We start from the raw sequence: 120,757 nt of genomic DNA on the forward strand, positions 1-120,757 counted from the left end.
AGATTGGCAAAGGTCAATTCAGCTATTCCTGGTCTTCCTAGACACCTCCTGTTGCTAAAATATACCTTTCCATTGGGAAATAAAATGTAAGAAAACATAAACAGATGCTACTCAACACCTTTCTTTTTCTCTTTTGGAAATGATAACCATAGCTGTCAACTTTTCCCTTTTCTTGCGAGGAATCCTATTCAGAATAAGGGAATTTCCCTTTAGAAAAGGGAAATGTTGACAGCTATGATGATAACTGATACTCAGTCTGCAGAAGACTGGATGAAATGAAGTTCACTGTGGAGATTGAGAACTTCTTTCTTGGCTTCCCTCCCCCTCCAAGCTTTTATGGTTTTTGATTTCCAAGAAAACAGTTTTAGCAAGTCTGATGGTTCCTTGTGATTTTAGGAGCAACAAACTAGAAATATGTCAGTAGGCTTGATGCATATAAGTGGCATGACTAACAAGGACTAACTAAGAGGGAGGCACACCCATTGAACCTGTGGGCCGAGCATTGCCTTGTCGCACAGGGTGGAGGAGCGAGACCAAAATCTGACACACACATGCCCTCATGGTGCCTTCCCAAAAGCAGCTAAGCAAGGTGCAGGGATTTGGCAAGGAGGTGCAAGGCTCTGGCAGGGTCCTAAACCCCTCCCACCTTCTTCCCAAAAAGAAAAGTGCCTACCAGGCTTTGGGAAGGAAGTTGAAGGACTCTAGGACCTTGTCAGAGCTCTCATGCCTCCTTCCCAAAGCCCAGGACCTCCTTACCTGACTTTGGGAAGGGAGCATGAGGGCTGCCAGGGGCATCAGATGTTGCCAAGGGCTGCCAAAAAAAGCCTAGAGAGCCACATGTTGGACTGCCTTGCTTCAGACCTACTATTTTCAGTGCTTCAAACCAGTGGCATTGCGTGGGTTGTCAGCACCCGGGGCAAGGCAAGTAATTTGCGCCCCCCGCTGCACTGTCCCTCCCCCAGATAGTCCCTCGCTCTCTCCGCACCGCACCACATGCCTGGCACACACACCCCCCTCCACAGTGGGCAGCGACCCGGCAGCTCGGATCGGATTTGCACAGCCAGCACTGCAGTGAGTGAGAGAGAGTGAGCCAGGTAGGGGCAGAGAGCTGCGAGTGCGAGCGCGCCCCCCAGATGTTGCACCCGGTGCAACCCGCCCCCCCCTGCACCCCCACGCTATGCCACTGCTTCAAACCACAGTTTAGAGGATCAAAAACCTATTTTGTGATTCTCTGTTCTCTCCTTCCAAAGAAATAAATTCTCTCCTGTTATTCGGAGTTAGTGATAAACTACAGTTTGCCATTACAGCCAAACAATAGTTTGTACAACTAGACAGAGGAAAGAATGAGAAAGTGGAATACTCATTCATGTACCACCAAATCATGGTTTTGTGTTACAACTATCTGAGCATTTGTTTAAGAAGAATTTAAAAGATTTCTTTTTCTATTTTATGTCCATGCAGCCCATACAGTTCCATATACACACAATGTGTGAACCAAATGAGTCATATATTTAATTAACAACAGTTTCTGTAGGTTCACTTCCCTTAGGTTTTATAATTTCTAATGTGACTTGAAATGTGCCAAGATTTTGGACTGCCAGGTGCAATTTTTTTGATATTTTTTGCTGCGGTTCTGCAGGAATCTGTCTGGCACCTATTCTGCTTTATATTAATATGTTTCTTTCACTCTTCAGCATAGGCCTATCTTGCTGTAACGCAAATGCAGTGCCAGTAGTAATTATCTAATTTATTTATCTGGATTTCTATTCCATCAGCTCATATCTTGAACCTGCAATAGAAATGCACTACAGAACGCACTTCAGAAATATGCAAGCTATGCAAATGCATAGTATAGAGATAAGTTTTCCGTGTCATTCACATGGAAGTTTCAGTTTCATCATTGAATTCTCCCCAAAACAATTGTTGCACCATCTCAGCTGAATTTAACATACATTCAGAATATTCCAATAACCTGCCACTGCCAAAAGATATTAAACATGGAGCAATCTGAGCCTATTCACCAAAAATGGACCCTAAACTCTATCCTTTTTTGCAATTGTAAAAGGCTACAATTTCCAACCTTTATATAACAAAGCAAACCCTAGTTGCGCAGAGCCTAACAACTCAAACTGCAAGCTGTTGTGCACAAAGAAAACTCTTGCACAAAGTAGTCCAAGTACAGATAATTACACAGCAATAGCTGTGTACTCCCTCCTATCCCACTAGATATATCATAGCTGAAGCAGAACACTCAGCAACTAGGTATTAGAGTCTGAGTACTGCAAGGCACAGATAATCGCTCTCTTATTCTCCTATCCACCCCTGGCATAATGCCATCCTATAATTACTCCATCAATAGGTAGTGGGGTTCTTCTCTTTTGAAAACTAGCCAGGAAAACTAGCCAGGAAAAAGTCTCCTCCCCACTGATGGCATGGATTAGATTAGAGACTATGAAGTAGCAGGAAGCACAAGAGGCCAATTCCACTACAATCAGCAAGAACAGCTAGAGGAGGTGAGACCTGGAAAAGTACTAGAGGAAGGGTTACAACCTCAGATACAAGAAGAAAAAATCACAGAACAGAGAGATCCTGAGAAGATATTGACATCATAACTGGGCATATACCTTAGTGAAAAATCAATTGTGACAACAGTACTGTAAAAAGAAAAAAGTTTACATAGCTTTGTTGTCCCTAGGTGACTGCCTCCTCAGTACTGCAAAACAGCTGCATTATTGGTCCCAGTGCTTTTTATTTAAAAAAAATGTTTAAGGGTACTCTCATTTTCCCACTCATATTGAAATACTGCCCCACAATGAGGCCAAACGTAGATTCAAAAAATGTTTAGGGGCATGCGTCCCCCCAGAAAATAAGCACTGATTGGTCCATTTAGCTTAGCATAGAAATGAAAGCAGTTCTCCAAGGTTTGGGACATTTATTTTTCCCAGTCCTACCTGGATACCATCTGAAGCTGGGATCTTCCACATACAAATGTTGGATTTGCCAGTGAGTTACGACCCCTCGCCAATTCTTTGATAATGCTGTCACTCACAGGGGCCTTCACTGAAGTGAATGCAAATATCTACTTGCCACGGAAAATCACAAGCTTGTGAATTGCTCCAGATTCTGCACTGCTTTTAATCACGACTTGGGACTCTCCCTCCCCCCCCCCCCCGCAACCCCTGTCCTTCCTTTAGTTTTCCCCCAATTGTGTTTACTTTGATATCGCACTACAAATTGCTATGATCCATTGCAGAGATTTCTTTTTCCTTTTCTTGTTTTTCTTCATTGGTTGTATTGTTAAGGAAAAACCAAAACCAGCAACAGTAATAATACTTTGTAAGGAGTAAAGTAAAGAAAAAGAAAAAGAAAGTCTTGGAGGAGAAATGCCCATAACATACTTACATGACCACCCTTGTGTACACACAGTGCTCAAGTAGCTCCTAGAAGACAGCAGTTCAATGACAGCCCCAGTCCCTGAGGCATGCTTCCTTCCTCGCATCCTCACCTAAATTTAATTAATCTAGCAGTGTCTTTCTACTGAGCACTGTATCCCAAGCACTTACTGCTGAGAGATATTGTCTATGAGATTCAGTTGGCACTTCAGATCCACCATATATTTTCCGCCCGCTCCAACCTCTCTGCTGGACTACATTTCTTCACAGCTTTCCCAATCCACACTGGCTCCTCAGCAAGAAAACCTTCTTTTAGCACATACTTCCACCTAACTTGCGTAACTACTGCAAAGTACCGGTAACTGGATTCCAGTTCTGCTATGCAACTTCCTCCACTTGGGCCCTCGCTTTGCCAAACAGAAATAACCTCTGTTTAGAACATGCAAATGACATCTCCATGTGCAGTCATTTGCTGCGGCTACTAATTTGGACGTTGCCGCGTACAGCAGCGTCCAAGCGCATTAAACGAAGAATAATAAAATAAAATGACACCTACCCGATTCGCAAGTGCAACCTTCTCTCCTCTGTTAAGCAGCTCTTGTTTCCTCCTTCATGATTCCTGAACGGACACTCCAATGACTGCTACCCACCCACCCCAGCCCTGCAGGGCAAGCCAAACGTTATCCTTGGCAAAGAACAAAGTCACCCATGACATCTGCATGCTTAACGTTAAAAACAACAACACAATTCGTCCTCGCCAAGCATGCATCTCATGATCTAGCCTCTGACATGCCCTTTTCTGGGGTACGTTGTCTCGTGACCCATTCCAGATCTGTACGTTATTCAAGATCATAACAATAAACAAAAACCAAAACACGGCCAATCAATCCCTCCCACACTGATGCACAAGCACATATGCAGCTGCACCTGACAGGCTCCTGAGCCCACACCTCTGCGCGCACCCCTTGGGCTGCGCACCTATCCTTGGAGCCGAGTCACTGCACCACTTAACCTTGCTGCCTGGAGACATCTACCGACTTAGCATCTCCCTGTCGTGCAGCAGGGAACGCGCGTGGCCCCCTTTGCCAGTCTAAGTCCGCGCCCACTTAGGCTGGCAGCCGCTCCAGCTCCCGTCCCCCCCCCCCGTGCCAGCTTCCCCGCAAGCCTTGCAAACATCCCCGCTCCATCGCCCCCATCACTCACCAGTCCCACCCCGGCAGGTAGGATCCTTGTTCCGCCTTTCCCCTTTCACCGCCTTTCCATTTTGGCCTCTTCCTGCGGCAGGTCATCTGATCGAACCGGCTTTGTATGCTCACGTGGCTCAGCCGGAGGCGCAGACGTCACGCCGAACTCTTCCAGCCCAGGGTGGGGATTTCTCCGAAGCTGCCGGTTTCCACTTCCGCCCGGACAAGGAGGGCTGCTGGGGATAACGCGCGTGCGCAGCGGCGAAGCCGGAGCATCGCCGGGTTGGACGGCGAGGCTGCTGCCGGTTAGGCGCGCCTCCTAGAGGGCAGCCAGCGCCAGAAAGGAACTCTCCAAGGGTTGTTCAAACTTGGATTCCCCCCCCCCCGGACGTTGGTGGACTACCACTCCCATCACCCCTGACCACTGGGGCCTGCTAGCTAGGGCTGATGGGAGTTGTAGTCCCACAACAGCTGGGGACCCCAAGCTGGCTAGCCAGTCCCACAGTGGAAAGTAGCGCCTCTCGAGAGCAGGGGCGTTTGAGGTGACCTGCAATTTCAGGAGCCCCACCTGGTCGTCGCCTTCGCCTTCTTTGCATCTGGTCCTGGAGTTGGGACCACGAGGGTCATCTAGCCCAACCCTCACGAAGTTCATTTTTTGCCCAACGTGGGGCTTGAACCCACAACCCTGAGATTCAGAGTCTATTGCTCTACCAACTGAGCTGTGTTTCAAAGAGTTTTGCAACAAATGCTGCAGGCCTCTTTCCCTCAGAGATTTCTGGGTACTTATCGATAACCCCTTACAGAGCGACTTCTTGTTGTTATATATTTATTTACACCCTGCTTTCCCCCCTGATGGGACTCAAGGTGGCTTGCAGATAAAAAGAAGAACCGCCAAAGACGATCATTAAAAACAATTGAACATGGCTAAAAATTAAAACATATTAAATTAAATTAAAAATAATATATATATTCTACCAAAATTATATGTGCTTAAAAGGTGTGGTGTGTGTAAACAGCAGTCTTGACTCTCTCTCACGACTGTTAAAGGGCTTCCACAACAGAGGCAAGAAGCTGAAAATTGCAACTTGCTTTAATGAAAAGAACAGAACCACACCCCGATTGCTCAAAGAAAGCAAGCCAAAGCTTAGGCTGGGTAGAAGGCTGGGCTCTGGCCATTTCCACGCAGTGCTCTCTTCTTACCTTATCTACAAGAACTGGGAGCAGTTCGCCTCAGGCCAGGCTTGCTCAGTACTAGTCTTATGCTAGGCTCTGCCTCATTCTCTAGCTGACCACCACAACAAATTGCACAATGCACATTGCTCCCATTCTACAGTGAGAGAGGGTGATGGGGCGTGGGAGCCTACCTGCGTTTTCCCCTGGACACTTCCTGAGCTTCCAGGTTGGGACTACAGCACCAAACCAGACTGGTGATGGGGTGCAGCTCAGTGGTAGAGGACTTGCTTTGCATGCAGAAGGTGCTGGGTGCAAGCTCCAGCTATTGGGGGGGAAGGGGCTTCTGTCTGACACCCTGGAAAACCAGCTAGTGTTGGATTAGATGGGTGGATGTTTGGCTCTCCAGATCAGCTCTCATAATTCCTGATCATTGGCTATGCAGGTTGGGATGGATGGAAGTTGGGAGTCATACACATCTTGAGGGCTACAAGTTTCCCATCCCAGGTATAGACCAAGGGTCTAACTTGGTAGAAGGCAGCTTCCTGCATTCCACGGTCACAAAAAACTGCTTTCCAGGTAAGTTCCCCAATTCAGAATTGATGATTCCTCAGATGCCACCACCAAGCAGCATTCATCTCAAGGTGTGAGACTCAACTGAGCTTGTGTACGCATTGCATATTCACTTATAATGGGATTTCCATAGCGTTGTATTCACTGCTACATATAAACAAGAATATCCTGTTTGAGGCTAAATGGACTACATAATCTGTGTAACTATCAGCCACTCTATCCAGATGTAGTTATGTAGAGTAATGGTAAAATGGTAAAAACCCAGCGCAAGGCTCAGTAATACTCCAATCCTCAACCTTCAGCATTTCTCTCCTATCTACTTTAGCATAATAATCAGAGGAAATAGTGAAAAAAAGAAGATGCATTATTCCAGCGGGGGTGCATTTTGTACTACGCCTAGGCAACACCAGTTAGGCTAGTCTTAAAATGAGCCTTGCATTTGAAGACTTGAAGATAAATGCAAAACTTACATAAAATGGAGGTGTACGCAACTGCCAAAAAGTGTAAGTTAGAAAGGATCCTATAGGGACGATTGATAAATTTTTGGCTCCATATGCTTGCATTTTTACCATTAGGTGGATTCACATGTTGAAAAGATGTGGCAGTAGCTTGTGGTAAGAAACTATAAATACAACTGCCTGCACAACAAATTGCCAGTTCGACAAGCTCCAAGAACCCAGGACCAGACAACAATGTCTTCTGAATTTGCAGTGGGCTCCTTCTGTATGTGATCATTGTAACCTTTGTTCTTTGTCAACGAAATTCAGTGTTGTAGCATGTGTCACTGTGACCCTCCCAAAGATTTGCATCGCCGCACTTCCACATAAGTACACAATCGTAGACCAATCAGACACTAACACAGCAGCTATGGAATAAAAAGATTTTATTCAATACTCTCTTATGGCATCAACACTTGATTTTTTTTTTCCATCATAAAGTTGGATACCACAAAATAAATCAGCTAGCCGCTGCTATGCATTCAGGGTACAGATAATTTAAGAGATGATTAGAATGCAGAGGAAATCAGTAGGAAATTGTGATCATTTGTGAAATGTAGCAAGCTCAAAAAGGGTTTTTTGAAGAATGAAAGGTGTTTTCCTAAGTAATATATCCCACAGGTACATATGCTACATCTGTCATGTTCCATACATCTATCCACGTGATTATATCCAGCATCTGGACACACCACAGCCATTATTATTTAAGGCTTACAAGGCACTTTAGCAACATGGTCATATAAAAACATGGAGTAATATTAGCAGGCTGCCATATACCCAGGGCACAGGTCTGACACTTTAACATGGGAAGCACAATAACAACTGCATGCTTTGTGTGCAAACCTCTTAGGCAGTGCTGTGGGGAAATACTTTTTTATTGATGCATTTGGGTGCAATTATTTGGAAGAGGCTGTGGGGTTATTTTGTGATGCAAGAGGAAACGAAAGTTGTTTTTAAGCTAGAGGGCAATATATTTTCTTGTGCCACCCCCCATGACTCTGGACGTGTGCACATTAAATATATTTGAAAACCTACGCCGATAAAGCAATGCTGCCTTGCCAAGTCTAGCTCTGACAAAGGGATTTGTCACTAGGACTTAGGCCCTCCAGGCTGATATTTTAAGTGGACTGGAAGAATGATTTGTTAGGACTAGAGACGGCAGTGAGCTGGAAGGACTTCCTTTAGACGCTTCCTTTAGACTCTTGCTCCTCTATAAGTTGCAATGCATTTTCCCCAGAGTCTCAATATTTGTTTGCATAGGAGGGGAACAAGAAGCACATGGTGCATGGTAGAGATGGGTAAGACACAAAAGTATGTTTGGAACATGGAAGGACCAGCTTTCGGGGAGTTCAGATATTCAAGATGGCACTGTGAAATAAAGTGCACGGTCATCATGGCCTATCCAGTATGGCACAAGGTAAGGAGGGTTATTATAATTAACACCCCCACTGAATACTTCAGGCAGAGTTCTATTAATGTCAGTACCAAGAAGGGTAATAAAACAGGGCAAAGTATGTGGTATACCCGGAGTACAGGTACAAATCGTTAAAAACGTGTGAGGCTTAATCACTCTGCAAGCTTAAGGTCTCATTGGGAGGGAAGCAAGGTGGAGGGGGGGGAGGAGGGGACACACCCAAGGGCTCCATCACACATTACGGAGGTTGAGGGAAGAGTTTCCACGAGCACCAACCAAGCAGGCTCACAAAATAACGACTAATTATTAGTCCAGATGTCCAGGCTCATTGTAACAGTCTCTTACCAGTTCTGCACATGCAATATGTATTCAGCAAATCTGTTCACCACCTCAAAGAACACAGAAATTATACACAGTACTCAAACTGTCACCATATGGCACAGCAACTATACATCTTATATTCATGTCATCAGATTACTTGGCCGATTCATGCACTTAGATTACTTGGTTCATAATGGTACCATTTAGAATGTTAGAATTTTTGTTCTCCTTCAATCCAGAGCACATCTCCTTAAGAATAATAGAGATCTGTGATTCCCCCGCCGCCGCCGCCCCAACTCCCATCAGTGTGGGATTAATTGGTTCCTTAGGAAATAGAAGTTAAGAAAGCATCTTTCGTTTTCTAGTTGAACAAGAAGAGAAAATTCCCACAGAGATGGAAATTTGTCACTTTGCCCAACAGTCCCCAAACTGTCCACAGATACCTTGGGAGAGCACTGCAAGCATTTGGTCCTTTTCCAGAAATGTTGGCAAGAGTCTTGCATGAAATACCATACAGATCTTTTATGTTGAGCGTTTTACTTCTGCTTTTATCAGAAGCTGACTTGAACAGATAAATCCTACCAAAAACCCCTCTCTCTAACCAAGCACCAAACTTCTGTTCAGAAGATAAACAGGAACATGAAACAGAATATATGGTTTGGAATCAGGAGGTGCAAAGTGTGTGTGTGTTTTATAAAAGGCTTAGTTCTCCTCATTGTCCCACCCTGTTGCTTGGATCTAGTTCTCATGCACAAAATTCAACTTAGGCGGCACAAGACTAACAGATATGGGCCTTTTGAGGGATTGGAACTGCTTGATCATATAGCGTGCTTGGTGTATGGCAGAGTGAATGAGCCACCTTGACCAGGGAGATGTTGCAGAAGTAAATACAGAGGAGATGGTGGAGCCTGCCTGACTATTTTGATCTGTGATGCAGAAAGCAGGAAGTGTGGTTTCTTCCCTTGGTTACTGCTTCATGAGTCTGATCAAGCTATCCTGTCAGCATACCCCAACAACCTTTCAGTATTCTCACAACCCCATAGTCTGAGACCCTGGGGGTGTAGAGGAATCTTATGGACGGTGATGCATAAAGATTATGCATGTGTCACTTTACCAAGCTGAGAAGCTGCACTTACATCTATCCGCATAGCCATTATGCACTCCCTACCCCTGTGTAGCATATATATCCAGGGTGATGTGGTCCTGATCCAGCCTTCCCCAACTGGCTCCCCTGGGAATTATTGGACCACACCTTCCACCATCCCCGGCTGGCCTAGCCAATGTTTAGAGATGATGAGAGCTCTGGTCCAACGATGCCTTGGGGGAGAAGGGACCAAGGTTAGGGAAAGCTGCCCTCATTATAACCAATGCATAAACACTAGTTAGGCACAGACACCTCAATTTCTGATTTTAAAAAAAATATTTCTGAACATTTCTTCATTGAGTTTGGTGGTTTTTCCAAGTGATTAAAAGCAATCAGCAGAAGTTAAAAAAAAAAATTTTTTTTAAGCAGAGTGAAAGATAGAGGCTGCTGTTCACATCATCATCTTGGCTCCTCCTCAGAAGCCATCATAAAAGCAGTTGCAGCTAAGAAGTCTCAGTATTAGCAATTCAAGGGGGGGGGGAGAGTAAGAAATGTGGCACTCAAGCCGAAAGATGCCTGCGTTGTAGTCACCAATACCACCGGCTCTCAGAGTGCAGGGAAACCGACAACCTGAGACAGCCCAGCTGTTGGTCACCATTGCTCAGCACAACCTGGAACCTGTAGTCCCCATTGGTGAGCATGGGAGGCAAATCCAAGGTGGGGATGTAGAAGGTGGAGGAAGGCAAGTTGTAAGAACCCTGAAAGGAGAAAACACACACAAAGATCTGTCAGCCCATATCAGCCAACACTTTCTGCTCCCTCCATCAGGTATACTAACAGTGCCAAAAGGTAACACACAATAAGCAGATCTTTTGCAGTATGAAATCAAGGAGAAATTACAGGTTGATAGGTATGGCCACTGAAATATTCCAGCCCCTCACTGGGAGCCAGCAGGCTCACCCAGTTTGCACAACTGAAAACATACAAACCAATGCACTCAAGCCTGTCGAAATCTAGAAGATGCTCTTTTCTAGAAGCATGAGTGGGTTAGCTGGAGTCAGCAGCTTCTGACTACTCCATCGCACATAAGGCTCAAGCTGCTGCCTAGAGATGTCCCTATATGAGCAATGCACTAACTCTGAACCTTGCCTTAGGACACAAGGAGCTGCTAAAAGCATCCCTGAAAAATACCTCGTAGGCTGCCCCTTTTCGGTTTACAGGATGCAGATGTGGAGCAGAGTTTGGCAGAAATCGGACTGAATTAAAGGTCTGCAAAACTTGCATGAGGAATGCCGTTTTAAAACTCATCTTTCAGGCTCCAAGTATTGGTTTTCCAGAGGAAACCCAGCTATCTGTTGGAAAGACAGCCAGCTCCATCATTCATTTACTGAACTTCATCATTCTCCCTTAATTTCTTTTAATGCACATGGGGCTTAATTATAGGTGCACTGCACTACGGGGGTTTCAAATCTTTACATGGTGATGTATCTATAAGCTTTCTTATCTGCCCTGCCCCCGTACTTCCTTGATTATTAAACATGCAGCAAATTTGACTGCAAACCTTGGTTAAGCCTATCAGCTGTATGGAACCCCTGTCCTTCTCTGATGGACCTGCACATTCCACAGGGATGTGGAATTTGGTGGCATGCCTTGCAGCTGCCCATCTCATGTGGGATTTGTTTCTTTGGTTCCCAAGAGGGGGAAGCTTAAACTTACCGCTCTGAAGGGGCAATGGCAAGGAATGTCATAAGACTGCAATGGTTCCGGACATGGCTGGCCGGGAGGAATAGCCCGATCCAGTATGGCACACAAATCTTCATAGGTGCAGCTGCCAAGATCTTGCACGCAGGGGACCTTTATCCACATATCGCCAATCTTCTTCTCCAAAACAACCTCTCCCTAGAAGTAAACATTATACACAAACATTAATTTAACCTCCGACTTTCCTCCTCAAAAATCACCCACAGCTCAATGCTTACTTTAGCTTGGACAACTGGCCATCCTACCTATAGGCCAAGGTTGGGGAGCCTGTAGTCCATCATCATTTGAAAAACCACAACTCCCATTATCCCTCATCGTTGGCCTCATCATCATATACGGTACCTCTTATTACCAGAGGCTGGGAACTTGTCAGTCCCCAGAAGCACCTGAGTGGGCTCTAATTTGCAGCTTTGATTGATTGGAGTCAGCTCTTAGGTACCACCACAAGAGGGCAGTAAGGAGCAACAATTCATGATTTCTTTATGCTTTCCCCCCCTGACTTGACCTTCACTGTAACAGATTACTGGGCAGTATGCAACAATAAAGAAACACAGAACAACACCGCAACATTCAACAGGCAGAGGCAATACGTAAAACTGAGAAGAAACAAATGAATGGCCACATTAGAGCAAGTTCTTGTCCCAGATATGCAAGTTCTTGTCCCATATATGAAAAGCTCCTGCTTCAAAGTGTGCTTGTGTACAGAGGAACTGCTTAACCATTTCCTTCCCAGACACTGATCTGCTCAGAATTCCTTCTCCCCTCTGTATCTTCCCTCTCAATGAGAGAAAAACAAATATGGAAGGGTGTGTGTGTGCATGCAGAAACAAAGTGAAGGGGTAAACAGCTTCTGTTAAACCCTCTCAATCTGAAACTACCTGCTGCTTCTACACAGGGTTTTAAAAAAAACAAAAACCAACAATATATTTGAAGATGGCTTTCATATCTCCTCTCAGTCTCCTCTTATCCAGCCTAAACATACCCAACTTCCTCAATTGTTCCTCATAAGACTTTGTTTCCAGACCCTTGGTCATCTTGGTCTCCCCTCCTCGGCACATGTTCCAGCTTGTCAATATCCTTCTTAATCTGTGGACATAGTACTCCAGGTGTGGTCTGACCAAGGCAGAATAGAGCGGGACTATGACTTCCCTTGATCTGAACACTTGACCTCTGTTGATGCAGCCTAGAAGATCATTAGCTTTTTTGCTGCTGCACCACGCTATTGACTCAAGTTAAGGTTGTGGTCCACCAAGACCCCTAGATCTTTTCCACATGTACTTCTGCCACACTTGGGTTTAAACATGCAACCTGGCTGAATAGGCAAGGAACAACCCTAATTAAGCCTCCCAGCTCCAACTGGTTTGAAAACAGGCCCTACCTGCATGATAGCTCACAGGGCCTCTCTTGCTTTCAGAGATGTTTCGGGAGCAGCTGAGCTTAGCTATTTTCCTTCCTCTCACTGAACAGAAGGCTGCTCTGTATAATAATGCCAGGCATTTCCCTCAATGAGCAAAGTTGCGTTTTTCTGCAACACTGGAGAATTCAGGCATTTGCCATGGCGCCTAAGTGGGCCCATGGCCCTCTGCCCCAGCTGCATCTTCACTGTCATCAGAACATAAGAGCCCTGATGGATCAGGCCAAAGACCCATCTAGTCCAGATTCCTCTTCTCACATCCAGATGCCTGAGAGAAGCCCCTAAGCAGAACCTGAGTGCAAGAGCACTCTCCATGCTTGCCCTCCTCAGCAACTAGCTTTCAGAGGAATACTGACTCTGACAGTATACAGAGAACATATTGTGATTATTAGCCATTGCTGGCCTCATCTCCTCCCCATGGATTTGTCTAATCCTCTTTTAAAGCCATCCAGGTTGGTGGTGAGCAATGCCTCCACAGTTTAACCATGAAGAAGAAGAAGAAGAAGAAGAAGAAGAGGAGGAGGAGGAGAAGGAGGAGAAGTTTGGACTTGATATCCTGCCTTTCACTCCCTTTAAGGAGTCTCAAAGCGGCTAACATTCTCCTTTCCCTTCCTCCCCCACAACAAACACTCTGTGAGGTGAGTAGGGCTGAGAGACTTCAGAGAAGTGTGACTAGCCCAAGATCACCCAGCAGCTGCATGTGGAGGAGTGGGGAAGCGAACCCGGTTCACCAGATTACGAGCCCTCTTAACCACTACACCACACTGGCTCTCGTGCTTTCCTTTGCCTGACCTGTTGCTTTGCATGGAGAGTTTGAGAAAACCAGAGGCAGTGTAAGGATACTCCCAGGGTGTACCTGATCCCACTGCTCAAGCACCCGGCATTGCCTCCCCAAGTCTCTTCTCCAGCAAGCTGTTCTCTGACAGTGTCCTCCTTTAGGAATTGCCATTATGGACCAATGTGGTCTTGCTAAATAGGACGGGTACCAGGGAGAGTGCGCCAGCCCCAGCTCAAGGAGGATTCCTGTCCCGTTGTGCCAGAGTCCTAAAAAGCAGCACTGGACAGGAACACACAAGCAAGTCATGCTACCTCTTGTGACGCTTCTTCCCCATGTTTCAAAAAAGGAATCTTGCAAAAAAAATAATAATTAGGGAGCTTGTGGGGAGATGCAGGAAGGCAGTGTAAATGGAGGGGTGGCAAGGCGTCCACTGGGGTCCCAGAAATGGTGGCACCCACAATGAGAATGAAGCAAAAGGCCACAGCTCTCTGAATGGGAAACAGGTGGTGCATGCATGCACGCACGCACACACACACACAGGTTCCTCTTTGGAGGTCACCTCCTCTTTCCATATTGTATCTGAAGCCTCGTAAAAGGAAGTGAAGCTCACTTGCACTTCCTCCGATGCCTCAAGTTTAAACTCTCTAAATCTAGTAAAGGTAAAGGGACCCCTGACCATTAGGTCCAGTCATGACCAACTCTGGGGTTGCGGCACTCATCTCGCTTTATTGGCCAAGCTTCTGGGTCATGTGGCCAGCATGACTAAGCCACTTCTGGCGAAACAGAGAAGCGCACGGAAACGCTGTTTACCTTCCCGCTGGAGTGGTACCTATTTATCTACTTGCACTTTGACTTGCTTTCAAACTGCTAGGTTGGCAGGAGCTCGGACCGAGCAACGGGAGCTCACCCAGTTGTGGGGATTTGAACTGCCGATCTTCTGATCGGCAAGTCCTAGGCTCTGTGGTTTAACCCACAGCACCACCCTCATCTAAATCTACTTGGTTACAAAGACTCATCACAGCCTTCTTTTTCATATCTCAAGCCCATTCGAGAAAGGTGCATGCTTTTGCTGCGGCAAGATGGAATGGCAGACCACGGTTTGGCATTACAAATGTGAGCCCGGACTGAGCACCCAAGCACACACTTCTCCCTCCCTTGCAGCAATTTCCCGCCTCCTTTCCTGGTTTGCGGCAACCTCGGTTTGCCATTTTGGCCTAACGGGCCAAACTATGGTTTGTGCTTGCCCTGCAGAAAATAATAAGGAACCAAGATCGAACCCTCACACCAAGTCCGTGCGCTTGACAAATCATGGTTTGCTGTGGCACCTGGACCAACCCAGGAAGAATTCCATGTCTGCAGCTGTCCAGGGAATCTGTCACAGGAAAGGAAGTGGCAAAAACCAATTGGTAGCCTAAAGGCTCGATATAAGCTCAAGTGTGGAGCTGCTTATAAGAAAGGTCTTTAAGGAGGCTGAAGGGCTTCCCTGCTAGTTAAGTCCTATAGGTTATCCCATGGTCAGTGGAGTGCATTTTCCTCTTCTGCTTCACTTTCCCTGCAGGTCATCAGACAAGCTGGAACGTGTGTAGATGAGGGTCTGGAAACCAAGCCTTAAGAGGAATGGTTGAAGGAGTTGGATACATTCAGCCTGGAAAAGAGGAGACTGAGAGGAGATATGATACGATAGCCTCCTTCAAATATCTGAAGGGCTCTCACATGGAATAGGGAACATGCTTGTTTTATCCTGCTGTAGAGGGTAGGACTCGAACCAACAGATCCAAATTAAAAGAAAGGAGATTCTGACTAAACCTAACTCTCTGAAGGGAAGAGCTGCTCAGCAGCAGAACTGACTACATCAGAAGGTGGTGGACTCTACTTCTTTGGAAGTTTTTAAACAGTGGCTGGATGGCCTCAGGGATTCTGTAGATGTAAATGTGGCATTGTAGGGGAACTAGAGATCCCTTCCAACTCTATGATTCTACACATAGGAGCTCTGTGCTTCTGTTTCCTTCATCTCTAAAGCAGGAATGCCACCACTAAACACGAGCATGAGATTAAAGACAGCTCTGAAAATCACCAGTAGAATTATACAGTGGTACCTCTGGATGCGAACGGGATCCGTTCCGGAGCCCCGTTTGCGTGCTGAAGTGAGCGCAACCCATGTCTGCGCGTGTGTGCGTCGTGATTCACCGCTTCCGCACATGCAAGTGACATCATTTTTGAGCGTCTGTGCATGTGCGAGTGGCTTCCAGGGCGCTGCGGACCGTAACCTGAAAACGCTCAACCTGAAGTACATTTAACCTGAGGTATGACTGTACTAGCAAGAGAGGTAAAGACCCAAGCGACTTGCATCACCGAAGTCACACAATCAAAGTTTCCAGGCCTAGGGCCCGGAAAGAGAAGGTGTTTGTGTGTAGGCATTTGACATACAATGGTACCTCAGGTTAAGTACTTAATTCGTTCCGGAGGTCCGTTCTTAACCTGAAACTGTTCTTAACCTGAAGCACCACTTTAGCTATTAGGGACTCCCGCTGCTGCCGCGCCGCCGGAGCACGATTTCTGTTCTCATCCTGAAGCAAAGTTCTTAACCCGAGGTACTATTTCTGGGTTAGAAGAGTCTGTAACCTGAAGTGTATGTAACCTGAGGTACCACTGTATACATATCTTAGCTACCAATATTTTGATCAGATGTGTTGCTTCAATGCAACCCACAAACACAGACCAGCATGTTTTCGCCTGCCTTAGGAGTATTCTCTATAAATAATCACCATCTTTCCAAAAGGGAGGCCATTTCAATACCGACACTGCCTCTTCCAGGGTTCTCTGCCAAGCCCCCAAGCCCACCCCCTACCCCGTCCCACTTGGCTGAACTAAGAAGGCTGAGACTTAACACATGCAAATGAAACAGATTTCAACATCCTATTCCAGCAATGCAGGGGGTGGAACCCCCGAGGTCCCTCCCAGTCTACAATTCTATGGTCGTGCAGTTGCTTAACAGGGGAGGATGTGGCTGGGCCCAGCCCAGTTCCTGCTGATAGGCAGTCAGGTGCTCAGCAGTGGTTAGCATAGCAGGAATTTCGAGTGCTTCATACCCAGCAGAACTTGATCCCACTGAAAACCGCACAGTAACGTTTCAGCATAGGTGGTCATGGTAAGGCCAGCTCCTACCAGCCACAGGACTAAGGGGTTTGCCCAACTCAGCACAACATACTTCTGTTTCAAAAAGGGGATTCTGGAGAGTGACCAGCACTAGGTTGTCCCAGTTTTGTTTCTTTGGCCGTCGCAGCCTGTTAAGGGGTCTGAATTGTTGTGCAGAAGAAAGCTCCCATTTCTGCTCAGCCTACCTGTGCGACATGTCAAGTAGAAATGTTCATATGTCGTCTACCTAATGATTAGATGTTTTAGGCTCAAATTACCCCACATTAGCACAGTAGAGAAAGGAAACCTCTAATTAGGGAAAACATCCCTCAGGAGCTTTTCACAAGCCCTGCCCCATCTAAAGATTTGTATTATGCTGGCTGATTTATAGGGGGAAAGGCAGTGCACACCCCTCTGCCTTATCCTAAAGGATATTTCCCATTTAAGCACAGGACTGGATAGCTCAGCTGGTTAGAGAGCAGTACTGATAATGCCAAGGTTGCAGGTTCAATCCCTGTATGGGACAGCTGCATAGTCCTGCGTTGCAGGGGGTTGGACTAGGCGACCCTCAGGGTCCCTTCCAACTCTATGATTCTATGACTTCAGTTTTCCATTCAGAGACTTGGACGGAGATCCTATGTCAATGAGAGAGACTCGTCCCATCTAATGAAGTCCTTTTTCCCCCCAGATCATATTTTCTTGGCTCATATTTTCTTGACATGCACTTACATATCAAATTCCTTTACTTGGAAAAGAAAAACAGAAAAGAAAAGAGGGGCCTGTAAATCTTGAATACAGTGGTCCCTCAGGTTAAGTACTTAATTCGTTCCGGAGGTCCGTACTTAACCTGAAACTGTTCTTAACCTGAAGCACCACTTTAGCTAATAAGGCCTCCTGCTGCTGCCGTGCCACCGGCACATGATTTCTGTTCTCATCCTGAAGCAAAGTTCTTAACCTGAGGTAATATTTCTGGGTTAGCGGAGTCTGTAACCTGAAGCGTATGTAACCTGAAGCGTATGCAACCCGAGGTACCACTGCATATCCTCTATTCTAGCTCCTGCTACTGAGATCTCATTCCCACCAGCCCCAGCCAGCACAGCCAATGGTCAGAGGTGATGGGAGCAGCATCTAGAAGGCCACAAGTTCCCCATGCCTGTCCTTTTGGAAAAGATGTCTTCTTTCTGACCACAACTCTGGAGGGGAAGAAAAAGGAAGGAAGCGGGGAAAGCTGTGGTCCACACCTGGATTTGGCATTCCTGATTGCCCAATGCAATCTAGTGCCAGTCCCAGATAGGCCTCGGTCCGCACTTCCACTTGTCCCATGCCTAAAAAGCACAGGTTCAAGCAGTTTTGCCTTTGTCCTGCCTCTTTTCCTGGGTAAACCTGCGGTTTAGTGCAAAATGGGAACCAACGGCAACCTGTGGAAAACCCCCATTGCAGATTGTTCTGACTCCGTGTGAAACCGCGGGTTTCCCTGGGAGAAATTAGTGGGGCAAACGGAAGTGCAGAGGAGCCCATAGTTGCAAACAAGTCATGTTTGTCCTCGTTAGAACATTGAAACTGTTCCCATTGTGAAGGAACCACTTCTGCCTGGCTTGGCCCACCGGCCTTCCACATACATACCTTCAGAGGTGAAGTGAGGGCCACAGTGGTAGCAGCGGCTACACTGACTGTCACATCTCCTGGCATCGAAACTGGATCTGGAGATATGGACATACTCCTGATTACAGCAGGATCAGATGGAGGGCCACAGTTCTGCCATGCGAAGTTTTGGATCTGAAGGGTTTAGAGGAGAAAATACGTTAGAATAAACGTGTGGAGCTTAAAGTGGAGGAAGGTACTCAGTCTGGCCCTTGTCATCACAGTCAGAAAGTAAAGCGAAGGTGAACGTAGCGGAAGATTCCAAAGCAGACTTTTGTGGGAATCTTCCAACCAGCAGGCCTTGGTTAAGGGAAGCAGGAGTCCTTTTTCAAACAATGCTCCGTGGATCTTGCATTCCTGTCTTCTGATAACACAAACAAGCTTCTATCTACCCAGGCGTCACAGTACTGGAAAACTTGGCAATGTTGCACCAAGCAGACTATGCCGTTGCCTTAGGCCAGCCCCCATATACCGCAGGAAGAGGCTTTATTTGGCAAAAGTTCTGCACCACTTAATCAAGAACAAAAAAACTTACAAACAAAAAGGCATGAAACCTTAATTTAAAAATTGCAACAAAACCAGCAGACGTAATAAAATTATCAAAAGTAGATGAAACCAACAGATTTTAAGACAAATGCACATAATAAAATTGCATGGCTGGGCAGGCTTGCCCTTGGTGGTCTTCAATTCATTTCCCACCACTATTGGAGGGCTGTTCCCCTCCCCTTTTGTCGGCAAGCATGCCAATGATCCATGTTCATCTGCAGGTGATGACGGCACTTTTAAGGTCACCTCAGGCGACGTCCATTTCCTAAGCTCTGTAATCAGCATCCAGCACACCTGGCAAGCATGCCTGCTGTTGAGACTCCAGCTCATTCCCAGAAGTGCTTTTTTGGGGCTTAGGAGTTTCCCAATGTTTGATTCAGCCGTTGAACAGACTGGTTAGACAGGGGCAACTCCCCTTGGCCCAACCCGTAAAACCTCTGTCGTCTCAAGGGCACCTGCCTAGATGTTCCCAAGGATCTCTTTTGACAGAGTACAGCACCAAAATCTTATTTCATCACACAGCACTCCAGGCCTCTACATGTTGGAGCCGCAGCACTCCTCAGACACTCCGTGAAGCTCATGGTGTCCTGCCCACTGTCCTCCGTTTGGGGTACAGCCCAACTTCAGTGATTCACCAACCTTGAGAAAGGCACATATCCTTCTAAGGCTCCCCCGTCTCATAGCATAGCATTGTAGAGTTGGAAGGGACCCTGAGGATCATCTAGTCCAACCCCCTGCAATGCAGGAATATGCAGCTGGTCCATACAGGGATCGAACCTGCAACCTTGGCGTTATCAGCACCATGGTCTAACCAACTGAGCTATCCAGTCTCATTTCTCAGCTTAGGGTCCTTTATCAGAGATCAGACTCCCAACGTTTAACATTAAATAAGTGATATGGAAGGGTGTTCTCATGAGGCTCTCTCTAAAAAGCGGTGGTCTAAGAGCAGGGTTGGGAATCCTGTGGCCCTCCAGAGGTGGTTGGATACCCAAATTCCATCTGCCAGGATGGCCCATGCTCAGGGATAATGGGATCTGAGTCAAGGAAAAACCAGTGGGCCACAAGTGAGGCACTGCTGGCCTAAAGCAGGCTTCCTCAAACTTGGCCCTCCAGATGTTTTTGGCCTACAACTCCCATGATCCCTAGCTAGGAGGACCAGTGGTCAGGGACGATGGGAATTGTAGTCTCAAAACATCTGGAGGGCTGAGTTTGAGGAAGCCTAGTCTAAAGTGTCCCTTGACCACCCACGTAGCCCAACAAGGACCAAAATACTGGGCAACCATATGCCACTGTAGCTTTGCAAATGAAAAGCCACGTTGCCAAAACATGTCTAAGGCCGGGCATTATTTCTTGTTTTATCTGACAACATTTACAAACTGTTTCACCGCAAAACAAACTCACAAGCTTCTGAGAAGTTTACAACAGTATAAAACAAAGCATGAAAATATATCGAGTAACGAAAAGGTTTGGGCATGCCAGTAAGGTCTTCAGTGCAACACTGAAAAGAGGTTTCAGTTTTCTGCGGGTGCAAATGGGGACTTCCACAAACAATTTCCATGCGCCTCAAGAGTGGTCAATGCAGAGACTCTGGGTTGCTGTAACTCAATAGATAGAGCATGAGACTCTTCATCGAAGGATTGTGAGTTCGAGCCCCACATTAGGCAAAAAGATTCCGGTATTGCAGGGGGTTGGACTAGATGGCCCTTGAGGTCCCTTCCAACTCTCCAGCTCTACAATTCTATGATAATTAGAACATCCAGAGCAAGGCAGCAGTTTGGTGTTGAGCAATCGGCAAGAGTACACTACTTCAGAAAGTAGTAAAGAATTTGACAGAATATTGGGACATCAGCTGATGTTCTCAAGTTCACTGTGGGTCCTGTTACACAGGCCTAGCTTTTGCCCTAAAGCAAGTAGAACTGTCAGGAGGGAAGGCATTGGCATTCCAGAAGCAAGATAACCTTGGCTTTCTCCCATCCTGCTCAGATACATGCTCAGAATGTACAACCCTCCTCCCACAGCAGCATGTCGACACAGTTTGTTAGCCACAGTTACGCAATATACTTTGAAGTGATTGCTACGATTAGCTCTGTAACTGACTTCTGTGACTGGTGAAATGTGGACTATAGTGCTGGTTATGGAAATTATCCGAAACATTTTGGCAGTGAACAACACTCCACCCACCAAGACGATTATCGTTGGTTTGCCCTTGTAATTAAAGAACGACATTCCTCCTTCAAAGATAATTTTTTTGAAAGGGTAAATTAAAGTACAGTGGTGCCTCGCAAGACGAAATTAATTCGTTCCGCGAGTCTCTTCGTCTAGCAGTTTTTTCGTCTTGCAAAGCAACCCTATTAGCGGATTAGCGGCTATTAGCGGCTATTAAAGGCTTAAGGGATTAGCGGATTAGCTGCTAAAAGGCTATTAGCAGTTTAGCGCCTTAGAAAAAGGGGGTGGGGAGCGAAAAAAAATCTCAAGAATCGCAAGACATTTTCGTCTTGCGAAGCAAGCCCATAGAGAAATTCGTCCTGCGAAGCGCATTGAAAAACGGAAAACCCTTTCGTCTAGCGGGTTTTCCGTCTTGCGAGGCATTCGTCTTGCGGGGCACCATTGTACTGAATAGCCATGGCTTTTATAACTGGTTACATTTGACCAACCAGCTAACCTTTCATTTTGGACTTCATGGAGGTCACAGATGGAAAAGGCTGTTTGACCATGGAATGGACTTCCTCAGAAGGTGGTGGACTCTCCTTCACTGAAGAAGAGGTTGGATGGCCACCTGTCATGGATGCTTTAGTAGAGATGCCTTGGGCATCTCTTCCAAATCTATGATTCTATGCTAGCTTCCCACAGGCATACAAGTTTTGAAAAGGAAGAAAGTTCCATCGTACAATAGCATCCCTGAATTCTGAAGCAGCACAGTTCCAGAAATGCTATGTGGCATTTCTGACAGTGCAGATCAGCTCCAAATGTGACCCAAGAGGGAGGGGAAAACCTTAGGCACTTTTGGGAAAGGATGCAGCGGCTGGGAACAATTCCTTACCTGAAACCCTGGAGAGCCAGACAATGTGGGGAGCAATGGTCTGACTCAGTTTGAGACAGCTTCCTATGTAGCCAGTATAGGAATTGAGCACACATAATTCTGTATTGCTCATTTTGTATCATTTTTTAACCTATCACCATTTATTTTGGGTACTCTTTTTTAAATTATTCTCAGCTGTTTTATGTTTGTAAATTTATGTAGAAGGTGTTTTATAAACTAATAAAATAAGTTAATAAAAACAAACCATTCTAGACAGGAAAGTTTTGTCCCAAGGTTTAAATGTCTTGGGAAGGTTGCTACTAATACAAAGCTGGAATTCAGCGGTAGCAAAAAAAGAAAAAAGTGGAGAGGGGGGGTGTTTACAGTTAGGTTATGGAAGAAACACTTCTGCTTGTCATGACCTCTACAAAATTTCTTTTTTCAGACATGTTCATAACAAAACAAGTTCCCCAGGTAGCACATGGACTCAAGGCGTGGAATGGAGAAGTGCTGTATTTCACATGTTTTGATTGCAAAAGATCACAGTTTCAGTTCTCAGCATCTGCATATAAGCAGGGCCCAACCACCAGCTGAAGTGATCTAGAGGCCCGCAGGTTCCCCATTTTTGATGTAGAAACTCTTATATTATACACAGTACTGAACAGATAGAACAAATGACTTGCTTCAGGATCTTATTGCTATAGAGAATCATAGAATTGTAGAGTCGGACAGGACCACAAAGGGTCATCCAGTCCAACCCCCTGCAATGCACATTTTGTCCAACGTGAGGTTCGAACCCACAACCCTGAGATTACAAGTCTTATGCTCTACCAATTGAGCTATAATATTTGAGGATCAGTCGCAGTACGCTGCTTAGTCACATAGTGCCAAGGGAGACATCTAACGGCACTTGCAACATCGTTTTTATGGCTGAAATGAAATGGAAAGAAAGAGAGATCAGCATATTGAGCAATGGGAGGTTTGGGGAATGTAGGCAAATTTGGATTCAAATTCACATTCAACTGCAAAGCCTTGGGCATTTTCCTATTACCAACAGTTACTACAATCCATGGGCTTGTCCACACTTGTGCATTACTCTGCTGTTAACTCTCTCCCCATCCTACCCCACCAGTTTGAATTAGACTGCAGAAATCCACACCCACACATGTGAATTTGCAAATGAGGAACAACTTTGTTCTTTCCCCAATCATAACAGCAGGCTTTCCCTTTTGTGCTTGTGTTTGCCTTCAAATTTGTTGCTTCTATTACGCCAGTTAAATACTGACAAGGCATGTGCACAGAGCCTTTTTTTTTAAAAAAGATTCCCCACTCAAGAAGTTTGCAAAAGCACACCATCAGGCAACTTGTGAATTTGCTTGTACAGTTTTCTTGCAAATCTAAGGGAACAGAGAGAGAGAGAGGCTAAGTGCCTGACTCTCCATTACTGGCATGCTGGAAAAGAAATTAAAGTGATTGTAAACACTCAACACACACTTTTTGGATTGCTGCCCAATGTATCTGGTGATGGTTTTTTAAATATGATTTGCTTCTGCAGTATTCAGGCCTACTGCAAATCTGAGGGATCAAAAAGATCGGGAGAGCACCGGAAATAGTTATGACCACAGCTGGGGGGGGGGGGGAATGAAAGCACTAAGGAAGAGGCAGGCATGGAAAGGAGAATAGCAGAAAGTGACAATTAATCCACCCACCCCAAAACACTGAAACAAATAGCCTGTGACCCTGGTGGAGCAGTTTAGAGCCCCATTCTCCCCTATCTTGGGCACACCTGAATTTACAGGGGGTAAGTATTGAGATTACAGTGGTACCTCGGGTTAAGAACTTAATTCGTTCCGGAGATCCGTTCTTAACCTGAAACTGTTCTTAACCTGAAGCACCGCTTTAGCTCCTCCTGCTCCTGCTGTGCCGCCGCTGCACGATTTCTGTTCTCATCCTGAAGCAAAGTTCTTAACCTGAGGTAATATTTCTGGGTTAGCAGAGTCTGCAACCTGAAGCGTATGTAACCTGAAGCGTATGTAACCTGAGGGTACCACTATACTGTTCTTTGAGGGCAATGTCCTGTGGTCTGCGAATTGAATGGGAACGCAAACAGCTGCAAACACACAGGAAAACCTGGTGCAAATAAGTCGTACACTATAACTGTAATTACTACCTTACATCTTGACTTGTACAAGTCCACATGACCCAGGTGTAGCTTTGCAAGTAGCTATGTTCGCCTGGGTCAAGATGCTGCCGCTGAATGACACAGCAATAACGCTTGATGAGCTTACCACAGATCATTACAGTCTGAAAACCTTCCAACACAATAACTGGCTCTGATCCATCCCACGTTAGCTGGACCGATTGTAATGCTCCACATTCCACCTGTCATTAGTGGGCACAGTATTATCCTGGCGGAGTCAAGCAGGCCCAATTAGAGCTCCACTTATTATTCCTGGACTATGTTATGCAAACCTATTAATGCCACACCAACACACTGATGAACATCTAACACTTATCCAATTAACACTCATCTAATTCACTTTCCGTAAGTGGCAAGCATTAACTGAAACACTAAACCCAGCATATGCAGAGTCATTGTGGCTGCCTATGGAAACAGAAGTTTAAGGACTGAATCATAGCACAGCTCCCCAAGCTTCATCTAGTCCAACCCTGTGCAATGCAACTAAAGCATCCCTGACAGATGGCCACCCAACGTCAGCTTAAAAACCTCCAAGGAAGAAGAATCCACCACCTTCTGCAGAGAGTCCATTCCACCACTGAACAGCTCCTGATTGCAGCACATTGAAAGATCATGCCATGATAAGACTCTTAGCTTTGTTGCTAGAGCTTCATTAATTATACCGACTTTTGGAAGGGGCTAGTTATCAATGCAGACCTCAACAGAGAGGCTAAAGGAAGCAGGCAGCGTCAACTGTGAGAATAGCCTCCCACCACATGGAATGAGAAGAGTAAGTGTTTTCCACATGCAAATGCTTCTCTGTGCAGAAATGCACTTATAGCCTGAAAGAGAAAGCAATTTTTTGAAGGCTTTTACAAGGCACACACTTCTGTGGAAGCAAATTTAGGCACCGAAAAATATGTTGAAGCAGAGATTGCTGACATAGTGTTCTCCAGATATTGGAGTGCAGCTATAATTGACCCCGGCCATCACAGCCAAAAGTCGGGGATAAGGGGAGTAGCAGTCCATCCAGCAACATCTGGAGGGAATTATGCCATAATGGGCTATCCTAGCAGAGCTGTATGTGACTCACCAGTGCCAAGATGGGTACCACCAGTGTGCAAACATTGGAGACATGCCCCCCACCCGAATATTTCCCATTTAACAACGGCACCCCCCCCATCCTACACTCCCTTTAATATTAAATTTTATTAGTTTTCAATTACAATATATTATTATAACAATATCAATTTATAATACAATTATTAATACCAATTGTTCAAATCCAGAATTATATAATTTAGATAAAGTTGCCCCCCACATGCTAGATTTGATGATTTTCCTTACAGTATTTCTGCATTCCAAAATCTTATTAATTTCAATTATTATTATTATTATTTCATTTCTATACCGCTTTATATTTTTAAGAAATAGAAATCTCAAAGCGGTTTACAGTATATTAAACATCAATAAAACAATGCAGACTCAAACATTTCTGAAGAAAGTCAGATATCAAGTACAGTCAAAGCAACACAGTTAACAGGAAACCAAAATACCACCTCAAAAGATTTCAAAAGAAAACACTACAAAGGAGGTCAACTACAGAATACATATTTAACACAAAGTTAACAAAAAACAAAATCTTAAACATTTCAAAAGAAAACACTGTGAAGTGAAGTCAAATATAAAATGCACATTTAAGACAGCATAATTAACAAGAGAATAAAATATTATAAGTTTGACACGCCTGTTAAGCAGGCACAAAAAGATGGGCCACAATAATAATAATCCCTCCTCCAACAACTGCACTTCTATTCGTGTTGACACGAATAGATGATTTATAAATGATTTATAAAACCGCGAGGGAGGAACTCAGAACTATATCCTTATTCTTCCTGTGTGCGGCAATGATTCTGTCCGTGGTGTTTCTTCCACCCCGTGCTCCCACCCCGCAAGAGATGCAGAACAGCTGGCCCCTTACCTTGGTGAGCCTCAGGGGCCAGTGTTTGTCCAGCACGGCGAACCGCTGTTGGGGAGGGCCGCCGACCACAGCTGGCCACATCTGCAGGGCGCACAGCGCCAGCGAGAGCACCAAAGCGGGCATTTCTGGGTCTGCTCCGGAACGCAGGAAGGCGAGGCTGAAACTGAACGCAGCGCCAAGGAGACCGAGGAAGCGAGGCGAGCAGGCGGATCACAAGCGCGGAAAGGGCGGGTGCAAAACGAGACGCTGGACTTTAGCTGCTCCGGAGTCGGAGACAGCAAGCACCTGACACCGTCCCAGGCAAGCGCAGCAGGAGACGCTTGCTCAGTTCGAGTACCGGCTTGTCCTTTCCCCCGCAGGCACTAGACACACAGGTTTCCCTCCTTCCTCAATCGCATTTAAAGAGGGATTCTCCCCCCCCCCCCCGAGATCAGGCACCGGGAAATGATCACCCAGCATGCCCTTGATGGAGGGAAGCGGCTCTGCCCTCTGCTGGGATGGAAGGCGCATTTCCCCCAGATAACGCAGGAAAGGGAGAGGAGGAGGAGGAGGAGGAGGAGGAGGAGGACTCAGGCGCTTCCATTCACGCGCAGACCGTGTTTCATTGATTAAATAAAAGGTCGGGATCAGGCATTCGAGAGCATCGCATCCTTCTCACCCCACCTGTGGCTTGGCTACTCTAGAGCGATGAGGCCAAGGCCCTTTGCACGCGCACAAAGGCATCTTGTGTAGCCATAAATTCCAGAGCCTAAGAAATAGTTTTGTGGGGAGGGAGGGCGAGAGAGAGAGCCCTGTTCAAATTAAGTGGTACTTATAAACGGGAACTTCAGGTTTGACCCACTTTTGGGGAATGGTTTTTATGTATTTTTTAGTTTGAGGGCCAAGGGTTGTTGGTTATAATTCATTTGTTAATCATAAGGCTACACTTCTATACACATTTACCTGGAAGTAAATCCCATTAAAATTGGTGGGACTTCCTTCTGATGCAACATATATAGGAATGCAGTGTAAACATATATAATTGCAGATAAATGCAGGGGACCCAAATTTCAAACAAGAATTTACTTAAAGTTCATTGAAAAGATGCATACATTGTCATTCTGGGGAATGATATCCAAGGTAGTGTATGCAAGGGTTGTTTTTGTTTTTGAGTAGAGATATTAAAAAAATAAAACAACCCTTCAAGCTAAGAAACAAAAATCATGAAGGAAGCTGAGTAATGTGCCTCATTCGCTTGAATTCGCAATACCTTAATTTCTTAAAGGATAATCTATCTGGCTGATGAAAACTAAAGCATCTACTGTTTGGGTACTGAGCAGATTTCGCTCCACCGCATCATAAATTCCAGTCATTCACTTTTATGGGAGGAAGTAAAGATGCATCTGCTCAGGCCTAAGGGCCAGCATCCCTTTGGGGGCTAAATGCCTGCATCCTCTGGTAAACGCCTCTCTCTGCCTCAGTAACTGGGTCTGGTGGGAGACAGAGGCCAACAACACCTGGGGAGCCACACCTTTCCCCATCCCTGCCACAGGTGGGCTGCTGTTGCTGATGGCAACTGTTGACAGGGAAGGGTGGGAAGCCATTCAGCAACCTCTGGGCCAAGGGTACATGTGTACGTGGTGTGGGGGGGTGTTGTATACTGCCTCTTCAAGAAGCAAGCCCAGAAGGGCTCAATATAAGTAGGTCATGTGAGAGAACTGAGTAGGATTGTTTTATTTTTGAGGCAGAGACCTATGTTAAGTGGTTGGGCCAGAATAAACTTCTCTTCAGCTACCTGAGAGGCCCAAATGGACTACTAATCAGGGCCAGTTTCCCACTTAAGTTGAACTTGCTTTTTAATATTCTATTGAGCCCAGAGTGGCTGGGGAAACCCAGCTAGATGGGCAGGGTATAAATGAATTATTATTATTATTATTATTATTACAGTGGTACCTTGAGTTAAGAACTTAATTCATTCTGGAGGTCCATTCTTAACCTGAAACTGTTCTTAACCTGAAGCACCACTTTTGCTAATGGGGCCTCCTGCTGCTGCCACGCCGCCACCGTACGATTTCTGTTCTCATCCTGAAGCAAAGTTCTTAACCCAAGGTACTATTTCTGGGTTAGCAGAGTCCGTAACCTGAAGCGTCTGTAACCCGAGGTACCACTGTATTATTAATTCTTTGGTCTGAGATCTTTGCCCTGGGCAGGAGTGGCCCATCTGGTTTCAACACCTGCCCTCTCCCTCCAAAGCTTCACTTACCAGGGCCATAAGGCAGTGGCTTCCGGCAAGTTCTCGCAAGGTCACGCGGGAGTTTCATGAGATCTCATGAGAGTTCCGGCCCTGGAAGCTGCTGCCATAGCCATCAAAGCAGGATTCCGCCACCAAAAGCATCTGCCCGCATGGCCGGCCCTGGACTTGGGCAGCTGTAAACAATAAACAGCTGAGTTATTAGAATAAATGTTCTATCTGTTGCTGTTCTCACATATTCAACAGAGGTGAGGGCTCTGTACCGATGCCTGAATTGCAGGTGCGGCTCAGCCCCCTCACCTTTTGCTTCATTCTCCTTTGCTCCTATTTTAGAAGGCTATAGGAGCAGGCATTATTTGGCTAAAACCGCAGGCGGCAGGATGTGTTTGTGCATTTTTCTCCCACAGCGGCTACCTCAGTCTGCCTCATGGGTGGCCCTGCAGGCAAGGATCTCCCAGCCCTACCTGCATGCAATTTCTGCATGCAAAGCTGATGCTGTACCACTGAAGTTAATTCACTTTTCTCCTCCCCCCTTTTATCTTCAGCTGGAGAACTGGAGAGCCTAGGAAACTATAGAGGAGACTCTGTTGACTTCTCCACTTTCTAGTTATGCTGAATATTCCAATGGAAATGCACCATAGATGTGGGGAACCTTTGGTGCTCTAGATGCAGAACCTCAGTTAGTTAAGTATTTTTATTGATTTACAGGTACTTGATTGGGGGGCAGCTGCTCCTCCTGCCCCCCCCCCAGCTATGTCCATACTGAGGGTGTCAGAGCTGGCTCCGGGTCCCAGCTCACCAAGGACCAACGCTAGCCGGTAGTACAGTATCAAAGTCTTTATTGAAGAATAGTCTCCATTTCCAAGTCTCAGCGTCCCAGCTCTACGTCTGGACTTTAGACCGGCGAAGCTCTGTCTGAGTCCCCACCTCCTGTGCACCAGTTTAAGACTCTAATCTTACTCCACCTCTTCCTTCTCTCTCTCTTCTTCTGGGTCTTACTACCCCCCGGGGTCTCTTCTCTCCTGGACTCTTCTGACGCAGACGTTGACCCGTCTGATTCCTCCCCCTCTCTTCGGCGGGCTTTAGGACCTGGCTCCCTACCCGGGCTGCCCACCTTGCCGCCCTCCTGTACATTTGAACTTGGCGCGCGCGCGCGTTTAACTTTCCTGATGACCGTTTCCTCGCTCCCTGACGAGGGTGTGGTCACTCCTGCCTCACGTTCTCCCTCTGCCTGCGCGCTCCCTGATCCCGATGCCTTGGACTCCTCCCCCCTACTGCCCTCTGGGGGGGACGCTGGTCCGGATTTCCAGCTGCTACTCTCTGAGTCCCCTCTGGCCCCTTCTTCCCGAGGTGTCCCCCTGGGCACTCCCCTTGCCCTGACCATGGGGGCCCCTTTCTGTGAATCCTCCGAGTCACTGGAGAGACTCAGAGACCTCGGACTACTGTCGTCGCTGACATTTCCTTCAGACTCCTCCCCCTCGCTCTCCGTTTCCTCCCTCTCCTGTGACTCTTCTCCTGAACCCCTGACAGAGGGTTTCACATGTGCCATAAAGATTAGAGTGTAGAAGCAGAATGGGGGAGAACCAGGTTCAAATCCCAGATCAGTGATGCATCTCATGAGGTGACTTGGACCAAATTGTCATCTCTCACCCTATATAGCTGTTGAGAGGATAGGGGCATCATGTCCTTGACCTTGACCTCCTTGGAGGAAAAGTAGAATATAAATTCCACACATACCCCTAGAAATTTAGCAAAAGCAGAAGACAAAAATAATTGCAGGAAGCCAGCTGAGCTGGAGAGCTGCATGCTAGGATGCCTCCACCAAAAAAATCCTAAAGAAACCCTCAAAATCAAAATGATGGCTAGGCAGGATAGGGGTTGTGGACTGGCCCATTACTTTCTCTACTGGGCTGGATGAAATTGCCTACAAGACTTTCTCCAATGCTGTTGTTATATCCCATACCCACCAGGTCAAAGTCATGGATCGTTACTGCCCTGTATATAAGGAAAGAATGAACAGAAGACTTAAAAAAAATATTATTTAAATGTGTGTCCTGCTTTCTCCCACCCCGAAAAGAAAAACTAAAAGTGGCTTACAGCAAATGAAATATGCAAACCATAAAACCAAATCCACAAAAAAGCATTAAACAACAACCATCAGAAAATATTATCTTTCATAAATGACAGGTGAGCTAGACCAACGCATCTTCTGAGAAAATGGGAAGCCATTATGCAACTGTATGGCGCATGTGAATCAGATGTGGAACTTACACACAGGTTTTTTTTCCCCTCAGGGCACATACATTTAATCAAAGAGTTTGTTGCATTATCTGTCAAAGATGTGTTAAGGTTTTATTATGGGTGGAAGTCTCTGGGAAACAAGTGTGAGCTGCATTTTTGGGTGTGCAGAACACATGACACTGAAGCAATCTCTTGATGATGTACTAACAGGAGGGAGGGGGGGTATATGATATTTACATGGGAAAGGCCCTGTTTAACCCACACTCTAGGTGTAACTTATTGCTGTTACACCCACTCCACTGACTCAGCCAGCCTCTTATCCAACCTTGCCATGCCACCGTCACTCATCTCACATATTCAACCTCTTGATCATGTTGGAGTTCTGCTTTTATTTATTTTCTTTCTGCTTCAGTTTATTTGGTCTAAAGACCATAAACTTCAAATGCAGCATACTGTTTTTGAGACAGCCATAAAAGAGAGAGAGAAAAAATATTATATACATGCACACAAATTGTGCCTTTTAGATTATGTGTATTGCAAAATCCATGAGCAATCAGAAGGGAGATACACCAAGGGGATCCACCTACTGTCTCTCAGGCCCAGCACCACAAATTTAGTCAAAGGTTGTCCAGATTCCTGGTGGAAAATGGTGGAACTCTCATGAATGACAGTGACTCCTCACATTCCTACCCATCCTCACCTTCGGATTGCTCCCTTAAAACTTATAATGCACTACATATGAACTTTGCAGCTAAAATTCTACTGTTAGCTTTGTGTATTAAACTTAAAAGTTTAAGTCTACAATCCTACCCACTTTCCGGAGATTAAGCCCTATTAAGCTTGAGACTTCTGAGAAGTTATATATGTACAGTCATACCTTGGTTCTCGAATGCCTTGGTACTCATACGTTTTGGCTCCCAAACACTGAAAACCCGGAAGTAAGTGTTCCGGTTTTCTTTTTCTTTTCTTTTTTAAATATAATTTTTATTCAGTTTACAAATAAGACAAATTAATACAATTCAAACAATTTATAAAACCATTCTCTCATTTTTTGACTTCCCTCAACTTGGCTGGTACTCCTTCCCTTCTCAATTTTCCAAACATTTCTTAGTTCTAAGAAAAGTGTTCCGGTTTTCGAATGTTTTCTGGAAGCCGAATGTCCGACGCGGCTTCCGCTTGAGTGCAAGAAGCTCCTGCAGCCAATCAGAAGCCGCGCCTTGGTTTTCGAATGTTTCGGAAGTTGAGCGGACTTCCGGAACGGATTACATTCAAGAACCAAGGTACAACTGTATGTCTGTTGCTTTAGGTTTATTTGTCAATAACATCTGAAATGCTCCTGCATTAGATAAATCTGGGGTGGCTAACCTGTGGCCCTTCAGATGCTCCTGAACTGCAGCTCCCATCATCCCCAACCATTGGCCAAGCACTGGCTAGGGCTGATGGGAACTGGAGTCCAACAACAACTGGAGAACCCCACAGGTTTCCCCACTCCGAGATGAAGGGACAGTCTTGTTGACACCTAATCATGCAGTACATGAGTCAAAGAGATGTTAGCTTTCCGTAGCTTGTTGTCTCTACCAGATGAGTACTAAATCCTGCAACTGTGCTCGAAAGGAGAATGGAGGGAGGGAGCATGTCTCTCCAGGACCTTGGAGGTGCAAAAGTCATCTGAAGAGCTGTTGCTCTCCTTCTTTAAACCACATTTTCTGGCTGCACGAGAGGGAGAATCTGGAAGGTCAAGGAGGGCACGAGAACGCTTGGCTATTTTTAGCAGGCCTGGGTTTGCAACAGCCTTATTTAGCAATCGGGCTTAACAAGAGTCGGAGTGTCCATATATCACTGTGTGTGAGAGAAAGTTTGTAGAGGACTGAGACAATGAGATGTATTCATGGAACATATTGCTTTGTTTTGCACCAGCCAGGCAATGACAACTGCTTCTTCCCTTGTCCTCTACAAAGGCTTAAAGGGAGGAAATAAATAGTATATCTCCTACCGGCCCTTCCCTCCCTCCCTTCTGTGGAGGCACGATCTTTTCATTTTCTTGGTATCAGCAGAGGAGAGAATCCCTCTACCATGGGTTGATTTGCACTGCCAAGCTCTGGTCCCTGCTGGGCCTGAGAAATACCAGGGAAGCAGTGGGCCGCCAGGCCTAATCCTCAGAGTTATCATAACAGTGTACATACGCCCAGCATCAGCCAATAGGCAATGTGACAAACGCCCCAGCTGGCTGCCAGATGGAGCCAGTGCTGGCTGCCTAGGTTGAGCTCCTTGGTTACACTGACTCAATAGACAGAAGTTGGGCAGGAAGCCATGCATCTAAAGCTGGGCTAAAACACAGGGTTGTATTAAGCAAATTTGAATTCATGGGCATGGCTAACCTGAGTGTCAGTGGGTCTGCTGCTCCAGCCTTCTGCAACCTAGTGCCCTCCTTATATTTCTGACTAGAACTCCCATCAACCCAACCATCACGAGCTGATGGGAGCTGTGGTCTGAAATATTTGGAAGGCACCAAGTTGAGGACAGCTGAGCTATTCTATGTAGAGGAGGGATGGGACACCTGTGGTTCTACAGATGTGGACTTCCCAATTCCCATCAGCCCGACACTCTGACCACTGCTGGTCCATAGATCTGGCATTGCCACGCATTCCTGTATTTGCAGTGGCATCTGCTTGCAAGCTATTTGGTACAGACTCTCTGGGGGAGAGAATGATGATCTGTTTAACACAGGCATAAGGAGTAGGTGTTATGTACCTCTTTCTATGAGAGTTATACAACTAAGTGGTAAATTTGACTTACAGCCCTATCAATTGTCCTTTGAGTACTTTCTAGAGATATGTGACTTGTTTGCATGCTTATTTATACATTTCAGAGTTATTGAAAGATAACATGTATGGTCATTAAAAGATAACATATACCTGGAATAATAGTTATCTTCACCTGTATCTTGATTTTTATTTATTTTTTAAAAAATGAGATCTAAAGGGCACAAACAAAACTGGTGGAAAGTATGGTTACAGAGAAAATAACCAAGCACAAAGAAGAACAAATTGCTGAAGCAGAGCCATCACGACTTTAGCAATTTTATTTATTTATTTAAATAAATATTTTTCTAAATTTTTTATTAGGAATGTAAACAAAACATATTATCTTAAAACATATCATCCTTAATTCCCCCCCCATTTCCCCCCTCCCCCTCCCTCCCATAAAACCTCCCAGAATCTATTCTCGAGCTGCTATCATGTACATGGCTGTAAAAAGTGTACTCTTTATCAAACATATGTCTTATTCTCCAAATATCTATCAAATTTAAATTTTGAGTCATGTCAAAAAAGGTTTTTGACAGTTTACCTTCTTTAGTCTCTTTTTTCCTGGCTGATCTGTCTTTATCTAAGGATGGAACTCCGTTTAAATCTCCCATTAAAATAATTTTTTGATCTGTGAATTCAAGTAGTTCTGTCTCTAGCTTTTTTATCATTAGGTGCATAGATACCGACCGGTATCACTTTCTCTCCCTGGATTTTGATTTGTATAATTAAAATTCAGCCTTTTTCATCCTTCTGAATCAATTTGGGTTCAAGTTCAGGATTAATATAGAAAACAACTCCTCTCTCTTTTGTTTTATCTGATGAGATGAAGTACATACCTAATTTTTTATGAATTAAAATCCTTTTATGCTTTTTTGCAATATGTCTTTTGTAGACAAATTATGTCTAATTTCTGTTTTGCTATTACATGCTCAATCTGATGACATTTGGCTCCACAGTTTAAACCATTTACATTCCAACTCAATATTTTAAGATTGGCCATTTTCGAAGTCAGTTACAATATTTGTTTTCCCTGATGCTACCTCTTCCAATGCTAGTTGTTCCAGAGCTTTCTTTTGCTCAGCTCAGGGGTCTCCCCTATCTTGTTTAGCGTCTAAGTCTCTCCTGTTTTTGTCCAAAACCTCTCTTGCCTGAAATTCTGATGTCAGTCTGTATCTCCTCTTCATGTATGTAAAGGAAATGTCCTCTGGGAATTCCCATTTGTATCTGATGTCAGCTCTCCTGAGTACTGTGATCAAAAACCTATATTTTGTTCTTCTTAATCTCAATTTCAGTGGAATTTCTCTAAAAAGGTCTACCTTCTGCTCAGCAACCATGAGATCTTTCTCAAAACTATTCTGAAGGATTGCATCCTTCACTTCTTTTGTCACTAATGTTAATAAGATATCTCCTGGCTGTTTCTGTTCTCTGCTTTGTAACAATTTAATTCTACAACAGCTTTCTACTAGGTCATCCAACCAGTCTTTACTTTCCCCCATCCATTCTGAGATTGTCTGTGTGACATTTGTCTCTAAGATTGGCTCAGAGTCAGAGTATGGAAGACCTCTGATTCTGAGCGTCCTGTCTTTATCCCTTAATTGAAAAAGAAGAACCTGATATTCTAAGTCATTCTGTTTCTCTTGAACCCCTTGTATCAGTCCCAACACCCCTTTTTGTTCCTCTTTTACTTCTGCTACCTCCTCTCTTAGTTTTTATAATTTGTCTACTTTTGTTTCCAAATTAGTGACCTTGTCTCCCAATATCCCAAACTGTTCTTTCAGAACTTTGTTTGAGTTCTCAATGTCTCTATGTACTTGTTCCTTCAATGATAAGTTAGATTTTTCCATATCACTGCGAACCAGTTGTGTAAATTCTTGCATTGATTGATTTATCTCTTTCCTGAATTCCGAAAGCTGCAATGCAAAAGGATCTGCCTGCTCTTTCTCTCCCTTATCTCCTATGTCTCCCAATTGTACACTGGCCCATCTGGCAGCAGTCACAGAAATGGCTTTCCTTGTTGCTCTTTCCATGCCAGACATTTCTTATCTGTTGGTTCCCAGCATTATATGAGTTGTTCAAGGTCACACTTGCAAATTCTAAGTCTATTCAGTCTATCCCCCCTCCCAGACTTCTCTTAGTTTCTCTTTTTTTTAAAAATGATATTTATTAAAAGTTTTATAATTACAGAAGAAAAAGAAAAAACAGAAAAAACACAGTATATAAATAGAAAAGAGGAAATAAATAAATAAATAAATAAATAAATTGAGAAATACATCAAAAAAGCAAAAAAGAAGACAATACCTCCACCCAACTAGAGAAAAAACAAAAACATTTAAAAACACATCTATTTTTCACATCTCTATCCTTCAATGACTTATTTCCTCGACCTCCTCCCACCTCCCTTTTTTGTATTCCAGTTAATAATTAAGTCAGCAAATCCTTTCCATCTTTCACTGCTTACTATCATTTAATTATCTTAATCTATTTTAACCTTATCTTCCCATCAAAATCTTAAAATTTATCTATACTTCAATCTAAAAAAACCCTTAAATCTTAAATCCTTAAATCCTAAAATCTTAAATCCTTATCATATTTCTACTAAAGTCATATAAGTTCATTCCACCATCTCCCAACATTCCTTAATTATACTATATTACTCTAAATAATATTTTAAAAATTTCCAATCTTCTTCCACCGTCTCTTCTCCCTGGTCTCGGATTTTGTCAGTCTTTTCTATCAGTTCCGTATAGTTCATCAACCTGGTACTCTTCTATCCGAGGCTCTTAACTCTTCTCCCTGTCCTGTCTGCAAGTTTCTTTTAGTGCCAAAAATTAAGTCCCAAAGGGCTTCCTTCTTAGCAGCTCCTTGATCTCATCTCAGCAAATTTGCCCATACTCCATATTCAAAGTTGTAATCCAAAAGATGTTCCAAGGCATACTCCACAGGCCCTTTGAGACTAAAGAGCTCCACTTTTCCAGTCTCTCCCTCAGTGCCTCCCTCCATCGGAAAATCTGCCCATCTTCCCTTCTTCAGTCCAAGTGGGGCACCGTCTCTCCGATTCTGAGACTCAAACTCCATCACCTCAGAATTCAACTTATGTCCATCAATTTGTTTCTGTGGGGCCAGGGCCTCCACTCGAATTTCTTGAGGTGCAGAAACAGTTTGTTCGATCTTCTTCTCCAGAACTTGCCATTTCAAAATTGGTTCCTGAGTCATATCCCGAGTGGTTCCTGTAAAAATGTTCACTTTTTGTTCCAAATCAGATACACTTTGTCCCAAAGTGTCCAATTTCTTTACCGTCAAGTCTGTCTTCTCATGTAATTGTTCCAACAGAGCATTTATTTTGTCAAATGTGTTCACTAGGGCTTCTTGTTTTTCCAGAGACTTTCCAAGGTCACTTATTTCACAGCCCTTGTTTCTTAGTGGAAAGTTCCACTTCGCAGTTGCAGCAGTTGCAACAGTTTCAGAAGCTCCCTCTATAGGCAACAGTTTCTATTTGTATCTATCCTTGTTATTCCAAATCAAAATTCAGTATCAAAGTTACTGTTCATCTTTTCTCCTTTTTAAGTGCCACAAGAACAATACAAAGAATATATATCTCTTATTCAACCGTCCATCAGGATGTATTCCATTCCCAGTTATTAATTTTCTCAGATCATAAAACTTTTTGACAGCCCGATCCCAGGCTCGAAACAGTGGTAAATTATCTCGTCTCCCTCACTCTCCTGCAGGTTTAAACCGTCCACAAAAGATTCCCCCCTCTTCTCCTGCTTCCAAGGGGGTATTCGATATCTTAAATGGTGAAAATTTAATACTTTACAGAGTACTTTTCCCAGGCTTTAGCTTGCGACGTCTTTGCTTTGATCTGTTTACAAAACGGAAGGCGGACTTCCTGTTTAAACCTTCACATTCAAATGCCAAATTTATATGTTTAAATAGTCCAATTTTCTGTTTACTTACGAATATTTAGAGTCCAAATGTCCACAGGATATTTAGAGTCCAAATGTCCACAGGAAAAGTCGGCGCTTTCTGGCAACAGCAATGCGGCTTCACTCCTTGAAAGAAGCGGTTGATTCGATGTACCGTGCCGCTCACCCCACGTCGCTCCGGAGCCCCGAAACCGGTCTCCCCGTGAGTAGGGGAGGTGCAAAAGGTACCTGCCGAATCCCAAGTCCACGGGCTTCTTCCGCCCGTAGTTTCTAGCGGGTCTCCGCCTCGCCGTGGCGGTCAGACCCTGATTTCCAAGGAGCGGATTCCTCCGAAACGGAGGAAATCCGCCATTACCAGAAGTGCCAACCCGGAAGTCTTTAAGTCTATTCAGCTGTGAGACTATCCCCCCCTCCCAGACTTCTCTTAGTTTCTCTTTCCCTTTTGTCTGCTTTCTCCCCCGCCCCACACTGTAACATGCACTTTTATCACAAAAGCAGAGGGGAAACATAAAAAGTAAAAGTAAAACTTCCAATAAGTAAAAAAAACATAAAATGTACAAATGCAATGTTGAACAGTGAAAGAGAAAAGTAGTTAATTAGTATTCCAAAAGACCGAGAAGGAAGTTAGGCCAGTCCAGTTTCCAATTATTGTCTCTTAAAGAAAAGGAACAAAAAAGGAAAAAAGAAAAAGGGTTGTTCTTTGAGTTATACTTATCCACTTATGAGGTCTCTAATAGTGATGGATTGCAATAGTTCTAGAAATTGTAGCTCCTTTTAAATAAATAAATAAATATTTATATTTAAATTTATTTAATAATTGATTGATTATTTTGTATACATTCTTATACCCATAGATCTCAGGGCAGTTCCCAACATAAAATCATAATATAAAAAACACAAAATACATAAGAAAAACAAACAAACGCAAGCACCTGTTTCATGAACCTGTTACATTTCTTAGAGTGTATCAACAAGCATGGAGATAGTGTTCAGACTGACTTAATGTACTTGGGCTATAGTTCCCAGAGTGTTTCAACAGTCAAGCCCTCTTCCCAGGGAACTCTGGGAAATGTAGCTCTCTGAAGGGAATAAGGGTCTCCTAACAACTCTCAACAACCTTAGAAAACTACGGCTCCCAGGATTCTTTGGCAGAAGGCATGACTGCATAAAGTGGAATGATACTGCTTTAAACGTTGAGCACAGATGGGGGCTGAATTCAAGGTTACTTCAGTCTTCAAAGGCAAGGAGATAAAGGTGAGAACATGTCAGTGGTGGACCTCGGCACCTCAAATTTCAGTGGTGCCCTGTGCGGTGCCAAAACCCAGCACCCTCCCCCACCTCTCACGTGCTGGGTGCGACCAGTTGCACACCCCTAGATCTGACTTCGAACAAGTAGCTGTCTAGGATGCAATTATATATAGCCCCAAAAGAAAACATGAATACTGGACTGTGTCAAGGACAGGGAAAGTCAGCTAGAGGAACAAGTAACTGGAAGCTTTTCATATCAGTGATAAGGTTCTCCTGGCAACTCACAAGTTGCCTAAAGATAATACTGTGAGAACTGTCCTTTAGTGGAGCCTATTGACATTGGACAAGGACAATGTCCTTGCTTTTATCCCTCGCAGTAGTCCAATTCTTCTCAGGTTAAATGGTCGACTAGTACAAGAGTCACTGCAGACATTACAGAAAAGCAAGGTTCTGTTTTTTACATTTTCCAGTGAACACTAGTGCGTGGACAACGGGGCCGTGCCTGGAAATAACAAAAATAATACAGTTGTCGGTTTGAGGGGTCAATCTAGATGATGCCGTTAGTCCCAGTGCTTTTTTTCTGAGGGGTATGCAGGGGTACGCATACCCCTGAACATTTTGCGAGTCTACGTTTGACCTCATTGAGGGGCAGTATTTCAATATGAGTAGGAAAATGAGAGTACCCCTAAACATTTTTTAAATTTTTTTTGGGGGGGGGAAGCACTGCTTAGTCCCTTCCAATTCTTGGTGTCCTGTGTACCCAGTGAGTGTTAGACTCTAATAGAGGACTCATTCCATTGTCAAGTAAAACTACCTCAGCAATGCCAAGTCAATGCAGGTGTCTCCTTTTTTAAAAGAAGATTGCAGCTGCTCTCTCCCTGTTTCTACTGCGTTCAGTCTCCAGCAAGGTTGCTTATTGTTTTCCCTACTGGGGACAAAGTGCTACATTTGTTATTGCAGTCCACGTTCAGTTTTATTTGCTGCTGACTCTAATGAAACATCCCAGCCTTGACGCTTATTGCATAGGAAGCATGCTTAGGACTGCAGTTTTCTTTCTAAATATTTTTATTAACAATTTCAACATACAAACTATCAAAACATCTCATATTATTATTTTCCCCCTTCCCCCTTCAAACCCTCCCCCCCATCCCAGAGACTTCCCATAGCTTCTCTCTCTGATTTCTCAGCACATATTATTCTCTGCACGTTATAAAATTATACATATCCTTACGTTATCTATCTATGATGTTATCAACGAATAAATTTGTATATGTTTATTCAAACCCTGCCAAGGAGTCCAGTTCATTTTGTTGTCTTTTTAGAGAATTTGTAAAAAGCTCCCATTCTTCCTTAAAGTCACAGTTGTCCTTGTCCCGCAGTTTGTATGCCAATTTAGCCAGTTCTGCATAACTCATCCATTTTTATTGCCACTGTTCTTTCGTTGGGATTTCCTCATTCTTCCATCCTGGTGCTATCAAGTATTGCAGTTTTCAACGAGCAGCGATGTCCCCATTTGGTGTGGCTACAAGTGGCTTCCATGTCTCCTGACCGCTGTGCCCATGAGCCTGGCCCTTTCCTTTGAATCATTTCCGGGTGGTAAGCAATAGAGTAACACATCACACCGCCTGTGTCAGCATGGCCCGTTTGTCCCTTCAAATGTGTCAGCGATGCTTCGTTCGTTCACGGGGAGCAGCATGACATTGCAATTGCATCCTAAGTCAGGAAAAAAACCTACTGCAAGTCACCACTTCTGGGGAAAAAACACACCACACAACAGGTACAGGAATGCAGCAGCTTGACAGTGACAGCTGGGCGAAACGAATGATTCCAATTCTAGAGAGAACAGATTGGAAGGAACTTTTCCCAGCCCATATAGAAATGTACTTCCATTTTCTATCCAGCAGGTGGGGCCCCAAACTCCAGAGTACAGTATTCAGGCAGCTGGTTTGGCAGCTTCAGGCTGCTCACGCTGTACACATTGCAGACTACAGTAGTTTGATTGACAGATAAGAATCAGGTCCCATGAAGGTTTGCAGAGTCACTACCTGCTCCACCAATGCCTGGCAGCCACATCTGGGTGACTGCAGCACAACTAAATTGCTTGGGGCTGCCAGAGGACTCGTATTTTGAAGGGCATCTATGCTACTGAATATAAAAGTAAAAAGGTAAAGGACCCCTGGACGGTTAAGTCCAGTCAAAGGCAACTATGGGATTGCGGCGCTCATCTCACTTCAGGCCGAGGGAGCCGAGGGCTGTATGCAGACAGCTTTCTGGGTCATGTGGCCAGCATGACTAAATCACTTCTGGCGCAACAGAACACCATGACGGAAACCAGAATGCACAGAAATACTGTTTACCTTCCTGCCACAGTGGTACCTATTTATCTACTTGCACTGGTGTGCTTTCGAACTGCTAGGTTGGCAGGAGCTGGGACAGAGCAATGGTAGCACACTGTGTCATGGGGATTTGAATCTGCTTAGGGGAGTCCATCTCCACAAGCCAAAGCATAGATTCAACTGAGCATTGAAGTGACAAGTGACACTGGAAACACAAGGTTGCCTTGTTTCCACACCTTGCTCCTAACTGAAGTGCTCTTGAAATGTCTGTCTCCATCTTGCCATACTTGTGAACTTTGTGAGACAAAGTGGAACTCTGGTAGTTATTATACACTTACATTCTTAATTGGGGCTGCCACCCCACTTGCTCTGCTTGACAATCCCCCTACCTTCGAAGCCTCCTTCCTCTGCACCCAGCTAACTCCTTCTCCCTTTATACCCCACCCACCTACTCCCCTTCCCCTCTCAGGTTGTCCCAAACCACTCCCACTCCCTCATAACTTGACCCAACTCCTTTTACAGGAGGTTAAGAGGCACTTCAGAGAGCCCAAGTGCCTCCTGAAGTGCCTCCCCCTCCCTTTAAGCAGCTCTCCTGGGCCAATTTCCTCCCACACTACTTGCTTGCTCACTTCCCTGCTTCCCTGCCAGTCTGCCATCATGGTGGAGTTGCCTGTTGGCAGCCATGCAAAATGCAGCATGACAACAGACTTACAATTTTATTATAGAGCAAGGCATCACATTCCTATAGTTAATAACACACACAAAGCCATTATTTCAGCACTTTATTTAACTAACAGAAATTGTATATCACTTAATTATAATGAAGCCTCTAAAAGGGGTTTACTAGAAATATTAAAGTTATTAAGGAAAACAGTTGTAAAATTAAAACCCCTTAAAGATCATTAAAATGAGCAGTAAAGGTGTCTGGGCAGTCTTGCCTAAACATTACCCATTCATCTAACTAATACAGTGGTACCTCGGGTTATATATGCTTCAGGTTACAGACTCTGCTAACCCAGAAATATTACCTCGGATTAAGAACTTTGCTTCAGGATGAGAACAGAAATCGTGCTCCGGCGGCACAGTGGCAGCAAGAGGCCCCATTAGCTAAAGTGCTGCTTCAGGTTAAGAACAGTTTCAGGTTAAGAACGGACCTCCAGAACGAAGTAAGTACTTAACCCGAGGTACCACTGTACTTTGTATTACTTCAGACACAAGAGCTCCCCATTATTTTTGCAATTCTGATCTGACATCCTTTGTATGTTTAGGTCTGGGGTTCCCAAGGTGGTGCCAATGGGCACCACAACACCTTCAGTTTACAATCTTTATTTTTATTTATTTTTAAAATGAGTATTTGTGCCTTTGGAGATTGTTTGCTTGGGAGCAGGCTCCCTATTTTTTGTGGGGTGGGTCTTGCATTTTAGCTTATGTCATTAATTTTTGGTCTGACCATCACTAGTTTTTCCTCTGCATGTGACATGGCGATTTTGTGCTGCCCATGAGAGTTCCTTAGATTCTCAAATGTGCCCCAAATGGTTGGACACCCCTGCTTTACGCAAGTAGCACTCGAAGGCCCAGAGCTGGTTGTGCAGTTTACATAGCAAGTGTCATGCTAGAAGCTGCAGCGGCTTTTCCAGGATATTTGCTTTGTGTTTGCTTCCTGCTATTCAGGTTTGGCACACCACGGCCAGACTGAAATTGTGGGGCACTGCTAACAAGACATGCCCTGAGTTTAAATATCTGCTTGTTAAGCTGGGGGAGTTCAAGAGGCACGCCAATGCCCCTCAGATGCAGGATCCAAGATGGGGTGGAGAGGAAAGGAGGAGGCAGCAGCAACAACAGGAAGTAGCTGTTTCCTCTGTCAGCCACTTACCTTTAGTCTGAAAGAGGCTTCCTCCTTCCGCCTTCCCACAAATCATATACATATAAATAATGAAGTCAGGTGCTGTATTATGGTCAATGTGGTGGGACTAGTCATTGGCCGTTGTTATGGTTCACATTTAAATACCACCTTTATCTTCCAAGGCTCTCAAGGTGGTGGTCATGGTCCTCCTCCTCCCCGTTTCAACCTCACAACAACCCTGTGAGGTAGTGAGGCTAAGAGATGTTGACTGGTCCAAGGTCGTCCAGTGAGCTTCCTGGCTGAGTGGGGATTAGAACTCTACTCTCCCAGGTCCCAGTCTAACACTCTAACCATTGCACCACACGAAAGGAATCACACCATGCAATAAGAGTGTCAGGGAAGGTGAATGGAATGGGATATCCTCGAAGAGCAGTGGTAACCGGAGTGCTGCAACATTTTGTTGGAAGAGCCTGCTCTCAAGTCAGGCAAAGACATGTGTGAAGAGGCAGAATAAAGTGGAGGTCTGTTGCTCTCCCTGGCCCAGACGGCATTGTGCCAGAAGTCTTGGAGAACCTAAGAACTTAAGAAAAGCCTGCAGGATCAGGCCCATCTAGTCCAGCATCTTCTTCTGACAGTGGCCAGCCAGCTGCCTCTTGTGGGAGGAGAAGGAACAGGCTCACAATATCCCTGAAAAGCAGTGCACTTGCCTCAAGAGCCATATTATGGATGGACACCAAAGGCTCCCAGTTTTCATGTCTTTGGAAACAGCCAGCCAGCTGAATCAACTAGATCTCTGCAGCAAAGACCCTTTGCTGCACACTAGGATATCCCAGGCACCAGGCACCATGCAAATATGGATGCCCCTGTAATTATTTACAGCCAGCTAGTTTAACAGATATTTTTTTCCTTCCAAGGAGGAGGCAACAAACGTGTCCATTTATCTGGATTCCTCCCAGCCAAGCATTTGCCATTCTTCTTACTGAGGGAAGGGTCTTAAGGGATGTAACCGAATCTCGCCCAGGGCCCCCCCCCCCCCCCCGATTTAAATGGCAACATTTTAAAAACAAACATGTGCTGTAACTGAAGTCTGTAACCACAACACTCCCTGCCATGCTGCTGCCCAGAAAGCAGGAAGCCCGCCCTATCAACATATCCGAAAAGGTTATCGTATTACAGCTAATACTGGGCTGCTCTGAGGGAAAGGAGACGGCAGGGCGGAGGAACAGCCAAAACCACAACATGCCACAAAACCCGCTGCAGCGCTGCCCTTAAATCCAGACGGGAAACACCACACAAGTGGGGAAGAGGAATGTATGTACCTGTGCAATGTTGCCGGGTTTGAGCAAGGCCGTCAGCCACTATTTGTGTGTGTTTCGGCTGCAGATGCTTGGGATTCTGTAGCTGTCATCCTAGAGCTCTTTACCTGGGGTTAAAGGTAAAGGTACCCCCCTGACTGTTAGGTCCAGTCGCGGATGACTCTGGGGCTGCGGTGCTCATCTCGCTTTACTGGCCAAGGGAGTTTGTCTGCAGACAGCTTCAGGGTCATGTGGCCAGCATGACTAAGCTGCTTCTGGCAAACCAGAGCAGCGCATGGAAACACCGTTTACCTTCCTGCTGGAGTGGTACCTATTTATCTACTTGCACTTTGACGTGCTTTCAAACTGCTGGGTGGGCAGGAGCAGGGACCGAGCAATGGGAGCTCACCCCATCGCAGGGATTCGAACCACCGACCTTCTGAGCAGTCCTAGGCTCTGTGGTTTAGACCACAGTGCCACCCATGTCCCTTACCTGGGATTAAGCTCCATTAAATTCAACAGGACTTCCTTTAGAGCAGACACATGCATTGTATAGCACTGTAACTGTTCATGCTTCGGAGCTGAGGGCCCAGTTTAAAAAAAGATGCCAGGCATATACAACTCCAAATCCATATATTCTACCAACCCACTCATATCCTGTTTAAAATGGGGCCGAAAGCAGAAAGTGCGACATCACCGTCTTGGGCTTTTAAGGAAAGGCAGGATACAAATCTAAGAAGAAGAAACTCCAGTTAGCTCACTCGGTTAGAATGTGGTGCTGATCAAGCCAAGGTTACAGGTTTGATCCCCATATGGGCTACCTGCATATTCCTGCATTGCAGAGAGTTGGACTCGATGACTCTTGGATTGACCATTCCAACTCTATGAAATCACAGACAGTGTGGTGTAATGGTTCAAATGTCACAGTAGGTGTGGAGAGACCTGCGTCCAAACCCCTACCCAGCCATGAAACACATAGGCCTAGTTTACATGCATACATGTGGCTTACCATATTTTTCACTCTATAACACGCACCTGACCATAACACGCACATCGTTTTTAGAGGAGGAAAACAGGGGGGGGGGGGGAATTCTGAATGAAACAGTGGATGTATCATTTTTGTGCCTCATGCTGTGGCCACAGACATGTGATCTGATGGTGAGTTTGGGGTAGCCCAATGCAAAAATCCTGAGAATCCCTGTGAATCTGTGCTTTGTAACCACGTTTTTGCACCATTGTGGCCCCAGGCAACAGTGGGTGCGTGATTTTTTTGGTGCAGGCTGTAGCCATGGACATGTAATGTGATCTGATGGTGAATTTGGGGTGACCCAATGCAAAGATCCTGAGGATCCATGTGGATTCATGCTTTGTAACCACGTTTTTGCACCATTGCAGCCCCAGGCAACAGTGGGTGCGTGATTTTTTGGTGCAGGCTATAGCCATGGACATGTAATGTGATCTGATGGTGAATTTGGGGTGACCCAATGCAAAGATCCTGAGGATCCATGTGGATCCGTGCTTTGTAACCACGTTTTAAGTGGGGAGGGAAGGAAAAACACAGAAGGGACAAGGAGCAGGAGAGGGGTGTGCAGAGAAGCAGCTGGCTAAGAATGCAGGAGAGGAGTTTATGGATAATTCCCATCATCCCTGCCCACTGGTCCTGTTAACTAGGGATGATGGGAGTTGTAGTCCCAAAACATCTGGAGGGCCGAGTCTGCCTATGCCTGGACTAGAATGATCCTCAGGATCTCTTCTAACGCTACAGTTTTATGATTCGATGATAATAATTCTTCTTTGGCGATGGAAGTGACTGGGAGGAGGGGAGGAGTAACCCCTGCACTTCGGACTCCCTCTTGCAGCCGCGTATAATCAACAACCGCCGGTGCTTCTCTTAACTCTCCGGCAGCTGGAGTTTTATCTAGTTTCCCTTTCTTTCTTTTGCAAGGGAACCATTCGAAGGGGCATCTCTTCGGAGACTTACGGCGCGCGACGGTCTCCGCATGAAGTTCATGCAGGCTGTTGTCAGGTTCACTTTCGGGGTCTTGTCGTCGGAGGAGGCAGCGCGCGGGATGAGGGAGACCTCCCCGTCCCGCGGCGGCGGCGGCGGCTCTTAACCCCTGGGATTCCGCGGAGAGCTTTCCCCGCGCCGCGCTGCGAGAGGGATGGGCTGCAAGGGGAGCAAAATGGGCTGCTGCGAATCGGGAAGAAAGGTAACGGCGGCGGGGGGGGGGGGGGGGCGCGAAGTTTTTTAAGGGGAGTTGAAGTTTTGTTGGACGGGTTTCCTTTGACAGGCACCCGGAGGGGAACGGAAGGGCAGCGGGTCTGGCGCGCTAGGCACCCCGCATCTAATCGGTGAGCGGGTCAGAGCGGGGAGAGAGACTTTTAGCCTGCAAGAAAGAGAGAGAGAGGAAGGAAGGAGCAGTTAGCAACCGAGCCACCGTGCTCGACTGCCCCGGAGACAAGGCTCCTTGCGTGGGAGGAAAAGTTAGAGACGCGAGCCCGCCCCGCACCCCCCGCGCGCAAAAAAGAAGCAAGTCGAGGAGCCAAGCTGGAGCCCAGCGGTCACTAAAGTCCTTCCTTTGGGAAGGGGGGCGGCTGGGGAGGCGCGTTGCCCTCCAGCCGCTTCCAAACAAAGAGATTTCTTCCGAAGTTTAATCTGAAAGGGAGGGGAGCGCGGGGCAACTTTGGGAACGCGCGATTGGCTGGAAGGAGTGAGGGGGATTTTCGTACCTGGGGAGGGGAGGGGGCTGTGAAGTGTCTGTAGACCCGGGTTGCTGCTGTTCGACTGGCGCGTACACGTGGGGCATGCTCAAACTCGCGTCACGTGTGAACGATCTCGTTCTCTGGCCTTTCCCTGGGGGGTGGAAGGGTGGAGGTTGGGTGTGCAAAGCTGCCACAGAGGAGAAAGGATTTCTCCAGGTGGTGGTTTGTTTTGGTTCTCGTTTTTATTATGAATTTTGTTTTTTTTTATCTTGTAGTTCTATGTTGTGAGCCCCCTGAGATCTACAGATGAAGCGCGGCAACCAAATAATAATAATATAATAATCACAAATAAATAAATAGGTGATGACGCAGGGAAAGTAGCCCGCGCGTATTTATGCAGGAATGAATGGTCCTGCAGGTTGGCTGACACTAGACCCTGGGTGGGGTAGGGTGTGGGTAGTAATTCTGGATCAAGTGATCCGGGGTTAAAACGTGGGTCGTGTATCCTAAATCGCTTCTGGTTGCCGAGGTCATATGCTGAGTTTCTGAAAACTCGGCAAAAAGTTATGTGTGGTCTTCCCAAAACATCTGCCTGTAAATCTCCAGGGTCGCTCCTGGCAAGTGCTAGATCCCACGTCTTTAAAAGGGAGTGCATTCCATGAAAGGCAGCGGAAATCTCCACTCATATTCTCCTTTGCTCCTTTGTTTTTAAGAAAATAAAATACTTTCCCAATTATTGTCCTAGAAAGAAGAAAGATGTTTTGGCAATCTTCAGCTTAAGTCAAAGCAAATGTGAGACTTGTTTGGGAGATAGAATGGGAGTGTGCAGATTCAGGGTGCTGTCTCTGGGTTAGAGGTGAGGTTCTATCCAGCATTGTATAAAGACAGGTTTTGGGTACTTTTTTGCGTTCCAGTTGTGTGCTGTTAAACTCAAGTGAGAGATCAGGCAGCTACCCTGAAGCTCTGGTGTACATTTCAAGCTTCTCAAAATCCGAAATCAGGACAATGTCTTCATTCTTGTAAATAGCCTCTTGTTCTCATGCTTGTGTGTGTGTGTGTGTTTGATGGCGAAATGTATGATAAAATGTTGATATTGGCAATTTCCTGTTAAAAAAACCTCCACCACAAAACTACCCACAGCTTTGCTGGAACATTTATGCTGGCTGTTCAGGAGCTGGCATATTCTGATTAATGTTTACATCCTAGTCCTCTGAATTTTAATATATTCTCTGATGTTGGGGACCTTTTTTTTCTTTCAAGAGCTGCCTTGAGGATAAATTTGGAGGCACATGCTGGCAGTAGGTGGCCACCAAGCTCAAAGTAGACAGTGCCACCTGCCTTTCTATCTGCCACTCCTTACCCCGTGGGCATAGCCAGGATTTATGTTGGGGAGGGGGCAGGCTTCATGTTAGTGGGGGCAGAACCTCAGTTAGTTAAGTATTTTTGTTGATTTACTTGGTGGGGAGGGACAGCTGCCCTTCTGCCCTCCCTTGGCTTTGCTCATACCTTACCCCCCCTCCTGCCCCCCCTCCCGGCTATCCACATGAAATTAGGCTGAGGGCCACATACAGACCTTGCAGTACAGGTTCCCAACCCTGAAACAGACCATTAAGGCTGCATAATATACAACAGCATACAGAACACACTTACCTTGGGAGTAAGTCCCATTGAACATACCCCCATGTGTAGGATTGCACAGTTTGCCTATAAAGGTTACAGAGTAGCTTGAATGAAAAAAGCTGTGCTGCCTTTTCTTTCAGTGGTCAGTTATCGACCACAAAATACAGCATTTCATTTTACATGACCAAGCAAGATGAATTCGCTTTTGAATCATGTTCTTTGAATAAGTCTGTCTCTGACTGCCACGGTCAGGTGTGACTGTTTCTGTTTCCTGATTCGGACAGATTGCTATAACAACAGATTTCACAATGTGCCGTTGTTAATTTCTAAGAGAAATGTACGTTCTCAAGCCACTGATCACAAAACTCTGCCTTCTGTTCGCAGAAGGAATGGGCCATTGTTACAGACTGGCAAAGAAAACACGCTTTGCCCATGCTCAGAAGTGCCCTTGCTTTCAATATGGCCCGATGAGAACATTTTTCTAGGGCTGAAGCCTGGTGAGCTTGGCTCAAATGAAGCCTTACCAAAATGATGGGGCAAACCCCACCATATAACTTAATATTTCTGCAAGTAAATATCCATAAGCTTTCACTGTCCATAAGCATTCCTTTCTTGACACACATTTTTGCTCATTTCTCAGGGAAAAAGAGATCTCAGAAGACAAACATGTTATTCTATATGTTTGAATTCTGTGGGAAGGTTTAGTAAAGAACATCTGTGACTGTTGCTCTTTTCTTCCTTTCTTTTTTCTTTTTTGTTGCAGCATGCACCTGTCTCTGCTCAATAAATATGCTTAACTGTATTGCAAAGTAAGTTAATCCCCTTATAAGCAAAGTCAAACAATTTCCTATCAGACCAGTCAGAGCTGTGACAGCAACTTTTCTCCAGTTTGCACTACATTTTAAAATTGCAGTGAGCAGGAGGGACAGTGTTTGGGAGATTACTTTCGGAGACATGGAAAGAACTAGAATGGGAACATGCCATGCACTCGAATTACTACTATCCATACTTAGGAGAACTTACACCAAGCAAATCTGAGTGACAGCTTCTCACAAATTTCACACCATGAATATCATCTTAAAGGATTCTGTCTCTACACTAAGCTAGACGAATCTGTCAGTTTCCCAATTTTTCAATCTTAAAATCAGCTTTCCACATTGGTTTGAGAATGTTCTTTTTAAAAGTCAGCGTGAAAATCAACACACATTTGTATGTGCATTTTCCCTAATCTACACATTTTTGCTAGGAATTTCCCCCAATTTTTGTATATTATTTTCACAAATATATGCACACTCCCCCCCCCCCAATATATGTTGTTTGGTTGGAGAACTGCATGCCAAAATTTGGAGAAGTCTGAATTTTGAAAAACAGCTGCATTTGGGTTTGTGCATTGGTTTGGGAAATATAAATTCACTTAAACGGCTGCATTGAAAAGAAGCAAGCAACATTCGATACCTATCTGAGGTTTCTTCAGAATAATATTTTATTTATTTATATTAAAAATTATAAACTGCACCAAGTCCAATAATAGATTTTACGGTGGCATGGAAATAAATTCAAAACTACAAATGCATTATATTATAATACAAACCAAAAATATGATAAAATTAAGAGAGGTGAAACATGAAACCTGCTAAAACTATCACAATCTAAATTGCCCAGTGCACATAAAAAGGTTTTAACAGTGTAGCACAAAGAATACAGTGTCCACACTAAATGTCTCGGGTTCAACAATCCCCAGCATCTCCAGGTAGGATTTAGAAAGACGCCTGTCTGTATACAATGCTGAGCTCTGTTGACCAATGGTTTGGCTCTGTAGAAGGCAGCTTCCCCGCACATCACAGAGAGGGCTATTCAAAAGCTTTGTCTCTGACCACGCAGTAACCTAAATCCCGTGCTTCTTGCACATGTGCAAGAATTGAGGTTGGAAACTTACACCACCACCCCTTGGCACTTACTCAAAAGAAGAGACAAATACCCTCCGAGTGGAGAAGGTTTTGACCGTGGGATCCTAGCCAGCGTTAATCTGCTCAGGTGGAGCTGTTCAGCTGCTGCTTTGCCATTTCAGGCCTGCGGGCTCTGGTAGGCCTCAGCCTTTCCTGTCATTTATTTTTGTTTCTCCCAAGAGTGAGAAGATAAGGAAGCGATTGTCTTGGTGCAGCACACCAGAATCCTGTGGGGATGTGTTCAGTAAGAATGCTGCTGTGCGCTGCCAGGACATTGCAGAGACACATTATATCGGGGTGTGGAATTCCTCTGCCTGGCACAGGACGACACGCGCTCTGTTCTTGCAGTCTGATCTCCGATGGAGAGGAAGGCTGGGAGATACCTTGCCCTCTTGGAAGATCAGGGCTGAGCCCTAGCTTCCCCACCCCAGACCCAGATTGAACATATTGCACTGTTCGGAGAACGACACTACAACCATTGGGTGGCCACATATTCGACTTGAAAGAGGCCATTTCCTCTGCTTGAATACGTCCTCTCTTTTAAGGGATGTCTGGTCCAAGTCTGGTAGTCAAGATGAAGAGTGACAGAGTGTAGACCCATGAAACTGATGGGCATGACTTAACTTGGGTCATAAGTCGTGTCCATCAGTTTCAGGGGTCTACTCTGTGACTCTTCATCTTGACAACCAGACCAGGTCACCTTAACCTGAGGGGATACAACCCAAAGGCAGGAGAGCAGGTTACTAGAATGTGGCCGGCAACAGTTGGTGTGGGGACAGGAGCCTAAGCAGGCACACAAGCGCCATGCTGAGATATACTGTGCTTCTATTTACATTATAGTAATGGCTCCTCAGGTTGAATCCTCTTGGGTTTTGTGGTGGTGCATTAAGTGGCCACCCTAAGCAACAAGTTATATAAAATGTAAGGAAGCAGAACCTGATCAGCAGGCTAGAACAATGTACAAGGAAGAGGAAACACTGGGCATAATTGTGTGGGAATAAGAGGGCGTTCGGTGGGGGCTTTTCATGCATTCTTGGGTTGCAGTTAACCATCTCTTTGTGCTGTGACCTGTGTGGGTTGGCCATACTTTAAAGTGATAGTAGCCTTGATCATCAACTTTACATAGGAAGTCAGAACATCGGTCATATCTTTCTAGCTCAGCATTGGTGACAGAGCAGTGGCTTTCCAGGGTTTCAGGCAGGAGTCCCCTTTGGCCTGACCTGGAGATCCTGGGGATTGAACCTGTGACCTTTTGCAAGCAAATCAGGTGCTTAACCACTGAGCTACAGCCCATTCCCAACAACTCCCCCCCCCCCCGAATTATCATCTTCCCAGGCATATATTAAGCAGCTGAAGAAGACAGTCCACAAATTGTCAACAGAAGGTTACATGGACAGCACTTCCAACCAGATTTCAGAGTGGGAAGATGGCTATCAACTTCTTATTTCTTCTTTCCATGTTTTGATTGCTGTGCTCTCTCTCCTTCTGTATTAGTATGGTGGTCTGCCTGAGAGAGAAGTGACTATCATATGAGGCAGGAGTGAGGCCTGTGGCGTTTCAGATCTTGCTGGACTACAACTCCCATCATCCCTGATCATTGGCTATGCTGCCCGAGGCTGATGGGAACTGGAGTTCCATCTGGAGGATGACTGGTCAGATGGAAAAGAAGAACCCACAGTCTTTTCCTTAATAGGAAATGCCTTGAATGGGCTGCTTCTGGGGTTGGTTTGGAGAAGAAGTGTTTGAGATGCAGCTCAGTTCAGAAGAGACCACTTGAATAGTGTGTCCTAGTAAACTGTCCAAGTAATACTTGTGTCACACCTGCAGTTAATTTGTACATAAAACCTGTTATATATTACAATATTTTATATGCCAATGGCCATAACAAAACAGTCCAGTGAGCTTTATATATTGGAGAAAGGTCTGAAGGAAAACTACCCTTTAACCCACTTAAATGAGCTGATGCTGATGTAACATTCATCCTCCAAGTATCCATTGAAGAATATGCATTAACAAGGTTGCATCATAGTAGAAGAAGTGGTAGTAATTTATTTATACCCCACCCATCTGGCTGGGTTGCCCCAGCTACTTTGGGCAGCTTCCATATAAAACATATAAAAACATAACAAAACATAAAACATTAATAGCAACGATCTGATCCAATATAAAAAGCCACAATAACAACGAATACAATGCTCACTTTTTTTGGCCAAATTACGTTGCGAAAATTAAGGTGCGCATTGGATTCCATGGCACATTTACATTCGCCAGCAAATTTTTTTTTGGTTTCAAGGTTCTGAAAATTGAGGTGTACATTAGATTTGATGGTGAATACATGGATTTTCCAGGGATCCTCCAGGGATACATATTATTGAGGGAAAGTATATGAAGCCTACTTTGCAAGCAGCCAGAAATTCAGACAAAGGAATACTTCTTCTACTGTTGTCCCTCCCTTTGGGTCATCTTTCCACCTGCAACTGCGGTTAGGAACACACCCTGTGTCAAAACCAGACACCTGTCCTAAAAGAGGAAATAGTCACTAACAATGCACTATTATGCATCTCTGTTCAGAAGTAAGTCCCATTTAGTTCCATAGGACATGCTCCCAGGGAAGTGTTTACTGGACTGCAGCCCCAGAGGCATGAACAGAGGCCAGGAAATGGAGAATGATTGTTAGCACATGTGGCAGAGTCCGGGTGCTCTTCTGCATCTCCATTACCTTCTTGTGTTTTGCAAGAATATTGTAACATTCTCTCAATACAGCTGCATTGCAAAAGCAGTGACTCGTTAAAAAAATGCAGCAAACAGGCATAGAGACTCAAGCTGCAAGAGTTGTACTAGAAGCCTTGACTGGACCATGATGGGAAGTGCATGATTGCACAGCAGGTGATCCCAAGGGAACTCAACAAAATCAATTCCTCTAGAGGTGTGTGTGTAGGTCACATGCATTGCTCAGGAATTATAAGAAACTCCCCAATCAGTACAGTTTTGAAAAGTTAAGTTACACCATCATGTTTCAAAACGGTTAGGGGTGCCACATGTCCAGATTTCCCCAGACATTACTGGGATTTCAAAAGCGGAACTGGTGGAATTTCTGAAAGGTGGTGTTTTGTCAATCAAAAAAATTGTGGGGTTTTTTGGCATTTTGTAAAGAAAAACTTAACAACTCTCAGGGTGTCGTGGTTTTTTACTTTTTGAAATATGGCAACCCTAAAAATGGTGTCCAGTTGTATCCAAACAAAGACAAAAAACTGCTCATTAATCTCAGGCACCATCATGCAAAATTTAGTTGCGATGCCTTACGCAGTGTCCAAACGCATAGAGAACAAACGAAACAACAACTTTTCAAAATATATATGCTATAGACATGCGTGCGCGCACAGAACCCCATAGCGGCAAGCATGCGTTTTACACCAAGTTCTCATTCTCAGAAGCAGCACATGAGGACAACTATAATAATGGGTAGTATGGAGTTAAACATTGTAAATATTTTGAGTTGCTGCTCCACCCTTTAGTTTGTTATGCTGTTACTTTCATTTCCCCATCAAATTGCGTTAACCTGTTGATCCAGAGGTTTTCAACCTTTTTGAGTCCATGGCTCCCTTGACCAACTACTTTCTTTCTGCGGCACCCCTGTGGGGCTCCGGAGCCCAGTTAGGTTCCACTTGCTTGCAGAGCCTGCAGCCCCACACCCTTTTTCAAATACCCTCCCTTGTGAAGTGTTCCCTCAGCCTCCTCTCCCTTCTCCTTGGGAGTCCTCCGGACAGCTACCACCACCGCTCCTGGTCTCTGAGCTCCTGCCCGCCCGCCCCAAAGAGAGGTGCTTCCTCACGCTGCCCCACAGGGGCCTAGGAAGAGGATTCTCCCATTTGCCTGGGGAATTTGTAGCCAGGGCTTCTGTAACAAACAGCCACACAAGCCTTTGGGAGGCAGAGACACAAGAGGGCATCAGAGGAAGGAGGGAAGGAAAGACGGACAGAGGCCAGTGTTGCCTGCGGCACCCCTCACCATCATCCATGGCACCCCAGGGTGCCACAACACACTGGTTGAAAACCAGTGTGTTAATCAATAAACAGTCCTTCTTTCTGGGTCTGCAAAGTGAATAACCCTTTTTTATATGAAATAAGAACTTAACACCATTAAGCCTGTTTCTTAGTGACCCTTCCTGACAGTAGGTGGAGGTTCACATGCCAACGAGATACTTCTACCACATAAATGAAAATGCACACAGCAGTGAGGTCACAAAATCAGAAAAGTCTATTAGCACAGTTATAAACTCACACAAGACACCCACAATAAACAATAAACCATGTTGTGTAAAATAAATAAAATGGGTTGTATGCAACATGGCACCAAGTACACAGTTTCGTCAGCACAAAGATTTCTGCTTGCACAATTCCCCCCACTCCACTTGCAGGTTTCCAGAGCAGATGTGGAGAGGGCACTGGGTGCCCACAGTGGGAGGCGGAGGAAGCAGTAATCCTTGTGCTGCCAGGACGAGTTACTGGGAAACCACCCAATGGAGTCACATACCCTCCATATTATCCAATGAAAATAGGGATGCCCCATTCCATAATGATAATTTTACTATTTATACCCCACACATTTTCCTGGGTTGCCCCAGCCACTCTGGGCAGCTTCCAAGATATATAAAAACTTAAAACATTAAACATTTAAAAAGCTTCCCTGTACAGAATTGCCTTCAGATGGCTCAGGGGTTGGATAATGCCGTACCCTCCAATGAAAATAGGGACATCCTAAGGAAAAGTGGCACATTCCGGGATCAAATCAGAAAATGGGATAGCTTCTCTAAATCAGGGATGTTCCTGGAAAACAGGGACACTTGGAAGGTTACAGCAAATCTGACAGGATCATTTAAATCTGATCCTGCTCTAATAAGAGAGGAGATCTGGGCTTAAATGAGGTGGGTAAGGCATGGTGCAGGACAGGACCCCATTCAGCAGAATGGACAGGAGGGGCCTCAGACGCAGCAACAGGGCTGAGTTACTGCATTTTTTAAGTCAGCAGAGTACAGTGGTACCTCAGGTTACAGACACTTCAGGTTACAGACTCCGCTAACCCAGAAATAGTACCTTGGGTTAAGAACTTTGCTTCAGGATGAGAACAGAAATTGTGTGGTGGCGGCGCGATGGGCCCCATTAGCTGAAGTGGTACCTCAGGTTAAGAACAGTTTCAGGTTAAGAATGGACCTCCGGAACGAATTAAGTTCTTAACCCGAGGTACCACTGTAATTCATATTTTTAATGAAAGGGGAATCTTTTTCCTTCTGGTAAAGCCATTCACTCCAGAGCCTAAAATTACATAATTGTACCACTGGCCAAATTTTGGGGGTGTGCTTTGTGGATGAGCTGAACCCTAGTCCTAGTCAAGCACACTTCTAGTGCTGTAGCTGGGATTGAGGAGAAAAGGGGAAACGAGAAGCATAAAGGAACACACAGGTTCCTGCAGACAGGAAGCACATTTTGCAACTCTGTTTGCTCTAAAAATTGGTGCTATATTTTGTTTGAGACAGAGAACTGGGCCTATGTTTTCACAGGTATACGCTGTATAATATAGAAACTGGGATTAGCCATAACTTCCTGCTCCATATTGGGCTGAACATTTACAACACCTCATCCTTAAAGAAATGTCAGATAACAGAAATCTAGAGCTTGATTGGACCAGGACAAGTTAATACGTTTAGTGCTAAACCATGATGATACTAGGATAAAAGGTGCTGTAACTAAATTTTGCCTACCAGACAAGCTGAAAAGATGAAACTTGGCAGTGGTTTGGGGTTCATGAGGTTGTTAAATGTTCTATCCGCAAAGGTTTGGGGCATATGTTTTTACTTAATTTTAATTAAAAGTCTTTCCATATTGCCAAATAAAATGGGAAAAAATGGTTTTGCTAGTTGCTGCACAGTTCTAAATGTTTCACAAGCTCACACATTTCATAAAGCTGGTCACTAAATTACAGTATAGGGCCTGATTGATCCACAAAGTGCTCAGCATCAGCAAATGTTTACACAGCGAAGTAAGTAGTCCTTAGAAACTGTAGTTAGGATTGCAGCCTAAGTCTAACCCCTACATCATGTCCATTACATGTCCAGTAATTGTTTGGTTATGAGTACATTTACACAAAAAACAACAATGTACTTTCTTCCATCTCTAAATCTAATCAATAGGGCATTCCTGTTGGCTATTGATTAATTTCCAAGTTTTGGAGTCTGCAGTTCTTGGCTAATTGGAACCATTGGCCTAGAAGGCCAGCAAGTTGGAGGGAAAGGGCTTTCCATGTGGTGTCTCCTGCCTTCTGCCAAGTTTGTGATTAAGTAAAACTTCCATACCACTTCCCAAACCACTGCCGTAAAGCAAAGGAAATGACTGGGAGCATTCCAGCTTTAACAGCACATTGACAGGGAGACAGGCAACTCAAAGAATGAGTCTCTCCCCTTCTCTCTTTGACTTGCCATATGTGTTTTATTTTTTTAATTATGGCGATTGCGCCACAGAAGAAAATCCCTTATGTACTATAGAAAATCATGGCTTTATAATGCTCCACAAAAGCTATATTAACTCCTTATATGTCTTAATCTTCAACCCCACGCATAGTGGCTGGAGCTGGCAGAGATACCCATTTAAGCCAAGATAACTTGCTTCAGTTCCAAATAACATTGCAGAGATCACAGATACAGAAGATGATTATTTTTCCAGGGATTGTGAATGAAACGGCCCAAATTTGCACTGTATGTGTGTGTGTGTGTTTAATTGTCATTTTCATTCAACTGCATTTCCCCCCATTATTTACTTATTCCTGAATGTGATTGAAATTCTTGACTAATTAATTAAAAATATTTATAAACAACAACAACAACAACCTGCATCCTTCCAGGATCCCAGAGCACAAACTTGTCTGAAGTGCAGTTTGATGCTTTAAAAACCATCTGTTGACAGGACCCTTTGATTCATAGCAGAGCAGCTGAGGAAGGCATTTTGCTATCAGAAATTAATCTCTCTTTTTTTGTTAGTCACTGTAATACACACAACAGATACATGTGTCCTTCTTTCTTACCCAGCTATCTATCTTTACACACACTGTATTTAAAAAAAAACAACCACCCAGACTCATAGGGTTACTGCAGCACTCCCTAACATGCAACACTCCTATCTCCCAAAACAGTGCCCAACCTCACTCTACTGCTCTCTGAATTTGGATGCTACCTTTGATTATAAGCAGACGCTATGCAGCTATTTTATATCTTGAAACATCTTTCCTCCTCCACCGCATACATAGCATTCTACAAAGAGAAAACCTGGCAGAGATTGGCTCTAGTAGTTAGTGCAGCAAATGTAGGACAGTGTGATCATGTACAGAACAAGCAGTGCCCAAAACTCTCTGCTTTGTCTCACTGGGCACTGATGCCCACATCATTATGTTTTTTAAAAGTCCTTTTGCAGCCCGTAGCTTCCCAAAAAACATTTTGCATGAACTTCTTCCTTTAGAGACGTAGCAGCGGACAGCAAATCCTTCGAAGTCTGTTTTGCGAAATAATTGCAGAAAATCCAAGTGCCAGGATGAGTTTTAAAGGAGCTGTACTAATTCTCCCTCCCCAATTTACCCGTGGCTCTTTCTTGCATTCTGTATAGTGGCTGGAGTTGTGAGCAGGGATGAGCTATAACCCTCCAGATATAGGAACTGCAACTCCCATCATCCCTGTGCTGGCTGGGGCTGATGTGAGCTGGAGTCCAACAACACCAAAGTTGCAGGTTCGATTCCTGTATGGCGCAGTTGCATATTCCTGCACTAGGGTCCCTTCCAAACCTACAATGGATAAAGCAACAGATTCACCATTCCTGCTGTATGAGATCAGAAGAAATGGTGGCCTAGAACGGCAACAGACACCAATGCCTTTGGTAGTCCATGAAGGAAGAAAAAGACCTATTCACTGACTGTTCTTTCCTCCCCACCCTTACTCTTGGGGGTATTTATTTATTACATATCCCACCTTTCTTCCAAGGAGTTGAAGGTGGCTCTCCCTCACAACCTCTGAGGTAGTTTAGGCTAAGAGGCAGTGACTGGCCCGAGGTCTCCAAATGTACCTCATGGCTGAGTGGGGATTTGAACCCAGGTCTCCCAGGTCCTGGTCCAACACTCTAACTACTACACCACACAAGGGGGGCCAAGGGGACAGGCCTTTCCTGCTCCCTTAAATTTCACAAGCACCAGAGACTTGCATTTAATTTGTACCAAAATAGGTTGCATGCCAACCTTGTCAGGATTTTTTTTTTTAAAGAGTAGTATGGGATGCGGGTGGCGCTGTGGGTAAAAGCCTCAGCGCCTAGGGCTTGCCGATCGAAAGGTCGGCGGTTCGAATCCCCGCAGCGGGGTGCGCTCCCGTTGCTCGGTCCCAGCGCCTGCCAACCTAGCAGTTCGAAAGCACCCCCGGGGGCAAGTAGATAAATAGGGACCGCTTACTAGCGGGAAGGTAAACAGCGTTCCGTGTGCGGCTCTGGCTCACCAGAGCAGCGATGTCACGCTGGCCACGTGACCCGGAAGTGTCTCCGGACAGCGCTGGCCCCCGGCCTCTTGAGTGAGATGGGCGCACAACCCTAGAGTCTGTCAAGACTGGCCCATACGGGCAGGGGTACCTTTACCTTTATTGTAACAATATTTGGGACTATTAATACGAACAGGTCTGCCTGTGCTCACCCACTTCACCTCCTCAGTCTGCCAGGAAGCGGGTGGTGCTGTGGTCTAAACCACTGAGTCTCTTGGGCTTGCCGATCGGAAGGTTGATGGCACAATGGGGTGAGCTCCCATTGCTCTGTCCCAGCTTCTGTCAACCTAGCCCTTCAAAAGCACACCAGTGCAAGTCGATAAATAGACACCGCTGTGGCGGGAAGGTAAACGGTGTTTTTGTGAGCTCTGGCTTCCATCATGGTGTTCCGTTGCACCAGATGCTGGCCACATGACCCAAAAAGCTGTCTGTGGACAAACACCGGCTCCCTTGGCCTGAAAGCAAGATGAGCGCCGTAACCCCATAGTCGCCTTTGACTGGACTTAACCATCCAGGGGTCCTTTGCCTTTACCTTACCTTTGCTGTTTGGACTAGCATGAATTGAAATTGAGACCAGCACAATACTTATATGGATAACACCTGGAAAAATCCTGCCTGTTCTAGTCAACTCTGTCTTTGAGTGTGAGATACAGGATTATATAAACAAATAGTAGGATGCTTGCCCACTATGCAGAGGTGAGCTGAGTGTGGAGATCTCTAGGGACACACTGTGACCTCTGAATGATCAAAATAATAATATAAAAACCCCGGAATGTCAACTGGTTTGTCCACAGATTGATGTTTGCTCCAATTCAGTGGTAAAGAGATTGTTTTCCCAGGGAAAGCGGTGGCGCAAACAGAAGACCATTTGGTCCTGAGCCGAAAGCAGACAACAAGCAGAAAACTAGCTAGACCTGTGCTTTCTAAGCATGGGGCAAACAAAGTATGAAGGAGCCCTGTAGGACTCAGCAGGTAGGAAGATGGGGACAAAGCAAGAATTGGCTTCCACCTACTGTTGGTCTCTCAGCCTTCCACCCCACCAGCACTGCTGAGCACCAGCTACCATTGCTGTCAAGCTGCTAAAAGACAGGCCTGGAGTCACAGAAACACAACAGTGATCAAGGAGGGAGCCCCTTGCGGAATGTGTGAAGAGCCCCCTTGCCTGCTGGGGTTAGTGGGGAAGGGAGAAAAACCCATCCTTCTTGGGCCATTTAGAAATAACTAAATATAATTGTTTTCCTTCTTCCATTGTTGTTAATGCAAATAAACTTGACCCGCCTGGGGCTATGAGGAGGACTGCCAAGTCCATATTACCAAGCAAGGTCCTAAATCCCATTTTTATATAAACCCCTATTTAAAACCGAGGCTGGGATGGAAACTCTGACAGGACCAGAGCTCAAGTGGGGATGGTAGCAGCAGTTGACTCTCTAACAAAGCATTCCTTGGGTGATGATGTAACCGCTTGAACGGCAGCCTAAGCGAGGTTTGCTTGTGCCAGATATTTGGAGGAGTTATTAGGACTGGGCTTTATCCTTGTAATTGCCTGTGATTTATTGCCCCTTTTTAAAAAATATGCGCACACAAACCCTTCTCATTCCTGCGCTCACTCTGCGCCCTGGAACAGGCTATTTCTAGGCTCCAGAGCTGGCTATAAAAAGCATCCTCAGAGCTGTGGATCTGCAGGAGCAGCAAACTAAGCTTCCCCCAGTTGCCTGACGTCGAGATTGACCATCCAGTTGCTCTTGCAGAAGGGGACATCTGCGGTGTGAAGTTCGGGTGAAGGGGAGGTGCATGGCAAGGCCGTTGGAAAGTGTGTTCTGCACACCCCGGCGCTGTGCAGTTTGATGCCAGACACACTCCTTGTTTGTCAGTTCTTTAAGCCTCCTTCATGTTTTCCAGCTGTTCCTTCCCCTCGAGGGAGCGAGGGGCCCAATGTGCTCCTTGCTCTGCAAAGGTGGAGGCTTGGAGTCGGGAACGCCAGCTGCAAGGATGCAAAGCAGAAAGCTAGGTAGAAGGAGGAGGAAGGTTCATAAATCTCAAGGGAGTGGGGCGGGTGTTATGATCTATGTGCATTCCGAGACATGAGGGGATCTTTCTTTTAACTCTCTCTGCTTCGTCGCGTGAGTTGGCAGCAGAAAAGAGGAGTGTCCGAGGCCACAGCAAGACCTTCCCTGTTCACACCATCAGACAGCTGGTTCATTGGGGTGAATCGAGGCCCTGCCCCACCAACCCTCTGCCACAGTGGCATGTTCTCATGCTAAGAGAAATTAAGCCTGGCGGTGGATTGTGAAACATCCTTCAGTGCAGTAGCTGTTCCTGGCACACTAGGGCAGTCCTCTGGGAGGTGAGGGGGGTCACATGTCTGCCTGAGGAGCTGAGATTTTAATTGTGCCGCAGCTCCCGGGTCAAAGAATTGCTGAATTATTTTAGTGTCTCAGGAAACCAGGAGGAAATGTCCCAATACCAGCCAGCATAAAGGTTTCTCAGAAATGCACAGTTCTTTCCCTGTTTTGGTTCAGCATTCACGAATGGGGAAAAAAGAGAGTTGTGATCCTGTTTGTGTCTTTTCTACAGAAAAAGATCAAAATTCAGCATGAAAGAGGACAGGCATCCTGTGAACTAAAGGCACTGAAGACAGAAAATGGTAAGATACAAACAGACATAAAGCATCTTGAAGCTTCTCCATTTTAAAATCAGTAATGTCTATTTTGTTTTTTAAAGGTATATAATATACAGGGCTTTTTTTCAGGGGGAACTCACAAGAACTCAGTTGAGGCACCCCTCAGATGAGCACCATTGCCAGTATAAGGGATCAAGGGTGAGTTCATGGTGAGTTCCAGCCAGTGCTATTTTTCTAGAAAAAGAGGTGCCAGAACTCACTATGAACACCTCCCTCGTTCTTTTAGAATGGCAAAAGTGCCCACCTGAGAGGTGCCAGAACTGAGTTCTTGGGAGTTCCCACTGAAAAAAAGCCCTGGTTCCAGTACCTCTTTTTCTAGGAAAATAGCACTGGAAATATGTAAAGAGTCCCAACCATTCCTGGCCATGCATTCACAAGGGCAGGCATTGAACACCTTAAAAGGTAACGATAGGTACATCTAGCTGCAGAAACAAAGGCTTCAGAAATGGTAACTTATGATTTCAGCCTTCAGTGGGTAAGTGCTTCCACCTGCTATGACAAGCAGCAAACTGAGGTGCTTATTCATGAGTAGATCTTTTCCTGGTAGAACTTCCAGCTTGCCTTGATACGTAGTCTGGGGACTGCGACAGATGTGTACAGGCTAGACTTGTTTTGGGTGGATGTGCCAGTTTGTTGCTTTAAACAGCCGGGATCGCCAGTGATTAAATCCTAGGGAAATAGATGGTGTGGACATTTACCAAGCTTTTTACAGTCCTGCAATCTGATTATTTAATATTCTGGCTTGACAAATGGCAATGGAAAATCAGTTAGGCTAGCCAACATTTCTTTTCTTGTAATATTTGAAATATTTTTTTAAAAAAACAGAACAAAATATCACCCTAAATTTCAACATGGAATAGGGATTTTAATCCAGGATTTCTGGATCTGAGGCAAATCCAGCCCATCAAATCCAGCTCTAGTTTCATTTTAAAATGATATTTACAAATGACTAACTGTCCCAGAGTATGAATTGGGGATTCACTTTCAAATGTGCATCTCATTAAAAGCAATGCAGTGTAGACAGGTGGTACCCAGACTCAGGAAATGATGCATGTTTGGGAGGTTTCTTATATATCCAGATCTGCTTAGTTAGACTGGAACAACTGTGCAACACTGGATAACATAGATTCCCCTGTACATATTAAACTGAGGCTTTAGGCAATATAGGTGCAAGGAACTGAGCAGGACAGGCACGTTTCTCCCTAAACAACAGAGCATTAGTAATGCTAGCAGCATCTGCATAAGCTACTCCCAGGTGGAACATAAATAAAATTACTTTCTAAAATTCCTGTGAGAAACTAATTTCATCCATGCAGCGTATAAGTCTACATTCTGTGTGATGCCCAGGATACGAGCCTGTCCTGATATTACTTGTCGTAGGCAGGTAGAATTTATTGAGATGAATTGTGTATTTGATGAGTGAGATGAAAAACTGACCGTGGTCTAAAGTTTTGGCAGCTGCGCTGTCTCACTTAGCCAAGGAATTTCCCCTAAATAAGCAACACCTCCATTTAACGAACAGTGAAGTCCAGTCCGGTCAGGAGAGGGAAGCAGCAATATCTTGAAGGAGAGGGTGGTTCCAGCAGAGGATGTAAAAAGAATCAACATTTATCTGTATAACTGCCTTTATAGCTGTTAAATGTGCAGCTATGCTCCTGATATGTTTTAGGGAGAGCATAGCGCTATTGGAGTGGCAAGGTTTACTCCAATTACTTGAGCAAAAGAGTAATCTGTGCATTTCTCCACTAACTGTGCCAGACTGACATTCTGCTCTCAAAGGCATTGCTTACAAACCAGCACACACTGGCCTGTGTCACAGTGCAGATCTTACAAGTAATACAGTCCCAAAACAAACCATGAATTTGGGTGCACCATTCCTGCCCTGTAGCTGTTGAGCAGTAGGGCAGAATCTCTCTTGGGGTCCCTTTCAACTCATTGATTTTTGACTCAGATGGGTGAATGGTTTTTATTTGTAGAGCTGTATGTGGAAATGGCCTTTCAAAGTTCTCTTATTTGTGTGCAGACAAATTGGACTTAACATGTCACCAAATTTCTCCAGAGGGAGGAGAAGTTTTACAACAGTTTCTCAGAGAAGGGGCTCAGCACTAGCAGTGGCAATACCTTCTTTCCCTTCCTATATATCTATATCATCTATCTATCTATCTATCTATCTATCTATCATCTATCTATCATCTATCTACGGTATTTATCATCTATCTATCATCTATTTGCCACCACCACCACAAGTGGCAGGAAGAAGTATTGGCAGCCTGGCCACCATTTTGTATTTTCCACAATGTCCCAGGTGTTGCTCCAGGGCAGTGCATGTGGAAGGAAAGGGGGAAGAGAAGGAATGGTGGCCTCCACAAAAAATGGCAGAGAATATTTGGCCAGAATTCTGCAAAGCGAGCACCCTTTTGAGGGGACGATGGAAGTAAACCCTCTGGAATTTTCTCAGGAAAATGTCTTTTGAGACACTTTGGCTCAGCTCTAGTTTTCTGTTAAATACCTGGGTTTGTGAGTAATCTTGACAGGTACCTATCTTCCCCCTTTTAAGGAGATTAGCTGATGGCTCTCAATAGCTGGAATTTGGATAGCAAAGTTGGCAAAGGTCAAGAGGGCATGTCTGTCTTCTCATACCTTTCCACCCTTGTTTTGGTTAAGGATGATGCCAGCAAGCTGTGTGAATTGGCACTTTTAAGAAAGAGAAGAGACATGATCTGGGACTTTGGACTGTCCTAGGATGCAGGCTGTTCTGCCAGCAGCCTTGATGTGAGAATGGCAGACTTTGGAGCCTCAATCTATGCTCACCCTGTATATTTGTTAGTACACGCAGATGTTACAAAACACTATAACCCTCCAGGGCTCTTATTCAAAAGGAGACAAGCGAGCTATTTGTCCCTGAAACATCTTGCTGCTCCTAGAATTGGAAAGAGCAAAACTGTTTGATCAGTCATCCATGTTATTATTTGATGCAAGTGCTTAATATACGCAAGTTTTGTTTAAAGTGTTCAAAGCACTACATGCATATTACTTACATGGTATTGTGTTCATCCTTTGTGCTAAATATGAATCCTGTAAGCCAGTTTTAGTTGCCCAATAAGGAAGCTGTACCAAATAGCTTAACAAATATTAGTTGAAAGGACTCCAAAGGCAGCCACGATCCTTCCACAGTTGTGATCATCTCCCACAGGTGGCATTTCCAGGCAATGCCCAAAAGTCGTCTGAGCATTCACTGCCTTTTTAGGGTCTGGTGGTGTGGGTCATGATCTACTTAAAGGGCCAGCGAGCTCTGGAGGCCCATCGCAGATCCACAAACACTGCTTTATTAATCCTTAGGACAAACCTGTAAACAAACCAGTTCACACCTCGTGCTCTTAACCCCAATTCTCTTCTAGAGGGAGTCCAAAAATAGTGCATGCCTGCATCCTGGATAGGCCATATCTAGCACACTCCGGCGCATATATCTCAAGAGGCCTCTCTGGAATGCAAGTACGTCAGTTGCATTTGTAAAACTGCCCCTTCCAAAGTGTGAAGTGAAATTTAGATTAACACACTGAATGGCAAGTCAGCTGGGTATTGGAACTAATGCACTACACAGTCAGCGCGTGGGGTGGTGGTGGAGGTGGAAGTAAACCAATACTACAGAAAGCCACTCATGTCCACGTGCTTTCTCCTTCTTTCCTCCACATTGAAGAAGCCTGTTTACATGAGGAAGCAGAGAAAGGGAAGGCAGAGCTGCTGGAGAAGCAGAGAAATGAGATCACAAGGCTCCAACAACAGCACCAGGAGGAGAAAGTGTGTCTGGAGGAAGCCCACCGCGCTGAGACTGAGAAACTTAGCCAAAACATTAAAATCCAGGTTGGAGCTGTCTTATTCTTGCCCTTTTGAAGCGATGATGCCTAACTCATTGTCAGACCAGACATTTCTCTTTTGCTGAGCAGTATTCTAATGGCTCACAGTTTCAGAGCCTAAAATGTTGTTTGGAGAAAGCACACACTAGCAAGACACTAGCAAGCAGTCATGCAGGTCCAGTGGGTTGAATGTGCAACTAATTCTTCACCAGGTACACACTGTTGTGTATGCTAAACTAGTGCACAACCACAATGGGAATGAGTGGTAAAGAATTGTCCCATGCTGTTATATTACTCATCTCAAGCGTATCTTACAGTCAACTGCCTTTGTGAAATTCATTGCCCACTAAATCATAGCTTTACTAAATGTCAGCATTAACTGAAACCAGATCTTGAAATCTTGTTAGCAGGTACAAAATTTTGATAAATTTCTGCACATATGTGTGGACGAGCAATTATTTAGCAACACAATTAAAAATATTATTTTGTTTAAGGCCACCCCTGTATTTCCATGTTGCAGAAAATCAGATAATTGACTGGTTAATAATTGTAAAGTTCCCTGGGGAAGGAATGGATATTACCATTTTAAAAGAGCTGTCATGTTTCAAAAGGTTTATGTTGAATCTGTTCTGTTGGTATCCCTGAAAATCCAACTTATCTAACTGAAAATGCAGTGTCTTGCCTGTGTGCTGGTTTTGAGTAGATATTTATTTTAAAGCCCTGAATGTAAATTACAAGATTCATGTGCCAGCTCATTCATTGAAATGGTTAGGTCACCCTGCAATAACTCAAGAAGCAAAAATTAGGAAACGGTCGAGTTCCCCATTCGAAATATATTGTGGGGAGACCTGGATATCTTAATATACATGTGTCATTCACAATGTACAGTGCCACAACACATTTTTTGCCATTTAATCTTGAGTGCATTTTGTATTGAATTCAAAATGTAAATTGTGAATTAATGCGTATAGCTCAGTCTGATAAATCTTTGCTCTCACTGTGGTCGGTTAGGCTTATTTTCCCCAAATGTGATTGTAGCTTTAGTAGCTGATTGATTGATCCTTAGGCATCTAAGATTCAACAAGGAGGGATGCAGATGCTTGAGGAATTCCCTTAGTTTATCTTCCTATTGAATTGGCTTGATCCATACCTCCTGGGCTGCTGTACAAATCAGAGCATGCTTATCCCTCAGATTTTTGCAAACTGTGGTGGGGAGCTAACTTACACTATTGCTAGAAGGTCTGCCTTTTAAAAATGTTTCCTGGCTTCCTTTGCAGGCAGCAGCTGAGCTGTTCCAAGCAGCCAAAAAGTCCAGTTACTGCTGTGATGGCATTCAAAATGGAATCACAAATGCCTCTGAGACTGCCAGGATGTGATGATGTGCCAACCATCCTGGGGACTTTGTATGGGGGGGGGGAGATGGCTGCCCCCATGGACCCATGAGGGCAAACATCCTCCCCACTGCCTACAATATCCCTGGAAGGAGCAGCACGGCCATCACATTCTCTTGAATTTCATTTGCAGCCCCATTAAAATATTTGCATGCTAATTGCAGGGGCAGCTGAGTTTTCTTGAAGAATCTGTTACAGTCAACGCTTGTATCCCAAGGCATCCAGAATGTCTCCATTTTGGAATGTTTTGGCTCCCGAACGCCGAAACCCCGGTTTTCGAACATTTTTCAGAAGCCGAACGTCCAACACAGCTTCCGCTTGAGTGCAGCTTTCAACCAATTGAAAGCCACGCTTCCGTTGTCAAATATTTTGGAAGCCTAATGGATTGCGTTCAACAACCGAGGTTTTACTGTACCTGTAAAACAAGAAGAGAAATGGTTTTTTAAAAGGCAGCCCTTGGGCCACCCTGTAATAGTGGAAGTACATATTTTAATAAGAATTTCATTAATGCAGAAAATGGGTGGAACAGACTTAATAATGAACACATGTGAAAGCAACATGAACCAGAATTAGACTGATTTGTCCATTCCTTGCAAGAGGACTTTTATCATATGCACATGTTCTTGGAGTCTGCCACAATGAACACAGTGGGACTTTCTGTTGAATGAATGTTGCTAGGATCAGGTGTTAGGTGTAGTTTTACACCTGTACTAACAAACAACAGGCACTCACATAGCCAAGTGTGTCACAAATAGGTCAGCAAGTCCTCAGAAGGTGCTAGATTCTTCCTGGAGATTTGACTTGATCCTTGTTACTTGCCTGAAGAGTGAACAGCAATGTATACAGCCGGCAGCCAATGTGTATGGAAGATTGGGCTGCACAGATTTTTACCCTGACAGATTTCTGGCAGCAAGTCAGCAGCATGGATGTGGTGATCTCCATACAAGAATTCAGAACCAGTTTAAAGAAACAAGGCGATAGTTTTAGAATCGGCATAATTCAGTGCCTATAGAATGGAAAGTACCACTTAGAAAAGGGGGAGGAAACATGTACTAGACCCTCCTCCCAAATCACCTACAGGCTAGTGGAATTCAAACTGTGCTTCAGAGAACACTGAGGTGATGCATTGGAAGACCATTGCGGCCTTGTCAAGAAGAAAACTGGCAAGGTAGACAAGCTTCCCTGAAACACAGTTTGCCACCATTTCAAATGTTCAACAATGGTATGCAGATGTAGGAGAGCATCTATTCCTTTCACTGAATCCTCATTCTTACTGTCCTTGCCATCATATATGTGCATATTATGACAATTTAAAGGGTCATACAGTGAACATTCCCTCACTCCACACTTAACTTGGGAATAAATCCCATAGAAGTGGTTACTTCTGTGCAGAAATGTGTAGGATTGTACCGCAGGGCTGCCATCCTCTGCACACTTACTTGGGAATAAATATCACTGGAATAAGTAAACATATATAAGATAGGGCTGCATATCTACACTCAACTCTAGCCATATGATCACATCCTTGACATCCAGGTCCTTTCTTTTTCTGCTGTATTCCTATATTCCAGTTCTCCAGTTTGATATGGAGCCTGAGGAAAGGGGAAAAATGGGGGGGGGGATGAAGGTGACACCATCATCACCATCATCCTGCTCAAATTATTATTTTTAACTCCATCTTTTTCTGAGGCATTCAAAATTGCAACCACGAGTGCCCCCACCTCCATCTTGATATTCACACTCTACAACCATCCCATAGACTGAGAGATAGTGATTAGCCCACGGTCACCGGCTGAACAGAGATTTGACTTCTCAATCCAAGATAGATGGTCCACTCACTACACCACTCTGTTTCTTCCCATGAGGTGTAGACATGCCCTGCAATAGTCTCACGTCAAACGGGGTTTTGCCACTATTGTCATGCTTCAGAGACCTGCCCACCCTCTTTGACTAGAAGCAATAAGGGGTTGACTTCACTGTGCGGACACCACAGTCAGTAAATAATGCTTCTTGCTAGCGTTTCTCAATCAGGCCTGTCTCCAGCCTTAAAATGATGTAAACTCCTCTGTGTGGGATGTGAAATATCATGCAGAATGCAGGCAGTAAAGTATTATTTGTTAACAATATTGCAATATTGCCTGTGCCTGCCCCCCACCCACAGATAGAAAAGGAGAAGGATCTACAATGCAAGCAACAACTCTCTGAGCAGCATGACTTGCTGAAAAAAGAACAGGAAGAGAGACTCCGAGGTGAGAGCCAAAAAACCTGCTTGCAAAACATGTAAGCTTTGTTCCGTTTGCATCAAAGCACTTGGGAAACCTGTGGTACTGTCCAACGACCAGATGTCGTTGGACAGTCAGGAACAATGGGAGTTCCTACAGTACCTAACATCATATGGAGAACTGCGGTTTCCCCAGCCCTGCGCTATGGTATGCAAATCTCACCACAGTGTTGAGTAGGCCACTCCTGACCCTCAACCCTGGTGATGGAAGCCTAATCTACGTGCTGTCTGCAAACTCATTTCTACAGCAAATATTGGTGAAGTTACTTCTGCTCCCTCCCTTGGTGAGCTTTATGTTGGCATTGTAGCACTACTGGGCCAGGTATGAAAGAACTTGTTCACGGGCATTCCCAGAACTGTTGTTGCCTCCTCATGGCTTCCTTGCTGTGCCCCACTCGCCACAATCTGCTTCCCCTTTTCAAAAGTGGCAAAAGTGTAGCATGGGGGGGCATTTTTGAGGGAGTGCAACTAGGCGCCCCCATGACTGGCATGGAGCTCTGGCAGCTGAGGTGTGGCAGCAGGCAGGTTGGTCTGGTGGGCAGGCGGATGGAGGCAGCGGGCGAGGAGCCTGTTGGATGCGGGGTCCGTTCACCCTCTCATTTGCCCTGCCTGTCCTGGGCACCAGCAACCCACGCTACGCCACTGTAGTAGCAGCGACATGGATGGGGAAAGAAAGTGCCCTCCCTACAGTATGATGGGAAGCATCTTCAAATCGGGAAGTAGATTGTCAAAAGGAATAAAGACAGCACGTGTCTAGAGAAAAGCAAATGACAAGAGGAGGGATTACAGAAATAATGGCATGCCAAGTGCTTGGCTCCCAGCTACTAAATGTTAGTGTTATTAATGAATTTGTGGCCTCTGGAAATACTTTGGTCATAGATGTATTGCAAGAAAAGGCAACACCACCGTTAAAATACTGTGTGTCCATGAGACTCTACTTTTTCCACCCTGCCATTCAGCAATGCCATGTTGTAACATGTTCCTAAATCAATTTTCCATTGTTCAGCTTCAGTTCTCTGCTGGGTACTCCATATTCATTTTAGGCTCTCCATGTGGCCTATTTAATTTTTCACTTCCTCTCTGTCTAAATGCTGAGCATCTCTGTCAGAAGGAAGGAGAGGGAGAGAGAGAATGTGAGAATCTGTCCTAGTCCTTCTGCTGCTGTGCTGCTCTAAGGCATGACCTGGCTTAGTGTCCCATCATCTGGTTTAGCTCTCTCCAGGCAGACCACATGTTGAAATTGTGGTTTTGCCACTTGTAGTTTGTCTGGGAGAGATCGTGCAGGATTTGCTCATTTGGTTTGGCTTAGAATTACCGGTACGTGCAAATGAGGGAAGAGAGACATGACCACAAAGATTTCAAGACTGAGTTCCATTCACGTTCTGTCCTCCTTGTTCTCTGAATATACTCTTGAGACAAACAGTGTGATGTGTTAGTGCTCAGCTGTGTATTGAAGAGAACCCCTGGCTGGATTGGAGCAGGGCTTGTGTCTCTCACTTGTTTCTTCTGACCACAGTCTGTTGTTTCTCTTGCAGAACTCCAGAAAGCACATGACGAAGAGAAAGTGCTCCTGACTGAATCCTACCAAAAGTCCCAGTCATCCTTGCAGGTGCTGCCACTCTGTATATGCTCCAAGTCAGAGGCAGTCAACATGGTCACCTCCAGATTTTGTGGACTTATAATTTTGGGTCTTCCTGGCTGGGCTCTGCTGGATTTAATAGCTACCTGGCCATTAGGAGTTATATCTGCTACTAGCTATAAACCCACTAAAATGTGTTGGAACATAATTAATGTTATTAATGCATACAGAATAATGCACACATGCTCAGGGTGGTGGGGTCAGTATGCTTGCTGGAGCACCAATTTATTCTGCATCATATTTCTTCTCCAGGAGACTGTAGACAGATTGAGTTCCCAGATGAAGTCCTTCCAAGAGAAAATGAAACGGGTGGAAGAGTCAATCCTGAGCAGAGATTATAAGAAACACATCCAGGTGCCAAAAAACAAAACCAGCCATGATCAGTTAGATGGCATTTCTCCACCTGTTTAATAACCAAGAGACAGATGTTACCTCCTTCTCTCACTGCTGGGAAAACAAAGGCAATGATGGGTGGCATAGTTCACATGCAATGCTAAGCCAAACCATGGTTTAACATAAACATGTGAGTGTGTGAGCTCCTAGAGAGGAGATCGTGGCTGCTTTGCTCCTCCTTGGTCATTCTTGAGCTCAGCCATAGCTTGGCTTAGTGTGTCCTCTGAACCGGGACTTATTTAGCTCTCTCTAGACTAACCCTAAGTTGGAACCAAAGCCTGTACTATGGTTATTGGCTTGTGGTTTGTCAAGGAAGCTAAACCATGACCCTGGTTTCAGGAAACCTGCTAAGCCAAGCCATAGCTTAGCTCAGCATAGTAGCAAAACAAACCAGGGAGGAGCAGAGCAACCTTGATAATCCCTGCTTGTGCATCCCAGCTAAGTTTTGGTTCAACTTAGGGCTTGTCCACACTTATGCTTGTCCCATGCTTGGAAAGCAGAGGTCCAAGTGGTTCTCTGCTTTTCCCATGCTTTCTAGGAACTGGTCCAAGCGATTTTGCCTTTGTTCAACCATCCCATGGAAAATGCACTCTTTAGCTCTAAATCTGATAGATGCTTGCTCTGATTTGGCAGTAAACAGTGGATTTTCCAATTGGAAGCAGCAGGGCAAATGGAAGTGTGGATGAGTCCTTAGTGTGATGTGCAAACCAGGCCAATGTATGGGTCTAAAGAACAATGCTTATTGAACAGAAAAATGGGAAAGAGGAGAGTGCTTACCCCTACTTCTGTTCTAAGCAGCCATTTGGCATTGTCTTACCATAAGCACAAATAAAGTCCACTTGACACCTCTACAAGTGAAAGCAATACTTGATCTCTCACCCAATGAATGTAACATGCATTGATGACTTGAATGTGTGAAAGCAATTGTAATGGAACAAACACCATAAGGAGAACATTGTTCAATGCAGTGCTTCCCAGTGGAGGGGGCGCACTCGCTAATCTCTGAGTCATTGAATAATGTACTTGCATGACCAAATTAGCCCTTGTAGTGCAATTCTAATCATGTGTAGAGAGACATCCCAGTGAGTTCCATGGAGTTTACTCCCAACCATAGGATCTAGAATTGTAGGCCTAGTCTCTCACATGACTGGGGAGACAGTGAGTCCCTGGATGTAGTCTTGGTAGTGGCGCCCATCCTGTGGAACGCCCTCCCACCAGATGTCAAAGAAATAAATAACTATCTGACTTTTAGAAGACATTTGAAGGCAGCCCTGTTTAGGGAAGCTTTTAATATTTGAAGAATTATTATAGTTTGCTGGAAGCCGCCCAGAGTGGCTGGGACAACCCAGCCAGAATGGGCAGGGTATAAATTGTTGTTGTTGTTGTTAATGTGGTTCTCCGTGAAGATCTGCTTTGCCAGCTTTCTAGTTAAGGGTGCATTTTGACATTTCTCCTGTTGTTTTCTAGGATTATGGGAGTCCCAGCCAGTTCTGGGAACAGGAACTAGAGAGCCTACATTTTGTCATTGAGATGAAGAATGAACGCATTCACAACTTGGACAAAAAGCTGCTCAACCTGGAAACGGTGGTGGGTTCAATGTACTCATTTTCATAGCTATTCCTAAGACTTGGTGGGGTCTTGCAGAGAGGACCTTGTGCTCTGCCATTCAAAACTAGCTAATTTCTGAGTACCACAAACACATTCTGTTGAGCAGGGATGGCGAACCTGTGACCCTCCAGTTGTTTGGGGATGACATCTCTCATCATCCCTGACCATTGGCTATGCCAGCTGGGGCTGATGCTAGTTGGAGTCCCAATAATAATAATAATAATAATAATAATAATAATAATAATAATAATTTATTATTTGTACCCCGCCCATCTGGCTGGGCTTCCCCAGCCACTCTGGGCGGCTTCCATACAAACAAAAAATACAGTAAAATATCACAGATTAAAAACTTCCCTGAATAACATCTGGAGGGCCACAAACTCTTCAGAACCTCCATCACCAGACTTCTGTGGCTTCCTGCAGAAGACAACACATTCCAAGTCCTGCATCCTGGCCTTTAAACTGCCCCCCCAGCAAGACCAGCATCCAAGACCAGGGCCAAATTACAAACAGTGCTAAGTGTCTTGATTGAAATTCACGACTGTGAGTTCAAATGTGGATAGCAGCTGTGGAGAATGTTCTTTTAATTGGGATTAGGAGCATAATGCATGAGAAGACTTGGGGTTCATTTCATATGCTTCCCCATCCTGTTACTATCCCAACAATATTGGCCACGTTCTTGGAAGCTGTTATCCTGGGAGGGAAACTCCCATCAACACCAGTGTGGAAACATCCCTTCCAGTGCAACTAGCCACTTCAGGTGGGGAATTTTTGTTGGCACCACAGCAGAAGGGGAAGGATTAAACTGTCCTGATAGCATCACGAGCGCAAATTATCATGGATGAAGGATATCTGGAGTGGACCAGAGTATTCTAAAGACAAAACTTGATTATAGGTGTATTAATCCTTTAAGGTCTGTGGAAAGAAACATCTAGGTGAATGGAGCATGGTTGTGTTTGACGGAAGCAATTTCATGTTCAGAAAATGCTTACTGGGCCAAAATGGCCACCACTGCAGCTCAGTTGCTTGGGAAGTGAGCTGGGCAACTGCAACTCTCTTGAAAAACAAATCAGGGTTCTGATGTATTACTGAAGTTCTTCTTGGTAGATGGATCATATGGGTAGATAGCTCTGAACTAAAAGAGATACATGAGCTGAATTGGCTGAGACTACATACAAGCCTACATTCCCACAGCAATCAGAGACAGGGCAGACACTAGGTTTGGTGCCTCTTGCAGACTTTCCCGAGTGACATAACCTCCAACATATTTAATAAGAAGGGGGTTCCATGCGGACATGTTCCCACAAAGTTTTCAAATACCTAATTGGGAGATTTCTTGATGTTATTGCATACGTGGAATACGTGAACTGTATTACAATTGCATTTGGTGTTTGATCACACCCTTGGCCTGCTTACAGATGGAGAGAAATTTGTTGCTCGAGGAGAAAGTTAAAACCCTTCAACAGGAGAATGAAGATCTCCAAGTTCGGATGCAGAACCACATGGCAGTGACAAGGTGAGACCTTCAGCTGCAGTAAGCATCAGTAAGCATTGGTGAAGGGCCTTTGGGACAGTTCACCTAAAGCGGGCCCAGGGAAAGCCAATGGGTCAGGACATAGATTCAGTGCGCTTGTCCTGCATAACCAGATGCAGCCCACCAGAGACTGTACATTGTTCTAAGTGACGCTAATAATTGTGTTTTTATATTGTTGTAACCCACCATTGGGCCTTCTAGAGAAGGGTGGTTAAGAAACCCTATAAATCAAAATAATAATTACAACAATGGCGATAGGATCAGCACAGACAGCATAGCTGTGGCAGTGCCAAACCAGCTACCATAGTAGCAAATCTGTGTGCTAGAGAGGACCTCTTCTCTGATGCGCTTCCTGCTCAACTTCCTGTGTCAGTGTGCTATTGTGATTGGAAAAGTTGCTATAGAAAGAAAGGAAGGGAGGGAGGGCTCTATTAAGGGAGTCTTTGGTGGTTTATAAAAGCATTTTTTAAAAAAACATTTGTAGTGTGTGCATTTCATGTTCCCCATACCCCTGATTTCAGTACCATTACATTTCCCCACAGTATTACATCTTCCCACTTCATTTGACAGAGGTGAGAAAGTGCTCATGATGAAAACTGAGGGTCACTCACTTAAGATGTGTAGCTGCCTGCTATGTGTTCATTTTTACTCACAGGGGCAAGGGAGCCTGATTCCCATTGTGAAGACAGCCTGTGGGAAGTGGGGGCTCTATGGAAGTGGAGGCTTATCTCTTCACCTCCCCCCGGGGCCTAAATGGAGATTGGTCCCTCCACAAAGCTTGGCACCAATATGGAATTTCCCTTCCCCATAGGCCCCACTTGGGGGTGTTGTGATTGTCATTTTGATCTCAGTAGAGGGAGTCTTCCCTCCTGTCTTCATAGCGGCAAACAGTTGGGGACGAAGACGAGGGGAAACGCAGTTGCCTGCTACATGTCCAAGTTGGCCCCACCAGCCTCTGTCTCTCCACTGGTTCTAGGACTCCAAAGTCATTTGACTCTGTGCTTCTGCCCTGCAGGCAACTGTCCGACGAGCTCCTCACTCTCCGCGAGTCCCTGGAGAAGGAGTCGCAGCTGCGAGCGCAAGCTCACCGGGAGAAGGAAGAGCTGCTGTACCGAGTGCTGAATGGCGACTCTCCCCTCCCGTTCCCTATCTCCACGGAGGCAACACTCATCGCTACGTAGCATTCGGATAGGCCAGAAAGACTGGGGTGGGGCAGGGAGGGGAGAGGTGGCTCCTTCCTTTTGTTCTAGGCCTCTCTATTGTCGACTAGACCTAGAACTCTCATGCTGAGTGGCACTCGGGTGCAAGGAAGGTTCCGGAGGTTCTGTGTGCTTTGATTTTCTCCCATAGGTGGCCTCGTTGTTTCGTGACACTTGAAGAGGTTGAATTGGCCTGCCTTAGGAATAAGGGGGGGGGGTACTCCACATCCCCTCACACACAAAAGGAGGTCAGCTTTAATGCTAGCCAAGATGTTTCTGTGTATGCCATAAGCACTGACTAAGGGTCTTGCCCCACATCACCCCCTCAGGGAGGTAGCAAGACTTGCTACCTCATATATATTGGGCCATGGTAGAAATGGTGGAGAAACGGTGGGAATCCGAGTAGCCCATAATTTAAGATTTCAGTAGATAAAGCTGTAGGTGAGAAGAAGCCATAGGATAGAAGAGAGGCAATGGAAGTTTGAAGGCGCAGGCCCAGATCTGAACGTCCTTTCATCTGCCAGGTTTTGGAGGAACCAGAGTTTGCATGCCCACAAATGTTTTGGTCTGAGCTGGAAGAGGCAGACCAGACCACAAACTTGCATTTTAATTCCTAAATGCAAAACTTTGGAGAACTCGGGCAAAAATATGGATACAAACTTCTGTGGTTGAGGTGCGTTCTAGATGTTCACCCAGTCACAAAGGAGCTACTTATCAGCTCCTGCATTGCTGGTAGAACTTTCTCTCTCTCTCCAGAAAATGACTCTGCTGTGTCATTTTCTCTGCTCGATGACCATAATCTTTTTTACATACCCTCCTCCATAATGTGTTCAATCCCTGCCCACATGGCTGCCATCATTTCCGTGTTGAAACTGCTGCATCAGATAAGCAGCTGCGAATTGAACAGGCACCTCCTTGGGCTCAGTTCCTTTAATATATATATATATATATTTCAATAGAAGGTATTTTTGCCTGCTTTTATGAGTTCTTTGTTAGTTTAGAAAACAACAGATTGGAAATGGCCTTAAAATTGCAAGCCTTTGGAAACCAAGGGATTTTTTTTTCTTTTTTAAAAAAGCAATTTAGCTTCTTGAGAAGCTGAGAAGGAAGATGGTGCCCTCCACTGGTTGTGATGAAGCAGTGCTAGTAGTTGCAGAGAAACGGAAGTTGCTCCAGGCTGGAGAAACTAGAGGCTAAATAGATAGCAGGTGCACGTAATGGTTGTTTTATGGGTTTTTGTTTTAAAAAAGAAAAGATGATTTGAATTGAGACAAAGGGCGTGTAAAATGTCTTGATTCTAATCAAGAAGCATTTTATACTTCCCTGCGTGGAAACGGTGGTTTGTACTGTGTATGTGAATGTAGCATGTAGTACAAAAACAGTGGCTCATCGCAGTAGCGTCGCTCAGGAAAAGCCAGTGAACCGCTGGTTGTTGCCTTGAGAGAACGTCACACAGATCTCTGCAACGTGTGGGCCACCCAGCCGAATGCAGCCCCACCGCCTGTGTCTGGTGGTCAGCCAGGTGTTTACAGACATATGCACACACCCATTTTTGAAGTAGACGACAAAACTAGGAGACTGTTCACAGCTGGTGGGCTGTGTCACAGCCAGTGGGTTGCGAGCTGTGGAGGCCTAGCTCAAAGGTGTGGGTTCCGCTTCTGCAGCAGGGCTTGGTGACAGTGACATTTGTTTGCTAACGTGTTCAGTTCCTGAAATCATCATTCGGCCAACCAACAATTGGATCCCACCCAACCCTCAGTCTTGGCAAACATTTATTTGTCATTCCTCACGTATAATGCAGCTCTGTCTGCAGCAGTGAAATGGTTTTATCTTGGAGAAACACAGCTAGCTTGTAATAACGCTATATCTAATTGAGGCTTTCCACAAAATTTTGGTATGGTATCAGTTGGAAAATCTGTCACTACTGTATGACAGAGTGATGATAAGTGGGAGTGAGAAACTGCTAACTAGTGATCACAGTAAATATCTCATATTTGTGTGTTGGTGAAAACCTCTCACCCGCTTTATTATTTTTTTAAAGTGATTTTCTCTCTCTTTTGCATTTATTATGTAAGTTATGAAGCAAATTCTGTGTGGATTTTAGGGAACTGGCAGAGGGGGTGGAAATAATCAAAGTGACTGAGTTTCTGGTACTGTAGTTAATGCCAGCACTTTTCTGATCTGGCCTTAGTGCTGCTAAAGGGATTCTGAGGCATGGGGGTGGGGCTACTGTGTCAGTGGAAAAGCACATGGATGCAGAAGGTCCCAGATTCAATCCCAGTTTCCAGGTAAAGGTAGTCAGAATGGAAAAGATCCTTACCTGACAGCTGCTGCCAGTCAGAATAGGCAATATGGACTAAATGGACCAGTAATCCGACTTGGCATAAAGAACTTGGGAAGCTGTGTTATAATAAGTCAGATCATTGGTCCATCTAGCTCAATATTGTCTACACTGACCAGCAGCAGCCCTCGAAGTAGAACTATTCCCAGACCTACCTGGAGATGTTAAGGAGTGAACCTGGGACCTAGTGCGTGTAAAGTAGATGCTTTCAACCACTGAGCTATGCCCTTCCTCAGACGAAACTTCATATAGCCCTGCGAATCCAAGGAGGTTGCTCACCCTCTCCCTGAACAACTCACTTCTTCAGAGAGTAAGCACTGCTGAACATGTTATGTGTCGCTTGTAGCGGCAGCAGGGGTTGTGAAAAGGTAAATATTCTTCTTGTTTCGCTATTGTAGGCTATTGGGACCACAGAGCCTCACCAATGTACCCTTTCCCAAAGATGTCCAAGATTTGAGATCTATCCACACCATACATTTAAAGCACTCTTAGACAACAGCCATGGTTTTCACCAAAGGATCCTGGGAACTGTAGTTTGTTAAGGGTGCTGGCCACACAGATCTATGGTAACCAGCAGCACCCTTAACCAACTACAGTTCCCAGGATTCTTCACAAAAACTTGTGTAAGAATGGTTTGAACATAGGATGTAGATGTGACTGTCGGAGCCGTCTTTCCCATAGGGCTTAGTGGTGCGTCGCGCCAGGGCGCCGGCCTCTCAAGGGCGCCCAAGCAAGTGGGGGAGATGCACGGCTTTGCCCTTTCCCTGCATGCCCGCCAGCTGCACCCCACCAACCATAAGGCTGCCAGGCGCACAGCTTCCCTCCCAAGCCTCTGCGGGGATTGCTCTCCCACAGCGGCATGGGGGAGAGTTGCGCTGGCCCCCCATGGCTGGCAGTGTGCAGCTACGGCCACCCCAACACCATCCGTGGTAATTCGGGAGTGCTGGGTGGATATATGCACCCCGGCGCCACATCTGCTAAAGACGGCCCTGGTGACTGTAGTGCTGGGTCTTCAATGTATGTCTCAGAGGACTTGTGATGGGGAAAAGGGCAATAACAACACTTTTTGGGGGGGTTGCCTCTAGCCAGCTGAAAGAATGTAGGGCCAATGACCCATCTAGTCCTGCATTCTGTTCTCATGTAGTCAGCCAGATGCCTGTGAGAAGTCTCAAGCTGGACATGAACCTAACCCCACTTTGCCCACCTGTGATTTCCAACAACTGGTATTCAGAGGCATAATGCCCAGAGCACTTGAAGGCCTGAGACAGCCTGCAGAGGCACCTCTGCCAACTCTTCCTGGAAGTGAAGCAGCACAGAAGAGCAAGGCTTCTGAACCAACAGTTCTAAGGACAGAAACTCCCCAAAGGCTCTGCAGTCCCAGTGAAGGGAACCAGAGTTGACACCAGATCCAAACGCTGTCAAGCACCTTTAAGAGGTGATACAAATAGCATTAACCAGGTGGCCCTTTCAATCTATTGAGCTGGTTTTCTTGACTCACCCGTTGTAGTGGCCACCATCAGGCAAGGTGTTTCTTACCATAAGCCTTCAACCACCCAGTCCAGAATCAGAGCTGGAAGCAGGCCAAGAAAGGATGACAGGAATAAAACCTCTCACTTGTTTTTCAGAAGAATACAGGGCCCACTCCATTACTTATGTCAGCTTTCAATACTTCACAAGGCGGCCAGTGGATAAGCCTAAAAGTGTATACTCAGAAGTAAGCCCCCTTGAGTTCACTGATTCTTACACCCAGGTAAGTGTGTAGAGGATTGCAGCCTCCGTCATAGAAGCGCACCTTGAAATCACGGGCTAATGAAATACGTGAAGTACGCCTTAGCGAAGGAGACAAAGGGCAGAAGCTCTGTTTACAGTCATTAACAAAGGAGGTTGCTTATTTTGATGAGAGTTTGGGGATCTGATCCAGTCATTGGCTCTCTCATTTCTATGTTAGCAAACGGGGAAGGGTGTTTTGTGTTTTTGTTCACTTAATGATAACAGGTTTTATTATATTATTCAGCCTGCTGCAATAGCATGAGAAAGTTGTAAAATGGCGGCTGGTGGAAATTTTCCAGTGTTGCAAAATGAATGTACTTTCTTGCAGCGTACAAATGAATGAAATATACTTGTTCTTTATAAGGCGGGGAATGTTTGGCCTCCTTCTCTGCCATCCTCATAACCTCTTGATTTATTTCTTGGTCCCCTGGTACATATCCTTCTTTCCTAATCATGGGACTGTAGGGTGATGCTGATTGTTGGCAACAATGTTGTGTGTGCGTGTGTGTGCTCTTGCAGAAAGTGGGGTGGGGAGGTCATGAGAAATGGGAGGGGGAGACTGAAAGCTGTTCTCTCAGTCGCCTCCCAACATGTAACTGCAAGCTTCCTATGGCTATGGTCCTACACATATGCAATAGAAGGTGGGGCCTTCTGAATTAAGCAGGACATCTGAGTACATGCTTGGGACCTGCACAACTGTGTACATACAGCCCTGACTACTCCATCTGGCTATTTAGTCTGGGGAGATGGTTTATAGGAGCCCACTGCTACACACATGGAACACTTGGACCCAAGCCAAAGAATTTAAATACCCTTCCCTGATGGGTGATGCTTCTGAAGACTCTGCAGCCTCTAGTAAAAAACTTTAGAGTGAAGAGCATTTCAGTTCAGTGGAAAATCACTGGGCCTGCACCTAAAATTGGCTACTTAGACCTAGAGAGGAAAAACAGGCACCCTGGAACTTGTTACTTAGAACCAGTTAAGAAGTACAGATGAAAATGGACATCATAAACAATTGGGTAAAGTCATAAAAATAAAATAAAACAAACTGATGTTGCCAAAATGCCTTCAGTGCCTTCCTGGAAAATCTCTGGTTGTTCTACCTCTAATTTTCTCTCTTAAGTTTTCTTTGTGAAGGCCTTTTTTCCTTTCCTTTTTTTTAAGAAGCATTCAGTGATGCAAATTGCTACCTGATAAAAGTTTTACCATCTCCACAAGGGCCAAAGCAGATGAGATGGCAAGAACTCCCAGCTCTACACTTTGTCCAATAGGACCTATGGGGTAGATATGGATGTGGGTAATACAGATTTGGACTGTAGTGCTGGGGCACTTAAAAAAAACAACCCCTACTTACTGAAATTCTGCTTATGCGTACCTGCCTTCGAAATTGCTGTTGCATGTACACGCATATATGCCATAACAGGGCATATAGCTGCTGGCAGGGATCTTAATTGGGAAAATTGCAAGGTTAACCCTCCGTAACCAGACAAATGGTCTCAATCCCATCTGGAGTCTCTACAGGCTGATATATATAACATTTAAAGAGAGGTGAGATCTGATCATAGATCTCAATACAGTGGTACCTCAGGTTAAGTACTTAATTCGTTGCGGAGGTCCGTTCTTAACCTGAAACTGTTCTTAACCTGAAGCACCACTTTAGCCTATGGGGCCTCCTGCTGCTGCTGTGCCGCCGGAGCACGATTTCTGTTCTTATCCTGAAGCAAAGTTCTTAACCTGAAGCACTATTTCTGGGTTAGCGGAGTCTGTAACCTGAAGCGTATGTAACCCGGGGTACCACTGTAATCTTGTTTGACCCTGTGAATAAAGATGTTCACGCAGAGCCAGAATTCCCAAGACAGCATTTTTCTGGCAATAGTCATGAATATCTTTGAGCGTTTTCCTGTCTTTCACAATATCCCTGCGAGCAAAAAGGTACTCTGCCTCTGCTTCAAAAAGATTTGTGCTACTTTAATGAGTCAAACATGAAAGGGTAAAGGACAAAATAAAAGAAGGCAACTGTTTATCCCTTGGTTTTTGATGGCAGCCTCTAGTCTTTGGATTTCCAGTAGGACCTGGACTTTCATCAATGCAGGACCAGAGGCGGTTACCCAGACTTTGCCTTCTTTGGGGCTGGTGAGGCTGGAACCAAGCGAATGCGGGTGGACACTGCAGTGCCTCCTTGCAGATTCTCAGCAGTGCAGGTGTACAAACCATCATCCACAGCACGTGCTTCATCAACGTAAAGGATGCTCTCGGATTCTTGCTGCACCTGCCCACCGCGTCGCACCAAATCTGTCCGTTCGCGAACGTAGGGTGGTCTGCCAATCTGAAAGTGAGGAAGGACATTATTTGAAAAACATGGCAGAGCACATGGTAGTCAGTGCACAAGAGAGTTTAGCAGTGGCTTTTCCCAGTGTGTGGAATTCTAGCGGCACCCACTCTTGTAACTTGGAAATTATTCAGGTGCAAGCAAAGCGCATGACAAGGTTGCCTGGTGTTTATCTGCAGAGGAACAATTTATGTTTTCATTCTGCCTCTGGCCTACTCATTTGAGGAGGTCAGGCCAATCATTATTCAGCTTGTCTTTCTTTGTACGCTCTCATTGGCTAGGTTTGTGGGTTTGGCTAGCCTTTGTTCAATTTCTAAGGGGGAAATTCCACAGATCAGCAGGAAAGGAGACGGGCTTAAAAGACCCGTACTGTTACAGTACAAGCCACTTTTCTTATCCCACACCCACTCACCCCATCAGCAACCTGTTACCTACTTGCTGTCCTGGATATTCCCACGTGAAATCGACAGCAATTTCTGGTTCCCCAAAGACAGTGCATGTGACATTGAAATTGTCTCCAACACGGAAGGAGGCCACTGAAGCTCTGATAGCTGGCTTGGGAACTGAAGAAGGATCTGCAGAGTTGGAAATAAAACACACACCAAAAGAAATCAGCATATAGGCATCAGTTTCTGCCACTGCTCCTTGTGGAGTTGTTAGATAGGCATGGCATAGCAAAATTCTACAGTTCTCCCACTTGGAGCACAGGCTGAATGGAAATGGGGCAGTGGATCCTGAGACTGAGGCCTCTCCCACACTCTCTCTGGCCTTAGTGATGCTCTGCGACAAGGCCTTGCCTGTGAAGTCTTCTAAATCCGACTGGTAGCCTTTGTGCAAGTCCAGCAATGGGCAAAGATTTGCATCAAGTTGTCACTGATAGAATAATGACTCCAAACTTTGACAGGTGCTGCCAACTCCCTGCCGAATCAGAATTACTTCTTGCCTGGAGAAAAAGGCCTCATTCAGTGGACATCATGGAAAGTGGCAATACTTCCCACTCCCTTCTCAGAGGCTCTCCCAGATTCTGCCTGGGTCCTGATTGCTTGGGAGTTGTATATAAATCATTTTAAATTAGGTTAGAATCAGTTTTGGGCATTCCTTTGCAACCTGTGGTCCGCAAACCAAGACTCCTTTTCCTTGATCGGCATGACTGAATCTCCCTGATCATAAGCACATCCCTTGGATAGAATGAACACACCTGCATTCTCATAGTCACTTTCCCTTTTGCAAAAGAATGGAACTGTTTGATTCAGCCTTTCTCAACCTGTGGGTCCCCAGATGTTGTTGAACTACAACTCCCATCAACCCTAGCTAGCAAGGCCAGAGCTCAGGGATGATGGGAATTGTAGTCCAACAACATCGGGGGACCCACAGGTTGATAACCGCTGGACTAGATGAACTTCTTTTATCTCTAAAGCAGCAACATACCCTTTTGGGACAGTTTGGGCTGAATTAATCTGAAATTGACAAGCTGAGTTTTAAAAAACATTAAAATGAAAAAGGCAAGCAGATTGGTGGACTTTTCTTTCTCCCTCTCTCTCTTATACACATACACACACTTGGGAGATAGAGAGATAGATGATTAATTGTTAAGGCAACTTACAGTTCACATAAATCAGCATGTATTTTGTGGAGATCTGCCTCACTCCATCCACATTGGCCATGCAGAAGAGGGAGCCAGCATGGGAAGGTTGTGGGTGGTGGATGATGAAGCCCCTCTTCACATCATGCGAGATGTCTAGTCCATCCACAAGCACTTTCTCGGGGGGGAACTCCCGGTGCAGCGTCACTTTGGCTGCTGGATTTGTCACCTGGCATGGCAGCAGGGTGGGGTGGTTTGTACGCAGCTGAATCACTTCATAGTAATCTTCTGTGGGCACAAATAGCTCCTGAGGGTCTGAGAGGGAAACAGAAAGGAGCGTTTGGATGTGTAGAGATAGTGTCTTCTGCTGGGCAGCGCCATACATTATTGTCATCTATAGCCTATCTAGAAAATCCATGTGCAATCATTTGTTGAAAAAGATGCTGCCTCTCAACTAAAAGGGTTCCCAGCTTTTGAAATGGCGTCTTTGGACTAATCTCCAGGCCATACCCACCCCCTTCCACAGCCATTTCATTTACCAGCCCTCCTCTCACCCTCCTGAAGGAATATGCACGGACCGAGGATGGCTGGTGGTGCTGTAAGTGTGTTTAAAAGTAGCCAACTGCACAGACGCAATATTCACATTTGCAGCTCCACCCAGTTTTCTTCTGGCCCTGCCCAGTAATGTCAAGTGACCCTCATAAGTGTGTGTGGGGGGGGTGTCTTAGGAAATAATGACTAGGAAAGGGGAGACCAGAAGAGGTCCACCCCCCACCACTTTAAACCAAGAAAAAAGCCTGGCCTGTGAAGAAGATGAATGTTTTCCCCATCTTATCCTCTCCATCACGACACTCGCTGTCCCGGCACTGGAAGGACCAGCAGCTGTACTCGCCCGTGTCTGCCGCGGTGGAATTGGCGATGGTCAGCTGACTGTGCCTCTCAAAGTGTTTGATTCTGAAAGAGAGAAGGGCGAAGATGAGGCAAGGAAGAGCTTTCCCCTCCAGACCTGGGACGTTCCATCCATAAGCACATTCACCACTGATCGCAAGACCACCTCACCTCTACCCAACACAAACAGTTGCCGTCAATATGCTCACCGCAGTCGCCTCTCCACGTCGTCATCGTCCAAGTAGGGAGGGTATCTCCATGTGACTGCCTTTCCTTTGCAGCGCAAGTCGAGGGCTTCGCCTGCTCTTAGCACCAGCGTGTTGGACACCTTCTGGAACTGCCCCTTTGCCACTGCCCTGGTCAGAATGGTCGGCTTGCCTTCCCTGGGAACAGTCGTGGCTTTAACTTGGCTTTTCTTTAGAAACTTTGGAGTCCCCTCTTTAAGTTTTTTACTTGGCACTTTGGGAAATTTGGAGCCACTGGCTTTCAGCTCCTTCGTGGCAGCCTTCTCCGTAGCTTTGGAAGGCTTTTCTTTTTGGCATTCAGCTACGAAGATAAACATTTATATGAAACATCACAGTAGGGGCCTTGAGCTTCACTTCATATATACATGATATAGGACTGGTGTCACCAGTGTCTTGCACCATTCCTATTTTTTTAAACTTTCTATTTATGAACGTCATCTTGCCACACCTGTCAGGACTATTGCCAATTGAATACAAAGAGTTACCTCGGAAGTCGAACACCTTGCGAGTCAAACGTTTAGGCTCCCAAATGCCGCAAACCCGGAAATAAGTGTTCCGGTTTGTGAACGTTCTTTGGAACCCAAACATCCAACGTGACTTCCGTGGCTTCCAATTGGCTACAGGAGCTTCCTGTAGCCAATCAGAAGCCGTGCCTTGGTTTCCGAATGTTTTGGAAGTCAAACGGATTTCCAGAACAGATTCTGTTCGACTTCCGAGGTACCGCTGTACACAATACACTAACAGATATTAAGCTTCTCCCAAGTGCGTGCTCTCCAACTCCATTGGACCACAACTCTCATCAGCCCTTGTCAGTGCTGCTGTGCTGGCTGGGACTGATGGGAGTTGTAGTCCAAAACATCTGGAGAGCACCTGGTTGGCGGTGGCATGGTGCACATGCATGGGCAACAGCCCCCAATTGGCTCCACTGGTACATTTGCACCCCACAGACCTTGCTGCCACCTTACCCCTCCTGGCAAGCAGCAGCCAGTGACTCACCTGACAGGAGGTCAGGTAAGTACCTTGGTCCCACCACACCACCTGCTATTGCTTCTCTGGACTTAAGCTCAAATGAGACCCACAAGCACTGGAAACAGCTGGCAGTCTAGGGGTTCACAGAACATCTTGCCTTAAAGGAGGCTTCCTATCTTTGCCTGCAGAATGAATTTCTCCCGCTGTAAAAAAACTCCATTAGAATTTTGGCCTCTTTGCAAAACGCATGTATCTGCAAGTATAGTCCACCCAAACCATGACGTTCTCAAACGGTCCTGATATATCATGTTCAGCAAATCTTCCGGCGAATGTTGATTCTGCAAGTTTGCTGAGTAGCTTTGTTCTCTTGCCTGCCCCTTCACCAGAGGTGTACCCAGGGGTTGGTTCGGAGCAGGGGCAGGTACCCAAAAAGGACCTATCAGACTATGGAGTGACACAGTGATGCTGCAATGATAAGATCAAAAGCGGGAGAAGCTTCCTATCCTTCTTGCACCACGACACAAGGGCATTTGGGGTTGTTTTGCCCTTTCTCCTCGCATTGCCCTCATTCTGGATGCTTGGAGTATTTGGGTCATGTAAAATGTAGTAATTTCTAATGTGATTATTGTGGTAAAGTGGGTATTTTCTGTAGGAGGATGCCAATACAGCTCCTTGCCAAGGGTTCAAAGGAGCCTAGGTACGCCTCTACCCTTCCCATATTTATAGCAGTGTTCCCAATTGTTTGGACATGTAGGAAATCTGCACTTGGAATCTAGTCCAAGGCCAGGTCAAAGCTCAGGAGCTGATCTCTACCCCAGATTGGCTCCTGGTGTATGGCAGCAATGAGAGGCTGTGGGTGTTCATGCTCCCCACAAAAAATTCCTTGTGTGGGAAATGGAGAAATGCCCTGAGCATTTTAACTTTTATTTTTCTGCTAGAGAAGGGAGAGGAATCGTAGGAACACAGAGGGACAAAGGACAAAGGAAAACATGACTTACCCCAAACAAAGAGGAGGGTGAAGCAGCTCAAAACAGCCAGCACTTTGAAATTCATCCTGGGACGAACCAGACACAAGAAAATGTGTCTCTGCACAGCCAATTTACAAGTGGCGAAGTTGCTATGTGCTGCTGCAACTTCCACAGCTTAGAAGAAATCTCACACCAAAGTGTTCTCCTTGGTGGGCGGGGAAGGCGAGGGGATGGGTAGTACGGGGTAGGAAGGAGATTTCAAAGCAAAGCAAACTCATGGCTTGCCCCTTTCAACAAAACTCCTTTCACACATGAATGCCGCAAGGGGTCAGGATCCTACAGGGGAGGTGAATAGGCCTATTCAGTGCAGCACTCTGTCAGACGCGCTCCAGGCTTAAAACCAACAATTTCCAATTACAAAATATTATGGCTGATCCCTTTTCAGATGCATTCCACAGAAAGCAGCGGGGGGTGGGCAGAGAAAGTAGTTGATGTTTCTTAGATTTAATGAAAGTAGCTCAGGCGAGGACCAGTGCCTCTCTCCATTAGAGATGGAAGAGTCTCTTCATTTCTGTTTTCTCAGTTCTTCATTTCTCTAATATTCAGTTCTCCACATTTCCACATCACTATGAGATTTGTTTATTTTTAAAAGTCCTTATAGAAATTTCTCAGAGTTTCAGTTTGAATTTCTCATAGTGAGACACATTTTTGTATATTTTGCCCAATATACTATTCCCCCAAGCAATTTCCCCTAATTCGATGCATTTCTTCTATGTTACTTTCACTAATATATAGCTGCATTTTAGGATATGTATTGTTTCAGGAACCCTGGACCAGAAAGGTATTGAACCAAAATTCTCCCACCCTCCTCCTCCCAGTACAGCTCCAGAGATGCTGTAAAGCTGCAGATAGTCATCAGATCCTCTGAATACTAAGATGAGATCCTTGAAGAAAGGACAGTCTACAAATGTAACAAAGAAATTAAAGTATGAATGCTTTACAGCATCTTTAAAGTGAATGTCTTATGGCAGATCTTTTGATATACTGGACATATTATGCACATATAACTGTAAATCAGTCTTAAACTCTGCTTAAATTGGAGTTACGCTGGTGCGCCCGCACACACACACACACACACACACACACACACATACAGAGCTTACCATATTGCTGTGACTATACAACTGGGAGTCTGGGACATAAGTATCTAAGGTGAAATTAAACGTCACACTATGGTGAACAACTTGTTGTTGCAAGCATTGCAGCTGGCCAGATGGAACGATCCTCCCTCTCCTTCCCTCACACCCCTGACCACCCCAGAGCCAATCTGGGGTACAGAAGGGTACAGATGGGGGCAAGGGAAATTCCTTTTTTAGCAAGTGAAGGAGGGCTTACTCTGACGGACTCAATGAGGTGAATCCCGCCCCTGTTTCTTATCTGGATTTCCACTTGACCAGATCAAAAAAAGAACCTTCAGATCCCCCCCCCCCATTAAAAAACTGATTTGTACCCTTCACTGTTTATAAACTTTATGTGTATAGATATAGATATATATGTTTGGAGCCTACAATTCCCATCATCCCTGACCACTGGTTCTGTTAGCTAGGGATGATGGGAGTTGTAGTCCCAAAACAGCTGGAGGGCCAAGTTTGGCCATGCCTGGTCTAAAACAAACCATTAGAATGACACCTGGACGCACCCAAAGTCAGTATTTGTAATGGTAATGAGCATGAATAGAACAGAGGGTTAAATGTTAGCAATATATTTGCTCATTAATTGATGGGGCAATGGTTACAAAAAAATACAGGAAAAGTTTTTTGGCACATCACAAGCAACAGACTGAAGTAAATAATGGAATGTTGCGCCACCATTCTGCGAGTAACTTCAGGGAAACCTGTGATACTAAAGCACATGCAGCAACCTGCTTTTGAGCAAATTAGCTCATGCGCATGCATGATTCAATCAATAAGCTGCGACTTTTATCAATTAATAGTAAGATAATAAATGATAACAACAATAAAAGTTCCTTTTTATTAGTTTTAGATGAGTGAAAATGGGGAATTTGTAACAGATGGTCTAAGCAAAGTCACAACTTTAGCATTGTTTGCTCCCAAACCCCAAGGAATGGACAATTACAGACACTTCTGTGGGATAAAGCACATTTCAAATTTCAGCAAATGAAACTGGATGAGCAGTAGAAAACAGAGGTCTGTTGTGCATAAACTTGGGATAAACTACAGTGCCCAGCTTTGCCCTCTCTGGAACATGAGGAAGAGGAGGTCCTTCTCTTTTTCAGGTACAGTATGTCCAGCCAGGTTTTTGCTCAGCCTCACTGGTAAGTGGTAGCCCTAGGAAACACCCGTTGCCAAGTATAGGCTGGGTCTGCCATCCATTTGATTGCCTTTATGAAGTGTGTGTATTTGGTGCTGGGCTCTAGATGGAGTTCCCTTTGGATATTCAGCTTCCCCCATGTGATTAGAATCACATGAGGGAGTGACGGGATGTGGCCCATCAGAGGTGTCTTTGCTGCCAGCTCAGCTACCCTGCATACCTTGGAAGGCCAATGCCAACTGGGCAGCAGGAAGACTTCCTGAATGGCTTATAAACCTGCACAACCAGATGTGCCACTGTTATTGCCATTATCCCCACATTGCAGATTTAGGGAGGCGAGGGGCAAAGCTGTGGGAACTGTAGCTTGTCTAACGAAACCATGCTAAATGGAGGTACAGAACAAGATCCACTTGTGCAATGGGACTTCTCCCCTTGGTCCATGCTAAACCTGTTCCGTGGCTTCCCCAAACTCTGCAGAGCAGATTTAGGGGGTAGGGAAAGGTCCCGTTGCACCAGCGAACCTTGTTCCATGCATCCAGTAACTTAGCTTGGTGAACTCAGCCACAATGCTACACCAGCTCAGCCAATGGATATGAATGGCATGCATTACTTAACTGTGAGCATCCAATTATTTGTATCGCTCAAGAGTAGCCTTCCTCAACCTCATACCTTCCAGGTGTTTTGGACTACAATTCCCATCAATCCCAGCAAGTTTAGCTGCGCTGGCCAGAGCTGATGGGAGTTGTTGTCCAAAACATCTGGAGAGCACTAGGTTGGAGTGCTACAAATAGACACATCTATAGATAGTTAAGAGAAGGGTGAAATCCCATTCTTATGAAGTCCTTTCACCAGGGAAGATAGTTGCTCCACACCACAGAGTTATTTTTCCCAGGTGACAGCTGGATCCATGTCACTTGTTGCCTGCTTTGTCTTCTCTGGAGATGGATCTTGGTGGCTGGATCTCTCTGCACTGTGGTGGATCCCGTAGCCAAAGTAAATTAGGAAGCCTACAGAACATAAGAGGACAAGGTGAACCAACAATGCTCCAGACAGACCCTCCCCCTCACAAATATATCCGTATTAGAGAAAGCTCCTTCATTTGAAATCACATCAGGACATTTAGCTCAGGTTAGCCAACTTGGTGCCCTACGGATGCTTTGGACTACAACTCCCACCAGCCCCACCAGCATGGGCAATGCCAGGGGATTATGGGAGTTGTAGTCTACAAAGTCTGGAAGGCACCCTGTTGGCTACCCCTGATTTAGCCTATAGATGAAATGCTCTTCTGTAACTGTCATATTCTAGGCACAAATTCCTTCACCAACTCATTCACACATACATGGATTTAATTTGATTTCTCTTAGTTACTCTGCGCTTGCTGACTGACTTGCCTTGTTGAACATCTGAACTGTCTCTGTTGAAAAACACTGTATTTGAGGCAATGCAGTGTGATGTGAAAGCTCTGTCTCTAGAATTAGATCAATGGTGGACCATTTAAACACATCAGTTTTATTTAATTTACATACCCTGCTGCCTTGCTCCACCTCAGGTGTGGTACAGTGCTGATACTGCAGTCATCAAGTGACCACCAGGTATGCATGAACCAATTCCATGAGAAGGAGCAAAATATTAGAAAATGCAATGGTTGGTTCAGCAGCTAGACCAGCATCTTTGCTGCTGTGCTGCCTAATCCTGGCAAAGGAAGGAAGACCAGGGGGTCCAAACACACCCACCGTGGTGGTCAGGGCACTGCCAAACCTGATGCCTATCTTGTATTAGTCCTGATAAGAGCTAGGTAGCTCTGCCTTATAATAATTTCAGATGACACTTACTTTCCAAATCATTATTATTTCCTGAAGTTCCCTGAATTGTGGCACATTTCTTAAAGGCTTACCAATAGCCATCCACACCATGTACCGAAGCCAGGTGTCACCGCTGAGTTGGACCATTAGGTAGCTATTGACCAGGACACTGAGGATGGGCAAGAATGGCTGACAGGGAACCTAAACGAGTGCAGAGATAATTTGAGATTAGACATGAACGTTAGAAAAAGAATATTATTCCCTGTTATGGCCCTTGGTAACTCTGAGAGAGCATGCAGGGAGAAAAGTACTCCCACACCTGGAGTGCTGTGCCCAGTTTACCACAATTTAAGGAGCATATTGGCAAGCTGGCGTGCACACACACACAATACACAGGCTGCATTGGGAAGAGGAGGACAATGAGGAGCAGATAAACAGCCCTCAGGTCAGAAGCAAAGGTGGTAAGAAGTGGATCTCACCCCACACAGAAAACCCCCTGTTGACAGGTATTTCTCTACGCACCCTTATAGTGCAATCCTATGTGTTGAGTTACTCCCAGGTAGATGCATGCTTCCCGTGAACATTCACAACACGTCAAACATAGTCATGGGGCTTGCTAGGCAGTGTCAATGATGAAGTCTCTTCCTTACCGTGAAGTCTGCTGTCTTCTGGCTGTGCGGCTGCCTCCAGATGATTAGGGACACCACCAGAATCCCCAGGAAGAGGAGAACAAGGCAGGTGACACACCAGGCACCTCCAGATAACAAACATGGCAGTCCTGCTGTGCTCAGCACACACGTGATGCAGACTAGGACAGCTGGAGAGAAAATGGACTCTGAAAACCATGCTGTGAGGAAGCAGGGGGCATCTTCCTGGAACAAAAGACCACCCCATGCACCACAACAAGTGCACTGGAAGAGAACTAATCAAAAAGGCAAGGCTCAGTTGACCGGATAATGTTATGAACCGGTTATTTGTGCTTATTTCAAGTGAGGTCTGTAATAACTAAGCAGGGCGATTCTTTATAGTTAACAGCTCCTTGCTTGGTTTCACCCTGCTCCCTTAACTTAAAGACCTCATTTCTTATTTTTCTTTCAATTTCCACATCAGTTTGCGATTTCTTTTGTTACACCCTCATGAAAGTTCACCTGCATTTTTCAGTGAGAATTTTCTTCTGATAGTACCACCTTTTTAAATGCAAAGTTGCCTCATATACACATTTTTTTACAAAGCACATTTTCCTAATATTTATATTTTCCATTACCTAATGCATTGATGTATACATTGCTTGGTCATTGCATAACTTGTATACACTGCAAAATTCAAAGAAGTGCAAATTTTTACAGCGGCCAGGTATCATTTCCCAAAGCCTGAATCAGGCAAGTTTGCCTGTAAATGCAAACTGCATTTTCGCTCCCCAACTGATGCTCCAATACTCACCAATGACAAGCACAGAATGGGACACTAGTGTGGAGGAGCTGTGGTTCGGGATCATCTGAGGATGGATGAGGAGGTCCACCCAAGGTATTCTGCTTGGACCTTTCTTTTCTGGTGGGCCAAGGGAGCTGGGATCAGGTTGGTACCTGCAAAGCAAGTTAAACATCAACGAACACATCAGTTAGTATCTGCCTTTTGTCCAGATTGCTTTGTCAGTGGAATCTGCAGCATGGCTGACGGTAGAAGTGGTCTTGGCAGTGCAAGGTTTCCAAGAATGTCCAGCTCAAAGAAAGCCTCAGAGAAAGTAAAGATGACATTCACTCACATGCAACAAGATTCTGAACAAAGAGATGCCAGACTGTGCCTTGCGATTGAATGATCTCTTTTATGATGAATTGTTCTTTCTTCTTTTATCATTTACTTGTGCGTGTGGTTGAGAATTCCAAAGGCTGTTCCCAGTGATATCTTACTAGTTTCAAGGAGATAATTGCTACAAAGCAGACTAAACAGCTGCTAAATAATTGCATCACTGTCGGTATGGCAAGGGCCTGCCCTGGCTGTTTAAAATGTGTAAAATAGAAGTTAGTCTAGCATAGTTTGAAATTCTACCCAGCCAATTTTGATTTCCCTTGCATTTCATCAGGGTTAGCCTGTTGGAGATCTCATGCCAGTGGTGAGTGCAGACAGATAATGGAAAGAGCCACAGACATGTATTCTAGATTAACTAATCTGGAATAAAGACTGCCCTGCTTCCATTTTCTCCATAGCTACCTCAGAAGCCAGCTCCAGAAGCCAGCTCCACAATAGGTGGAGAGTCTTTTTTTTTTAAAGTAAAACAGACCAATGAAGCTACTTCTCTGGAATGACATTTATATTACATGGGATGTTGTCATGATGAGCACTGCATATCTGCATCAGAGAGAAATAAATAACGAACAACTCATTACCTGAGGAGAAGAACACAGACAGCTACTAGTGTGTAGGCCAGCAGTGTCCCAATGGACATCATATCAATCAAGGCCCTCAGATCAAAAAGGAAAGCCATTAAACCTGTGAGAAGAAGGAAGAGGGCCTGTAAAAAACACCACCAAATATTTTCTGCTAATTCTTGTAGCCTTGTAGATGAAGATATGGTCTCCTGCAGAAACCCAGCGAGCCTCCCACCCGTCAAGGAGAGTACAGGTCCTCCTTTCAATGAGGGTGTCAGGAACTGGGCAGAGGAGGAATGGTGGAGACTGCCTCACCATCCTGACCCTCCCAGGGAGGAAGAAGAGGAAGACAGTATATAGATTTACAACAGTGGTTTCTGGGAGGTCACAGCTTAGAGGTAGATGAGGGGGAAAGTTGGGAAATAATGGGAGAGGAGAAGGAGGCACAATCGGAACAGCAGCTGGCTGACACGGTGTCATTAGAAAGCATCCCAGCCCCTCCCTCCCAGAACCCGGCGAGCCTTAAAAGTAGGAGAGCAACAAGCTCAAAGACAGAGGGCACGTAGCAGCACCCGTAGAAGTGACGAATGAGGAAGTGGGGGAGACGGGGAGTGGGGATTTACTCGGGACATCACCACTATCCAAGAGGCTGGGTTCTATAGCCTCTCTCTGTAAATACTGAATAAAAAAGGACAGTAAGAAACTTTTCCTTGTCTTTATACTTCCTGGGCAACCAGCTGGGAGCCGCTGACAGCATCCTGACAGAGGGGCAATTTACATAATCTTGTTTAGGGGGGAAAAGAGAAAAAGAAAAGACATCTATCCATAGCGACTTTTTTGTCAGCTATAGCATTTCATCAAGCTAAATGTGGAAGGTACACCTAAGTGGTCTCTCATGTGTCCAGTTTGGCACTCCACTGCAATCTCCTTGAAACTGAGATATGAGGTTATAACATGGAGCATTTAAATGATTGCTTTACCTTGTCCACATTCAATCCAAGACAATATTAGAAAGGAACCACAAAAATGGCTCAATGGATTCATTCTTCATGAGGATAAGGGCTCCATGGCTGGAGTCTCTTTCTGTTTCTCTCTAATATATAAAATTATAAGGAAGTCACAGACAAGTGGCACTGCGAACTTCAGTGTGATGAGCTGCCAGACCATCAGGCAGGCAGGTGGAGCAAGAAAGGAGAAGAGAGGAGGAGGGATCCAGAGGACAGATATGCAGGGCAAGGAGAGAAGGACGGAACCAGAGGATGGCGATGCAGGCAGGTGAGCAGGAGACAGCCAAGGCAAGGTGAGGAAGAGGGACCCAGAGGATGAAGATGTGATCAAGGAGAGGCGAGGAATTATGCCTGGGGTGGATGGGAGTTGTTTAGGTACAGCGGCAGGAGAAGATGGCCAAGTGGGAAGGGAGGAGGAAGGGGTTGAGGTGGGAGGGTTGGTGGGTTGTGGGAATAGATAATGCTGGTGAGCAAAGCAAGCAGGGGAACAGGCCCTAGTCGTTAATGAAAAGCTTGCATTTTACAAGCATATGGAGATACACCTTGGAATCCATCTGATTCTGGCATGGGGAAGGTCAAGGAACTCTTGCAGTCTAACATTCAGTCCCACAGGCTGACCTGCTCTTGTGTTGAAATGCTAGCCTAATGTCCCGTTTCCAGACATTTTTTTTAAAGCAACTAGTATTGCTTTCAAGCAGGGAAAACCAACATGGTGCCTTCCAGATGTTTATTGACTCCAAATCCCATCATCCCTGACAATTGACCACGGTGAATGGTGCTGATGGGAATTGGAGTCCAACAACATCTGGGGGACACAATGTTGACCATACTTGCTTCGGATTATGTGTGCACCCAAATATGACCCAGCAGGGGTCTTCTTAGGTTCCTTATTTCATATTTAAACTAGATCAAGTCCAAAGTAGGATTCTTAGTCCATTGTCTACTGGCAGGTTCATTCTGAGGTCTAGTCAATGTTAGAGCCTTTTCCCATGCATACCTGCAACAGCTCCAGACACCAGAGTTGCAATCACTGGGCTCTGTCGGCTGCTCACTTTGGCCAAAGATTGAAAGAGGAGTCCATCCCTGGCCATAGCAAACAAAATCCGTGGCATCGGGAACATAGAACCTAGCAAGCTACACAAGAAGGCAGAGAAAGTGAAGAAAATTCTCAAGATCATAGCCTCTTCTTCCTTTTCTTTACCTGACTCTTGTACAACAAGATGTAAAGAGACCTTGCATTACACACAATAAAGCAGACCTTTATCAAGCATAGAGAACAAATTTCCAGGATCTACCTGGTGCTTCAGTCGAAATGAGTCTTAAAACTATTAATTGCTATTAGTAAAGTGGTGTAGATCTGTAGATCCTGAAGTCAAAGCAATGCCTTAGGAGTTCATTGTACCCCAAAGCTCCATCTCTGCTCATGAGTGAAATCACGTTTGCACCTTGGTAGCTGGTGCACAAAACATAGAATCATAGAATCATAGAATCATAGAGTTGGAAGAGACCACAAGGGCCATCGAGTCCAACCCCCTGCCAAGCAGGAAACACCATCAGAGCACTCCTGACATATGGTTGTCAAGCCTCTGCTTAAAGACCTCCAAAGAAGGAGACTCCACCACACTCCTTGGCAGCAAATTCCACTGTCGAACAGCTCTTACTGTCAGGAAGTTCTTCCTAATTTTTAGGTGGAATCTTCTTTCTTGTAGTTTGGATCCATTGCTCCGTGTCCGCTTCTCTGGAGCAGCAGAAAACAACCTGTCTCCCTCCTTTATGTGACATCCTTTTAGATATTTGAACATGGCTATCATATCACCCCTTAACCTCCTCTTCTCCAGGCTAAACATGCCCAGCTCCCTTAGCCGTTCCTCATAAGGCATCATTTCCAGGCCTTTGACCATTTTGGTTGCCCTCCTCTGGACACGTTCCAGTTTGTCAGTGTCCTTCTTGAACTGTGGTGCCCAGAACTGGACACAGTACTCCAGGTGAGGTCTGACCAGAGCAGAATACAGTGGCACTATTACTTCCCTTGATTTAGATGCTATACTCCTATTGATGCAGCCCAGAATTGCATTGGCTTTTTTAGCTGCCGCGTCACACTGTTGGCTCATGTCAAGTTTGTGGTCAACCAAGACTCCTAGATCCTTTTCACATGTACTGCTCTCAAGCCAGGTGTCACCCATCTTGTATTTGTGCCTCTCATTTTTTTTGCCCAAGTGCAATACTTTACATTTCTCCCTGTTAAAATTCATCTTGTTTGTTTTTGCCCAGTTCTCTAATCTGTCAGGGTCGTTTTGACACAAAGAGATGTTATGATTATCATAATCATAAAACGGAAATCTTTATGACCCAGAGGACCAGAGCTTTGTAGAAAGAGGATCCAAGGGCAGACATGATAGTAGAGTTTTATGAAATTATGAATTATAGAGAGAGAGAAAATGAGAGAGGGAAGATTACTGTGTTTTCCCCTTATAATACTAGAGTGTGGGGTCAGCTAATTACATTGATCCAAAAGGTACAAAAGGTACCATTAATTTATAAAACTTACTGCCGCAGAATACAGTGACAGCCCTGGAAGTGAATTAGATGACTTCATAGAACACCAGTCTATCAAGGTCAATTAGTATCATGTTAGATAAACAGAACCTCTAAATATCACTAATTGGGGAGCAAACAGTGGGGAAGAGGGGTGTTGCTTCTATGCTCTGTATGTGGGCTTCCTGGAAGTATCTCTCTGGCCTCTGCTGGAAACAGACTGTTGAGCTAGATGGACCCTTGGTCTGATCCAGCAATGTTCTTCTTATGTCCTTAAAATGCAAGCATGGGGGAAATTGCACATCCTGTCCTTACCTGGTGGTCAGAGCACAGAGGGACCCCACAGCCACAGCATATTTGGCCATGCTCCATCCATTGTATTCGAAAGCCACTGGCAGAGGGCTCATGGTGTCCAAAAGGTGGTAAGGCATCATCAGGGTCAAGGCAGCTGAAACACCGGAATAGGCTAAGAAGCAGATGAGCAGAGAGAGAACAATTCCCATTGGGATGGCTTTTGTGGGGTTCTTTACTTCTTCCCCTGATAAACATGAAAACAAGAAGTCACACCATTCTGAAATCCACACATTGTCTCGTATGGTTACCCTGTCACTATAGAGATTAAGCAAAGATTTACATGGTGCTCCGGTTATTCCAAAAGGATTGCCTATGGGTTTCTGTTCCAACAACAGCAATGCCTAAGTCACAACACATTCCACTCCTCTTAGGAGGGGAATTGGACACAGGAGAGCTTTAACAACAAATGGCTCCCTTGTGAGGTGAATAGATATTTTATCCTTTTTTATTAGCTGCCGGATGGGGTTATCAATCATGGACATTTTGTAATTGTCTTCTTTCTTGCTTACCTGTAGTCGCAATGCAGTCAAACCCAATGAAAGCATAGAAGCAGGTAGCAGCTCCAGCTAAGGTCCCACTGAAGCCATAGGGCATGAACCCTCCAGCCCCAAAGTCCCAAGTTCCATTGTCAGATTGGTTCCTGTCAAGGAAGGTGACATAAAGGAAGTCAATGTCAGAAGGATCTGATTGGATATAGTTGGTAGACAAGTACAGCAAAGGAGGCAGGAAAATGGTAGGTGGGCATGGATCCGTCCTACCATTAGGCAAAGTCAGGTAGCTGTTTGGGGATTTCATGAAAGGACAGCAAATAGATATTTAAATAATTTGTAACCGCTGTAGAAATATAACACGGGAGGCCTGTGTTTACTGCAGCCCAAGAGCTTGTGTAGCCATTCTCTTACCTAAATCTGAGGGCAGCAGTCATTATCAGATCATTCTTGCTCATCTTCCAATTCTTCAGGTCCCCTTTGATGAATCCACTGATTATAATGAATAGAAGGACAAGCACATTGACAGCTGTGAAGACTTTATTCACTGTGGTGGATTCTTTTACCCCAACTGAGAGGAGACCTAAGGAGTTAATGGATACAATGTCTCATTGCTTAGGCCTCACAACTATTATGGATGGAGGCCTGAGGCAGTGTCCTTTGCAAAGTACAGTAGATACGAGCAATTGCTGGTACCATATGGAAAATCTGAGAGCAGGGGTGTTTCCCAGCCTTACCTGAACTTACCAAGAATTGAATATTGGACCTTCTGCATGGAAAGAAGAAGAGAAGAGTTTTGGATTTGACATCCCACTTTATCACTACCTGAAGGAGTCTCAAAGCGGCTAATATTCTCCTTTCCCTTCCTCCCCCACAACAAACACTCTGTGAGGTGAGTGGGGCTGAGAGACTTCAAAGAAGTGTGACTGGCCCAAGGTCACCCAGCAGCTGCATGCAGAGGAGCGGAGACGCAAACCCGGTTCACCAGATTACGAGTCTACCACTCTTAACCACTACACCACACTGGCTCCACAAAGCCAGTCCTTTACTACTGAACTTTGCATGAAGAAGGTCCCATGTTCAATTCTTGGCAAGCTCAGGTAAGGCTGAGTAAGACCCTAGCTTGAAACCATGGAGAACTGTTAAAGAACAAGTGGCAAGTCCAGCAGAAACAAGAAAGACAGCAACAGAGTAAATGCAAAAGACCTGTCATTAGGGATGGGCGAATAGGCCAGTTTTGGTTTCTCTCAGTTTCTCATTTTTTCAATCTTAAATTCAGTTTGCCACGTTCCCGCAAGTTTGCATATGTCTTTTAAGAAGAAATTCTCAGGAAAATTAATAAGCATTTCTGTGAGAATTTTTCCTACTATAAACATTTTTATATGCAATTTTACCTTTTTGCAAGGCAATTTCCCCATATATAATGCATCTTGGATGTTATTGTCATTCATGCGTATGCATTTATACACACACTTTGTTCTTCACATTACTTGGCTGGAAAACCGCACTGCAAAATTTGGATGAGTGTGAATTTCAAAGGATTGCTGTGCTCATGAATGGCTTCAGAACGCGCAAATTGGGTATTATTTCAGAATTGGGCTTATTGTTTCTGAAAATGTGAATTAGGTAAGCCAAATGCAAACCAAAGTTAATTTCTCCTCCAACCCTACTGTGGGTGACAATTACAGGGTTTGGAAACTATACTGAGATGCTAGTATTATTCAAAACCAATTTGTCAGAGTTGCATTAAGTCCATGGAGGGAAGGGAAAAACTCATTGCATGTATAAAATTTAATGGGCAATCTCCAATAAAATTGGTGCAGGGTGGGTTTCAAGGATGCTTACAATAGTAAAAAAAAAAAAAATCAGTACAAACATACCTGTCAATAGGACAATGAGGCAAACAGCAAAGATATCAGGATATTCAGCTAGTCCCGGAGAGGTCATGGCCATATGGGTGCTGAAAAAGGTGCCGATCCGTTTGCCCAGGAGCTCATCAAAAGTAGCACTCCATGCTCTGGCTACACTGGAGGTACCTGTAGAGAATCAGCCAGTTTAAAGATAGCACTACCAAATATTGGTGCAGTACATCAAACCTTAAAAATGAGGGATATTGCAGGGCCCTGGGTGCTGTTCTATGTACGCAGGTATAAAGTATCAGATTTTCAAGGCTTATAGACCTCTGATGGTCCATGCGAAACAGCAGCATTCTCAGGTATAAGATGTCCATTGTGTACTATGAAGCTGTGCCCTTTTAGCACTCTCTTTCAAAGGAAGTATGTCAGCCTTAAACTGCTGTGTGGGCAGCACATACATTATATATGACACTACAAAGAGCATGTCTTTCTTCTGGCCTCCGTGCTCGCCCATTTCACCCCTTGGCTGCATAATTCTTTATCCTCATTCTGTCTTTTCATCTCAGCTTATGGGGGGGCAGTTTTTACGCTCATCCTGCTTTTATAGGGAACACTGCATTTTTGACAGTCCCGACGACACATCACCTATGTTATGCCAAATAAGAAGTACAAAATAAAAAGCTTAAGTGTGCTATCACTCAACCCACTTTTTGCAAATTGGGAATGATGCACCCACCATGATTTGAACTTGTGGTGGAAACTCTCCTATCATATAAGATTCCCATGGACAGATCCCTTAGAAGTCAAATGAGCAGCAACTTTTAGCTATCAGACATTGATAGGATTTTTTTTTTATCATTCAAAACATTTCTATACTGATCTTCATTGGATCAGGGCAGGTTACAAAATGTGCCAGATAATATGTGTCTTAAATGACCACATTATTTGCAGTAAAAAAACCACCTCTGCACGAGAGATGTCCTGTCACTGTATCACATTGGAGGGTGGTCATGTTAAATAAGTGTATTCTGACCTATTCTCCTCTACTGACATTTTGCATTCGCATATGGATTCTTCATGGTTTTGTGCTAATCATTATTTCAAATGAATAAATGACTGGCTGCCAACGATTGGTAGTGGAAGTTCTCGTGCCCTTCACATCGCTGGAAAACTGCAGACTAAATACACCGAGGCCCAAAAGAAATAGGGGATCATTTCTTGACAGGAGATGCAGCATTTGTTTCCATCCACACTGTGTGTAGTCTGGGGGTTGCATTCAACATTGTGCTTAGGTGAACAGTCCGTCAGTGCAAGGATTTCTCCTTCTGCAGCAGAACGTTCTCTGGTTCTCTCCCCTGAATTTGTTCTGCGGGTTCTCCCAAGCCTCCAGAGAAGATCTGGGGATAGTGTGGGGGCACACATCCCCTTGCCCTAGCACTAATCCTTGCACTAACAGAAAAAGTTAGTTGAATGCCACCCAAGTTTTCCAATGATGAGAAGGGCATGAGTGGATGTGGTTGTCGGAACCATTCACATGAAGCTGCCTTAGACCCTTCTCTTGACTGTCAACAGTGCTCCAGGGATTAAGAATGGGACCTTTCACAGCCTTACTGGAAATACCAGAGTCTGAACCTGGAATCTTTTGCATGCATAACACATGCTCTGAGCTACAAATTCAACTCACATCAACTTTTTTAAAAAAAGTTCTGCCTGCCTAGTTATTATTTCTTAGGCCCATCTCTTTGGCTTATCAATGAAACCACACGGTAGATGTCAAAACACAGAAGCCCAAAACTTGTTTATACCAATTATATAGGAGAGCAGCAGGTTCCAACCAGTGACGAATGCCCACAGCTCTCCTACTGTTACATAGCTGTAGAGATAAGCTGATCCGGTCAAAGGCACCCGGGCTCCAAACTCAGCATAACACAGTCCTGCCAGGATGGACACCAGAGCAGCAATCAGAAAGGAAATGATGATACTGGGGCCCGCGCTGGTCTTGGCTACTTCCCCTGCCAAGAGATACACCCCTGCCCCCAAAGTACTGCCCACACCCAGAGCCACTAAGTCCGAGGTGGAAAGGCAGCGACGCAAGTTCGATTCTCTACAGGCACCGGCTGTTATTCTTTTTCTACGGGAAACCATTTGATAGAAGGAGAGCACGGAATCCGAGACCGACATCTGAAAAAGAAAGAATCCAGAGAGATCATAAACACTGGTGCGACTATAAAAAGAGTAACAACATCAGCAAACCTTCCTGCCTCGGCTGTGGTTTGGACTGGATGACCTTTGAGGTCCATGAGAATGAAATAGCAAGCATAATATCCCTCCAGCAACCATATTCTTCACTGTCTAAAATGCAACACTCTTCAATGGCTGAAACTCTTTCTTCAGAGAAACGGCGCTATCATGAGTTAACGGCATTATCATCAGCGGTTCAGTTCAGACCATCACAGGGTGACTTTTCCCCAATGATATTAACTAACATGCAACTAGTTCAAGGACTAGCCGGTCACCCATAGTCTTCAATAGCAAAATGGTTTTGATTCATGATCTATACAGACATTGAATGATTGATTCCCTGTGCACTTAGACTGAAACATGACTTTTCTTGTGGTGGAAAGGAAAGGAGGAGGGGGAAATTACTCTGAACCCACAAAACTAGAGCGGATTTATCTGCTCTACTTCCAGCTCTACATCCCTGAAACAGTAGAACTCTGTAGGTAATCCTTCATACAGTTCAGAGTCCAATGGGACAAACTTCCTGGGAATTAAGTTTTCTTAAGTACAATCTAAACATATTTCAGCTTTTGGAGATCCCTGGCTATGGCTTTCAGACTAAAGCTCTTCCCACAACACTTGCCACCTTCCAAGAGGCTGTTCCTCTGCAAATCTGATAATCTGCTGCTTATAGCCTTTCTGAGAGTCTGGAGGCTGACAACAAAGCAATTCACTATGAAATTATTTGCAGTCATATGAAAAGGTTAGTTGTTCACATGGCTTGCATATTCCTTAGGGTTTAGAGTAGGGACAACTGATCCTGTGCCCTCCAGATGTTGGACTCCAGCTTGCACCGTCCATGGCATTGGTCATATCTTCTAGGGCTGATGGGAGGTTGCAAATTGGCAGGACAACTCATTCTCTGTTGCAGATTGGCAGGACAACTCATTACTCCTGAAAATCACTGGTTTGGTATATGAGCAGGCTCCAGGGCCAATCCACAATGCAGAGCACTAACCACTATACGATCACGGCTGCTCCAGAGCCAATTCAAAACATTTTTCTGGCCAAGACGAAGGACAAGATGGCACCCTCACCATTCCATGCACAGAAGCCAATTGGGCTGGCTTCTTTCATTACTGAATTTTATTTCTGTAATGGCTAGTTCTGAGAGTTTGGGACAGGCCAACATTTGTCTTCCAACGCAAGAGGACAACCAGGAGGAACACCTAAGGAGCGGCAGTCACTGTCCCCCAGCATGTGTTGCCTGAGGTGGTTGGCGTACTCTAACAGAAGAGCTGGCACATAACTGGGGACTGGATCCACTGAAGAGGAGAAATCAAATGAGATGAGACATGGTGCTGACCATATACATCCTTCATATATTACACACCACAGATTCTGCCTAATGTGCCAGAGACTCAGAACAGACGTGAGTTTTGAGTTAGATAACATAACTGGTGGCCAGCCTAGAAAGAAAGGTGAACGGGTGGGACGACAGAGGCCAATGGAGTCTCAAAGGTAATCCACAGTTACAAAGCACCCACAGAGAAAAGTCTGGGAAGAAATGTCCCCAGAACACACATTTGCCTCCTGGGACATAACATTCTAACAGTGAACTTCAGACTGTTCCGCATTGTAATGCATCTGTGAGGGAAAGTTCTTCAGCTTGCAGAATTCTGAACGTGGTTGTTTCAAAGCTGATTGCAGAGGGAGGAGAGCCGAGGGAAGTCCATTTGTATGACACTGGATGTCTCTTGGTAAAAATTGTTTCTCTAACACTGTTCCTTAAACATATTGCTGTGGTATGCAATTTTAAATAAAAAGAATATAAACTGTAAGGCAGCTCATGTCTTTCTTCTTCTTATTTTTATAAATATTTTTATTAATTTTTACAATTAAACAAAACCATCACATTAAAGTAAAAATAAAAACATAAAATGAGAAATTCCAAACAACTGTATTCGCATAGTATTAAATCCAAGTTTTGGGATTACTCAGATCCCTCAACTTCCCTCTACTCCAGGCTTCCTCAACCTCAGCCCTCCAGATGTTTTTGGCTACAACTCCCATGATCCCTGGCTAGCAGTGGTCAGGGATAATGGGAACTGTAGTCTCAAAAACATCTGGAGGACGAGGTTGAGGAAGCCTGCTCTACTCCCTCCCCTGGTTCCTTTGTATTGTCTTAATTTATGCATGTCAATAACATCTTTATCTTTGATTATCTCCAAATTTAAATATTCTCCATAATCTTACAAGTGTTTTAAAAATCCCACTAATGTATTAACTTCCTTACAATGCTTTTGTACATAAGCAATAAACATTTTCCATTCTTTTTTATATTTGTTATGGTCTTGATTTCTAAGTTTCCCAGTTAATCTGGCCATTTCAGCATACTCCATTAGTTTGATTAGGGCAGCTCATGTCTCTATGTTGTTCTTCCTGTCTCCTCTGTCAGATATTAAGTCTGGCTGTCCATGAAATGTCCATTGGCTATGGCCCCATGGGCTGGCTGTGCACTGCATCCTAACCCTCCTGGGATTCCAGCTTAATTTGGAAACTGCCTAAAATCATTTCGTAGCTGGCCCTTGCAGTTTACTATCATTTTCCGTTCATGCATTCCTTTCTTTAGCCCCCCCCCCCATCCCAATTTTGATGTGCATTATTATTCAGCTAACAGGTGTAACTGGCAAATCTGTAAAGCAATGCACAAACTTCTCTTAGTATGTGAAACTAAAATGACAAGGAAGCATTTTCACCGTAGATTATAACACAGCACCAACCAGGTGTTGCTTTTAAATCAACAAAATCATGCACTTACACTCATGTCATTAATTTACAATATCATTCACTTACCCTTCTCAGGATTTCCCTTTTCAAAACGTGCTTCTTCAGTACTCACTGTCGCTTGTTTTGGCTCTCAATGAATCGTTCTCCTCTCTCGGAGGACACCTCAGTCCTACTCCAGCCCTTTTCCCAGTTCCTATGTTCAGGTTTTTTTCTCCTCACATTTGTCACACTTTTGAAAATTGTGCTTTTTCACACTTTTTGCACTTTTGCAGGGCAAAATTGAATTGCAAAAGCATGACTTGCCTCTTGGACCGCACCCAGGCCCCAGTTTGTAAACTAATCTACTTACTTTTGCTCTTTTTCCAGACACTTGCACCAGCTCCATGCTAAGAGTCAGAAATGCAGGGAGGGAGGCAAATCCAGAGTCACTGTGTAGGTTTGTTTCTGCCTCATTTGAATGTATTTCATAAGATGTGGAGCCCAACCTTCTTTCTCTCCAACCACCCACCTCTGCCCTCCTCTCCCCACTTTGGTCATGGGGAACCTATGCAGATTTCTACCCCATCCCAGTTTCCAAATCACTCCTGCGGCTGCATGCAAATTCAAAGTGGCTCAGTGCTCTGCTGGAAAGCTTTAATTGACATTTGAGGATTGCCCAGGCTGGCGGGACATAGGGGCTCCCATCCCTTTTGCACAAATTTGTCCTCTCTCCATCTTCTTTTCTCTCCACCTCAGCTCCCTTTGGCAAATAGAGTGTGAGGCCTTTGAGAATGTGAATGGAAGCATTTGGCAGGATACATGCACGGAGTGAAGTTGAAGCATTAAGCAAAATAGGATCAAGTACATTTTAAAAAGGAGGAAAGGGCATTGGGGTAGGGATGGGCCAATCTGCCATTTTTATTTTTCCAGTTTCTTATTTTCCTAATCTTTTTCGTATCAGTTCGATGTTGTTGTTGTTGTTCTTGTTTTTAAACGCCCTTATCTGGCACTTCAAAGTTCATGTCACTCAGAGTAACAACAACAATTCTGGTATTTCAAAATAGTGGCCTTTGCCCACTTGGTAAGTTTTGGATATATCTTGGTAGGCTTTCTATATATCGATCAGGATACATTTCTAAGGGTGAAGAACCACATGTTATTTTTGTTGCAGTTACTTTGAAGTTTCCCATTTTGCTTTCCACAAAATGAAAGGCTGCCTGCTTTGGAAATGCTTACCAGATAATGACCCCTGCTGGCACCTACCCATGTAGAATGAGCAAACATATCTCATCACATGACTGGATACACCTGATGACTGTCTTCCCATATGATTGTACGATGTGTGCATCCCCCAGATGAAGGGCAGTATGTGGCTGAAAGATCAGAGGTGTTCAATGGGGCTCCTCACTAATACATTTTAGGATTGTAGCCTTGACTGGTCTTTCATCAGGACCCCAGGGTTCTTGAATCAAACTCTAAGGAATACTATTTTAAACTGAAAGGTGTTTGTTTGCGAGTATAGCTGTAATTGCTGTAGCATAACAGTTGTTCTGACTTTCAGCATATTATGTTTGGTGGCCAAGCTGTGGTAGAATGCTGTTAATAAGGCACAGCTTTGAGGCCAATATTTTGTTTTGCTTTCTAGAGGGCAGTCTGAAAACGTGTGCAGTTATTCACAAAGCACTGATTGTCTTGCGCATTCATCTCACACAAGTCCCCCCATCACACAGCAGATTATGTCAACAAATATGAGTATCACCCCAGCCAATGAAAGGGTGTAACTTGCAAGCAAAAAGAAACTGCGGAACACCTTGTGAAACTGCATCAGAGTTAACCAACGTGTTGGCCTCGCAAAAGGGGGAGACAATGCTTTGCAAGTGATTTTACAAGTGATGATTTCTTTATCAGTGTAAATGCATGCTAAGTTTTAATTTGGGGTGAGATGACCTCAGCCGTTAGAAACAGGTAACCATGATGAAAATGGTTGCAGAAAATGGTCCCCAAAGGCAAAAAGAAATGACATGTATAAAGAAGCATTACAGTCTCCCAGACAGATACAGTGGTACCTTGGTTCCTGAACAGCTTAGTTGTCGAACAAATTGGCTCCCAAATGATGGAAACCTGGAAGTGAGTATTCTGGTTTGCAAATGTTTTTCAGAAGCCGAACATCTGACACCGCTTCCGCAGCTTCTGATTGTGTCCAGGAAGCTCCTGCATCCAATCAGAAGCCGTGCCTTGGTTTCCGAACGATTTTGGGAGTCGAATGGACTAAGTTTGAGAACCAAGGTACCACTGTATTGACTGGAAAATATGGGTCATTTGCTCTTCCCACCTCGACCAGCAGGTTGCAGAGTTGCCTTACCTAATAATCTACAGAAAGGATTCATTTGTAGTTTTCATTGAAAAAGCACTTTGAGGCTTTCTGAAAACTGCAGTCCTGCAGAGTCCAAAAATGCGCGCGCACACATTTTTGTTATTTCATTGCTTGTTATGTAAGTCACTTTAAGACACTTCAGTGTAAAACAAACAAGAACCACCACCATGTAAATATAATAAATAATAATAAACTGTCTTGTGCTGTCTGCTTCGATCCTATAAACAATATCACCATTATATGAAAGCCTTTCCTGTTGTTCTGTTAGAATAACTAGAAAGGCAATTCAAGGTGAATTCTGGAACATTTGAACCTTGGTCAAAAAGGCTACATTACCATTTACTTGGGAATGATCACATCTGAATCCCCTGGAATCCATTGGTGCTTATTCACCGAGTAATCATGCATAAGATCAGGCTGCGTGACTCCTGGACCCTGTTGCCAAAATGCACTGGCAAAAATAGTGTGAAGTATGAAAGAATACTGATACAGTCAGGCCTTTTTGACTTTTTGGAAATGTCTAGAGTGATGGTAAGGGAATCGTGTCTCTGGACTCCATTAGAGCAAGTCTGGGCAGCTGTTTGGGGGCTAGTGAGCATGCCTGGGTGTCTCTGGCAAGAGCTTGTGTTGCAGCTGCTACGCAAAGTGAAGCAAAGGCAAGTGGTGCCTGCAATATGTCATCTTGACAGAGATCTGCTTGAGTTTCCTGTTCCAGGGTTCGGTGCTTGGACTATTCGTGATGAATAGGGTTATCACCCGCGCCAGCACTCATGTTCAACTGGTTTAACAAAAGCCACCCTGAAAAGCACAGAGGGGAGCTTTTCCCAGTTAGTAGGCTATAAGCATGAAATGGCTGCCTTTCGCACTGAAAAGGGCCTTGAAGTTTGCAGATCCCAGTGTTCAGAAAACAGAGTACAAGCATATGCTATATGAGACTTTAATATATATATTATGCTTTGTAACACTTATTTTTTCAGGGAAAGCTGCTTAAGAAAACTGCTGAGAGATCATATCTCACCGAGCAAGAACAAGAAGCTGTTCCAAGTGGGATAGAAAAGAAAAGAAAAAGTCAATCTCTATTTTTGCCATATATGGCCTGATGGTTATGTTTCATGGCAGCTGTTCTGGATGTGAGCCACATGACCCCCTTGTGTTCTTCTTCTGCTCCTTTCTTCATTTGTTCCTAGGATCTGCTTCCACCTCTGCTATTATCATGCTAGAAAAGCAGTGGGACAACTAGACAGCCAAGTCTAGCCACCTCCTAGGCACCAGAGAGATGCTACAACTGGAAACATTGTGGAAATTAAAATGGGGACTAGACTCAGCTGCCCAAGGTTGCCAGGTGCCGATGCCAGTCCCAATTACAATTACTGAATGCATTTAAATGGTGAGCATTCCTAAGGTTGCTCTTTGTGTAGGTCTAGCTCAGCTTTCGACAGCAAAAGTTACTAATGCCATGACTAAAACAGCACTATGGTTTGCACTTCCCTAGTGAACAAAACACGACTTGCTGGGCAAGGAAGGACAAGCATAGGATCAGGTTGCATATCCCACTAAAAACAATGAAATGGGATTTATGATGACTTAACACGTGACTTTTTTTAGGTGCACAACTATGATGTTTTAGGATGCACCCTCATACACTCACCTGGGGGGTCAGTGGCACAGCATGTGGAGGAGCAGGACAGGAGGGGGGAATTGTGCCGTTTAGACTCCAGGGATATCGCCTGGAGTGTGAAGTGGTGATAGAGCTGTCAAGGAGTTGGGGACAGGGGGCACTGATACAGCTCCTTGCATCTGCCTAAGGGCCAAATACAGTGGTATCTTGGGGTTACAGACGCTTCAGGTTACAGACTCCGCTAACCCAGAAATAGTACCTCGGGTTAAGAACTTTGCTTCAAGATGAGAACAGAACACCGTGATCAACTCCCGCCCAGAAACCAATGTCCCCACTGTGGAAGGACGTGTGGATCCAGAACTGGCCTCTACAGTGTGCATGAACATGAAAGCTCATACAAATAACAAACTTACTTGGTCTATAAGGTGCTACTGGAAGGAATTTTTTTATTTTGTTAAAACTGTGTTCATGGAAGACAATCTTACTTGGCTAGGAGTAATCGCTAAAGCAGCAGCTGCGCAACCTCATCCTATGCACAGTTAAAAGGTAAAGGGACCCCTGACCATTAGGTCCAGTTGTGGCCAACTCTGGGGTTGCGGCGCTCATCTCGCTTTATTGGCCAAGGGAGCCGGGGTACAGCTTCCGGTCATGTGGCCAGCACGACTAAGCTGCTTCCGGCAAACCAGAGCAGCGTACCTACTTGCACTGGTGTGCTTTCGAACTGCTAGGTTGGCAGGAGCAGGGACTCACCCCGTCGCGGGGATTCGAACCGCCGACCTTGTGATCAGCAAGTCCTAGGCTCTGTGGTTTAACCCACAGCGCCACCCGTTTACTAAGGAGTAAATCTGATCGTGCGCCAGAATATATTCCCACGTACGTGCGCATAAACCTGAGCCTTAAACCCCTTCTGCCTCCCTTTGCTAAACACCCAAGCCAAGGTGATCTGGCAGCAGAGAGATGCAAGCTGAAACGACGCCCCATTAGGGGAGTCCCCCCTTCCCACCTCCCTGCGGCGCCTGCGTCAGCCAAGGTCCTCCTCTGCAGCGGGCGTCGCTCCGTCGCCCACCTGAGGAGGCGGCCAGGGCGGGAGGGAGGGAGGCAGCCCGAGACTGGGCGGCTCCGGAGCGCGTGACGTCGCTACTCGAGCGGAGCCGAGGCGAGGGAAAGGAAACAGCTGCGGCGCTTCGAGGTCAGCCTTTCCTCCGGCGTCTCGAGTGCCCCGCGGCCTGGCTGCGCACCGACGGAGGCGCTTCTTCCTAACGGCTCTAGCAGAAGAGGCCTCCTGGTGCCCGTGAAGTAAGTTAATAACGGGGAGCAAGAAACGGGGGCAGCCCTAGTTTGCTGGGAAAGGGGAGCGGGGTGAGGTGAGGTGGGGGAGATGGAAGGAATACATTAGCATCCTTCCAAGATCCCGTCAGAATGGTGTGGTGCTGCGTTTCGTTGCCCGTTTATTTTATATCATTTTTATTAGTTTTCCATTTAATAATATACAATCACATCATTATTATTCACTTTACCGCTCATGGACCTCCTTCCCTCCCGCCTCGTGGCTTTCAAAATTAACCTTTCTATCATTGCATTGTCTACGTTTTCCAATTCTAGTTGCACTCATTACAAAATACCTCAAAGTTTAAATAAATATAAAAAGGGAGAATATTTCTCACGACAAGTCTTCAGTCAACCCTGCTAGTGATGTTAATTGCTTACAATAATCTTTCAAATATCGTATCAATTCACACCAGTCCTTTTGATCGTGCTGGCTTCGGATTTTCCCCGTCAACTTCGCTAGTTTTGCAAAGTCCATCATTTTCAACGGCTACTCTTCTTTCGCTGGTACTTCTTGTTCTTTCCATTTTTGGGCTAAAAGAATTCTTGCGGCTGTTGTTGCATACATATACAGTCTTTTATCTTTCCTTGGTATCTCTTCACTCACTTTCGTTGCCTGTTTAAAGCCAGACTTTCTCTCTTAAGAAGTATGGCTTTCTGCTTTGCAATGCAAGCCCTCAGGAGCCGCATAATACAAGCTCCTCACTAGCTAGGGAACTTGCCTTGAGTTTTCAATGACTTGGCTCTTTGTAGAAGCCGGTGGGTGTGGCCCTGGCAGATCCAGTTTGGGCAAACTGCCTGATCTATTTGAGTCAAAGAGGTTCGGTTTCTACTTTTGCTGGGGTGAAATTGCAGCCCCATCTCTTTAGGCTGCTTTGGCACTCGATGGCGTCTTTGTTCTGAAAGCACTTGTCTTTTGTACACAACGTTTGTTCCATTTTTAGCTAAATTCCCCATCTTGTCTTCATTTGCTTTGCAATCGTGGAGAAGAAAAAAATGTGCCTAGACATACCGTTGTGGCAACTGAAAACCTAGTGCCTTTTCGCTCCTAGCTTTTCTATATGTTGCTAGCACTGCCCCAAATAGTAGTCTTGGATTGAGCTGCAGTGGTGGCTCTGTCTGTCTTGTCTGTCGTAGCCAGGCTTTGGGGGGGGGGGCAGGCTTTGGGGGGGGGGGCAGGACCTCAGATTTGTATTGATGGATTTTGATGGATTTAGAGGGGCAGATGCCTCACTAGCTACGCCCATGTCTGTCTATAGCCTCTGCACACCAGTAGATGCAGCGTAGGAGCAGAAGAAGTTGAGCACCACGCCAAAGCTGTATTCATAATGCTAATCCATATTTGTAAGGCGAAATGCTATTAGGAATGTTGGCGCTATGAACCCAGAGATTGAAAATGGTAGCAAATCAATAATGTAAGAATCTTTTTTCCAAAGTAACCCACTCCCTCCAAAACACATGTTGGCATAAATGTTAGGCATATGTTTAAACTGTTACCAATTTTCCAGTGGGGAGGGAGGTGTTTCTGCTTTTCTTAATTCATAAAATATGACAATAGGTGGTGGTTGCTGCTGCTTAGTAAAGTTTTATATATGATTCCTGTCTTGATGAGAAGTTGCAGGAGGCTAGAAGACTGCTATTTTGATGCTCTGTTTAGTTACCGTACATTTGAAAATAATGTCCTTATGATTCAGGACAGGCAGGGCTGGGTCCAAGCGCATAGAAATGATTGGGGCTTTTTCTATTTTAGGTGTGGGCAGTGGCCATTTTTGTGACTTCTGATCTAATTTTAATAGAATGTATGTATTATCTGGAACAAAAATAGGATTGGAGAGCTAAGGCTTAAATAGTCACAAGTCATTCCTCAAAAATCATGTGAGCACAAACTGTAGCATTTAAAATATTTTGCTTTTAGTCTGTTTCGTGTATTGATTTTAAGTCTTCTTCCACCCTGAAGGCAATTGCACAATGGTGTAAGCCCCACTGTGGATCTTACTTCTGCATAAACATGTATGGGATTGTGCTGTTTTGGAGAACCTATGTATTTCTTTTATGTTGGCAACTGGGGTCTTAAAGGAAGGCCCTTGACACATGTAAGATGCGTGCTACAGCTATGAGATCTACCCAGCCTTGTAAAAGCCCTTATTTCCTTTGGACTGGGTGGGGCTTGCCTGTGCCATTTTGTTTCTGGAATGACTTTTAGGCTGTTGTTCTATGCTCCTATCTGGGAATAAACCCCATTGAACTCAGTGAGGCTTTCTTCTGAATAGATGTTTTTGGATTCTGCTATAGGCCATTTGTTTAAATTGGGAATGAAATGTTTCTGATGCAGGCTACAGTGTGAGTGTTAGTGCTTAATAACTGCCTTCACAGCATACTGCCTACACTGTTTAAAAATAGCCCTCAGCTCATGCTGTTTTGGATTCATGAAGCAGGAAAATATATACCTGAAAATGCAGATTTCTAGCAGATTTAGACGCGTGAGCAAGCTGCCTTTATGTCTAACCCACCAGGCACACTCTTTCAAGAGTGGAGAAGGCAAGGCACTTTTAAAGAAGCCACTAAAGAAGAGGACAGGCTACCTTGCAGCTTCCTCAAGAGATTCTAACGTTTCTCAAAATGTTAACAGGCTATTTGTTCATTCTGTTTTCCATTCAGAGACATGGATGCATTGCAATCTCATTCATTCGCTCTAGTAAATCATTTGTGTTTTCAAAATGTTTTTCTTTTAAGCTCCTACAAAATAAAGGCCTTCCATAACCTTTTACCAGATTCAGTTGGTTTGCCAGCGATGACCATTCCTGGGCAGAGGGATCCATGCGTTGGTAACCTTAATATTAGGTTACTGTAATGCTCTCTTCCTGGAGTTGCCCTTACAGCTGGTCCAGAAGCTTCATCTACTACAGAATACTGTAGTGCTGCTGCTAACTGGAACATTTTATCATGCACATAAGGCTGAGATGCTAGGCTTGCGGAGCAGTTTTCAGGCATGGCATATAGACCCCATTTTTGCATGAATTGAATTTCTTCTTACCCAATCATAGAATCATAGAGTGATTCTACCCACCACCCTTAGATGTGTTGCAGAACTAAACATTTGCTGCTTGTTGTACTCTCTTTCACCACTTTTCCATTCAATAGCTTGTGTTTGCTTTTAGGCAACTGAAGTCCACTGGTTGTAAATGCCTTTGTCTGTTTGTTCTTTAAAAGCTATTGTAATAGAGACGAAATGACACCATCATCAGAGATGGGGGGAAACCTTGCAGTTCTTTGGAAACCTAGCACTGCACAAACTTGGGGGGTTGGTACTGGTGTGCCCTTATTTTGAGTTGGTACAAAATGTCTGGGCTAAGAACTGTGTACCCATCACTTGTTCTTTCCAGAGTCAAATGAAGTAGAGTTATTAGTCATCAAAGTATGCTTGCCACCCTTCACTCCTGTCATTATTCTGTGCATTTTTGTCTGAATGTATGTGATCTCCCCCCACTCCCTTGGCCCCAGGATGGAGGGGGGAAATCTCATTTTCATGGCAGGTGAAAGCAAACTTTCAATCTGGAGACTTTATACACGGTGCACCCAAAATTTTGCATACACCGGATGTGAGCTCCTTGGGTCCTGGGACAGGAAATGAGGCAGGCTTCATGCACACCACAATGTTAAAGCAATCCATCAGTGTATAAAATTTGCCAAATAAGCATTACTGTCATAACCACAACGTTCTAAGATTATACTAAGAGCAATAGGACTGTGTCCTCTTAACTCTTAGAAACACTGAGGTGCAGAATGGCTATTGATCCTTAGCCATGGATGTGTGTGTCAGTTGCTGCCGTTCATGATCTTGTCTTGGTTGCTTTCTGTTCGTCTCCCCTGGGCCTCTCCCCAGGCCACATCCTCTTTGAGTACTTTTGTGTGGCTGCAATGTGTCCTTGAACTGTGACACAGTGCCTCTTGCCTGCCTGAAGCAAGGCAGTGTGGTATGTGTGCTTGTGTAGAAGCCTCTGCCTTTCTGCTGGGATGTAACCTACAATAAAAAGTGAGGGTTGCATCCATTTGTTCCCTCAGGTTGAAAAGCTTCCCCACCTCATATCTAGCCTCAGAACCATCAGCATTCCCAATGTGTTCCCTTTCACACCAATTTTTGAGCAATATATTCCAGCTTTCGTAGGGTCTGCGAGGACAAATGATGAAGCGTTAGTACCACTGATCATGTACAAATCTCTATGTATGTAGCCTTCAACTAGGGATAAGTTGAAACAGCATCCCTGGCTTCGTGGCTGTGTTTCCAAAGCTGCAAAGTGGCAGGTTATCTTTTCATAGTCCTTCACTGTGGGGCCTGTGAACAAGGCAAATGATTTGTTCAACTTACTGTAAGCAGAGACCACACTCTTGCTTGGCACTATTCTCCTGCCCCAGCCCCTCCCCCTCCAACTGTTTGATGCATCAGCAAAGAGAAGGCAGGTTGTATTGCCCTCACTCTGATTTGGCTTCCTGCTAATGCTAGATGGCCAATCCAAATTTATTTTTTAAGTTGAAATATTTTACTTTGCAACAGGAATGGGGAGCCTGTGGCTGCCCAGATGTTATTGGGACTCCAGCCCCCCTTCACCCCAGTGAGGACAACCCATGGGCAGGGATGATGACTTACTATCTTTCTAACCTATTTATTCCCTAACTGTAACCCTAAAACTATAAGACATAATAATCCATTATAATCATATTCAGCATAAACTCTTTAAATAGTCTGCACCAGCAAATGTTACAAGCAGGTCAAATACTAAACTGCCCTCGGCATAGCCTAAGTGCCTGAGTAAAAAAAAGTAGGTTTTAATTTGGTGCAAAATATACCCAATGTTAGTATTATCTGGGCCTTCAAGGGAAGGTCATTCTGTAACAGACGTGTCACTTGGCTCTTTCCTACGTCTCCAATTTATGTGGCAATGGGATGCAGATGGGAAACAAACTCCCCACCCGCCAGCACATCAGGAATGTATGGATACAGGGGTTCTATATGAGACTACTGGCAGCTGCCACATTCTACGCTAGCTGCAATTGCTGTGCCATCTTCTAGGGCAGCTTCATGGAGAGCCCACTGCAGTATTCTATTCAGGCAGTTACTGCTGTGACCAGGCGGTTTTTGCACCATACCAGTCCCACCACCACCCTGCGCCTCTCCTTCCTTGTAAGCAGCTGGGAAACGAGAGCAGTGGCTCCGCCCCATGCAGCAAACGGCTTCTGAGGACATGGAGAAACAAAGCTCGGTGTCACCACCCAGAGCCCATATATAATGGCAGGTGTCCTTCCCATTATATATGCAAGTCAGAGATCTGTGACCGATCTCGGTCTCCTTGTTATGTACTTGTACGATTTACGCCATGGGTAGGCAAACTAAGGTCCAGGGACCGGATCCAGCCCTATTGCCTTCTAAATCCAGCCCATGGACAGTCTTGGAATCAGCATGTTTTTACATGAGTAGAATGTGTCCTTTTATTTAATATGCATCTTGGGTTATTTGTGGAGCATAGGAATGTATTCATTTTTTTTATTCAAAATATAGTCCTACTCCCCCAAGGTCTGAGGGACAGTGGACTGGACCCTGCCGAAAAATTTGCTGAACCCTGATTTACGCGGTGGTGTGTGCATATCTTACTGCATGCCCAAATTACGTGTTTGTATGTAAGAAATATTTCGAAAGCACATATTAAAACATAATGCCCAAAGCAGCCCTGGGCTCCTTTGTCTTGCTTTAGGTACTCAGTAGCATGCTTCCCGAATACTAAAGGGTTACTTTCTTATTGGACCTCAGCCCAGTAGACAGACCGCAGTGCAGAGATGAGATGGCTGCAAGGAGCTCGCGTACATTTTTACTAGCTGGAATGCCTCCACTCATTGGCGATCTGGACTGCACAATCTTTTTGATGCGGGCCTCCCTCCCTCCCTCCGCTGTCAAAGTCGTGGCTGAGAGCTGTGATGTTCACCAAGCCCAGCCCAAGGATGCTCTTGCAGGGAAACTGGTGGGTGGTGCTGTAGGGGCCAGTTTCTGATGTACCATAAAGTTCAATATATCTCTTCCCCAAAAGGGTGAGTTTTACATAGGAGCATCCCCTGAGGATGGTTCAGTGTTAGAGCACACCTTTTGCATGCAGAAGCCCCAGGTTCCACCCCTGATATCTTCAGTATGGCACAGTTAAGTGAAAGCACATTTAAGTGAATTTTGACTTTTCCTAGAAGCTGTACTGTCATTTTATGTTTATATATATATAGTATTATAGAGCAATTAGAATATTTATTTTGTATCACAGTTTTGTTCATCGTAGTTTATTGTTAATACTGGGAGGCAGAAATGTATTCTTAGAGACCTGCTCTCAGTATAGTTGGAGTTGGGTGAACCAAGCAGCTTCTTGTGTTTCCTGTGTGGAGTATGCTGAAGTTTAGGTCCATCAGGATAATAAAATTAAAGGATTTTTTTGTTGGCATCCACATGGTTAATATGTCTCCTTTTCTTCTGTTATGCAGCATCTGCCACCTCATCTGTTAACACTGATCCAGAAGTCATGTCAAGCAGTGGAAAGGTAAGGCATTTTCAGTTCCTGCTCACATAAGATACTTCAGGTTGGTGACAACCACCATACTGACAATTTTGCCTTGGTGTGATAACCTAGGTGGGCATCTCTTGTTTCTAATCTTGCAACGCCCTGCTAATGAGGGAAGGTCACTCAGGCTTTTGATATCAGGAGTGAAGGAACGAATCTTTCCCCTTGCAGCTGTGGCTTGTTTCTGAGAATACGATCTAGAGCACAGTTTACATTCTTTCCTCCTGCAGCCAGCGTTGGAGCTAAACAAAAAGCAGGTGTATAATAAACTCCAAAAATGAAATCTCTACAGTGCAGAGTAGGATGAGTGAGCTGGGGGGAATAGAAAATGAAGCAGAAAAGGGGGAAAGAGAGGAGCTCTGTTTGTTCAGTCAATAAAAGTAGATGTAGTTTAGATTTCCAGAGGCTTCCATAGCAGATGTGTTGGGCAGGCTTCCCCAACCTCAGCCCTCCAGATGTTTTTGGCCTACAACTCCCATGATCCCTAGCTAGCAGGACCAGTGGTCAGGGATGGTGGGAACTGTAGCCTCAAAACATCTGGAGGGCTGAGGTTGAGGAAGCCTGTGTTAGGGGATATTCGGCTGCAAGGGCATCTTAATTGAGGGGCTGAATTGAGGCCTTGTTCTGAGTGCACCACTTTATGTGTTTGCTGTGTTTAGGGGTTTGCTGTGGGGGCAGCTGAGAGAGGCACTAGGGCTGCAAAAGGAGGAGCATAGAGGGAGTTCATTAATTGGGCTACTCATTACAAGTGCTGTTTCAAACAAGGAGCTGGGAACCGCCTTCAGCATTGTGAACAGAATCAGTCCAAAATTGATTTTTTTTTCTTTTTGAAAAAAGAGAGGGGGTTGCCACATTAAATAAATCTGAAGTGAAATCTTCCTTTAAACATTGCCTGAGATGTGTGGGAGCTGCTTTTGCCTGGGTGGCTGCTGGAGTAATGATTAAACAACTTGGACACAGGAGTGAGGCTGCCAATGACCTGACTGGGTTGCACATGATTGGGTCACTTAAATATTATGCAAGCAACAAGGATGCTGCTTCCAGAAAGCTGGCACCTGCATGACTAGGATGGCATTTAAATATCTCCTGAGTTGTGAAATCAGTAAGTGCCAGACATCTGTGTGTGAAATCAGTCTAAATGTAATACTACGTAATTGACTTTCTCTTGGTACTGTACTTAATTTTTTTCTCATGCAGTGGATATTGGTCAGGGTAGATGTGCCAGTGGGTATTGCTGGATGATGTGACCAGGCTCTTTTTCACGCATGCTTTGGTTCTGAGTCTAAATGAACACTCTCACCATAAAAAGGATGCCAGCAGTTGTGAATTTCTCTTCTTTTCGTGTGGGCATAATTTGAAAGACTCCAATGGTTTAATGTGTTCTGAGACAGTTCTTTCTATCTTGCATCATCATAGTGGCATGCCTTCTGGGGGGAAATAGAAGAACAAGTGCTTTGTACCATTTGTACACGTGGAACAGTTGAGGTTTGAATGTCTCTTAATGTGATGGATTATTACAGTTTATTAAATGTATTTAACTGGGCTACACCAGCAGCAATATGTAGCCTACCAGTTGGCTGTGAAAGAACATCAGTGAACTGGGCAGGGTGAGTGAGGACACTATATGGATTTTGCACCTTGGAAAGCATGTCTTGGGCTTAACCTGGCATTGGCAAGGGAAAGAAGGCTTCAGCTGTACCACCCATCATCTAAAGGGCAGTAGAGCCTAAGCCTACTAGATTGGGTCACTGGGCTGATGGTAGTTGTAGTCCAAAGCAGCTGGAGAGCACCAGGTTGTCAAAGGCTGGCCCATGCTTTAAAAGGGGGCTGTGAGCTGTAGGTTTTAGAAATAGCAAAACCTTGCATAAACCTACTTTCTAGAGATGAAAGTGATATTAGTGTACATGCCACTAGCAGTGAATCTTCATTTATCTCTCTGGAAAAAACTGCAGCCTAAGTTTAGTCAGATGCAAGTGTAGTCTGAGATAATCGACTGGACCTTCATAATCCTTTCTGTTACTTTGCAACAACGGGTTCCTGCGCATTTCCCTCTTTGGCCCATTGTTCTGCTATGTTAGTTAATTGCCACACAGGGTGACAAGCTGCAAAAAAAAGCACCCTGGCACTTCATATGTTTAGAACTCAGAAGCTGCCATGCAGGAGAAACTCCCCATAGGCAGAAAATCGTTCTGACAGCACACCGTGGGCATCCCTCCAACTTTGCTCTGATGCACTTTGAATAGCTCTGGGGCCCTGATAAATATTTCAGGGAGTCTTAGAGGAAATCCCCCAGGGCAGGTGCCAATGGAAGCCCCACACAGCTGCTGTTTTTGGCACACCTTCCAGGGGGCAATTGCAGTCTTTTTTGTTGCCTAACGCTCTTTCCAAAGATGGAAACAAAAAGACATTTGCAGGCCGAAAGTTAACGACCCTTTAAAGATCTATGGCAATTTCAGAAACAGGAAATGCTCAAAGTTGATGGAATAGTGGGCATTGGCTCCATATGTGGACAGCCATGCAGATTGTGTGGTCAGCGCTTGCCCACCACTTCCTCGATCAACGATATGGATCAGCAAGGACAAAGGGGAACAATGGACTGTGGAACTCAGTTGGTAGATGCATCCTGAACCACTAGCATCTACTAGTTTGTTTGTCTGGTGTTCTTTGGCTAAGTAACTTACAACCAAAACATAACGTTCAAGAGGCCTTGCTTAAGATACTATCTGCTTTTGTAGATAGCACTATCTTCTCCCTCCGCCCATGTATATGAGCATGAGGGTTGATTAAGTTTCATAAATGCACATACTAGTTTTCATTCTGAGATCTGAGTGCATGGCAAGGGAGATGCTGCATAGTAATACAGTTTATATCCTTGAAAATCAGTTCTTGAGGCATGGTGCTGCTGAAACATGAAAACAGGTAATGGACCTCCCAAAGATGCATACCAACTTTTATTCCAATACTTCAAACTTGTAGCTGGAGGTATTTTTCTTTTTTCCTCCCCATACCAAGCTGGTATTATAACATAATTGGGTTCTGAATGTTTGGGGTTTGTGTTGCTGTTTTTTTTGTAATTCTGTTGAATAATGAAACGTTGGAATGAAATTTGTTAAAGCACAGCTGAATGCTAAACAAAAGGCCTACCTTTGTGGCCAAAAAAGACGGGGCATCCTTCAGCAGTAGAATAATAGTGCCTAAGAACTTAACACAGTCTCTTTTCTGCAGCAGGTGATGTTTTAAAAAAAACAACCCCACCATACGAATGGCACAAAGAGGACATTCTGTACTCAAGTTACGAGAATCTGTGTTGATCTTGTGACAAGAACAGATGCACTTTGGGGAGTCTTATCCGTTTCTAAAAATGCATGAAAATGGAACGCCAAAACTATAAGACTTGGAAGCTGCTTCTTAGGTCATGCAGATTCTGTTTCCTGAGAATCTGTTTATTCCAGATGCTTTCCCAATCAATTTCTAGTGCAACAAATGTGCTGTTACACATTTGTTGTCACGTGCTTTTTCTTAAAGCTGGACTATTAGGCATGTTGTGCTTTCCTAGCAGCTGGGAAAATGTGTCTTATCCCTGAGCACGAGCAAAAAAGGCCTTCTTTGTATAGATTTATTTATTACATTTATATTCCAGCTTTATCTCCCAATGATCTCTAGGTGGTGTACATGTGGTTCTCCTCTCCATTTCATTCTCACAACAACCCTGTGAGGTAGGTTAGGCTAAGAGATGGTGACTGGCCCAAGGTCACCAAATGAATCATAGAATCATAGAGTTGGAAGAGACCACAAGGGTCATCGAGTCCAACCCCCTGCCAAGCAGGAAACACCATCAGAGCACTCCTGACATATGGTTGTCAAGCCTCTGCTTAAAGACCTCCAAAGAAGGAGACTCCACCACACTCCTTGGCAGCAAATTCCACTGTCGAACAGCTCTTACTGTCAGGAAGTTCTTCCGAATGTTTAGGTGGAATCTTCTTTCTTGTAGTTTGGATCCATTGCTCCGTGTCCGCTTCTCTGGAGCAGCAGAAAACAACCTTTCTCCCTCCTCTATGTGACATCCTTTTATATATTTGAACATGGCTATCATATCCCCCCTTAACCTCCTCTTCCTCCTCTTCAAATGAACTTCATGACTGAGTGGGGGTTTGAACCCTGCTCTCCCAGGCCTTAGTCCCAGCAGCCCCCCCTTGGAGTTGTACCTGTCCCCTTATTGTTGAAGACATTTCTGTTTACCCAGATCTTTTCAGTTCGATAGGGCAGTATTTTAGCTTCGTATTGGTTTTTATTTATTGATGCAGTTTAGCTGTTATGCTTTGTAACAGGCTCTGGGCTCTGTTGGAGGAAGTGTGAGCCACTTATCGTAGGCTTATGTGGTTTCCCTACACGCAAGTGATTTTTGTGGAAGTAATGCTGGGATGTATCAACGTGACTTTCACTTTTTGTACAGCCAGTCCAGAGATCTGGTACAGTTCACAGAGCTAGCGTAACGTAATTAGGCTGTGTGTTGCACTTGGACCATGGAGAAAAGATTTCCAATTCCCAGTTTGAGGGCAAGGCAGTTATTTACGGATTTGTTCAGGGACATATCGCATGACACGTG

At 44.9% G+C, this 120,757-nt stretch overlaps 5 protein-coding genes and 1 long non-coding RNA gene across 16 annotated transcripts in view; 2 read left to right on the forward strand and 4 right to left on the reverse strand.

Moving 5' to 3' along the window:
* Positions 1 to 4,739, reverse strand: part of LOC310669412 (proton-coupled amino acid transporter 1-like) — a 40,063-nt gene extending 35,324 nt beyond the window's left edge. The window contains exon 1 of one of the 2 annotated variants that reach the window (XM_083423281.1): positions 4,596 to 4,739. The gene's annotated coding sequence lies outside the window, so the exon portion shown is untranslated. Of the gene's footprint in view, positions 1 to 3,948; positions 4,052 to 4,595 lie in introns of those variants that run through there. The other variant, XM_083423282.1, reaches the window with a different exon arrangement.
* Positions 4,740 to 6,026: 1,287 nt separating this feature from the next.
* LOC310669887 lies at positions 6,027 to 8,430 on the forward strand. Its single transcript, XR_014507445.1, has 2 exons — positions 6,027 to 6,390; positions 6,895 to 8,430. It is a non-coding gene; the product is annotated as an uncharacterized lncRNA (long non-coding RNA).
* Positions 7,186 to 26,893, reverse strand: GM2A (ganglioside GM2 activator). Its single transcript, XM_083424060.1, has 4 exons — positions 26,090 to 26,893; positions 18,347 to 18,499; positions 11,352 to 11,534; positions 7,186 to 10,393 (listed from the first exon to the last, which is right to left on the reverse strand). The coding sequence occupies exons 1-4, from the start codon at positions 26,210 to 26,212 to the stop codon at positions 10,223 to 10,225; spliced, it is 630 nt and encodes a 209-aa protein (XP_083280186.1). The 5' UTR covers positions 26,213 to 26,893; the 3' UTR covers positions 7,186 to 10,222.
* An 18,755-nt stretch (positions 26,894 to 45,648) lies between these two features.
* CCDC69 (coiled-coil domain containing 69) lies at positions 45,649 to 80,597 on the forward strand. 3 transcript variants are annotated; one of them, XR_014507211.1, is made up of 10 exons: positions 45,649 to 46,225; positions 61,419 to 61,488; positions 65,222 to 65,385; positions 68,931 to 69,018; positions 70,586 to 70,659; positions 70,942 to 71,043; positions 72,550 to 72,669; positions 74,109 to 74,206; positions 75,240 to 79,964; positions 80,101 to 80,597. XR_014507211.1 is itself a non-coding variant. In XM_083423714.1 (9 exons), exons 1-9 carry the CDS (start codon positions 46,178 to 46,180, stop codon positions 75,403 to 75,405), a joined length of 930 nt encoding a protein of 309 aa, XP_083279840.1. In that variant the 5' UTR covers positions 45,649 to 46,177; the 3' UTR covers positions 75,406 to 80,597. The 3 variants fall into 3 exon arrangements, 2 of the variants coding, with proteins under 2 accessions (XP_083279840.1, XP_083279841.1); XM_083423714.1 differs by having other exon boundaries at positions 75,240 to 80,597; XM_083423715.1 differs by having other exon boundaries at positions 45,987 to 46,225; positions 65,225 to 65,385; positions 75,240 to 80,597.
* A 75-nt stretch (positions 80,598 to 80,672) lies between these two features.
* On the reverse strand, positions 80,673 to 86,732 carry LOC310669456 (platelet-derived growth factor receptor-like protein). The gene is made up of 7 exons (XM_083423508.1): positions 86,546 to 86,732; positions 84,543 to 84,879; positions 84,248 to 84,399; positions 83,467 to 83,760; positions 82,299 to 82,438; positions 81,330 to 81,860; positions 80,673 to 81,101 (listed from the first exon to the last, which is right to left on the reverse strand). The coding sequence occupies exons 1-6, from the start codon at positions 86,598 to 86,600 to the stop codon at positions 81,639 to 81,641; spliced, it is 1,200 nt and encodes a 399-aa protein (XP_083279634.1). The 5' UTR covers positions 86,601 to 86,732; the 3' UTR covers positions 80,673 to 81,101; positions 81,330 to 81,638.
* A 1,788-nt stretch (positions 86,733 to 88,520) lies between these two features.
* On the reverse strand, positions 88,521 to 104,758 carry LOC310672452 (cationic amino acid transporter 2-like). Of its 8 annotated transcripts, none has more exons than XM_083429608.1 (13): positions 103,022 to 103,068; positions 101,309 to 101,435; positions 101,060 to 101,188; positions 99,279 to 99,434; positions 97,813 to 97,981; positions 97,420 to 97,550; positions 96,872 to 97,094; positions 95,019 to 95,155; positions 93,033 to 93,135; positions 92,089 to 92,231; positions 91,299 to 91,465; positions 90,741 to 90,849; positions 88,521 to 89,853 (listed from the first exon to the last, which is right to left on the reverse strand). In XM_083429608.1, exons 1-13 carry the CDS (start codon positions 103,058 to 103,060, stop codon positions 89,726 to 89,728), a joined length of 1,761 nt encoding a protein of 586 aa, XP_083285734.1. In that variant the 5' UTR covers positions 103,061 to 103,068; the 3' UTR covers positions 88,521 to 89,725. The 8 variants fall into 8 exon arrangements, with proteins under 8 accessions (XP_083285734.1, XP_083285733.1, XP_083285736.1 ...); XM_083429607.1 differs by having other exon boundaries at positions 101,300 to 101,435; XM_083429610.1 differs by lacking the exon at positions 103,022 to 103,068 and adding an exon at positions 104,614 to 104,758 and having other exon boundaries at positions 101,060 to 101,435.
* Between the last annotated feature and the right edge of the window lie 15,999 nt (positions 104,759 to 120,757).

The sequence above is a fragment of the Podarcis tiliguerta genome, assembly GCF_965153285.1.
Source record: "Podarcis tiliguerta genome assembly, chromosome: 2".
NCBI classification, from domain to species: domain Eukaryota; kingdom Metazoa; phylum Chordata; class Lepidosauria; order Squamata; family Lacertidae; genus Podarcis; species Podarcis tiliguerta.

Excerpts from the sequence above, each read along its gene's own strand:
- GM2A (XM_083424060.1), bottom strand. The coding sequence starts at position 26,212 with ATGCCCGCTTTGGTGCTCTCGCTGGCGCTGTGCGCCCTGCAGATGTGG. Across the intron at positions 18,500-26,089 it reads GGCCCCTGAGGCTCACCAAG|ATCCAAAACTTCGCATGGCA; the intron begins GTAAGGGGCCAG and ends TAAACCCTTCAG. Across the intron at positions 11,535-18,346 it reads CCCTCACTTCACCTCTGAAG|GGAGAGGTTGTTTTGGAGAA; the intron begins GTATGTATGTGG and ends GTTTACTTCTAG.
- LOC310669456 (XM_083423508.1), bottom strand. The coding sequence starts at position 86,600 with ATGAATTTCAAAGTGCTGGCTGTTTTGAGCTGCTTCACCCTCCTCTTT. Across the intron at positions 84,400-84,542 it reads GACGTGGAGAGGCGACTGCG|AATCAAACACTTTGAGAGGC; the intron begins GTGAGCATATTG and ends TCTCTCTTTCAG. Across the intron at positions 81,861-82,298 it reads GGGAATATCCAGGACAGCAA|ATTGGCAGACCACCCTACGT; the intron begins GTAGGTAACAGG and ends CCTCACTTTCAG.
- CCDC69 (XM_083423714.1), top strand. The coding sequence starts at position 46,178 with ATGGGCTGCAAGGGGAGCAAAATGGGCTGCTGCGAATCGGGAAGAAAG. Across the intron at positions 46,226-61,418 it reads GCTGCGAATCGGGAAGAAAG|AAAAAGATCAAAATTCAGCA; the intron begins GTAACGGCGGCG and ends TCTTTTCTACAG. Across the intron at positions 72,670-74,108 it reads TGCTCAACCTGGAAACGGTG|ATGGAGAGAAATTTGTTGCT; the intron begins GTGGGTTCAATG and ends GCCTGCTTACAG.
- LOC310672452 (XM_083429603.1), bottom strand. The coding sequence starts at position 103,060 with ATGTGTGTTCTGGGGACATTTCTTCCCAGACTTTTCTCT. Across the intron at positions 99,435-101,059 it reads GCTGCTCTCCTATATAATTG|GTACCTCCAGTGTAGCCAGA; the intron begins GTATAAACAAGT and ends GATTCTCTACAG. Across the intron at positions 97,551-97,812 it reads ACTGCTGCCCTCAGATTTAG|GAACCAATCTGACAATGGAA; the intron begins GTAAGAGAATGG and ends CTTCCTTGACAG.